Source organism: Sceloporus undulatus, chromosome 4 (genome assembly GCF_019175285.1).
Source record: "Sceloporus undulatus isolate JIND9_A2432 ecotype Alabama chromosome 4, SceUnd_v1.1, whole genome shotgun sequence".
Taxonomy (NCBI): Eukaryota; Metazoa; Chordata; class Lepidosauria; order Squamata; family Phrynosomatidae; genus Sceloporus; species Sceloporus undulatus.
Window position 1 is genome coordinate 106,247,718 of NC_056525.1, and position 144,179 is coordinate 106,391,896.

General features: G+C 40.7%; 3 protein-coding genes across 8 annotated transcripts in view; 1 reads left to right on the forward strand and 2 right to left on the reverse strand.

Annotated features, from left to right (window-relative positions):
• Window positions 1-11,239: 11,239 nt before the first annotated feature.
• Window positions 11,240-73,309, reverse strand: AGL (amylo-alpha-1, 6-glucosidase, 4-alpha-glucanotransferase). Of its 4 annotated transcripts, XM_042462022.1 has the most exons (36): window positions 73,243-73,258; window positions 72,448-72,507; window positions 71,946-72,095; window positions 66,898-67,108; window positions 65,003-65,169; window positions 64,361-64,564; window positions 62,329-62,510; window positions 58,653-58,764; window positions 55,922-56,042; window positions 54,763-54,865; window positions 54,541-54,638; window positions 52,783-52,922; window positions 51,068-51,255; window positions 48,631-48,754; window positions 46,427-46,590; window positions 45,279-45,380; window positions 43,107-43,262; window positions 42,489-42,639; window positions 41,258-41,382; window positions 41,030-41,142; window positions 40,630-40,764; window positions 38,215-38,345; window positions 34,122-34,258; window positions 33,867-34,000; window positions 32,351-32,526; window positions 29,560-29,662; window positions 28,353-28,578; window positions 26,534-26,645; window positions 26,104-26,239; window positions 23,298-23,410; window positions 20,341-20,552; window positions 19,146-19,243; window positions 17,537-17,624; window positions 17,305-17,438; window positions 12,439-15,674; window positions 11,240-12,213 (listed from the first exon to the last, which is right to left on the reverse strand). In XM_042462022.1, exons 3-35 carry the CDS (start codon window positions 72,025-72,027, stop codon window positions 15,557-15,559), a joined length of 4,596 nt encoding a protein of 1,531 aa, XP_042317956.1. In that variant the 5' UTR covers window positions 72,028-72,095; window positions 72,448-72,507; window positions 73,243-73,258; the 3' UTR covers window positions 11,240-12,213; window positions 12,439-15,556. The 4 variants fall into 4 exon arrangements, with proteins under 4 accessions (XP_042317956.1, XP_042317955.1, XP_042317953.1 ...); XM_042462021.1 differs by lacking the exon at window positions 72,448-72,507 and having other exon boundaries at window positions 73,243-73,309; XM_042462019.1 differs by lacking the exons at window positions 72,448-72,507; window positions 73,243-73,258 and adding an exon at window positions 73,015-73,148.
• Window positions 73,310-97,876: 24,567 nt separating this feature from the next.
• LOC121929800 (ferric-chelate reductase 1-like) lies at window positions 97,877-131,713 on the forward strand. Of its 2 annotated transcripts, none has more exons than XM_042465713.1 (16): window positions 97,877-97,966; window positions 107,730-107,925; window positions 110,976-111,112; window positions 112,505-112,599; window positions 113,427-113,562; window positions 115,974-116,153; window positions 116,847-116,948; window positions 118,415-118,562; window positions 120,257-120,373; window positions 121,152-121,267; window positions 121,728-121,814; window positions 122,972-123,069; window positions 123,647-123,705; window positions 125,391-125,534; window positions 128,895-128,956; window positions 129,484-131,713. In XM_042465713.1, the coding sequence occupies exons 1-16, from the start codon at window positions 97,934-97,936 to the stop codon at window positions 129,574-129,576; spliced, it is 1,803 nt and encodes a 600-aa protein (XP_042321647.1). In that variant the 5' UTR covers window positions 97,877-97,933; the 3' UTR covers window positions 129,577-131,713. The 2 variants fall into 2 exon arrangements, with proteins under 2 accessions (XP_042321647.1, XP_042321648.1); XM_042465714.1 differs by lacking the exon at window positions 97,877-97,966 and adding an exon at window positions 105,121-105,254.
• Window positions 131,714-133,616: 1,903 nt separating this feature from the next.
• Window positions 133,617-144,179, reverse strand: part of PALMD (palmdelphin) — a 75,552-nt gene continuing 64,989 nt past the window's right edge. For both annotated transcript variants that reach the window (XM_042464862.1, XM_042464861.1), the window contains exons 5-9: window positions 143,335-143,449; window positions 140,894-140,927; window positions 140,692-140,805; window positions 138,447-139,550; window positions 133,617-135,145 (exon numbers count right to left, since the gene is read on the reverse strand). In XM_042464862.1, the coding sequence (XP_042320796.1) occupies window positions 135,102-135,145; window positions 138,447-139,550; window positions 140,692-140,805; window positions 140,894-140,927; window positions 143,335-143,449 (1,411 nt within the window). In that variant the 3' untranslated portion in view covers window positions 133,617-135,101. The remainder of the gene's footprint in view (window positions 135,146-138,446; window positions 139,551-140,691; window positions 140,806-140,893; window positions 140,928-143,334; window positions 143,450-144,179) is intronic.

Here is a 144,179-nt window from a genome sequence, read left to right on the forward strand (position 1 = left end):
TGTGAGTTCAGCAAAGCTCAGTGGCAAGAGAAAGGAGATGCCTCAGGTTTTAATAATTTTTTTAAATGTAAAATTTATTTTAAAAAATATTTCAAAACATCACATTTTAGTCAGTTTTCACTGTAACCAAATGAAACTATGTACATGTAAATACATTTGGACTATGCATATGATATTGTAATTTAAACTTATAATTTCAATGTCGCTAGTTGTTTATGTCACAACTATTGCATTAGATTCAGTGATCAAAGAATCATAGAATCATAGAGTTGGAAGAGACCACAAGGGTCATCCAGTCCAACACTCTGCAATGCAGGAACTCTCAATCAAAGAATCCCTGACAGATGGCCATCCAGCCTCTGCTTAAAGACCTCTAAGGAAGGAGACTCCACTACACTCCGAGGGAGTTTGTTCCACTGTCGAACAGCCCTTACTAGCAGGAAGTTCCTCTTAATGTTGAGGTGGAATCTCTTTTCCTGGAGCTTGCATCCATTGCTCTGGGTCCTGTTCTCTGGAGCAGCAGAAAACAGGATTGTTCCCTCCTCAATATGATATCCCTTCAAATATTTAAACAGGGCTATCATATCACCTCTTAACCTTCTTTTCTCCAGGCTAAACATCCCCAGCTCCCTAGGTCATTCCTCATAGGACATGGTTTCCAAACCCTTCACTATTTTAGTCACCATCCTTGGGACACGCTCCAGTTTCTCAATGTCCTTTTTGAATTTTGGTGCCCAGAACTGGACACAATATTCCAGGTGTGGCCTGACCAAAGCAGAATATAGTGACACTATTACTTCTTTGATATACAGCCCTCCCTTCCCTTACGTGGGGGATCCGCTCTGGATCCCTCCGCGTAAGGGGAAAACTGTGTATCCTCGTGCCCCATTGTAAATAATGGGGCGTGTGCATGCGGCACTGCAGGGAGCATGCGCTGTGAGCACGTGCGTCATTCATTGTATTGTATCGTGGCTTCAGTGTATCCTGAAAGTTGTGGAAAGGAAGCCCGTGTATGGCGCAGGCTCATTGTACGTGAATAAAAACATTACTAAGGTATGATATGGTATGGGAAGAGGTCAACAGAGGGGTGGTACTATGAGTTACCGCACAGGATGATGCCACCCCTAGTGATGCCACTGCTTCAGGATATAATAATAATAATAATAATAATAATAATAATAATAATTTAATTTATATCTCTCCCCTTTGAGGTCAATCGGGGCGGCTAACAATAATAAAATACAATACAATATATACAAAAACTTCCCTCTCCCCCCCTTAAAAAGTTATTAAATCACTTATAATTAAAACTGACAAATTAAACAACATAACACATACACACCATTACAAAACAGACAAAAACAAAACAGCAAACTGTGGCAGCAATCCACTCAAATTTCCAGAGAGGACCTTAGAGACTCTCATGAGAATAGGGTTCTTGAGGGTGGGATTATCTATCCAGGAAAGGCCTGCCGGAAGAGATCCGTCTTGACAGCCTTTTTAAAGCTGTCTAAAGATGTCAGTTGATGGATCTCGTCCGGCAGGTCGTTCCACAATCTGAGGGCGACAACAGAAAACGCCCTCTGGGAGGTAGCCGAAAGCCTAGATCTTTGAGGCTGCAGCAAATTCCTCCCAGAGGACCGGAGTGTGCGGGGAGGATTATATGGGAGGAGGCGGTCCCTGAGATAGTTTGGACCCAAGCCATTTAGGTCTTTAAAGGTGATAACCAACACCTTGTACTGTTGGTATTTGGACATTTCTGTTGTCTGGGCTAGGAAGTAGTGTGGGGAAGGTCAAGGGACTCCCTTGACTTGCATATCAGTTATTACCCCTCAAGCCCAAGCCCAAGGAAGAGTGAATGTCCAGAGTCTATAGGAAAGTAGAATCCACAGAGAAAATTCAAGATCTTCAATCACAATGCACAAGTGATGATGAGATTAGTGGCATAAGCTGCTGGCATCACTTTTACATTATTCAGTTTCCTTCCAGTTTTTATCTACATACGCACACACAGACACAGAGTGGAACCCACCAGAATGAAAGATTCATTTTTCTGGCAATCTGACAGGAAGTGATGAATACCACATATGAAACAATTTTTTAAATGCTATCTGTGCTCTATTTTAACAGCTGGTAAATGTTTTCCTGCCACTAAAACATAACAGATGATACACTGAATAAAATCTATATGCAATCAGAAGTGGTGATAGTGGCAGTGGGAAATGGGAAAATAAACAGAATATGGATTTCTAATGTGCACAAATTTAAATTGCTCCAGAAGGAATTGCATATGCCATTGTGCTATTGGACAAATATTTCAAAGATCTGGTGTGGTGTATTATTTCTTTGCTTCCCTAAAGACTAGGTGTTACAGTTGGTGCAGCCACATCTAGGAGATGAGGTATTTCTCATAAAACAATACACAGTTCTTCTACATGTTCTGATACACCACAAACTTCACGCATTGTTTCCATGCCAGCAGAAAAGCAGATATCAATGGGAGCCTTAGGAGCTTAACATATCAAAGGTAATTATTATTTATTCGTTGCATTCCACTTGCACTTAGAGGCTCAGGTCAGATGCTATATATTAAACAAACATAATGAAATGGCACGACAAAAACATCCATTAATAGGAAGTTAAAGATTGCTTTTTTTAAAACCACAATTTGAACCTCAGAATTACAGCTAATGGTGTCATGAGAGCAGGACTTTGGGGGTAGATGTTTTGGGAATGAACTAATCTGTGGAGCAGCACATTTGGAAGGTATGTGTTAACATCAAAACAGTCCTGCTGCTCGATTAAAGTGATCATTTACCTGTCAGATATATAAGATGGAAATGCAGCCAACTGCATCTAACAACAATGGTTGCTGAAAATGATAATGAATGGTATTGTATTTCATTATAAACAGATTAGTCCTTCCCAGGGGAAGGGAATATAATCTACCTCTATAGTCACCTAAGAGAGCCAGTGTGGTGTAATAGTATGAGTACTGGACTAGGACTCTGGGAGACTAGGGTTTGAATCCCTGCTTGACCACAGAAACCCATTGTCTGCCCTTGAGCAAGTCACACTCTCTAAACCCAAGAGGAAGGCAAAGGCTAACCCCCTCTGAACAAATCTTGCCAAGAAAACTCTATGGTAGGTTCACCTTATGGGCACCATAAGTCAGAAACTTGACTTGAAGACAACAACAACAACAACAACAACATTCACTTAAGCATGGAATCCTGAATATTTGAAGTTGCAACAGAACACTAGCATCTGGCAACCCTAAATCAACTCTCAATAATGGCCTAAACTGTGCATTTTATCCACCTCTGGTCTAGATAGTACAGCAGGCCCTTGAAGGCTGCTGGAGTTTTAAGATCCCCATCGATACCAAAATCTGTAGATGCTCAAGTCCCATTAAATACAATGGTGTACTAAAAGGGTATTCCTGATATAAAATGGCAAAATGAATTTTTGCTTTCTGGATTTGATTTTTTAAAAATATTTTCAAGCTGGGGATGGTAGAATCCATAGATGCAGAATTTGTGGGTGCATAAGGCTGAATTTATTTATTGATGGGTAAAACAAGATGCATGCACTGCCTCCTTACAGCCCTTACAGATTTTTATATTCTCTTTTCTCTTCTTTATATAGATAGGGATTTCCTGCATACAACCCCCCCTCTCTCTCCTATCATTCTAATTGTATGACTTAGGTCACTCCCCCTTTTGGCACTCACACTTTCAAAGATTTTCTCCTGCCCTGTTGGGTCCTTCATCTTCCTTCACCATCAACTTTCTTTGGAAAGATGGTGAGATAAATATTTCTTCTTAACCTGAACTATTCACTAGCTAGATCAAGATATAGACTCTATGTATTCAGGACAGGAGCCAACTGCTGATAGCAAATTCCAAACAACAAGAGAACACCACACAGAGTTTGTGGAGTAAGTAGGGTTGCCATATCCCGCCGGGGGCGGGACTTTCCCGGTTTGGGGCGGGTCAGCACAGTCCCGCCCCGGTTTGGCCCCGCCCCCGGGACGGCCCCCCGCCCCCGCGATGGATGCCAGGCAGGGAAAGGAGCCTCGCCTCAGCGAGGCTCGTTCCCTGCTTGGCCTCCTCCGCTGGGGAGGGAGGCGGCCTGACAGGGGAAAAGGGCTTCACCTCGGCGAGGCCCTTTTCCCCTGCCTTGCCGCCTCCTCCGTCGGCCAGGGAGACGGCCTGACAGGGGAAAAGGGCTTCGCCTCTTCTTCCTCTTCTTCCTTTTCTTCTTACTCTCCTCCTCTTCTTTTTCCTCCTCTCTTCTCCTCCTCCCCTTCTTCATCTTCTTCTCCTCTTCTTCTTCCTCTCCTCCTCCCCCTCCTCCCCCTTCTTCTTCATCTTCTTCTTTTTTCCTCCTCCTCCTCCTCTTCTTCCTCCTCCTCTTCTTCTCCTCTCCTCCTCCCCTTCTTCTTCATCTTCTCCCTCCTCCTCTTCTTCTCCACCTCCTCCACCTCATCCTTCCCCTGTTCCTCCCCTTTTTCTTCCTCTCTACTTCCTCTTCTTCCTCCTCCTTTTCCCCTCTTCCTCTTCCTCTTCTTCCTCCTCTTCCTCCTCCTCTGCTTCTTCCACTCTTCCTCCCCTTCTGGTTTTTGGCCAGAAAGGGAAGCACATTTCTGCCATCTGTCTAGAAATAATGCCAAATGTCCTCCATTTTGATCATGCCTAAGAAACATGCATTTATATGAAAAAAATTTCAAAAATAATCAATTTTTTGCGTGCCCTCCATTTTTAAAAAAACATGTCCTACATTTGATCATTTTGTCCTACATTTGTCCTACATTTGTCCCTGTTTGGAGGTCCAGACTTATGGCAACCCTAGGAGTAAGGCAAGTCTTAAAAGGCAGACTTACAGACAAAAGGCAGAGTCCAGAAATGAGGTCAGTAGTCAGTCCGGGTATAAGCCAAAGGGTCAAACCAAGAGTGTAGTCCAGCAGTCCAAGTCAGTTTGAAGATCCAAGCCAAGAAATCAAAACTGAGAGTCAAGAAACAAGGTGCTTTCAGCAGAAAAATCTGATAGTTTCTGATAAAGGCTCTGGTGTCCTACCCAGGCTTTTATCATGAGCTCTCACGAGTGCAGCCGGTCTTTGATTAGTTGGCATTTTGCATAAAGCCTCCATGACTGCCAGAGGCATCCCCTTTCATATCTTCTCTGGCTGAAAGTAGGTATGTAGTTCTCTTAGTCCTCCTCCCCCATGCCCACAGTACTAGAAGGCCCTGTTGCCTGGAGGTTTCGCTCCTGGTTGTCTCCCTGGAGTCACAGCCTTTGCTGGAGCTCTCAGGGCAGAACTAGGGCCAGGCTCAGGGTCAGAGTCCTCCCCTGAGTCCTCAGCCAGGCTGGACCTGAGGCTATAGGTAGGTAGGCAAACCCAGGGCAAATTAAAAACCGGGATGGGTCCTCCCCAACCAGTTAAAAACCGTGAATGTCCCGCCCCTAGGCAGGATATGGCAAACCCTAGGTGGAGATCATCGCACTACGCTCTTTTAGTGCTGCTATTCCACTTTTGCTGCTCTGGCTGCCTCCTGTTGCATTCTGGAGTTTGTAGTTCAGTGAGCTCTAAGATCTCTCTGGCCGAATATTCTAAATGCCTCTTTCTAAACTGCAAATCCAATAATGCAAAAAGAGGCAACCGGACCAGTTAAAATGGAATAGCAATGCTTTAAGAGTGTAATTAGGGTTGCCATAACCCCCCTGGGGGCGTGACAAACCCGATTTTTGGCCCCTTGGCACGGTCACGGCACGGTTTGGCTCTTATCTCCGGGTTGAGCTGGTTGCCGCCACCACCGCCGCAACAACCATGGCTGTTCTGCAGCCGCCACCGCCATTGCTGCTGCGGCTGCTCCTGCAGCCTTTTCGCTGCCTGCCTGGCTTTGCCCTGGCTCTGCGTGGGCTGAGCAGGAGCTCCTGCCCTTCAGGGTGGCTGGCCAATGGCTGGACAGCCCTCCCCTGCCGCAGGAGCCTGTGACTGCTAGCAGGAGGCAGGGCTGTTTCAGCTCCACTCTCTCCATTGGCCAGCCAGCCTCATGAGGAGGAGTGTCTCCTCTTTGGTCCCTGGCGCGGCCGAGGGCAGAAAAGAGCCTTGCCGGCAAGCCATTTTTCTTCCTTTCCTTTTTCTTCCCCCATTTTTTCTTCTCTTCTTCTTCCTTTTCTTCCTCCTCCTCCTCCTCTTTGTTTTCTTCCCCTCCTTCCCTTCTTTCTCTTCCCCCTCCTCTTCTTCTTTTTCTTCCCCTTTTTTCTTTTCTTCCCCTCTTCCCTTTCCTTTTTCTCCTCGGCTGCTGCTGCTGCTGCTGTTGTGGTTGCTGTCGTGTGCCCAACTCCTTTCTGACTAATGGCAACCCTGCCTAGCCTCCCTTCGCTAGCCCCTCTTTCTCTAACGCCCTTATTTAATCCCTTCTATCTAAACCTCTATCTATTTACCCCCCCTAAGCCCCCTTCCTCTTCTTCTCAAGGATCCAGGGCTTCTCAGGGCTTTGCCCCCATGCAAAAAGAAAAAGACTGACTCACAAATCCCCCTTATAGTAAGTGGAGATACACTGTACCTGGGGGAAAAGAGGGGGTTGCAGGGAGCAAGGAGAAGGAGGAAGGGGGCAATTGCTAAGAAGGCTTGGAACATATAGTTTGCCGGCTCAAGGGGCTGCCTGTCTACCTTGACTCAAATGCTGAGGATGCCTGGACTTGTGCTGCTGTGTGTGTTTTGGAATTGGGGGGGGGGTGGCCAGAAAGGGAAGTACATTTCTGCCATCTGTCAAGGAATAATGCCAAATGTCCTCCATTTTGAGCATGCCTAAGAAACATGAGTTTATATCAATACTTTTTTAAAATCATTATTTTTTTTGTGTGTCCTCCATTTTAAAAATATGTCCTACATTTGGGGTTAAATTTTGTCCTACATTGTCCTACATCCCCCCCCCATTTTTCCCGGTTTGGAGGTTGACAGTTATGGCAACCCTAAGTGTAATGCAATAAAAGGACGTGTTTTCTGCCACTCTGCTGATTTAAAGTTAGACCCTAACAGGCTTGGCTTTGATATTTTTGATATTTAAATATTTTTGTTTCTTTAACAACGGCTGAAGCCTTAGGATACTTGAATTGCCCTACATCTTCAATATAAGACTGTCCTATATGATGTAAGACAGAGGGCCTCCCGAACATTTCTCTTCCATTAAAAAAAATGCCCCAGAGTTTAAAGGTACTGAATCATGCTACACAATTATACTAATTCCACCTTTTTTTTGGTCATGGCAACATTCTATGGAATCTTGATATTTGCAGTTTAGAGAAGGGCATTTATAATTCTCAAAGAGAGCTCTAGTCCATCTCCTAACTATAAACCCAAGGAATCCACAGGATGCAGCCATGGCAGTTAAAGTGGGCTCATAGTGCTATAATCATGTTGTGTGTGTGAAAGTTCCCAATGCCACTATGTAGAAATGAAAATACACAGTTATCTTGAAACTGCTAGGTCTTTGAGAATTTTCATTTTTAAAGAGAAATTTCTCTACTTCGTAACAAATCCACCCAGCTATGTACAGTGGGAGAAGCCATTATTCATGATATTTGTTTATAATCCCTCTGCTGGCCAATATGTAATGTCACATATGTTGCAAAAGCATTTTCTCTCTCTCTAGCTGGCAATATTTTCTCATTGACAGCCACCACCACCTTTTTCTGAGTTTTTAAAAAAGCTTAAGCAACTACTCACTTGCAACAGGATCACACATCAACACTGACTGCTATAAATATCTGAAAGACCTGTATCACTTTACCCAGCCCTTTGAAAACTTAGAGTAAGGGTCATGAATTGCATTTTTCCGGATCCTATTACATTCTGCCTCATTTGCAGAACCGTTGAAATATGCTTTATACCAGAGGCCTTAATGCCATCTGAAGAAGTGAGTTTATATCCATGACAACTCTTGCAAAATAAAAAAAAAAAAACCCCAATCCTGTTATTCTTAAAGGTGCTGCCATATTTCTTCCCTCCTCCCCACCTTCTTTCCTTTATTCTGAAAGGACATCTATAAATTGACAGGTGACTCGAAGGCACAAAAACACAGAAACTGGAATTAAATGCTTCAAAACCCAATGCACATTTTGAACCAACTAATTTTGAAAGAACGTTCTAGTCTGTGTGATGCCAGTACTCCTTTCATTATAAATTAAGACCCCATAAAAGCTATTAGAGAAAAATATTAAAAATATGTAGGGTATTGCCATGAGAAGCTTTATATTCAAATACCGAGTGTGCATTGGCATATGCATTAGGAATTATCGTAATGCATGTGATGAATGCTTTTTCACCCTTTAAAATTATCATTGTCAATGGGTTTTTAAATGCAATATGTGAAAATTGTTTAACAAGGTAATATTAAACAGATTTGGATCCTAATGATTTCCGTACTAATTTGCTTAAAATGGCAGGCTTTATAATCTGCACATTTTGTTCCAAATGAAACGCTTAATAATTTTTTTTTAAATTTCAAATTGGGTTGTAATGAGAATGTAAAACCTTCAAGGCCCCAGAGTCACGCTGGATTTAGAAATGACTCCTGCATTCTTTTCAGCATGAAACATTTGCTAGGGCCGCAAATAGCAAAACACTTTTTCACAGTATATCATCCCTTATGTAAACTGTTTGAAGCATGCTTGCTAAGGAGCAGTCCCATTATACTCATTAGTGTTTCAATTTACTTTCCAGAAGTTCATTCTTCCTGACAAATATTACTCTGTAATATGTTCAGCTTTATATACAAACTTTTAAAAGTTATTTTGGATTAAGTTTATTAGGAGGACCATATGGTGCTCATTCTAACTCCTGCACAGGACCTCCCTTGCAGAAAGGTAACATTATGCCAACTCCAACCCAATACCAGTTGTCTCTTGGGTCTGTATGCCTGTCTAGAAAAACTAGCTCCTTATAAATTCCAGTTGGCCTTCCATCAGGCAAAGATGCCAAGAAAGAGAGGAACTGTCAAATTTCTTCTACCTCATCTTTCCTCCAATGAGCTCACAGCAATGGACATGGCTCTTTCCTTCCTCGCTTCAAGCTTGAAGTACAGGCTGCTGCCACATTGCAGAGTTAAAGCAGTTGGACATCCTTTCCATCCTGTCGGATCATGGGATTTGTAGTTTGGTGAAGTATTCAGCCTGGTCTATCACAGCACTCTGGTGCTCACCAAGCTATTGATCCCAGATCTTCTGTAGACTAGAGTCGTGACTCGTGGCAGTTAAAGCGGTGTCAAGCTTCTTTATTTCTGCAGTGTGGCTACACCCTGGGAGTGTGTGACTGGCTCAGTCACAAATGTGTTTCATGGCTAAGTGAGACGTCAGCCTAGATCTCCCAAACCTAGGAATCTGTGCTGGACTCGTGTTGTTTTCAATTTGTTTTAACTGTTACAAGTCACCTTGGGACCTAAACTGGAAGGACGGTGGAATATAAATACTACTACCGCTACTACTACTAAGTAGTCCGCTGCCCTGAGTCCCTATATTGGGAGAAAGGCAGGATATAAGATAGAAGAAAAGAATAAATACAATAAATAAAAAATAAATAGTCTTAGTCCAACACTCTTATGACCAGGGTGCCCAGAAATCCTCCTTTTTCTCTGTCATGTCCTACATTTTAATTTCCTGTCCGGGAGGAATTCCATTTTGAGCATGTTTGATACCTAGTGTGCATCATTTTTTAACATCTCCTCCCCAACAAGAGAAAACCAGGGATGGGTGATTTTAACAAAGATAAGTTCATCAGAAAAATGTATATCAAAATATAATATATGTAATATAGTTGTAAATGAACTATATGAAATGAAATTATATTTCTATTAGTGTTTTTAGCTTTTATTTTGAATGCCCTATGTTTTTCTTGACTGCCCTACATGTTGTGGTGCCTTGTCTTCCTTAGCAGTTAGGAGGCCTGGTCACCCTGCAGATGATAACACCATGGCTCTTAAAGTTTGTATCTTCTAACAGCTGGGTTCAACTTGCAATGAACCACCAGGATACTTAAGCAACCAGAAGCTCTGGTTGAAAAGGGATTGCCTAGCACTTGGGATAGGCAAATACAGCCCCTGGGTTACGTGCTGCTCTCCCAGCCATGCTTATGGCTGCCAGAGGTAAAAAAAGAAATTTTTTTGCAAACCCCCCACCCCATTTTTTTTTGCTCCAAAGTACCCCAAAAAGATCTCCAGAGGGTGTAGAGGTTATTTCCACATGTTTGGAGCCCCCTGGGACAATGTCCCAAATGCCTCAAATGTCGCAAAATGTCCTCTGTGTTCCATAGAGTGGGTTTAGGGGCAATACAGTAGAGGATTTGTTTTTGCAGGAGCAGATGCAATCCTCCAAGTTCTCCTGGAGGACTAATGCAGTCCCCAAGGCCTTGTCTGCATGAGCCAAAATGCCTATTCCCCCCCCCCCCAGTTCTGGTGTCTTCCTATGCAGACAATGCATGTCCCACACCCTGGTTCTGCTGTGAGCAATCTGGATGCTGTCAGGCATGTATATGTACCAGAACTGAGGTATGTATTACAGCCTTAAAATGCATAACTGTTGCTCTGGATCTTCTAAAAAGATCCAGAGCCCTTCATCCCTACACCTTGGCAACTGTCTGCATTGACATCCCACTGACCTGCCTGGTGCATTTGTTGTCACTGTGGTCACTCATTCGGAGGTCAGAACAAGGCGGCTGGTTGGCTTTATGCTCATCATTGGGACACCTTGCTCTGACTTAGAAGTGAGCAACCTGAGCAGACAGCAGAAGTGCCAGGAGGACCAGCAGGATGCTTGTGTAGACAGCTGCCCAGACATGGGAATGGAGGAGCTGGTAATGGGGCAGGCCAAGGCAGCTGTAGTGCCAGGATACTTCAGGCTGCCCCCAGAGTATCCTGGCAGTGCAGACAAAGCCTTAGTCTTCCACTTATATTGCCAGGGAACTGACTGACCCCTGGCCTACAAGAACTGTATTCCTACTGTGAATGTGCTTTAGAGGATCACAACAGCAGCAGAATATAGTGGGCCCTATAGCATATCCCCTTCCACTGCCCAGAGGTCTGTGCAGTTTTCATGGGCTCTGGAAAGTGTGGCAAGGTGGATGATGGGACTGGAAGAGTTTCACCCAGGTTGGTTCCTGTACAACATAAGCTAGTCCTTGGGGATCCCAACCACAGTTCTCCACTAGACTGCTGAGGAGATGGATAAATGAAGATAATTGCATCTTTTGTTAGACTTTATTGAATGTCACTCACAGATAACTACATTAAAATATCATCAATATAACAAAAATAATTGTACCAGACAAAAACACAGGACTTGTGTGTACAATAGTTGCATTCCTCATTGTGCAACGTGCAGCATTCCCATAATCTGCCCTTGGATTTTTGTTTTCTAGTTTGATACTAATGAAATGAAAGTTACAAAGCTCTTTCAACAGATAAACAACAGGCAAATGTGTATATATGTGACAGCTAAAATGGCTTTGCTCCCCTACCAAAAGAATGAAACACTGACTGGTAGCAGTTATGCCATAAGAGGGCCAATTCAGTTTGTTCAATCTGCCTACAGAAAGTTTTGTCAGGTGTATGGTTAACTTTATTGTTTCTATCAGAACAAGTTGTAAAGAGTAATATATAATCATATTTCCCAACTATCAAGTCTGTTATTTTAATTTTTTAAAAAATCCTCATAGTTTCTAGCTATCATTTCTACAGTAAACTATTAATGTCTGAGATCATTGCCAAAATGGACATTTTTATTTTAAAGTGCCGTGTTCACTATACTCATAAAGGACAATGAAATAGAAGGACACAATTGTTAAGAGCATCGTGCTTAGCTTTTCAAATAAGGCATATTAATTAATATTTTAAACATCTGCATATTTTTGTTATGTCATTAAAAATCTTTTCATAGTTATTTGCATACAGATACAGAAGTTACATACACTTAAAATTGTTTTAGCACTATTGTATAAAAGCTGCTAGCATGAGAAATATATACTGCTTGCAGAAAGGACAGTGCAACTTAGAAAACTTCAAAACAATGAAAGAACCAATTATTACATACATATACACTTCCCCATTCAATTCCACCTGCCTTGCTAAAATGCCAAAATATGTGGAAATCTATTTGGTACACCTGTACAATGACTGAAGTTTTTAAAAGTATCTAAACTTTGTTTTCAAAGGCCTGTTACAGACTGCCAAAATAAAGCTGCTTCAGGTCTCTTTGGAGGTATGCTGTTTAAATGATGCATGCAGCCGAAGAATCCGGAAGCTGCACCAAAGCTGCACTCCAGTGCTTAGGAATGGAGTGTGGCTTTGGCGTGACCTCTGGACTCTTAGGATCCATGTATCATTTAAATAGCATAGCTCCAAAGAGACCCGAAGCAGCTTTATTTGGGCAGTCTGTAACGTGCTGATATAAACCCGACTTGCTTCAGACCTAGAGTAAAAGGCCAGAAATGCCCCAACCAACAAAGAAAGATGTGGTGAGTAATCAAAGTTTAACAACAGTCACACATGCACTACTGAATGGGCCCTCCTGCTCATCTTTTTAACAACTACATTTTTCAAATACTGTTACTCCACCTGAGGTGATTTTTGGCATTGAGGTTTGGCTGAAAAGCAATTGCTTAGAAATGAAGAGAGATGGAGAGAAAGAAAGAATAAACCTGTGGGCCACTCTGTTTGTGGGCTTTCATGTTTTGTTTGGCTCATGATTAATGAAAGTGTGGCATAGTGGCTGAGTGTTGAACTATTCTGGAGACCAGGGTTCAATTCCCAGCTCGGCCATGAAGCCCACTGGGTGACCTTGAGGAAGTCACATGCTCTCAGCCTCAGGAAAAGGCAATTACAACCACCTCCTATGAACAAATCTTGCCAAGAAAACCCCATGAAAGGGTTGTCATAAGTCAGAAATGTCTTGAAGGCACACAACAACTACAAAACCAGCCTTTAAGGCTGAGGCGGAATTCGTTTTAAAAGAGTTTCTTGTGGGGTTGCATTGTGAGATCAAAAATATCTGCACCTGCAGGAGTGGCCAACTGTGTGTGGGTTGGGACCAATTTTCACCCACGTGATTTCCCCCTGCAAACAACACTGTTGCATTCCAGCTGCACCAGAAGTGATGTATCACTTCTGGCCACATTTTGGGTGATTCTTTGGCTAGGTATTTTTTTAACCTTTGGGTGGGGGGGGGGGGGGGGGGCGCTCTAGGGTGGGAGATATAACTGCCACATTTATGGCGAGTGTTGGCTCATTTTGGCTGTTTTTTAGGCAAAACAACAACAACAACAAAAACAAACCTCCCCAAATTATGTGGAAAATGATTATTTTCTGTGTTGGTTGGGAGGCTTCAGGAGTCACCAGGAAGACTCTGGGGTTGCAAAATTGGAACTTGAGGCCACAAACTGCACTTTCCCGATACCTGTTTTAGTTTTTACTGCCAGCAACTAAGCTGAGTAAAGGGTTTCAATCGTTTTAGAATGGGGGAAACTTATTATGAAAGCTAATTAAGATTCAATTGTTCATTTTCTAAATATATAACGGAGCAAACCTACAAACATCTACCCAAAAGAATAACCTACTGAGTTTGATGGGACACATTAAGCGAAGTAGCACTGCAAGTTCCATTTTTACAAAAAATAAAATAAAATAATGCATTATAATGAGGACATATTCACTGACTAAGAAAATTTAGTGGGGAATTTTAACAACTTTTGTGTGTGTAAGGAGGCATTAAAAAGCAACAAATGGTTAGTTATCTATTTGTAAATGAGGTTATAAAAAAGCCTACAAGAAAACTGGATACTTAGGACCATAATTAGCCCCTTCGTTACTATGACTGGAAATGGTTAGGAATGTCAAAACCAAGTTTTTACAGAAAATTTTTATTCTTTATTAATGAAAAAGCATTCAAATGATTTAGGTGGAACTTGCTCACACAATTAGGCTTATTAAAAGAAATAGTAGTGCAAGTGTCAACCACTAAGATCTTTAAAATTATTCATTATATCAAAGCACCAGTGTGAACAAATTGAACACCAGCTTTTAAAAGGCTGGTATTTTAGTATACCACAATGTAGCTGCAGTACAATATTATCTTTAAACTGTTTGACTGCATGCCTCTATAAACCACCAACTATTTATTTCTTTTTCAGAGATAAATGTTCAACAACAGTGATTTAATTATGAAAGGACATTATAAAATCATTACTATTACATACACAAATTAAAAATAGGCAGCAAAGTCTGCATTGTCACCACACTGCAATTTAAGCCATGTCTTACTCTTTCCACCTGAAAAAGACAACATTATTGTCTAATCTGGCTGTTGTCAATTAATTGCACTGAAATAATGGCACAGGCTACTGAGTTCCAGATACAATCATTAGACCAAGGTTATGAGGCCCTTTCCATGTGGTTGAACTGTATCTCCCAGCATTCCTCACCACTGTTATGCTGGCAAGGCTGTTGGGAATTGCAGTTCAATAACAACTGGAAAGCCATACAATTCCCTGCAATAATCCACAGAACACAATGGCAATCTAGAGAACTTCCTGCTAAAAAGCATTTTCTTTCTTCTCATCCTTATAGCAACCCCTAAAGGGTTTGCAATAGAGATTTCTTTTGATGCAGCAGTTCAGTTTGACAATCTGATAAAACAAGGCGGCTTGGGCAGCCTTGGCAGTCCATTTTAAAGAGTAAACAGGGCACGTGAACTATGTATACAATGTCCTACTTCCCCTCTTTTTAGTCAAAGTCTTGCTTCCTCAATTTTGTTCTCCAAATTGGTTGTCTTCTGATGACACTGCTCTTTTAGCTAGGCTCAGATACTGGAATTTGCAGGCAGGAGGGCCTGTAGACAATGGCAGTTTTGTGTGAGGCTTTCACACTCCTCATCTGTATGCTCCTTCTGCTAAACACGATCCCCTTGCCCTTCAATTTCTACATTACTGTGGCAGGTCTAGAGTTAAACATGGCTAGTTTGGCCTTCTCTTCCTTCTACTTGTTCTCATAATCAAGGTTCTGTGGCAAAATCTTGGGAAAAGAAAATTAACCTAGGAGTTCCATAAAATCTTGCTGCATGCAAGATATTTTACATTTAAAATTTGTCACTATATAAGATTTCATATAACCGTTGCTCTAAAAATATTTAAGTACAGTATATTCTCAATGATGGCACTTTAACTGCCAGGCCATAATGTCACTGTTAGCTCCAAACAGAGCGACCAGAAACAATTGTTGAAGTTTGCGGTCAACACTTACATAAAAATCTCATTGATTCTATGGGCCCACTCTAGTAAGATCTGGCCTCACTTTATGAAATTTAAAAACATGCATGGTGTAGTTGTTGAAGAATGGACTCCTTCTGCTTCCCCCTGCCAATGATCCTACAAGTGTTTGGGAAGTGCAGGCAAAAACTATTTTGAAAAGCAGGACATCAACTACAGGAGAAGCGCAGTTATTTGCATTCAGGACAAGAGCTAACAGTGTGTGTATATATGTGTTCTGAAGACAGATAATTGTTTTTACAGGTCATAGAGAACCTCAAGGATCACAGCAATTGACCAGGCCTGTGTTTCACAGCTGAAAGGGCAATATTGACCATTTTCATTAGTCAGTTCTGGAAGGCCCTTCCAAGGGGATCTGTAAGGAAAACACAGTCAATATATTACTATATTCTCAGGGTTGCAGGGAATATCAATCCATAATGTCTGGGTTCTGTTCTGTAACTATTTTCATTTATCAACTTAAAAGAACACATCTCACATAAGTACGGGATATATGTTTAACAGCATGCTATGACTGAGAAATTAACTGGGCAACCTGCATTATTTTTATTTAAAGCAGAACAAAACAAAACAATTATCAAGAAAGGAAAAAGTGATAAGTCACCAGTAACAACAGAAAAAAAGGAAGTAAAGCTCCAGATGGTAAAGAAAAATTTCATCAAATTAAAAGCTGCTCTAAAACAACTTATTTCAGTCCTAGATTCTTCACACTATGCAAAAGTATTACTTTTGCAACATTGTGAAAAAGCTAGAACTTATATGCAGGCTTTATTAAACCTATGTTAATAAACTGAAAGCAAAATCAAAGCTTCTACTGATGATGATGATGATGAGGGGAAAGATGTTTTTGTATATATCATTTTGTTATTCAATATTCTTTTTCCTGGGCTTCCTTTATATTTCCTGTGCTGTATGTTAGTAAAATCTGCTTCTCCATTTAGTACCACCATGGCCAAGCAAAGTGGGCTCTCAGGATCTGGATAGGAGTAGGGGTATAGCACCAGCTGACTCAAAGTATAAAGGTCCTGGCCTGAGAATCGTATATGCATGTCCTGCACTGACATTCTATTATACCAAAGAGTGTGGATGGAAAACTGTAACCACTCACAGTGTCCATCTATTACTATGAGGTTGGACACACTTCTTTCTTAGTTTCCAACAAGAAGACTTGAGATTTCAATTTATTCATGCATATGATCAAACACCTTGCAAAAGACAGAATAGAAGCACAAAGACCCCACCTCCCTGGCTTCATCAAGGAACTGACTTTTTAATGCTCCTCTGGCCTCATCAAAGAATTGACTTTTTTTCTGGGAAACTCTTATGTGGACAATCTAACTACAGGGGTGGGAAACAGAAAACACAGACTTTGCTCCTTGTAGACAAAAGTGATTGGTATCCATACTTCTTGATTAATGTATTTTCCATTCTCATTCCTGACCTCAGGAGGTCTTTATGTAACTGCTGTACATAGACCACAGACATATAGCCTGCTACTGGTAGATTGGACTGATAGCTAGCTCAAATGGCAGAATAATTCAGGGTTGGGGTACCTTATCTTGAGAATGTAACATTTTTGGACTATAGCCCCCAGATCCCCCCCCCCCCCCATTTCAGCATCATCGTTGCCCATAATGATTGCAAAATGTCTGGCTCTCTCTTCAGTCTTTCCAAGCTCTGTAAAAATCACCACATTTGCTATTGCTCACAATGCTTCCACAGTCTCACAGGCTTGTCTATAATTTGAACCTGATAATACTGGTTCCATTTTGTAGGTTCTGCAATGAACAGATTATGAAAATCCAGTCTACCTGGTTACACTATTACCATAATGTGAACATCTGCAGGCAACTTCCTTATCTACTTCTTCCAATTTCTGCTGTGCATATAAATATCCAAATTTGAAATCTATTTAATTTTGGACTGAATATCAGAATGGACACTCTCCAACAATAATATTTAAATTTGTATAACAGAATGAATACCTTTCAAGATGTACGTAATGGCGAGAAAGAACATTTTTAACCAAAAATACGGTCTTTGCATAGACCTCTGGACCAACTAATTTGGAGAAGTATAACTTGGCACGAAGGAAATATCCAATAGGCCAAAGCCATTCCTGTAAAAATAAAGCAACAAAAACAGAATTGTGAATGAATATTTTTGGTAAGGAAGAACAAAATCTATTGATAAAAAATGCTGAAGCCCAAATCTTACAGGTCCTTGATGGTAATTAAATCCTCTAGCCACATTGTAGTTATCATTGTCCAAGGCATTGTCATATACACCACAGTAAACCATATCACTGTAGCAAAAAAGAGAAACAAAAGACAATAAATCTTTGTAGAAAACAGTACAGTATTATAATATTTGGAAATATGTCAGGTGAAGAACTGATTGTAGTTCAACAGAAATTTATTTACCATTTTCCCTAAATAAATGACTAAGTTTTTTATTTCTAACTACTGAAAGTCAAATACAGTAGTCTCCTCTTCTCTGCAGGGATACGTTCTAAGACCCCCAGCAGATGCCTGAAACTGTGGATAGTACAGTGTGCCCTTGGTATCCATTGGGGTTTGGCTCCAAGAACCCCCCCCCCCCCCCCCGTGGATACCAAAATCTATGGATGCTTAAGTCCTATTACATATAATGGCATAATAAAATGGCGTCCCATGTAGACAATAGTGATATCAAGGTTTGCTTTTGGGAAGTCATATATAGTGCACCCACATATGACACGGGCATCTCATATGCGGCTTTCAGCATATGCTGAAAGCCATGTCAGAAGAAACCTCGGTGCCACCTGGAAGGGGCAATGGCATGCATGCCGTGGGCAAAAACCACATTACTTTCAATGGAGCTCGAGCATAAGCGGAATTCCCCTTACACGGGATGTGTGTGTGTCCGGAACAGATCCCCCACGTAAGGGAAGGGACCACTGTAATTTTTGAATATTTTCAAGTCATAGATGGTTGAATCCATGGATAAGATATCTGTGAATAAAGAGGGCTGAATGTACAGAACCCTATACCTGTAAAGTTGATTTTAAGTGCAGATCTTGGGGGAGGGGCAGAGTTGCTGCTGGATGTTGCAGATTTTTGGTCAGTTGGTTGTTGCAGCTTAATTCATTTTATTGTTAGCATGTTTATTTTTATTATACTGCCAGCACCCACTTCATACACCACACATTGCCAAAGACATAAATCGTGATTACACAGCTCTATGAGCAAGTGAACCATCTTTTCACTAACTTTAGGAAGTTTAAAAATTATTGCTCATCCATGAACCTCACTCCCAATAAAGCATAAAATGCTTGCTTCATTTGGCAGGCTCCTCAAGAATGGGAATGTAAGAACAGGAAAGACAGCAGTATTGTGGAAAGTTGCTCTAAGGTTCAGCTTTGACCCAGTTTCTCTCTCTGCAAAATTAACTCTGTAGCACTGAAAATGCAGCATCCAATAGCTGGATCTCTGAAGAAGATTACAGCCAAATCTATTTTCATACCACACAAAATCCTTTAACGGATGAAACATGGCATCATTTCAGTTGGATGCTGTGATTCCCTCTCAAATATACTAAAATGGCAGTTCTATAAAAGCACATGAGCTGGATTAAGACAAAACTTTGAGGAAGGAGATGCTATACACACTTGGGCCTTGGAAGTTTTGAACACATTTTTCTATTAGAGAGTCGTTTATCTGATGGAATTGTACTCTAGGCTTCTCTTGAAAAGGATGACCTGGAGAAGTCCAGGGTCAGTGGGAATAAACTTCATCACTGTTATTGGATAGTATTTGTTATTTAACCAGCTCTCCATCATACTTACTCTGGGTCTAAAGTTTTCATGCCAAGTGGACCAAGTAGCTTGTGTTCCAACATTTCAAGTGCTTTCCAAGCACGCTCAATAGAAAACATTTCAGGTGCCTTAACAAAACAAAATCAAAAGAGTAAAAGGGAAAATAATTAACTTCAGAACAATACCAGAATTCTGGAGGAGTAAATTAACATTTTGTGTATATTTTAATACTCCCAGTGTGCCCATAAGCTGACACTACTTTAAAATTTATGTTTAAATTATTTATTTATTAAACAAGGCAATCCACATAAGCCTTCTGCTTAACTGGTTTAGGCCTTCCTTCTTTCCCCCTAACAGGGCAAGTCTGGACCTTTCCCCTATCAGGGCAAGTAATTAAACCCAAGGAAATGCCAGGTGTATCTGAAGTCCTAGGTGTCTAGGTGCTCCACAACAACTACCAGCTCCACAACCACCACCTGCCCTTCTGTGATTTGGTTGGGAAACATTGCTTAATGAAAGAATGAGAGATAAGTGACTTTGCAACCTAAGGCAGAGCACTATGGTCCTTCAGATGCAGAGGTACTACAACTTCCATTATCCCATATAAATGTTTATATGATGTAGCACAATGCCCTACTATACTGTATAGTCCAACAGAACTATGTGTCATACTCTAAGAAAGTATAAGAATAGCCTGGTAATCATGACAGGAAAAAAAACTTATTCATATTTGTACTTCAGGAATAATAAATGTTCATGCAAATGATTAAGGTACTTAATAGATCTAAACCACATCTAAGACTGTGATATTGGGGGATTATTTCAGAAGTAAGGTTTAATGCCTCCACCATCACCACACATAATCTTTCACTCATTTTTAATGGTATCATTGAGACAGTTTGAAGTAGATTCACAAGGAAAAGTAGAGGCATATAATGTAGAGTTATTTTCATAATAAGCAAGTGAGGTTTTGCAAGAAAGATAATAGGAGTGGGTAGCTGATTGAAAGAGGGTAAAAGGTAGGAGAGTATAAAGTGTTGATTCATGAACTTCTCAGAATGAAAGACTCCAAACAAATATTAATATACTATCTAACTTCTCAATGTGTTTGTATGATAATGTTTATGATTTGTGTATGTATGTTTTCTTTTAAAACCTAATAAAATTTATATTAAAAAAATAATAAGTGAGAGAGATTGAGAAAGTAAAGTTAGTTTACACATACCACAACCATTGCTATAGGGAAATTTGGCCTTAGCTGATAGTCACACCAAGGACTTGATGCTCCATAGCTGTCTTTATATATGCCCCGCTTATGAACCAGAGTGGGATGTTTCTCATTGGGATCTGATGGGTTCTCAGAGACAAAGAACAGTTTTTCAAAGTGGGCCTGGATTTTTCTGTTCCATTCATCATAAGTAACAGTCTCTTCTTTCCCTGGAAAATAGTGTAATACAATTTTTTTCCACAATCCACTAGCATCCACAGAACAGATAAAAAGTACACGTGTTAGTACAGCACAGTGACACTGCAGTGTTTTGCAAATGTCTCCCTTTCTTTGGCCCTGTACAGACAGACCAAAATAAAGCTGCTTCGGGCCACTTTAGAGGTATGCTTTTTAAATGATGCATGCGTCCTAAGAGTCTGGAAGCTACGCCGAAGCCACAATCTAGTCCTAAGGACTGGAGCGCAGCTTTGGTGCAGCTTCCAAACTCTTAGGATGCATGTATCATTTAAACAGCATACTTCCAAAGTGGCCCGAAGCAGCTTTATTTTGGCCTGTCTGTATGGAGCTTTCTTAACCTCTTGTATTTCATGTTAACATACTAACTAATTATTTTACATTCAATATTCTTGAGCTCCATAATTGCTCTTTCAGGGAAGAACAATCCCATTCAGAAACCACCAAGCCATAATGTTTCTGTCTTCTCAGGATCCAGCTTCAATTTAGTGGCTCTTGTCCTCCCCTTTACTGTGACCAGACAGTGGTTTAGTCAGCCTCATCTGATTCCAATGACATGAACAAACAGAACTGAGTGTTATCAGTAGACTGATGACACTTTACTTCTCCAACTGACTTCACCCAGTGGTTGCAACTAAACTAAAGATGGGCAAATGTCAAAGGTTCCAGGGCTGCACTAATCGCCCCATGGGACTTTGAAGAGCCACAACCCCGGCTGAATCCCCATCCATGAAAAAAAAAATTGTCCCCAAATACACCCTTAGGGGCAATATTGCCATGTTTTCAGACACCAGAGCTGTTTAAACCCAGAAGAAGGTTGTTTGTTTGTTTGACAGAAATGACCAAGAAGCCTTTTGCTTTGCAGAAATTGAAGAGTTATGAAGGCACCAAAAATGGCATTGGATGCCACATTTGGTTCATGGATCACCATTTACCCCACCCTAATAGCAATGGTAAGGAGATTGGGAGATAAAGACATGTTGTGGGAGTTCACAGCTGAAATGCCATACTAATTTCAGTGTGCAAACATTACCATGCAAAACTGTTTATTTCTATCCTTTATTAAAAATTCCACCTTCTGTGGAGTTCTCACAATACTACCATTTTTTCCAATGCAGATTTTTAGAAAACAATACTGACTGGGCTCTAGGGTATAGTCTTACTAATCTGAAGACAGCAATGAAGGCTTAATACACCTGGGTGCTGTTTAAAAAAAACAGGACCCTACAATACACTAGAGAAGCCTCTTCTGCTGACAGGTTCGCTGACAGTTGTTCAGAGCTCTTTTCAGACAGGTCCATGCAACGAAACCTCCTTAATTTTAAAAACCACTATCATAAAATATTAATCTATAGAGGCCACAATCTTGTTGCTGGAGAAAATATGCCACTATTGGCATAGACAGCAATGCAGCACTAGAGGAAATGTGGATATGGGTGCTGTAAAGATAGGAGGGATAGCAGCAAAAGCCATTTCCACTGGAAAACAGATGGTGGAAATGTTCCTGTTGATTGCTCTATCTGCTCCTAAAGTTCTTTTTTTTTTTTTAAAAAAAGAGCTATATGGCATTCCCCTTTTCATAAAACATTCAGAGGCAATTTCCAGTTCACACACAAACATTTCATTCCTATCTAGAAGCTGAGATTTTTACAATTCCAATACACATTGTAGCCAAGGGAAGGTTCAAAAAAAATCTTTGTAAAGGACATATGGTTGTTCAGTTTCAATAAAGGCCATTCTTTTTTTCTTCCTCATGGAACAGGAAGGAGAGTACAGGGCCTTTAGGCTAGAGCGGTAAGATTTTTGGAATAGTGTACCTTAAAAACAAGAAAAGAGAAGTAGGCGTGCCCATTCAGGTCTCTAGAACCAACAGTGAGCATAGACACAGGATAAATCTATGATTGCCTAATTGTCTGCAGCATTATGAAATCGGAATGTTTACTGGGCAAGTTGCTTAACTAACTTCCTTCATCACCACACACGTCCCTGCTTGCTGCTGAGGTCTGTGGTTGCATCCACACTGCTGAAATAATCCAATTCGACACCACTTTAACTGCCATGGTTCAATGCTATGGAATTCTGAGAAATGTAATTTTATGTGATATTTAGCTTTATCCATCAGAGAGCTCTGGTGCCACAACAAACTACAGTTCCCAGAATCCCATGCACTGATCATGGCAATTAAAGTGGTGTCAAACTGGATTATTCCTGCAGTGTGGATGCAACCTCTGTGGATTGGAAATGATTTCCAGGAAGCCCCAAATGATAATAAATGTGGTTTTCCATTGTGGCAGATCTTGCATTTTTGCAATAGTTTGGACAGATTTTCCATCAGGAGAGGAAGCTGCCTAGCTGGTTCCCATGCAGCTCAGGAACTAGCAGAGCAATTTCTTCTTCTCAAGCAGAAAGTTTTCACTGCCACCCCCAACACCACTACATGCTGCTTGAGAAAAAGCTTTTGCTGGCATTAACCCAGGATCCTGGCCAATATGTTCAGAAAATTATCATTATGTGCAGTACAGTAGCAATAATAGTAATGTCTTCCCTATAGCATTGTTGTAAGAATGACTATTAAATAATGCACATGAATAGCATTTAACACTTGAAAACACTATAGAAGTGTCACTACTATTACTACTACTACCACCAGTAGATGAATAAACAAGCTGTACCAGTACATGGTTCTGTTCCAATTATACAGTATCCAACTGACTACTTACCATGTCTTTTCACAGTAACTCCAGAATAAGGGAATATTTTCTTCTTGGACAACTCCAACAACCAGCGAACTGTTGATTTGCATAAACCAACAATTTCTACTGCAGAACCATCTCTAAAGGAAGATAGGTATAGAATTACAGCCAAATTCCAAATAAAAATAAAACTATATTCACACCAACTAAGGATGCTTTCTTTCTTTTAAAAATATTTTTATTAATAAAACATGTACGATTATGGACATAATCATGAAAGGATGCTTTATGTCAATAGATCCAGAAGGCAGCTCAGATCACTCCAAAAACCATTATTAAATGGATTCTTTGGAGCAAAAAGATGGGCAGGAAAAACAGCTCGAAGCTGTCTTTTCTGAAGCCACATTAAAATCCTACCTAAAACACTCCCCGCTCCCATGGTAAGTTGGAGTATGCATGTCATATCCATGCTGCTGGAGATTTGTTCAGAGGGGGTTGCCTTTACCCTACACTCTGTGGCAGAGAAAGGGTGACCTGCCTAAGATCATCAAAGGGTTTCCATGGCTGAGCAGGAATCCAGGTCTCTAAAGTATTCATCCGATGATCAAACCACTACACCATGTTGGCTGCACTGCTGCATTAACTGAGAAAGAACATTTTTATTATCATTCAAACCCAGAGTTCTTGACAGCTCCTGAAAGCATAAGACCCTGGAGAACCTCTGTCAGAGTATAAAAAAGCCTTCTTGGTTCTTTTAATGTGTAGGCTTAATCTAACAGTCATGAATTAATAACATTTAATGACACAAACATTTTTAGTGTCAGGTGAAGAAAGAGCTGGTGCACATATAAGTTCCATTCACATAAACTATGGGTAGGGAGCCAGTGTGGTGTAGTGGGTTGAGGATTGGATTATGACTCTGAAGACCAGGGCTCAATTCCCCACTTCCCCATGGAAACCCACTAGGTTACTGAGTCACTCACTCTCAGACCCAGAAAACCCCATGATAGATTCACCTTAAGGTCACCATAAGTTGGAAACAACTTGAAGGCACACAACAAAAAACAGCAAGGGAACCTTGAGTTCTGAGGATGAACTTGGTCCTCCCTGGTTCCCTCAATGGACACATCCCCTTTGCTATCATACCATCATTTGGTGGTTTCTCATGCTCCATGCAAATTTTCCTTTCCCCATTCTAGAAGGTTCAAATGCATCTCCCAGTGCTTAGTTACTAGCAATAATGAGATTTAAGCTTTAAGAGTTGGCATTTTTGACACTGTCCACCAGTGAAATTCGGCCACAAAGAATGTCTCTAAAATTGAATTTGGCCCTCACATTGAAAGAGGTTCATCCACCCATTCCTTAAGCCATGAATTAGAATAATGTGTGAATAGGTTTGAAGGAGCCCAAGCAAGTCTCAGGTTCAGAAACTCTCCCCATCTCCCAAGACCTCAATTTTAACATGACTAAGAAGCGTACATTTATAAGAGTGTTTTTTAGCATTTATTTGTTCACATCCTACATTTTCCTCAAGTGTCCTCCATAGAACACCCTGTGCATATTGATATTCCAGACTAACAGGGCTGGTTCTTTGAATTCATACCCAAGTTGGAAGCCTCCCTTCTGGCAGTGCCTTCTACAGCCCTTTTCACCCACTGGATTTTAAAAACTTAATTCCGTGCCCTTTTCCTGTCAATAGTAAATCTTGCTAAGAAAACCCCATGATAGTTTTTCCTTAGGGTCACCAATACTCTCCCAGCCTCAGGTCACAAAACCCACTAGGGCAAGTCACATACTCTCAGCGTTAGGGGAAGGCAATAGCAAACCAAGGAACTCTCTCAACTCGGCCATGAAATGCACTTGTGCAAGTGACACTCTCTCAGCCTCAAATGAAAGCAAATGAGAAGTGAGAAAAGGCTGGAAGGCACACAACACACACACATATACATTATAGAAATGTAGTCCCCGTTGCCTATGAAATCCACTGTGGGAGACCCTTGGGCAGGACACACTTTCTCAGCCTCAGAGGAAGGCAAATGGTAAACTGGAAGGCAAACACACATCTACAATATAGAAATGTAATTCCCACTGGATATGAAACCCAGTGGGGGAATTTTGGGCAGGACACATCTCTCAGCCTCAGAGGATGGCAATAGAAAACTCCCTCTGATGAAGCTTACCAAGAAAACTCTGTGACAGGGTGGCCTTAGGGTCGCCAGAATGGACTTGAAGGCACACAACAACACCTCCCAAGTCTGAGAGGAAAAGGAGGAGAAAGCATGTGCTTCATGGTGGGGCAAGGTTTTTGGCTGGAAGGGGGGTGTGGCTTCCATTCAGAAGGGCTGCGCACCACCTGTCCTGGCTTGGTTTTGTGCAGGAGAACCAGCCCAGGAAGGACCTGGGCTGGATGTGTGCACATGTGTACACACATGCCTGCCTGCCCCTCTGTCCTATGGTTGCCTATGCCACAGATGGCATACGTGGCACATGTTTGCCAACACAGACTTAAGGCATCCCTCTCTTTCCAAATAGGTACATTACGGGTTTTCAATTATATTAATTCCTGTTACTAACTTCCACCTCAATGTAAGGTGTACAGAGGAAAGGAATGTGCAGTGGTCCACATGTTGAATTACAAGTCCAATCATTCCCTCATCCCAGTGAGAGTAGTGGGAGTTGTGATCCAAATATATATATATATGTGAAAACCACACTTCCTAACCCTGAAAATGTTATTTTTCATTTAAAAGTGAAAATCTGTTTTTTCATAATAAAATTAAGCATTAGCTTATAAGCATTAGTCCACAAACGCTATAAAACCTTCATATTATACCTTGGAGTTGCTGGAATACCTCTGTTGCGAGCTCTGTCACTCTCTCCCATCTTATCCATCCATGTACCGCAATTAAAACGATTCCCTCCATAGACAAAGCCAGTTTCCATATCCACACCTGCAGTCACATTAAAACCTACCAAGCAGAAAATCAGATTAATTTCCAATCTGTCACAGGGGGAAAATATCTTGGCATGCCCAATATAATACCGGATGAGAACAAATTATGCCTCATGGCATAAGTGAGAACTTTAAGTAAATAGTGGTACATAAAGTTTTAAGTGCAATGTGCTGGCATAAAAACAGACTTCAAAGTAATCTTTACAGTGGTATAACAGAAGGATTATTTTATATAATTACTAGGAAAATAAACATAAGAGAAGCCCTAACGTATTACAGCCTTAACAAAAATTCTTCAAGGATCACATACCTTCATCTCTCATATTGCGATCTATCTGTGGACCAGCATTCCTTTCTCGGAAATCTATGCCTTGCATATGTCTCTGCATAGCTTCCTGTATCAATTCATATAGTGGTTGGTCCTGAGTTTTGGTTGGTTCAAAGACAGGAGAGGAAAAAGCAAAGAGGAGAAAATGAAGCCATTAGGCATTAACACAGAAAGATAGAAATGTATGTTACCTTAGAAGAGAGGTATTTGTTGTGGTAATGTCATTCTGAGATGAACCTATCATGGTTTAGCTCCCCCCCCCCTCATAAAATTTGTTCAGATTTGTTTGCCTTTCTCTTTTTCTGAGGCTGACATGTTAGTTGCCCAAGATCACCAAATGGGTTTCTATGGCTGAACAGGAATTCAAACCCTAATCTCCATAGTTGCAGTACAATGCTCAAACCTCTACACCACATTGGCTAAAAGAGAGGTATACACCTCCTCTTATGTCCCTAGAAAGGACTACAGTGAAGCATTCTTCTCCAATGTCTGCCTGGGAGAAGGCCTGCCCTTCCTGGGTGCTACTTACCCTCCTATCCAGAGCTTGCAAAAGTCTGGGAGGAAGATGGTGGCTCCCTGCTGCTATACTTGCAGACCACAAATAAACTGCCTGTATGAGCCCATACTGTCTATATTTTCTATGAATTTAGTACTGTCAAACAAATATTAACATCCATCAAGAAAAGTAATTCTGTCTGCCAGACAAGGGACAAAATAATAAACAGAAAATCAAGAAGTGGTTATTGTTTAGTACTGTGAGTCCTGCATGTTAATATTTGCAAGGAATAATGGTTGATGTTGCCATTTCAGGCAGGAACTCATGATGCAGTATGAAAAAATTCCAGGGAGTCTCCTTTCCAACCACTGTCTAGGCCAAAACCTTTTGGGATTATCAAATGTTGCATTAAATATCTTCTTAACCTTTGGGCCCAAAACAGCACCAAACTCTAGCTTAACACAATTCTTAGTTCCAGCTAGACCAGATAATCCAATGAATAGTTAGGATTATCTAATCCCAGCTAGACTAGATAATCCAATCAATTTGGTAAATCAACACTTACTGGCTCAGTTCACGATCCCTTCAGAGTAGACCTACAATATGTGGAGCCATATACCATCCTTCTCAACTCACAGTAAAATCCTGAAGCTGCTTCACCCAGCCATTCCATGCTTCAAGGTAAACAGGCAGGATATGAGGACATCTGGCTACCCTCCTTTTAAGAGCCCAGTGCACAATGATGATATCAACACTGAGATCCATGGGGTTCTCTGGGATGTGCGTCTCAGCAGTTCTGTTTTTATTATCTCTGTGTGTCTGTGTGTTTGTCTGTCTGTCTCTCTTTCTCTGTGCATGTGTATGTGTGAAATTACCAGATATTTCTCTGATCCTGGCTGCTCACCTTAAAGCACAAAATGGCCATGTGAGGTGACTTCAATATTTTACAGTACCTTGAGAGGAGGGTTTGGGGCACTGTAAGGAGAGGAAAGGAATACCAACTCCTGCAGGACCCAAAAAAGCACACCTGGATGTGAAAGAGACGCATATGCATGCAGATATCCCTACCTGAATTTTGGCCACTGTCAGATCCATTGATTTGATGGCCCTATACATTTTTTTAAAATAATAAAGCTACAGAGAAAGGAAGCATAGTTTAAGTTTCTCTGAAGAAAAAAAAACATCAACTACCTATCATCTCTCAAGAGATCAGTTATTCTAGACAATAGCATGTCATGAGCCAAAATAGGTATATGGCAGGACAGTTTCTCTCCAGAGCTGCAAGAGAAAGCAAGTTATAATTACCTTTTGGCCTGGTGGCAGAGGAGGGGAGTCATCTGTAGGGTACATTCTGGATACAGGACACTTGAGTATGTCAGTGCCATTTGAAATGAAGTTGCAGTAGTCTTGTATGCACTGTAGCCACCACCACACAGCATCGCGGCAATTGAATCTGGCATGAGTCCCCTGGCCAAGCAAGTTGGGAATGAGGCCATGCCTTAAGGTACTTCCAAATGCTAAAATGATGTCTCTATAAAGGGGGGAATGGGGTGGGTTGGGAAGGAAGGGAATAAAACATGTCATGTTTCCAGGTTAACTTGTTTTCACAGCTTTCCTCCACTGTTGGGTATTACTTTTATTTAGACCAGTAAAAGTGTCACAAAAGTGTTCAGGTTTATTAATCCATGAGCTACTTTTGTTGGTCCTAACAAAAGTATCACAGGTTGAGTCTCTCCTATCTGGAATTTCAAAAATCTGAAATACTTCAAAATCCAAAATTGGGTGGCTGATATAGTGACACCTTGTTTTCTGATGGTTCAATGTACACAAACTTTGTTTCATGCACAAAATTATCAAAATGTTGTGTATTAAATTACCATTAGGCTATGTTTAGACTTGGATTTCATCCCCAAGATATTATGTATATGCAAATATTCCAAAATCTCAAAACATCCAAAATCCAAAAACATTTCTGGTCCCAAGCATTTTGGATAAGGGAGCCAATATGTACATATTCTTTTTCTCAAAGGTCAGCATAGATACCATTATTTTGTAAACAAATTTTAGGTTCCAAATTGCAAAAATGTGTAATGAATGACTGGAAAACCAAATGCAAAATAATCTTCCTTTACTCTGAGAATGTATTACTCTTTCAAAGAGAATGGATTCTATTAATTAATAGGTCTTCAACCATATATCTATATATGATGCTAGTCTTCCATTTTTACATGTATACATCACAAAATGAACAAAGATCAGCCTTATATAAATTCATCAGTCTTGAAATTGTGTGTGTGTGTGTGTATGTATACACCTTCTACTTTACCTACTGCTTGGGAAAAATATATAAGGAAAATATAAATCCATAAACAGTCGCAAGGGGCCAGAACTATACCAAAGGAACATCAATTGTTCCTCAGCTATTCAAAATGTCTATTTTTATTCATCCCACAGTAACCTTATACAAACAGTCATGTTAGTGAGCTCCTACTAATATATGTCCTTATTTCACCTTGCTTCCAAGTAACGTCCTGTAACTAGCATCAGGCCCCTCAGCGCAATGAAGGTGTCTCTTCCCCAGGAGCGGAAAATTCCAGAAGAAAAATGAGGTAAACCTGAACAGGTGAGATAAAGCAAACATAACTTCAAAACCTAATGGATCCTGGCCTACAAAAAGTCCCATACATTCTCAGAGTTGGCCTTATTTCCCCTATTGTCATTTTAGGATCAGCTTTATTTTTTCATGATCAGTGAAAAAAATAAAGTCTGTGAACTTCTTTGCAGCCATATATTCATAACCCTAATGTCAAAACAGACCTTTGTGACTTGTTAAAACTGCTTGTTACAAGTTACTCTGAACCAACAGTGTGAGATAACTAGATTACTGTTACGTGCCTGTGTTTGCAAAGGGGCTTCTTGTATATTGCAGGGGAAAGTCTTCAAAAAGATGGTGCTTGACACTAGATTTGATATATTAATGTATCACAGATGGTTTTATGCTTGACACTGGACTAACCTCAACTCTAAAAATTTCTCCTCTAACTCATATCTGGCCTGTAACACTACCAGCTTCAATAATTTTGCACCGGCTTATTCTTATTGTTGCTGTTATACAATGCAATCAATGTACATGGTGCTTTACAAGTAAAACTACAATATAAAACAATGATACTACCCAAAGAATTAAGCATTAAGTAGATAACTGAATGGTGATTTCCTGGGGTCCTGTTTGCTGCTAGAGTACTAAATGCAAATAATACCTTGAACTCTAATTCTTTATAAATTATAGGCTGAGTATTCCTTATCCTAAAACTAAAACACTCCAAAATTTGAAACTTTTTGATTTCCTGACTTCATGTGATGGGTCACAGGCAAAATGCAGGTGCACAACAGATAGAAAGATATAAAATGGCACAGGGAAGCAGCAGAAAGCCCCGGCCTCCAGGCACACATTGTTCAGTTTCTGAGGAGCTGACCAGCTGCCTCTTCCACCTTTGAGGCTGCACTTGAAGCACTTCTGCTCACTCATTTGCAATGCAGAAGTGGGCAAGTGGTGGGGGAGCCCAAAGAATACATGCCTGGCAGCTGGGGCTTGCTGTTATCTCCTCTGCTGTCCCAGGACTGATATGCAGCCTGATTGTACCAGATTTCCACTAGATGATTCAAATTCTGAAAAAATCCAAAATCAGAAACATTTCTGGTCCCAAGAATTTTGGATAAAGGATACTCAACCTGCAGTATCTGGGGACAAACCAAACAGGTGGAGGAAGCACAGTGGATGTAATTACCAATGCACACTGGTGGAGAAGGTTGGGTAAGTGGAAATGAACTGGCATTTGTGAACCATTTAAGTTTATAAACACCCTGGGAAAAGACCACATATCACTTCTGTGATATATAGACTGAGTTAAAAAAAACAAAACCCTGCATTACCACAACTATGAAAATCACTTTTATAAGAACAAAATACTGTCAGATATAAAGAAAGGTTGCCTAGAGACTAAATATTATGATAATAGAATTCTGGTAAAGTGGGAAGCAGCCAGCCTATGAGACGAGTCAATGAAAGAAATAATAGCACTAAAACAAAAAGTACAGGAAACAACAAGCAGTTCAAGGAAAACTACATATAAATGAAATAAGAACCAAGATATTACTCTATGATTGCAGAACTCAGGTAGTAATTAAAAGAAAGAGAAATTTGTCCCCCAAAGTAACTCAACATAGCACAAGTATAACCACATAAATACATATGTTTAAGAGAACATGTTTCCTAAAATTACTACATGTAAGGAAAATGCTGTGAAAGGTTTGTCTCGGGGTTGCCGTAAGTAAAAAATGACTTGAAGGAACACAACAACAGCAACTACAACAACAAGGTTGAATACTGATGTATTGCTTTGCTTGTCATTCTGGCCCAAAAGAAAACTCTGCAGTTCAAAAATGTCTGTGTTTTTGTAGGCTAAGAATATCTGTCCTCCCATAAAATCATTCACCATAATTACTCAGATAATTCTTCCTTGTGGTCAACATAAAAAATAGCTTTCTATTCTAGAAATAAACCACTACAGTTTGTTTCTTTCAGTATTCCCCAATGTGGTACCTTACAAATGTGTTGTATTGTAACTGCCAGCTACCCAATCAACACAGACAGTTTGGCTGAAAATGATGCGAGCTGTAGTTCATCACAGAAAGACAGTTGGGGAATGTTGGTTTCTTTTTCAGAGATTCAGGATCCCCAGTTGTTACTTCTTGCTGCTGCATAAGGTAAGTACAAGGGAAGCATTCATGAATGAACCCAGAATACGTTTCTAGGTTGGCATGAATCTTTCCATGCTGAGAGACATGTGGGGCAAATACGGATGAGTTTATAGTGCTAACATTTGCCCCACATACCTCCCAGGCTCCATATGTTTCTATAGAGCAGGCACAGGAATCCTGCAGACTGAAGACCATAACTGGCTCCTAAAGTCTGTTTTCTCCAGCTAGAAAAGAACAACAAAAATTGGCTTCCTCCAGGCTCCTCTCCTTTAAAACATGATGTAGTCTCTCTGGCCCTTCTTTTTAGCAATCCCACTGTGGGATTTACAAAACCAGAATTTTTTGGGAGCTGGAAAGGCTATGGTGGTGTTAACTGGTTGGATGTGTAGAACTGATTCCTGTACCCCAAGTCTTGCCCACTCTCACTACAAAGCTTCTACTTCTGTTATGCAAAGAAGCTTCAGTATAATCAAATTCAAAATATTTACATTTATTTTTAAGGCAGTCAATTTCAGGGACCCCTGATAGAATTTCCAGCTTACCAGCTGCTAAGGAAACACAGCACTGTTCTCTTTCTTTTGTAATTTCATTCAGACGATAAGGAACATCCTTTAAAGCTGGAGACAGAGGGGGCAGAGAAGGATATTTTCCTATTCCGCACATCTGGACTGACCCCAAGGAAAGATGCTTAACAAACGTTGAGCCATTCTGAACAAAGCTGTAATTAAATTGAACAAAGCTGTAATTAATTCACTGGCTGGCAGAATGTGGGGATATCCTAGCCTTCCATGAAAAGAACTTCCACACCCTGATAATAGCCACCAAAAAGATCCTCTCTTGTCTCTTCACCAGATATACCTAGATGTACCTATGACAACATCTGAGAGAAAGGTCTTTCCTGAAGAACCTAAGACCCAGGCAGGCTTCTGCAAGGAAACAGAAAGTCTGGGCCTAAGTTATATAGGGCTTTGTACGTCATAACCAATGCTTTGAACTTTGCCAAGATACACATGGGGTTTCAGAGATTATAATCCACTTCATCAGATACATAGAGCACTATCCAGAGTCTAAAGTACTGTATATAGGTGGTTGGACAAGGAATTATACACCATTAATCAATCACAGATAAATACAAAAAAATTGAATGGTTCTGTCTGCACTGGTGTGAGAAGCCTGGAGAATCCTGGCCCATTATAAATACTCCATTCCAACACCAGGCAGCCAATCGCATGCACATCCCACTGAGGTGCATGGTGAGTCTGCCATCATAGCAGGTCACTTCACAATGAGGTCAGAATGAGGTGCCCAGCCTTGATCACTCATGGTGGCAATGGCTGGCTGGGTGGCTCAGTGGGATGCATTTTAAACAGCCATCTCACATTGGAATGGAGGACCCCAGGTCCTTCTGGAAGACTCAGAACAACTGGTGAGTTATTTAAATCCATGTTAAGGGTGTTATACCCTGGTTTTGGTGCTGTACAGGCCAGCCATCATCTGGTCAGTTCACAGAAGAACTTGGGTTTGGGCCATGCATCGTCTGATCTCTCCACTGGGTGAATGGGGGAGGACACTTTATTTGGCTCATACAGACAGGGCCAGTGACTCTTATTTTATTAACACTAGTTATGAACAAAGTCTTGCTGATAAAAAAACAATCATATATGGACCTAAATTCTATAGTTAGTCCTGACTAGTGCAGGCCAACTGAATCAATGGGATATACTTACATATTAACTCTCCAATCAATAATCCATTCAATGGGTTTATTTCAGATGGGATTAACCAACAGAATTCTAGCATTAATATGAAAAGAATCTACTACTTGTTATCTTTAGTGGTAGACTGTTGTCCTAAATGAATTGCAACTAAGGCTATTAAAATAATAACACAAAAGATTGACAAAGGGAACTTTTAAGTTCAGCTAGAATTCTTACAATTTAGTTATGTGGTATCTCCTGAGTGTCTTTAGAAAAACAGATCAAACATCCCAAAGAATATAGAGCTATTTGTACATGACATGCATTGCCTATTTTTTCTGTAAGTTTACTAAAAACATACTTAGACATTTGTTTCCAAGCCAAGTCAAGAAGTGTTGTATAAGCACCAACTAATATGGCATCAAAGTAACATGGAATGAGGTAACGAGGAATTCGTTTCAAGTAGATAAACATTGCTTTCAGCCACTTTCCAACCTATGAAACAAAGAAAAGATTGCAGAACTGAGTTTAAATTTATACTTAAAATTAATGGTTGAAAATTAGTATGTAGCATCTGATCTTAAAGGGACATTTTTCTTGGGTTGTTTTAACTTACTCCAGAGCAGACTCCAGGACGGGATATTAAGCGATCACTCACATAATCAATCATCCAATCTCCAGCTCGCAAGTTACCACAGAAAGGATGCCCCAAATCATTGTTTGGTCGAATGTCTGCCATCACTGACATTATACCTGAAAGTCCATAGAAACATGGCTCTGTATTACATGTCATGAAACTATCAGAAGCAATAGATTAAAGTTTTCAAGAGTAAAAAGCAGAATAACAGCTATAGTGGTGCCTGAAAAGATGGGTTTAGGTTCAATTTCTTCAGACTAACTCCTTTTGACAGTATTATTTATTTCCAGGATTTATATCTTGCCTTTCTCCCACAATGAGATTCCAGGTAGGTTACAATATTTTAAAAAGACAGAGCTAAAACACTGATTACAAAATGTAAAAAAAATAATTAAATACTACCAGCATTAAAACACAGATTAAAAACAGTATAGTTAAAAACAGTACAAATCATTCAACATTAACACAGCACACCAAATTACTCAAATAAAATCTACCCACCAAATGCCTGTTTAAATAAAAATGTCTTCAACTGCCACAGAAAGTGAGCAGGAAGGGGGCTGACCTGACTTCCTGTGCCAGGGAGTTCCACAGTCTGGAAGCAGCTATGCAAAGGCTCTCTCCCAAGTCTTTACCAACCACAGCTGTAAAGGTGGTGAAACTGAGAGAAAGGCTCCTTTGCCGATCTTAGCACTGGCTGGTATAGGGAGATACAGTCTTTCAGACAGTCTGGACCCAAGCCATTTAGGGTTTTAAAGGTCAAAACCAGCACCTTGAATTCTGCCCAGAAACAGACCAGTAACCAGTGCAGCTGTTTCAGCAGGGGAGTGACATAATCCCCGTAGCCAGCCCCAGAAAACAGTCTGGCTGCAGCATTTTGCATCTGCTGCAGTTTTCGAACAATTTCCAAGGGCAGCCTCACATAGAGCATGTTACAATAGTCCAAATGGGATGTAATAAAGGCATGTATCACCATAGCCAGATCCAACTTCTCAACAAATCAGTGCAGCTGGTGCACTAGTTTAACTGTGCAAATGCACTCCTGGCCACAGCTGAAACCTAGGAATCCAGGCTCAGATCCAAATCCAGCACACCCAAGCTGCGAACATGCGATTTCAAGGGGAGTGTAACCCCATACATCACAGGCTAAATCCCTATTTCCTGATCTGCCTTATGACTGACCAGGAGTATATCTGTCTTGCTTGGATTGAGTTTCAATTTGTTCACCCTCCTCCAATCCATTACTGACAGCAGACACTGGTTCAGTACAGAGGCAGCTTTCTTGGACTGATGGAAATAAGGGACAGAGTTGAATGTCATCCGCATATTGGAGACACCACACCCCAAAACTCTGGATGACCTCTCCCAGCAGTTTCATGTAGATGTTAAATGACATTGGGGACAGAATAGAACCCTGAGGGACCCCACATCACATTCTGAGTTTGCCCCTCCAAGAAGGATTGAGGCCACTGTAAGAGTGCCCTCAAGTCCTATCTCAGAGAGGTGACCTTGAAGGAAACAATGGTTGATGGTATTAAAAGACACTGAGAGGTTCAGCAGAACCAACAGGGACACACTGCCCCGTTCAGTTCCCTGCGTAGGCCATCCACCAAGACACTCAAAGCTGTCTCCATAGCCAGGTCTGAAGCCAGATTGAAATGGATCTAGATAATCCCTTTCATCCAAGAACCCTTGGAGCTGGGAGGCCACCACACGTTCCAACACCTTGCCCAAAAAGGGGATATTTGAAACTGGCCCATAGTTCTCCAATATAGGGAAGATTTTTTTCAGTAGTGGCCTCACTACAGCTTCTTTTAGACAAGCTGAGAACCTACCTTGCTGTAGTGAGGCATTCACTACTTCCCTTAACCAGTCAGCCAGTCCCCCTCTGGCTGCTCTCAAAAGCTAAGATGGGCATGGATCTCACTTCTCCAAAGATTCTGTCTACATCCTCAGGTTGCACAAACTGAAACGTATCAAATAATACCGGGCAAGCAGATATCAAGGTTACATCCACCAGATCTGTATCAACTACAGCATCCAAGTCGGAGCAGATCCAAGTGATTTTATCCACAAAGTGCTGTGCAAACTCTTCACAGCAGGCTACCAAGTGGTTTATACACTGCTCTTGTGGGGTGGAATGCAGAAGGCCCCTGACCACTAGAAACATCTCAGCTGGATGACACTGTGAGGATGCAATGGTGGCAATGAAGAAGGATTTCTTCGCTGTCACTACTGCCATGGGCATAGACTTTCCAATGAGCTCTAGCCTGTGTTCGGTCAGACTCGCTCTGAGTCTTCTGCCATCATCGCTCAAGTCTCCATCCCACTCATTTCATCACCATCAGTTCCCTGGTAAACCAGGGTGCTTGCTTGGTTCCACTCCACAAACCTGGACTAACATTTTGTCAACTGCTGTTGAGACTCATATTTGAAATTACTCTGTGCAATTAGACTGCATTTAGAGATAGTGGGCCAGTCTGAACATAACAGTAAAGTCAGAATCCCCTTGAATTCGGTTGCACAAGTTAACACAGTGGTGAATGCTGCTATATTGTTCCTGCTTGGTTTCTCCTGCCAAGGTAGTGGCTAAACAAACTAGGAAGTCTCCATATATGGTTTGTCTACCATTACATCTGAATTGTGATACTCAGCCTCCTAGCAAGCCTAAATTATAACCCAAGAACAAGCCTTGGCTTCTGGCCTCACATGTTGCATAGTGCTACATCTGAATCTGGTTCAGATGTAGCACTAGACAAACCGTGGATGGAGGATTCTTTGTCTGTTTGTTGCAGGAAGCAAGGGTTAATTTTGTCATGCTCATCAGACAAGACTACTACACTTAGCATGGGAAGCTTATCTATTGCCTTTCAGTATCTTTTTAAATCCTGTAGTTAAATAATAAAGCTCAAAATACAACAGAGAAAACTCTTTGGGAGATTCTGGAGGTTTTCTGGTCACTAACATCTCCTTCTTAGGTGAGAACCATTAGAGGATGGTAATGGTTTAAACCCAGATGCTGTAAGAGGAAGCAGATTAATTTGGTACTAAAAAGGCTTGGCTTGCCCTAGCAGAAGTCCTTTTTTGGAAAACCACTGTATTAATACTCCTTGCCCTCTCAGTAACTTTTCATACCACAAACCATGTATTCTCTTAGATTGGCTCTAAGGGATGCATATTGGAAGCTTAGTGATATAGGGGCTTGAGAGATCAGCGTTATACGCTGGTATAGGGGCAGCATGACATAAGTGTGGGGGTGTGGTGAAAAGCTAGCGCGGTAGTGGCTAGGATGCCCTTTACACAGCGCAAAAAGAAGCTGCTTTTTGCAGTTCCTTTTTGCGCCATGAAAAGGCCAGATTGGGTCCACAGCATGTAATTGCTGCGGCCTGATCCAGTGAGGAAAGGGGCAGCTGCAGGCCACTCCAAAGGGACGCTGCATTGAGTCCCACAGTGAATTTGTTTCTACCTGCAGGGTTGGGTTTAAATTTGTTTCTACCTGCAGGGTTGGGCACTAGAAGGCTTTTACTCAACCCTCAACATATCAGCTGTTGAATAACACAAGAATTTATCTCCTACATTTTTTAATAGCTATATGAAACCGCTAGGTAAGGTTATTTGCACCTTGCTACCATTAATGTACTGATGACCTCTAAGTTCTACTTTTCCTTGTTATCTGAGTTAAGTGAGGTTGTATAGGTACTGAACCAGTCAGGTCTGAAGCTTGATTGAAATGGCTCTTGATAATCATATAAATAAATACTAATCTATGGCATTTCAAGTGTGGCCCATTAAGAAAAACAAGTGAACAAGTTTATAAGGTGGCCCTCAAGGGGCCTAGTGAATGCCTTGCTTTTTTAGTGTGCTTGGGACTGTAAGAACCATCCTGACAAAAAGGACAGGATAGAATAGGTTATCATGGACTAAGCAACCCAGACTATGTGGCAGATATATTGTCTTTGGCTTACAGAGTGAAATCATACAGACAGTTACAATTAGGAGAACTTAAAACTGGAATAATAATTAATTAAATTATCTGTTAACTCAAGACAAAGAAGCAGCTTTTAATATCCACCTTGAAGGCCGGCATATTTCAGCGGTGTCCAGTTTGGTATGTTGTAACATCCTCCACCGTCTTCTTGCTCCTCAGAATCACAGCGATATAATACTTGATTCAGGTCTGCTAAGGTTAATTTTGATGCAATGCTGAGGAAGAACCAAAAATTGACTACTGTATTTACTCATGTAGAAGTCTAGAAAGTTTAGTCAAAAAAGTGATCCCAAAAACCTGAGTCAACTTATCAATGGGTCAATGTACATATTGTACTTAGATAGATAGATAGGAACTACGCCCTGGTGAAAAGCAAAAGAGTAATCTGTCCTGGAAGCTCTGACTTCCCTGTATTCTCTCATTGATCCAGCTTTTAATATGAGCACAAAGAGTTATGCCTCCTGGAATTTTTAAGTTCTTCAGCATTGTTTACCTTTGCTTCATCCTTTACATCCTTTGTTACAGGGCCCTAAATTTTGCCCTTGCATTATCTATATCAAAATACATAATTTTGATTCCAAAACCTGCCCTTGACTTATACATGAGGGCGATTTAGAGTCGAGCATATAGGGTTTATCAAAAATATGTATGTGCTTATGTTCCTTCAAGTCACTAGTCAACATATGGCGACCCTATGAATTTCATTGTGTTTTCTTAGGCAAAGAATATTCAGAGGGGTTTTTGCCAGTTCCTTCCTCTGAAATATAGTTTGCAGTAGCTGCCTGGTGGTATCTAGCTAAGTACTAACCAAAGTTGACCTTGCTTAGCTTCCAGGATCAGCTGGGATCTGATCCTTAAGGATATTTAGAACCTCAACATTAGAAATATACTCTTGTTGTTCATGAAGGCACTACATGAAGTCTATGATGCTTTATTAAATCCAGACCATGTTTAACAGTAGTTACAAGTGGAATGGAGCAACAAGACAAATTCAACATGCAGAGATGCTACACAGTGCTTCAGCAACTCAACCTCTGCTTTGTATTTACTTCATATCAAACAGTGTTCGACCTATCCTGGCATTCTGGCCTGCTTATTCAATTGTTGTGTGCTTTCAAATCATTTCTGACTTACTGTAATCCTAAAGTGAACCCAGCACAAGCCTTTCCTTGGGCTGAGAATGTGTGACCCACCCTAGATCATCTAGTGGGTTTCCACAGCTGAACAGGGAACTGAACTCTAATCTCCAAAATTGTAGTCTAATGCTGAAATCATTACACTATGCTGGTCATAATCTGAATCTTATGTTTACTACTCTAAATCACTCACATTTTGACATTTTTATCCACAAGATTCCTCAGGATATTTGTATATTATTATCTAAGTCTACAGGTAAGGCAATAATGTGGCATGCTTATAACTTTTTAAAAAATTTGGTGCGAAATTACTTATTAAATTGGAAACATAACTGGAAACATGTCAACATGTCTATGTGGTTTTATACAAGAGCCATGTAAATGGGAACTGCGGCATGGCTTGAGGAAAGATTGTATCTCCTCCAGCTGTACTGCAACCCTGTCAGGTATCATGCCGCAGATTCCACTTGCTCTGGAAAACAAAAGGTTATTACAATCAAGGGCAGCTGCCCTCCAAGCAGAAATTTTAATTGGCTCTTCAGTATGTTTGGGCTGGTGATGGCAGCGAAGTGTTAAGCTTTCCCTCCACCCATGCTTATGAGTCCAGTCTGCTACTTAATACACACACACACGAACAACCACAGATGCATCTAATATATCATGTAATTTGACCCTAAGATGTGTGGACAGCAACACACTATGAGAAAAAAGATGAGTTCACAACAGAGATATGTCTGCTTACAAGTCCCACTGAGCTCAATGAGATTTACTTCCAGGAACATGTGCTTAACAGCACATGCCTATATTAGATTCTTTAAAGTCAACTTCTAATGACAAAAAGTTATACCTTACACATGGCCAAAGAGGATATTATTGCTACAAGCGAACAGTGGATGAGCATATTTCTGCAGCAGACCTTTGCCCTCTCCCTTCCCTGCTACATCTCCTTGCATCCTATGAGGATCTGCTCTGGAGGATCCCACTGCTTGCTGAAATAGCCTTTATAGGTGTATTAGGGGAGGGGAGTGTTCCTCAGCCCCAATTCCACTGAAAGAAACAATTCCACCAGCAAGCATTTTATTATATGTCATTAAATCTTTACATGCAGGGGTAGAAGGGACAGCAGAGTTCTTAAGCTATCTCATGTGTGGGATCAGCAGGGTTCCCCCATCCCACCTCATGTTACAGGGACCAGAACTACAGTTGTGCCTACTGACTACAATAGTTATTTCCTGGAAACTTTCCAATAACCTGTGGACCAATACTGATCCATAGACTACTACTTTTGAACAGAACACTACATGACCTTTCTTCGTCGACATTCTGTTTTCAAAGACATCTCACAATAATAAGGGGTACTCACTTTAAGAAGGGTGTTTTGAGTATAGACTCGGAACCATCATCAGGAAGACTTCCAGATTTAAAGTGAGGGCTGAACTGGATCAGGTGATTACGGAGTACTCCTACAGCATCTTGTGCCTTCGGGTCAAGGCTAACTCTACAAACATTAGCACCAATAAACAAGTTAATATGGGCATTCTGACAAAATCTATGGAGCAGGAATGGGGAACATGGGACCCTCCAAATGTTAATGGATGGCCACCCCCACCCTCCTTCAGCCCTGACTACTGATTCTGACAACTAGGTCTGATGGGAACTGCAATGAAGCAACATCTGAATTGCTGTAGTTCTCCATTCCTACCTTAAAGTCATTTAAATTATTGCCCTAGGTAAAGCAGTCACCAGAAGCAATCCTATTTTACCTGAATATAATTACGCTCCCTGGAGTTAGACTTTCAAATTCTATTTCTTGAACAAATTCATTAGGGCCTTTTGTAGCAACTGAAGCTTGCCGTATGATCTTACTTTCTGTGAGCTATTACAAAAAAAAAAAAAAGAAAAAAAAGAAAAAAAAAAGGTGAATACAGTAAACCATTTTAATCTGATGGCTGCATGTCCAAGAAAATGAAATTATAGGAATATATAACTACCTGGATGTGTTCTCGGAGCTCAACTGTATAGTCAGGCAATCCATTGATTGCATGTTCATCTTTTTTATAAGGGCCAGCATTTCTCTCAACAGTTCTAGCCTCAAGAACAACTTCTTCAATCTTCCCTGTGAAAGAGGTGTGATGGAAAAGACATCTTTCAGATGACAACCATCAAATCATTCATTATTATGATTAGCAGAAGCAAGTTCATGAGTGAGAGTGAATGAGTCAGCCACACAATATGCTAGCCATAAGCCATTAGGTCAGCCATTAGCCACTGCATTGCTTCACAATACTTGAAGGACTTCATTTCACACATATAAGGAGATCATGTACAGACTGTACATGTTAGATATTCGGGTGGGAACTAGATTGCCACGGGAACGGCGCCAGGGGGAAAGGGGCCGAGTGGCCCCTTTCTCCGCTGGCTGCAGCTCCCAGGGTGTCCTGGGGCATAAAGCCCCAAGGATACCCCTTTTCAGGACCAAGGAGGAGCGGCATTTTGCTGCTCCTCCCTGGTCCCGAAAAGCGCCGTATTGGAGTGTTCGGGCTGCCACTGTGGCTGCCCTGGCCCTAATACGTTGCGCAAAGGGGTGGCTGCAGCCCGCCCCAAATTGGCGGTCTGTATCCCATCTATATTACAGCAGGTGGTATTCCCTGGTGGTCTCCCATCCAAGTACTGACCATGCCTGCCCTGCTTAACTTCCAAAATCAGATAGGATCTGGTGCCTTCAAGGTACAGTATTTGTTTATCCAGGCATTAAAATCAATATAAACAAGCAGAGAGATAGAAGTGTGAAAGATCAGCATATTCCCTCCCTTATATTCCATGCCCCATGCAAAATGGAAACAATAATGGAACCTTTACTTCTGAGGATGAATATTTTTGCTGCTAGAGTATCAAGAGTATCTTTAATGTGTGGTAACAAAGCATATTTTTAAATTGTGATAATTATATTGGATTATTTTGGCTTAAACATTGCACTTACTCTGTACTGTCTTTTTTTTAATTAAAACTTTATTCAAAATATATCATACAGAATCTTGTAATCATAAGACAATGGTATAAAAAAGTTATTAAAATCTCAGAGTAGAACTTATGAAATGCAGGAATCCCCTGGACCAATAAATGTTACTGAAAATCTTATGCAACTTGCTGTTTCACAGAGTTACAGGATAAAACAGGAAGGAATTTAACTTTCAATGCCTGTTCAGGATTGATTATTATTACCTGGAATACACATCTGTGGAACTTCTTGGCTATAGAAGGATGTCTTGGGATTTCTGAAAGCTGTTCGGGAAACAGCTACAACAGACTGATGAGTGTTAGGACAATGCCTTGTCACAGCCACAATATCCTCATCAACTTGATCTACAAATACCTAAGAATGGAATTTTTTTTTTGCAAAAAAGAGAACTTTTTATTATGCAGACTATATCTGATAGGGTCTTGTCCTGAAGCCTCCCTGAACAAGAGTGTTGAGTGTTGCTCAGGGCGGCTTCAGGACAAGACACTATCAGTGCATTCCAGCAAAAGATAAATAAGATAGGATGTCCAAACTGAGGGAATACTCCCAAGTTATTGACTCAGATAGACTCATTCCAGCAGCCTAAGCCACAGGATAAATACAAAACTGGACTGTAATTTGCAAATAAATTTGATAAATTTCTTTTGGGCAAGGGCCAAACAGGCTGGTGTCATCTTAAGAGGATGACACCAGCAACCCCCTCCATCCCCAAATAGAGTGCCTTTGTTTGAACTTTTTTACATGACTTCATCAAATCTCCGTATTCCTGCTTCCCACCCCATTCTCCCCTGGTTGCTCTCTGGAGTTCACCCACTCCTTGCCTGGTTAAAACTTTTTGTTCCCAATTCTTGATGTAATCTGTTGATAGCCAGCCTTCCTGCTATAATTCCGGTTTTGAAATTGACTTCACCAGGTGTTGAAGGTGTTGCTGCTGGATTCCACTTTGGATAAAAGCGCTCTTCATCAACCACAGAAATCTGCCCAGAAATTGAAAAGTAGAAAATCTGTATTTTCTGCCCTATTTTCAAAGACATCTTACAAGCTACTTCTTAAGCTTATATATGCAGTGGCCTGCTGCTATCCACTGGGGTTTGGTTCCAATCGTATAACAAAACAGATTGAAAAGCTTCAAAAATAAAATTCCAGAAAGCAAACTGCCATTTTATATAAGGGTCACCATTTTATCACACCATTGTATATAATGGGACGTGAGCATCCACGGATTTTGGTATCTATGCAGGGTCCTGGAACCAAGGGCCTACTGTCCATGATGTCAGGAGTAACTTGCTGGGGAGAAGAGACCGTAACTTCAATGCTGCGGTTGAAAAAAAACAACCCCCCTTCTCTCTTGTTATAGAGACATAACAATCCACATTTCTGAAGGAGGATGTGGGAAATGGGCATTCATTCCCCAAACCTATTGTACTGAGAAGCTGGTAGCTGAGGAAGTTCTCTTAGAAGTACTTAACCACTTTGAGTTCCATATGGGAGAAAAATAGGATATAATACACAGTGTGCCCTTTGAATCCACTGGGGATTGGTTCAAAATACTGAAATATTTTAAAGAATGCATGAATCCATGCATAAAGAATCTGTGCATTAGGAGGGCTGACTGTACATGCATAAAAAGTGACTTACTGTATATACTCGACTATAAGTTGACCTCATGTATAAGTTGAGGGCAAGTTTTGGGGACAAAATTATGGATTTTGCTATGACCCATGGATAAGTCGAGGGTAAAATTTAGGGGCATATAGCAAAGGATCTAAAACAGTGGTCTCCAAACTGTGCCCTTTAAGAGATTTTGGACTATTGGCCAATATGGCTGAGGCTTCTGGGAGCTGATGTCCAAAATCTCTTAAAGGCCACAGTTTGGGCACTGTTTACCTAAATGATGAAGGAAAGCAAAACAATGTCAAAGAACTTAACAAAATTCCAACAGACATAACTCTTTGTGCTTACTCTTAAGACTGGATGGATGAGAGAGTAGAGAGAGGGCTTGGTGCTTCACATATTATACTGTTGCTTCCCACCAGGAGATGGTTCCTTCTTTTAAATAAGAGTTAAGATACAGTACTTACATTGATAAGTCGACTCAGGTTTTTTGGGGTCAGTTTTTTGACCTACATTTCTAGACTTATACATGAGTATATACAGTAGGTCTTTAAAGATAAACTCTGGCGGGTTACAGACCACCCATTTGGGGCGGGCTGTACCCGCCCCTTTCCCTGGAGTATCGGGGCCTCAGTGGCCAGAACAGCAGCCGCTGAGGCCCCGATCCGCCGCTTTCTGGGCTGCGGGGAAACAGCAAAAGGCCGCTTCCCCGCAGCCTGGAAAGGGGTGTCCCTGGGGCTTCAAGCCCCAAGGACACCCTGCGGCGGCGAGGAGGAGGAGAAAGGGGCCGCTTGGCCCCTTTCTCCTTTGGTCTGCTGAGCGCAGCTGTCTGAAGGCTGCGCCCAACGGCCCAAACCAGGAAGGAGCTCCGAAACGGAGCTCCTTCCTGCTCCGCAGAAAGGACGCATTATGCGCCCTGGTGCGGAGCAAGGATGTCACATCCACAATGCCTCGTATAGAGGCGGCGCGGTCGTGATGTCCTCATGGCGGCGGCCGTGTGGAACGGCCGCCGCCATTTTGTGCATGCAGAGCGCGTACTAGGGTTAGGGGGGTGCGGAAGCACCGCCCCGTTCTAACCCTAGTGCGCGCTCCGCACGCACAAAACAGCCCATTTGTAACGGGCCACTATCACTTTGAATTGAGTCCAGAACTAAAAAGGCAGCCAGTGAAGTTCTTTTAGATCAGGTATGAATTTACTATGTCAGCACTGCCAGTTAAAAATCTGACCATTTTATTCTGCCCTAAGAGAAGCTTATCAGGCATTTTCAAAAGCAGCTCTTCATCTAAGACAGATGGCATGTCAACAGAGAAGTGATATCCATGGCTAGACCATTTACAATATTATGTATAAGGACAGAGCATATTGCTAAAACACATACCTGATGTGGAACCAGTTCATCATATCCTCTAGTGCTCCCTGTAGCACAGCAGGCCATGGAGACAATGGTTGAGGTGGGAAGGGCATCATAAGCAGATCGATGCTAGGATTAAGAAATTGAAGGAAAATCCAGTCAAAACCAGTGGACTGGCTCTTTCTCTCTCTCATATGACTATATGCACCCATACTGGATTGCATCCAGAGATTAACTAAAGAGACTTCCCTACTGAATCTTTCCTGAGCATCCTCTCACTCTCTGGAGAAACATTTTGGCACTTGTTGTGAAGGGAAGGGGGAGTCATGTAACACTGAAGGCTGATCTCTATAGCATATGTAGAAAATAGTGAGTTACAAAACATAAGCAGTATATTTCTGTGGTCGCATCAACATGCTGCCTATCACAGTACAGCATTTACTGAGAAATAGCTGACACAAAAATCCTGCTTGTATATTACGTACATAGTGAGTCTAGTACTGTGACTATGACTGGGATCTTGATTATTCTCCCCACTACCCACAGAATATACAATAAGATGCCTATGTGCACACATCTGTACATAGGTGTGCCCTGATCACATTGGAAAAAATGGGATGGGTTATAAAAGTCATGGTAGGGAACAGAAAGCTTTGTTTTCAGAAAAGAGAAGGCATGGTAATGTTGGGATGATAAAATTCAAGGGAGCTATTGCAGGCAATCTAATCCCACTCCTTGTTCAGTGCATGAAACACAAAGCCAGAGCAATCCCAAAAGTCAACTATCCAGCTTCTCCTTAAAAATTTTCTGCAAGGGAGGTATTATTAACATCTGCAGGTGATAACCCATTTTTTGTCTCTTATTACAAAACAATTCCAAAACAGAGAAAACTAGGAATTAGCTCTATACATTAGACCTTATTTCTGAATAGACATGTACATGTCAGTACCACGAAGTTAGCTAATTTAATGATTAATTTTATGCTATTTAACATTGTCATTGCAGGTGATAACATTTTTTTAATGTTTTTAGTTTCAGTTGCATGTAACACAAAACCTGACTGCAGATAGCCATTAACAGATGTAATAAAAGTCAATTTGTTATTACACAGAGAGTTCCTACTCAACGTAGTAGTTAAAACATTACTTGTATAATTAAAGAGTGTTGCTACTTACCTGAATTGGACATTCATTATCATGTGTAATGTCCATGAACAGTGCATGAGCAATAGCAGGTGTTAAGGGCCTCAAACGTGGCTGAACAAAAGACCCAACTGGCTCTCCTCCAAAGCGATACACTAACCTTCCCTCTTCATGACTGTTGTATGCACTCATTGCCTCTACAGAAACAAGGGGAAAATCAGATGTGCTATTGTATTGCTGATTGGAATCATGTGCCTTTCAGATGTAGTTTGACTGCAACCCTTAGCATCCGCAGCCAGTACACGTAACCCTCCACATTTGTGGCTTTGACTTTTGTGGATATGATTATTCATGGATTTGATTAACAAGTTCTCTCTAGTAATCTCTAGTCCTCCAGAGTGACTCTGTGGTCAGTGTCTGACAGAATTTATGCTGGAGGACCTAGAGATTCCTAGAGAGAACACTTTTGTAGGTTCTCCAGAGTAATTCTATGGTCAACTTCTAGGCAATGTTGACCACACACTTGCACTGGATGACCTAGAGATTTCTAGAGAAATGTTCTCTCAGGTTAAAAAAAATGTTTTTTTTTAATTGTGATTTTCCTATTTTCATGGCAGTCCTGTACCTCTAACCCCAGTGACCTCCATGGCCCACTGTACAGGCAGAAGTCTAGCAACATCTGGAGGGCTGCATGACTCCCATATATGAAGCACTGTCAATCATTGTATTTGTGTTATATTAAAATCTAGGGCACCTTTCTATATTCACTCCGGACATCGATCTTGGCTGAGATCTATTACCATAGGGACTATGATTGTAAGTACAACACTTGCAAAAAGGACCTACTTTACACCATCTGATATGAAGGGAAAATATTGGTCCTCCCTTATAGAAAATCCAACACACATCTCAATATTTCATTATCTATTCCATGATCCTATAATTTTGTCCCAGCACTGAAAGAGAAACCGGATTATGAGTGTTTGGAAATATGTTCTCTCTCTATCTGTGATCTCTTAGTTTGGGGTTTACTTCTTTTGTTTGGAAAGTGGTAGAAGAGGATTGAAGGGCCTGTGAGATTGCTTGTCTGTATACCATGTTGAGAAATACAGAATTTAAAGAGGTCCAGAATTTCATACTAGGCCGCTTTGATTGTCTTGTCACAGAAAAGTGGGATATAAATATAAGTTTTATTATTTATTATTTAATTTAAGCACCATTTAAAAGATTTTTTTACGCCAAGTTCTTAATATCTTTATACTCAGAACAACCTATCCTTTAACCATGGTTAAGAGACTGATGATGTGTTACATAATAAACACATGCTCTCTTTCCTTCCATCCCTTACTCTAGGGACCATGAATTTCTATACTCATAACAGGGGTAAAAGGTTTTTTAAACAACAATTTTCATCTTCATAAACTACATATATAGATTCTCTTTGCAAGCTGTTTCCAAGCTCCAATTAGCCAAGGCTGCTTTAGTATTTTGCATTTACATTTCTATACCGCTAATCAGTGAACTCAGTACTCTCTAAATGGTTTACAATCTGTAAGCCAATCGCCCCCAACAAGCTGGGTATTCATTTTACCGACCTACGAAAAGATGAAAGGCTGAGTCCACCTTGAAGCCCTGGGACTGAACTCACAACCTTGTGGTTGCAGTACCTGCATTTAACCACTACACTACCAGGGTTCAACTTCTGACTTAAGAGCAAACATGGTCAGCACTATCCATAGTTATTGTCAGCACCAATGCAATCTGTAACCACAATGAAGGTTACATATACTAAAGAGGTATAAGATGGTGATCATAGCTACCACTACCTTATGTAAGATACCTTCTCCTAATAGTCATTTCAATGCTGTTACTGTTGTGAAGGTAGTAGCATTTGTTGTTGTATATACATTGAAGTCACTTCTGATTTTTAGTGAACCTAAGGCAAGCCTGTTATGGGCAATGTTTTTTTGGGGGGTGGGGCTGGTACCATTGCTTTCCTCTGAGACTGGGAGAGTGTTGCTTACTCACTGTCACCCACTGGGTTGCCATGGACTACTGGGGATTTCAACCCTTGTCTCTAAAGTCCTAGTCCAACACCATGCTGGCTCTATGTAAAGTCATATGTTTATGAAAAAAGGAATGCAAACAATATTGAGCATATTAATGTCCATTACACACAGCATATCATGCATAAACCCAAGGGTAAATATAGGAAAATTAATTCAAAGCAAGCCTACCTCTTATTAAAGAGCTAATGCCCAGTTTATTCACAAAGACATTGTCCAGCTCCTCACTCCCAGTGAACAGTTCAGCCACTACATACAAGTTGGGCCGCAATTTTCTAGCTGCATCCATCATGAACTGCAAAAAGCACAGCCAAGGAAGCAACAGACAGGAAAAGGCAAAAGAGAAGAAAAGAAAGGATGCAAGGCTAGGCACGGATTTGAACAACAGGGAAAATGCCACACAAGAAAACAAAAAAACAGAAAGCCAAATATTTAAGAATGAAGACAGTGATATGAATATGAATGAAAATTAGGAGAAAGCCAAGATATTACAATGCAAGAAATTAAAAAAAAAAACCACACCAATAGAATAGCAAAAATAAGAAGGGAAGAGGGAAAGACATTTGAATTGGCAAAGGACAGAAAAGTGAATACAAATAAAAACACAAAGTTAGTTCCACAAAAAAGGCACTTTGTTTCATGTAACACAGCAATCCTGCAACAAACCTTTCAAGCATGGGGGTCTGGGGATTTTCTGGTACCTCTAATCAGACTGGTAATTCCAAGGCGGTTGACAAAGACATTGTCAATGAACTCACTGCCCGTGAAGAGTTCAGCTATCACATAAAGATTAGGCCTGACTGCCCTGGCAGCTGCCAGCATCTCCTACAGATCATAACACATTTCATTTCATTTCAACAATCAACTTGCTGATAACATGCATATGGCATAGATACTTTCCAAATACAACACATATTAGATGCAAGGTTGAATATTCTCTGAGTTTTCAGGCAATTAAAACAGATAATGAATTCCTACTTTGCCGTGGGTGTAATATAGCCCGCAGGCTGCATGCAGTCCTTGGGACCCCCAAGTACAGCCCCTGAAGCCTGTTGGAAGGTCCCAAAGTCCCTATACTAATTTTAGTTTAAAAAAAGGGGGGGTGATTTTCAGGTGATTTTTCTGCCACCAAAGAGCCCAAATTGTGCCATAGCAGTTTTCTTCCCCTGAACTTGCAGAGCCCTCCAAACTACCCCCAAACATAATATAAATCTTAAAAATTGCCCAAATGTTGTCTAAAAGGGTGGTTGAAGATGACAATGTGTCACTTAGTTGCACTGAAATTCATTGGTGCAGCCCACCAGATGAGCAGAAGAAAGAAAAAAGGCTATCTCCTTATACAACTGCTCACCTCACCTTAATGTCTGATTCTATAGATCTGTTTATCAGGGATTTTTCAGAATCTATACATATAAGTAACATTTATTTCCCATGTTTTTGACATTTTTTTCCAGGCCACAGTATACATAAATAGGAACACAAGCACTACTTTATCACTCGGAAGCGGGAAGGAGGATGAAATTATAGACATACCTGAAAGACTGATGGCCTAATGCAATCAAGGCAAACAAAATCACAAACTAAATTTCCACATTCAATTAAATTTTCACTCGTTTCAAAACCACAAGATAATTTGAACAGTTTCAAGAAGTTTTTTCTGGCACGGCTTCCAGTGTATGCTGGAAGCAGTGTAAGGCGCGACCGCATATGACATAGGCGCACTGTACCTCTAGGAGTTGAGTTTGGAAAAGTTGCTTTATTAGATTGTAATTCTCAGACTCCATCAGATGAATATGAATCAGTGAATTGTATTATTATTATTATTATTATTATTATTATTATTATTATTATTATCATTATTATTATTATTATTATTAACCTTTATTTATAAAGCGCTGTAAATTTAGCTTAAGCACTCAAACAAGACATTGTCTCTCAACTTTAACCCTAGTCTACAATATGGGCATAATGATAATGGCTTATTTACAAAGTTGTTGAATGACTGAGAGCACCATTGTACACAAATACTATGGGTTACTTCTGTTGGAAACAATATGTAGAAAACAAGGATGCGTTCTTACAACCCCCAAAGAGATTCCTCCTATTTAAGCTGTGCCTGCTCATTAGATCCTGTCATTCATATCAGGACAATAAAAACAGGGGATATCCCACTTCCCTCCTGTCACAACAACCCTTTGAGGTGGCCTATATGGAGATAAAGCAACTGTCTGAAATAAAGCCAGCTACATGGCTGAGCAGGGATCCAAAATCAGGGTGCTCTTGTTGAGGTTTAATACTCTAACCACTACACAACAAAAACAAGATCCAGACTGTGATTCTATACCCAACTACTTTGAAGTAAGCTTCAATGAATTCAGTGAGACATATTTTCAAGTATAAATGCAATGGATTGTATTGCTAGTCTTCAGTCCTTTATACACTTAGTTGGGAGAAAACCCCAAGTGAGCATAGAGGGACTCACATCCAATTAATATGTACAGGACTGAATATGCACATTGACTGAAAAACTGTTTTCCCACTGTTAAAAACACCCAGCACTTTGGTACCTAAATAGTTAAAAAGTGGTATGGAGACAATTTTCTTTTACCTCAGCTACATGAAGAGGTGTTGAGTGGCAATTATCCAGACGTACTCCATGGAAATACTTGGCAGTAATTTCAGTATATTTTTTCATGTGTGCCCAAAGATATGGACAATCCTCTGGTTTGTTCCCATAACGTAATTTGACACTGTCACCCCAGCAGATAAGCTCTCTCCTCAGGTAAACATTTGATCCTATTTAAAAGTAAATAACACTACATTTAGGTGCTATTATGGTTGTGATCTGAAACACTTGTCCCATGTTACAAACAAAAGCCACCAGTTCACATGAAACTTACAAGAGATGTGGAAATAAAGTGTGCAACATCAAAGAATGTATAAAATTATAATGATGGTACAGGGTTTCAAAACCCTCCACATATGATATCAAAAATTAAACTGCACCATAAAGCTTAAAGCATAACAAATAAAAAGGTTAGGTTAGCATGATAGGTAAGCATGATAAAGTATTAAAAGATTTCTTACCTTTAAATTTATTTTGCATAGCAGTTTGATATAGGCTGCTGCCACACTGAAGAATTAATGCAGGTTGATACTGCTTTAACATGCATAGGTTCAACCTATGCAATCTTGGGATTTATATTTTGCTGTGGCACCAGAGCTCTCCAACAGAGAAGGCTAAATATATCACAAAACTACAAATCCCAGAATTCCATAGCACTGAGCTATAATAGTAAAGCAATGTCAAACTGCATTAATTCTGCACTGTAAATCCAGCCTTAAACATCTCCACCAAATGTACAGAGGTAAGTGACTGTTAGCTAGATTGAACAATATAGATGGAATTGTTCTTTTACTCATGTTTGAGAGAGGAAGCATTTTCCTCATCATCTGTCAAACCTACCACACCTCATCTATGTAACATTTATACAGAACTTATGAATGTGAAATCTTATTCACTCAGATCACACAGTCAATTTTGTTTTTATGTCTATGGAAATTATCCTTAAGAAATGGGCATACACACACAATAATGTGATATATAGGCAGGCCCTATTTGAACATTACACCTTCACACAGTTGGCCAGTGGCAAAGGCAAGATTCGTGCTCTTTACCCCATGGAGAAGAATAAGAGTGGGGTCTAGAAAACTGTTGTGTTGGAAAACTGATTGTTGCACAAGACAGCCGTCTGTGAAATGCAATCACTTCTTCCAAAAAGAAGAACCCATAATCTGTGAATTTCATGATTCCATGGTGTCCCATCCAAAATGAAGATATATATATATATAGATAGAGAGAGAGAGAGAGAGAGAGAGAGAGAAGGGCTTCAGCATTTTATAACTGCCTTATATAAGTGAACAGAATATCCAATATTCATAAGGGTATTTTATTTATGACAATCTAGTCAGAAATATATGTAGGTTTATAGTTTCTCATAAACCTACTGGAACCATGGTCTCAATTATATATTGATGCAACATTGTCTCCAAGGCCTTCCAATGCCAGCATAACATGCGACTGCCAATGCTAAAAGCAAGGATTAATTTATCTCTGATAAAGAAAGTCTTTGGTTCAGAACATAAGTGAAGACAGCTCACAGGAAATCTGCATTTTTCTAAAAAAAAAAAGTCTCTAAGAAACTACTCAAGCATTGCAATAAAGAGCTATTATGAAATTATAACTGGCAACTGCGAGAATATTTTTTGTTAAAGTACTTTAGTGAATGGCATTTATGAAAGAGACCATTCAGAATCACAAACCTGGTTCAGCAAAATTTCTCAGAGGATCGTCTCCCATTACCCAACCATTGTGGGCCATAAAGTAACTTGCTTTGTCAGGCTGATGCATCATAACTTCCTCCTCCTCCAGAGTTAGCTCTTTAAATGGATATGTAAAATATCTGCAATATGGAGAAATCACTTTTTTGAGCGTCAGACAAGCTTGTTTTTCAAATAAGTAAAACATAGGCACATTCCTTCCTCCACAAATAAAATCTTATTTTAAATAGTGGCATTTTCTATATATTTCTTTCTTCACATGTTCATTCTTTATAAGAATACAAGTATTATAAAAGAATACTTATACAAGGATCCAGAAAGCCCCCCCCCCCCCAAAAAAAACCCCCGCACAATTTAATAGTGGATGCCTTAGTGCTGAGCATTCTTTTTTCAAGCCACTATTATTTCATTAGGCTAAATACTGGAGACAGAGACCCAGATTTTACAGATAATAGCAAATTAGCTGAACCTTACATTACCTTCAGTTACTCTAATTTTCAAAACTATTAACTAATTTTTTAAAATTATCCTTTCAAACAAATGCAAAAGTTTTAAAATTACTGTTTTACCCCATTTTGAGTTTCGTTTAGAGGTCTTAATCCACTGTCCTTTGTGCAGCTCAGTAGGCTATTGGTATGATTATACCCAAATGCCCCATAAGATGCAAACAACTAATCCAGCCATCCATATGTAAGAATATCATTCTATAGAGGTGATGTCTACATTTAGGATGTACAGAATTACACAGAAAACACACATTCTATAGTGAATGTTTATGTTTAGTTGTGAATGCTCAAAAACAGATGCACCAATGAACTCTTAGCAAACTGAGGTCCAAAACACACTGCAGAAATAATCCAGTCTGAGACCACTTTAACTGCCCTATTTCAGTGCTAAGGAACTTGTTCTGGCACCAGAGTTCTCTGACAGAGAAGGCTAAATGTCTCACAAAACTACAGTTCCCAGAATTCCCTAGCATTGAGCCAGGGCATTTAAAGCAGTCTCATGTTTCCATTTGGGTATTGTGAATATCCAAGAAATTTGATTCAAATGTTCAACATCCACTGCTGAACATTGACACTGGCTATATACAGATGACCATATCTCATGATAATAAACCCAAATATGTATGAGCCTCTTACTTGTACAAGCAATTCATTCTCTTTACCCTTCATAGCATGCAGCTATTAAACCCTGAGGTCCTTCTAATAACCAGTTTCCTGTCCTATCTGAACTGGGGCAATTATAGTTACCAGGTCCAAGACAGGTTCTTAAATCATATCCTGAGGTTGCTTTAAGATTCTGGCTTGTTCTAAACCATAGCTTCCTAAAGCAGATGATGTGGGAAACTATGGAGATTTTGAGGTTTTGTTGCTGCATGGTGTGAAGGTGGAATAAGAGAAAATGCCATATGTATGGGGCAAAAGACACGCTCTTGCCTTGGTTTATTATACTGAGCTATGGTAATCTGAAGCAAGCCACTGTAACAGATTACATATACCTTACATAAAGATAATCTTTCTCAATAGCCTGTGCCATTAGACCTTAATATATGACCATAATCAGAGTTCTGACAAGTTACTTTTTTGGACTACAGCTCTGAGATTCTGTGAGCTGCATTCTAAAACAGCAACTTTTCCAAGCTCTGTGAAAATTTCTTTATGAAGAGAACCCAACAATTCTTATCTATAATCATAATCATCCTATCTATAAATTATATTTAAAATGGAGATAGAATACCTTGTAACTAAAGGATACTTTCTAGTTACTGCACCTAGCTTAGGTCCATGAGCAGCCAGTCGTTCATAGCTCACTGTCCCCACAAAGCAGTTAACCGCCTAGAAGCCATTAAAATAGTTGTTTTAATTTTTAAAAAAATCATAGTTCAGTGAATATCTTAAATAATAAAATAATAAAGGAACAGAAAAACAAGAGCTTCAAATGCTTTGTCAGTGTTACAACCTGCTCGTGATGGTAATTTGTTTGTCGGTACATTTCACCATTTAGCTCTTCCACTCTCTTGCGGAACCAGTTACAGCACTCCTCTATTGCCGTGGGCCCATTGCTAAAAGCATAATCCATGACACATCAAATCAGTACAACAGATGCAAAAATGGCATCCAGTCTAAATGTTGCAAGTTTACTGCAGTAGACCATTGGTATCCATGGGAGGTTTGTTCCAGGTTCCACCCTCCCCAGCAGGGATACTAAAATCTGTGGATGCTCAAGTCCCATTACAGATAATGGTGTAGTAAAATGATCCCTTATCAAATGGCAGAATCAAAGTTTGCTTTTTAGATATTTTAAAAAATATATTTTCAATCCAAGGATGGTGGAATCCATGGGCTGTATATGGATATGGAAGGCCAATGATATACATATAAGGATAAGCAAAATAATCTCACCTGATCCTGAACAATAAATTAATACAAATTCTTATTATCCAAGACATGTCTATTTTGATATTTACAAGTATGTGTATGTATGTGTGACAAATAGTGACCCCATGAATCTCATAGGATTATCTTAAGCAAGGAATACTGAGAGGTGGTTTTGCCAGTTCCTTCTTCTGAAATATAGCTCACAGCACCTGGTATTCATTGGCAGCCTCCCATCCAAGTAGTAACCAAGGTTGACCATGCTTAGCTTCCAAGATCACACAGCACCCAGTGCTTTTAAGGTAATTAGACCATTTACAAGTATTCACTTAGAGAAAAAGCTGCTTACCTATAAATGTGTTAGAATTTCAGCTTTCTAGAAAAATTTATTTTGTACAATTTTTTCTAACTTGTTTTGGCATTATATGTACATATAAGAACACTGGACCAGAAAAACTATATTTATTACATATATTGAGAGACTCTTAAAGCCTTTGAGGTAAAAGCTAAAAATCCAGATAATAAGAGAGGTACTTCACAATGCATTTGATAGTGTGTATGTGTATGCGTTACACCACAGATGGCTATAGTTGGTACATTTGTGCCAATTTTGTTGGTACATTTAACAAATCTGCCTTACACGTGAATATAATTTTTTTGATCTCTCAATGACAGTTCAAATCTTCCTCCTTGGGAAATCTTATGCTCTCATACATTTTAACATTTAGCAAGCAACAACATACCTATGAGGTATAAAAGTGTTCAGTGCAACATTCATATCCACAGTACAGCCAAGTCTCTTAAATTCAGGATCCTGGATGACTGCAAGATGTTGGCTGGCATCTGTTTTGACTTTTGAGCCACCTATTATAGATTTTAGACATGGAAAACATTATAATACATATAATTCAGTTTCCTATTTCCTACTTCTTGTCAAAGCCAAGAGGCAGACAAGACAAAGTTATCAATGAATAGTCTAATTATGGCTGCATAGGGAGGAACTCCTTACATTACAAAAAGGAGCCCTGGTGGCACAGTAATCGAATGCCTGTACTGCAGCCACAAGGTTGTGAGTTTGATCTCAGAGGCTCCAAGGTCCACTGAGCCTTGCATCCTTCTGAAGGTAGCTAAAATGAGTACTCAGCTAATTGGGGGCAATTAGCTAACACATTGTAAACCGCTTAGGGAGTGCTTAGTTCACTGACAAAGAGTACAGAAATGTACTTGCTATTGCTATAACATTCTGTAAGAATCATGGTGATCAAAAGGCAACGTATTAAGTGCAATTAAACTGCATATATTTCCTGACACATGTACACAGATGGACATTAATGTTTTCTGCTTCTTATTTAAATTGGGTTGGCCCATATGCCTTAAGATTAGCAATTACAAGGACCTAAAAAATGTCATCAAGTTTTCCAAGTCCACAGAAGTATCTGTTGGCTGACAGTATCCTTTTGCAATGTATTCTGTTAAGTTCCTTTATTAGGATGGGATAAGCCAACACTTGAATCTATAGTGAGGACAAATATGTCATCATGTTGTGGTTGCTGTGTGCCTTCAAGTTGTTTCTGACTTTGTCAAGCAGGATTTGAACCCTGGTTTCTAGAGTCATTGTCCAATGCTCAAACCACTACACAATGAAGGCCCTCTAATATGTCTAGTATCTGTATCACTGCTCTGGGCAACAATTGCTAGTAAGCATATACAGTACTTTACAGATAAAGCTGTCCCCATCACCCCAAGTACAACATCTGAGCGTGCCTTCTAACATAATGCAGTTTGCCAACACTAAGTGGAAGGCTTCAGGGAAATCCACAGCACTGATTCCACAGAACTTTCCCAACATTCTTCACCATGTAGAGGCAAGAACGCAAACTATCTTTGTTCCAAATTGTTAGACATGACTTGGGGGCTGCACATGTATGCAAACAAAGAAACAAATCCCACCTCCACTTTTTACTAAGACAGTGATTCCTGGGCAACAATGCAAGAAATAGATCATGTCCTCTGTTGCCCAGATTACTCTTTCACAATATACTGTATATATTAGACTATAAGTTGAGGGTAGCTTTTGGGGCCAAAATTATGGATTTTGATATGACCCGTGGATAAATTGAGGATAAAACTTAGGGGGATATAATGAAGGATGTAAAGAATGAAGCAATGGAAAACAATGCTAAAGAATTTACAAAATTCTAGCAGGCATAATTATTTGTACTCATACTAAAGGCTAGATGGAAGAAATAGTAGAAGGGGGGTCAAGTACTTCCAGGGCAGATTAAACTTTTGCCTTTTACCAGGTGATGCCTCTGTGTGTATGTGTGTGTGTATGAGTTAATAAACACAGTACTTACATTGACCCATGAATAAGTCAACTCAGGAGTCTGGGGTCAATTATTTAACTAAAGGTTCTAGACTTACACATGAGTATATACAGTAGTACTCTTTCTTTATTCCTAGCAGAGGCAGGAAAAGAGCAATCTGAAAGATCCAAGGAGAACTGAAGAATGGTCTCTGTTCTCTTTTCCTGTCAGCTTTCTTTACAGCGTGAACTCATTACAGATCACCTTTTATTTGCCATCAGAAGACAGAGGATGCACTTACATTGTAGAAATAATGCAGTCTGACATCACCTTAATTGCTATGGCTCTGTCATACAGAATCCTGGGATCTGTAGTTTTACAAAGCACCAGCACTCTGGTAGAGAAGGCTAAAGACCTTGTAAAACTAGGATGGAGCTGCAACACTTAAAGTGGTGTCAAACTGCATTATTTCTACAGTGTAAATGCACCCTGTAAATCCAGATTTGATACCAACTGGAGTCAGGTCACCCATGGAGAGCCACATTGAAGATCTTGGGAGGGACACAGGTAGCTCCCAGGATGCAGGACTGTGCAATCTTGACATAAGGAACACAGTGCAATTTCATATTTCAGAACCCATTTTATATTTAAAGATGGGAGAATGGAAAAACAAATGTTGATACAAACTTTACCATAAAGGACAAAAGAATGAAAATGGAGGCATTACAGTTCTATTCATATTACATTTCTTTAGAGCTTAATTGCATTTTAAACAGCTGTCTTGGGGCCCATGTCAGGAGAAAAGTGGGATATAAATTAAAAATAAATAAATGAATAAATAAAAGCATGAAAAATGTTAAGAGTAAATATTCCTACAAATATCAACTGGACATATATAGTTCACCTTAATTATAAAAACTAGCCAGGATCCCAAGAATTGTGACACTAGTTTCATGAGCTCAAGGGGGCCAAAAAGTCTAAAGTTTAGACTGTTTTTCATAACACCCCCTCCATTCCAAGATGCCACATGAGAAATTACTTTTTAAATTGACAAGATTTCAAAGGTAACTTTTCCCCTCATGCACATAGGAAAGCAGTTTTTTCACTTGAATGTCTGTGAAAGCCATGATTTCTTCAATGAATATGCTATACGTAACTCAGTTTTTACCTTGTGTTAAGAGGGTTTTAAATTGCTGCACTGCCTTGTTAACATCTACTTGAAAGAACTCCCACAATCTTATCTTGGGAAAAATTTCCTCCCAAATGATTTTACGAATAGACTGTAAAAATAAGAAGCAGATGAGGCAAGGAAACAAAATTCAGTGTTATATACATTGTTCAATGTAAATGCCTTTGTTTCCAAAATGCTCTGAAAGATCATTCTTATATTGCACATTTTGTGAACTGTTTAGAATTGAAGAAGGCAAACAAAGAATGAACTCGTAAATGCATCCTTACTTTGCTTTTCATTTTTAAAGAAAATATACAGTTTGAGCAGCACCATGTTACTATGTAAAATATATACACCATAGTTTTTACTTACCCATATATACTTGACTATAAGTCAACCTCATGAATAAGTCGAGGACAGGTTTTGGGGCCAAAATTATGGCTTTTGATATGACCCATGGATAAGTCGAGGGTAAAACTTAGGGGCATGTAACAGAGGACGGAAAGGATGAGACAAAAAAAAATGATGCTAAGAACTTAGAAAATTCCAGCAGGCATAATTGTGTGTGCTCACCCTAAACACTGGATGGATGAGCATATAGAGGAGGGGCCAGTGTTTCCAGGGCAAATTACACTCTTGCCTTTCATCGGGGGATGGTTTCCTTTTTTAAAAAGTAAGATGTAAATTACAGTATTTACAGTGACCTGTGGATAAGTCGACTCAGGTGTTTCTAATCAATGTTTTGACTAAAATTTCTAGACTTATACATGTGTATATACAGTAGTTACATATGACCTCTGCAGAATTGCCTTTCCAGAAAAATACCGTATATTCCGGCATATACGACGACTGGGGCGATAAGACGACCACCAACTACAATTAAAATAGAGTGTTTGGATATACCACCGTATAAGACCACCCCCTCTTTCCAGATAGTCAGAAAGGAGCTGAAGTGCACACAATAACTAGTAGCAGCAGCGGCAGAGGAGGAAAGAGGGGGAGGAGAAAAAAGGAGAAGGACCCGAACTAGAAAAGGCGGGGAAGAGGAGGGAGACTCCACTACCCTCTGATGAACGGCAGTTCTGTTCCACGTTGAAAATAACAGTATACACACATTATTTCACCGCCTCGACAATATCCCGCCCTCCTTCTTGGTGCATCTACACTTAGAAGTAATGCAGTTGACACCATTTACGAGCTGCTGCTCATTCCATATTGGAATCCTAGAATCTGTAGTTTTACTAAGGCTTTTGCCCTTCTCTGCCCCAAGAATGATGGAGGGGCACTGCCCACACAAATCCCAGGGATTCGCTTATGGATGGAGCCGTGCGTTCAAGTGGCTCTATTGGAATCAAAGCCAGGAAGCTTTGTGCAAAATAGAAAACGTGTTAGGCTGCAACTGCACTGCGGGAAATACAGGTTGACACCCCTTTAACTGCCCTGGCTCATGCTAGGATTCTGGGAATTTGTTTTGTGAGACTTTACTTTCTTCTATAGAAACTCTGGGTGACAACATAATTATTTCCCTGATTTCATAGCACTGGGCCCTGGCAGTAACACAGTACACAACGGAATGTCTCTGAGTTGAAGATTGCGCCTGAGTTGGTCCAGCCACACTCAGACATAATCCAGTTGAGGACTGCTTTAACTGCCCCTGGCTCAGTGCTCTGGAATCCTGGGATTTAGTTTCTGAGATATTTAGCCTTCTCAGCAAACTTTGGTGTGACAACAAATAAAACTTCCCAGGATTTCATCAGCCGGGCCCTGGCGTTAATTAAAACGGTATGAAATGGCTTGTCTCTGGAGTGAAGATGCGCCTTAGTGGCGCTCCAAGACACACTTCAGGAATACAACTGCCTGGTCCGTGCTGGGACACCGTTAAGTGTAGGTTTGTGAGACATGTAGCCTTCTCGTAAGAACTCTGGTGCCCAGAATCATTAGTTTCCTTAGCACTGGAAATAGGGCGGTTAAGTGTCTCAGACTTGAATGTAATTTCTTTGCAGTGTGTTTTGCCCTGGTATTAAAATGCTCAAGGTTCCAATTCCATACCGCAGAAATAATTCCAGGTTTGAGACTGCTTTACACTGCCCTGGCTCAGTGCTGGGACACTTGGGCCATTGTGTTTTGTGAGAGCCATCTGGTGGCCACAATGGAACTACATTCCATGCACTGAGGAAGTACGCTTAAGACACTAGTGAAAAGCTCTGCTGTCCAATTTAGTTCAGTAGACTCAAAGGTGCTTACAAGCTCTATCTCTATCATGTCATCATCACCATTATTTTTTCTCATTATTAATCCACTGCACCTGCGCAGTGGCTTAAATTGGCAACAAGATTATGCTGTAGATCATTCTCTGGGGCGGGCATCTGGAAGTGTGGCGGCCATTCCCTTGAAAAACCAGGATCCTGGGCAATTGAGTTTGTGAGGGCGGGGGGGGGCAACCACTGCCTCTCTCCACGATGGCGTTAGGTGGAATATATCCAAACAACCAGGGGGGGATGGTGCTCTGTAGTCCCCTGGCTCCTCAGAGGTGACTCCGGCTAAGACGAGAGAGAGGAGAGAGGACTACTTTTCTGAGGGTGGCGGTGGCGCCCCACTCTCCAGCCCTCTCTCTATTGGCTGAAACTGTGAGTGTGTGACTCCAAAGGATTGGTTGCGCTGTAGCCAGCCTAGCTCTAGGGCTGGAGGGAAGGTAGAGGAAAGATCCTTCTGCCTCTTCCGAGACAGGAAGGAAGGCAGGCTCGATTGTAGAGAAGGAGGAAGGCAGAGAACCCAGAAAAGGCAAGGAAAAGGGAAGGAAGGAAGGAGGAAGGGAGGGAGGGAAGGAGGAGGGGAAAGAAAGGGCAGGAGGGAGAGCAAGTGGGCCGGAAGGAACGGAGGAGGATGCTCCTTTGCCTTTGAGAGAAGCCTTCCCTGCCGAGGGCTCTCTTTAGGACCCAGGGGCTTTCCGGAGTACAAGACTACCCCCGACTTTGGGGAACATTTTTCTGGGCTAAAAAGTCGTCTTATAGGCCGGAAAATACGGTAATTCAAGACAAGGCAAACTGCAACAGAAAAAAACAAAAATGTAGAAAAAGATATTGTTGGAATACAGCATTAATTACAACAATGATTGACCTTAAAATGTACAATAACAGGAACCAGCATATAGCAAACAATATATTTAAAAGAGATTGCTATGATTCTGAAGAAAATACTTTCCAAGACTAAAAACATAAATTGTAATATATCTATGGGGCATAACAAGGCAAGAATATATGTCCTGTCTTGCTTTGCATCTCGAGGATGCAAATATACATCTCGAGGATCAAATTTTCAGAATATATGAATAATACTTTTCAGATCTATTGTTAGGCAGGATGAGATTACCATCTCAGACAGCAGATTTTGGATGTCATGAAAGAGCAGCAAATTGTTTTTCACTTACTTTCTTATTATTGTACATTTACTGTCATGGATGGGGAGAGGTGGTTGTGAAATGTTCTGGTTCATGTCTCATTCATATCTCATAATAATCTTGCTTTGACATTTGCTTTGATTTGGCTGCATCATGAACAGTAAATGGGACATATGAACCACTGGCTCAGGCAGCAAAACATCTTCAGCTAGTACAGACACTTTTCGTCATTCAGAAACACAATTTATTAGCAAAATAAATATTTCATTTTCTTACATTCAAGTGATGGTCATTTTCAATCAATGTGGGCACCCCTTTATCACTATATTTGCCACCTGCCACTCTACAGGTTAAATGCCAAAGGGCTCGGTCCAAAAGCCAGGCTGGCTTCAAGTGAGGAGAATTAACAAGATTATAAGCACATTCTGGATGTTGAGTTATCCATTCACTGTTTGCAGCTAAGAGAAAACAAGAAATACAGAATTAGCAGTACAACTAGCTAGGGGAAAAAAAGTATTGCATAGCACAACATCTCAGGATTGCTCATCAGCTGTTCCACCAATAACATGGCAATTGAAATTTTCCAAGAGAGATGTAAGAATGTTAGCTTTTCCGTGGGAACCAACATGATTGGGGTACATTATATTTTCTATGTGAAATTCATTTTCTCCTCTGCTAATTGTTATAATTGTAGTGACCAGTTCTTATGGACACAAACCTAAATAATTCAAGAAGTTCAGAATTGTTATTCTGAATGAGGCTGTTGGCAATGCAGAAATTCAGGTAAAATTAATCAGTATATCAAGTGATGTTTATGAGTGTCAAACACACACCCATCATATATCGAATGCTTCCATCAAGGAAATCAATTCACTATTCACCTGCATATTAGGGATACATATGTGTCAGTCAGTCTATTCTTTTAGGAAATGTCACATAAGATGATAAAGAAAAAAAGTTTAACACTTCCATAGATATAAGGGAACATGAAAAGCCTCCAAGGAAGAAAAGGAACACCTACTTAGCAGAACAAGCCATTCTACCTTAACTTAAAATGTCTGCTAACACTGAAACTCAAGATCCTTTAGGACTTGGCATTCTAAGCCATGAAGATCTTACTTTTCACTGAAGGTTTGACCTTTATAAACATGGAACTCATCCTCAGCTGTAAAAGCAGCCAGCTGACTGAAGTGACACAATAAAACTATGCTCAGCTCAGAACATTTTTCAGGCTATATACATATAAATCTATGCTGAGATACTGTAAAAACAGTGAAGATTACTTTGTTTTTATTCTCACTGAGAATCAAGATCAAAAAAGTTCCCACCAAAAACAAAGTTGGGAAGAATTACTTTTTTGGACTACAAGTTCCAGCCCCCCCCCCCCCCAAAAATCATTCCAAGCTCATGATAAAAAAAAATTGCATGTAAAAATGCCCAACTCCAGCTGGACATGTGAGGAAACAAAGCATGGAAAAACCAAATCAGTTCCAATGCTAGTCAGATATGCTAACTATATTTGTACACCATTATTGCAATAATAATTGTTGTAGATGGTAGCAGATAAAGGCAGGAAAATTTAGCCACAAGGACCACTGACATGCAGAAGACAGGTTTATTTTACGGCCAGGCCCCTCAGCATCTAAAGAAATTCATACAAAGACAGGTAATCCAAAACCCTATTTTCCTCCTCCTCTTAGTTACTTTCAAAACATCTGTATTAGCAAATTCATTTTATGGCATCAAACTTCTTGTTTACATTTTAAAAAGTACTGTACAGTGCAATCTGTTTAGAAATTGTTAAAGTTTTCCTTTCCCCTTGTTTTGGAACAAGCAACCCTGACCACTCTGCCCCATATGTAGTTACTGAAAGACAATACTGCATGTTCCAAAAAAAGGTCTTGCAAAAGCAAAAGAGCTGAACTTAGTCTTTTAAGAACCCCAGGTAATCATCTAGCCTGACCCCAAATTTATAGTCATAGACAGTCATAGACAAGCAGTTTTTAAATATATTTCTCAGCTATCAGCGATTTACCTCTTCATAATAATAACTGTTTTGGTTGAGAAACTTTAGAAATACATGCAAAGTAGGCTATGCCTTTAGAAATACATGGGTACAAAACAGCTTCTTTGTTTAGATGCCCATATGTAAAAACAGTTCGACCATGATGATGTCAAGTCTCATCTGGGAAATGAATCTAATAAAAGAATTACAGAGTTGCAGCAGATCTTGGAAACATAATCTCATGGTGGCAGCCACTTTGAAAATTGGCAACAGAAATAGCAAAGATAATAAAAAGAAACATACCCGTGTGATTGTAGACTACATCTGTAATGCAAAGCATATTCCATTCATTTTTCATTTTTTCCACTAATTTTCCAATTTCATTCCAAGAACATTTTTTATTAGGAGTTGAAAAATCAGGATTTACTTCCAGCTGGTCAGCCAAAGAGTAACATGACCTAGACTGACCAAGTTTTTGCACTGGTGTTAAGTGAACCATGTTGTACCCTACAAAGCAATAATAAAATGTGTTAACATGTTTCTTTCCCATCAAGGGATACGTGCAACTGTACATTGTAAACTGCCATGACCTGAAGGCATATAAAACAACTCTTGGACTCATTAGGGTCTATATGATAGGCTGCTTAGGAAGCCTACATATTATTACCGCAAGTATTTCATATCAATACAATCAGTCAGTCAATCAATCAATGCTGTGTACCAGAGAAGTTACAAATTTATCAATTAGTCTTACCAAGCACTGGGCAAAAACCATTCATGTAGTTCTACTGGAAGAATCCAGGAGACTTAGGGGCATCTGAGCAATCCCTATTTCAGAGATACTTTTGGGAAGTCCAAAAGGTTCTGCTAGCAGAACACTAGATGTAGCCCAGTGGATGCATCTAGAAATAAAAAACTTGAGTCTGAATCAATGTAGTCCTTTACCAGATTCCTTTGAGACTTTAAGACGATCTTCCCATCCATCAAACGGTCCCAGACACTTAGCTAAGAAAGTCTGTAGTGTAATACAGTCCAAGGGCAATACATGATTGTCAGCACCAACACGCAAAAGAGGATCCACAACTATGTAGCCTCCCCCACTTTTCTGATTTCTGGAAGAAAACACACATACATTCTATCAATGTAACAGGAAATTACATACTAGGGTTAACTACCTATTAGCAAGACCTATCAAGGACTGTTGTTGCCTTGATATTTTAAATTTATTTTGATATTTTAAATAGTATTTTGAATCATATAAATACTTTCAAGCTCAGAGTCAAAAGATTACACTTTTTTAAAAACAACAACAACATTGCAACTCTATATCAACTTATCCACTGCATTCACTGGACTTACTTCTGAGGACTGTGCTGTCAAATTACAACCCAGATAGAAGTGGGATGTGGATGAAACACAGATGCCAAAAAAGAAAACCCAGGTTTTACCTATTCTAAAGAATTACTAAGGCTTCAACTCTAAACCCACCAACCTGGATGTAAATTCAACTTAACTAAATGTTTCTTACTTCTAGACACACATGTAGGATTGCACTGTACATAAAAAGACAAACCAGTATAATTTCTATACTGCAGATAGGGGGTAGGGGTAGGATGAGGCTGAGAGATGGTGGTTGCTTAAAGCTACTTGGCAAATTCATGGTGGTGAAAGATTAAACTAGGGGTTTCCAAGCCCATAAACAGACATTATACTTATCTTATTTTATCTGAAATAATAAATAACAGAAGGTTTAAATGAGATTCACTGTTATTTAAATTTTCCCCCAGAACAATTATATTCGAATCACATTCCTGTTGGAAGAGCTGCAGATGTGGCCTGTAAACTGCACATCAGGTTTCAGAACTTCCTGTAGAGAGGTTATGCATTTTCTGAGTCTTGTATTACATTTTCATATACTGTATTGCATCTTTCTAACCATTAGACTTTCAACAGCATTTCTGTACCTTTAGGAAGTAATATGGGAATAGCCCAGAGCAGTGGTACTCACACTTTTTACTCTTGGACGCCCTTTATATCTACATGTGGGTGTTATGTGACCGGGGGGAGGGGGGGGCTTGACACAGTATATGAATAAAAATATTTTGTTTATTTAGTATGCATATTTTCATTCACACATTCATGTATATTGACATTTTAACATTTTATAAGGAAATAACATCCATCATTCAATTTAGACTATGTAAATAAATTCAATATTAAACTCAACATATGTATAAATTTTACATATAAAAAGTTTGGGAAGAGGAGTAGTAGAAGGAGGAATCAGTACCTCCAAATCTTGCACCTCTACTTGAGCAAATATTGCACACCCCAGGGGTCCCACCCCACTGTCTGAAAAGCACTGACCTGGAGAATGGTCAAAAAGGCATATTCCAAGTGAGCTAGACTAAATGCTGAATACACTATGGAATAAGGAGCACATGTGCAGAATTTTTATACACCATAGGCTGCATCTGCGCTGCAGAAATAACTGAGTTTGACACCACTTTAACTGTCATGTCTCAATGCTATGAAATTCTGGGAATTGTAGCTTCGTGAGACATTTAACCTTATCTGTCAGAGAGTCTGGTGCCACAACAAACTATATGTTTGCATTTTGCATCCAAAATAAAACTAGTTTGCACAGAATTAAACACGACATTTCCCCCCCTTCTGGAGATGCCTTTTAGATACATACTCTGTATGGAATACCTGTTTTCCTATTTCCTGGCCCCCCTTCCTGCTACCCGCTCCCCAACAAGGACTGCCAGCTGGTTAAGGACATCAAACAAAACATGCTCCTTCTAGCAGCCTTTCCTCCACAGCCAACATTCACTTACTCGTGGCTAAAATAATACTGGTAAGATCCAGATATCTGGAGATCTAGTTTACAGTATTTGTCAGAATCATCTTCTTTTCCTGTTGGGTTGTGCCAAGATAGGCATCTGAACTTGTGTCTATCAAACGCTTCTCCAGCAGCTGGATAGTTACAATACACGTCAACATGCTTGCCTTGTAAGGTAGGGCCAAGCCGGAACTGTAGTTCAAAACCTGAACAATGGAAAAGCATGGATGTTTTAGAATACAAACATGTTTATTTTTAAGGCATTAATTCAGTATGAAATTCAAAGCAGAATGCAATACAGCCATCTGGTTTGCTCTTCTTTCTTCTGCCTTTCTTTAGGTGGGCAGTTAAAAATGTACTATTCCATCTGGCTTTAGACAAATTTGAAAACAACTTTTTTTTTTAAAAAAAAAGATAAGATTCCTTTTGCATTTATTTGGTTGTTAGATATACTTTGTCATGCTGTGGGTTTTAAATTGTACATCAGGCAGAAAGGCAATCTATATATGATTTTAACAAATAAATAATATATGTATAAGCAAGTAAGTTTGATATTCCTACCTAGGTACCAATCCTAAACAGGTCTGAACAGAACTAAAGGCATTTTTACACTTAACATAATCACACTCTTTAGTCTATACTGGGTCACTGTTGGGTACTGTTGTCACGTAACACAGAAAGTAACAGTCATTTTTTTAAAAAAATAATAATATATAATTTATTTATGTATTTAGTTGGTAGGGTAGAAGATGTATAACCTTCCTTTTAGAGTAAATGCAAAACAGCATAAATAATTAAAACCATAAAATGTAGCAATACAAAGACAAGAGCTTGGAAAATTTGCTTGTTTGCACTGCAAGTCTCAGAATCTCTTGGACAGTTACTGCAAGTTGTAGTCTAAAAGATAGAATCATAGAATCATAGATCACTTACACAAGCCTGCATGAAGAACACAGCTAAAACTAATAAATAAAACCAGATGGCACCATATACACAACAGCCATAGTAGAGTCCTAGCACAGTTATATGCAAACAAGTGAGTGTTAAGGGATCATTTGAAGTCATGTAATGATAATGGAACTAGAAGACATCAATAAGAACAGAGTTCTATAAGCAGGGGGACACTATACCACTACAATACTGATACAATTATTTCCTTTGCTTTAGTTCATACAATTTTCATATGTGATAAGGGCTTTACCAAGTAGATATGGATAAGGGTTTTAGAAATCTCTCTGTGTGTGCACCTTCAAGCTGTCTGTTAATCTATGGCAACCACATGGATTTTATAATTTTCTTAGGCAAAGAATATTCTGAAGTGATTTGCCTTTCTCTCAAACATAGCCCACAACACCTGATATTCCTTGGCTGTCCCCCACTGAACTAACCAGGCCTGACCTTATTTAGCTTCCACAATCAGATGATATCCAGTGCTTTCAGTGTATTTAGTCCACCCCTTAGAAACCCACTGGTAATTTTAGCCTAGGTTCCCCAAAAGGTTTAACATTTTGAAACAACTATAACAATGTACCAATAATGGTTTTCTCCTATGGGCATTGCATAGTTCATGTGACCAGGCCCTAAATACAGTTAAACAGGTTGTCCCTGCCAGGTTTTCATGCACTGGATGTTAACAAAATACTACAGATGGGAACACATGCCTGAAATGTAGTGATAGCTAATCAACTACCACTTTTTTTTAAATGGCTTGTGTCCCAGTCCCTCCCCTACACACACACTACAGAGGACCTATTGAATCAGAGTTGTTCTACATGTTGACTTACTATTCAACAACCAAGTCAATGGGTCTACTTGATTTGGGACTAACATTCATTAGCATTCAGGCTAATGAGATTTCATTAGATTTCAACTGCGATTTCAGTTAACTGTGACTTAGGCTGCTTCCATACTGCAGAATTAATGCAGTTTGACGCCATGTTAAATGTCATGGCTCCATCCTATGGAATCCTGGGATTTGTAGTTTGTTGTGACACCAGAGCTCTCTAACAGAGAAGGCTAAAAACATCAGAAAACTACAGGTCCCAAAATTCCATAGCAAGTCATGGCAGTTAAAGCAGTGTGAAACTGCATTAATTCTTCAGTGTAGATGCAGTCCAAGTATTAAATCCAATAGCTATGACCTACTAGAGATCAATGGAAATTTATCAATGGAATTTATCTAAGGCTACATTTATTACTAACATTGTTTCAATAGGTCCACTCCAATGTGGACTAGCAACTGGATTCAGATCAAGGATGAGATTTATATAACCCTCCAGATGTTGCTGGACTACAACTCCCAGAATCTCTAGCCATATAGACAATGGTGAGGAATTATCTCTATTCATATACACAATTCACACAACCTTAGGACTTTTTTTGCAAATAATGTGCAGATGATGAAACAATCAGAATTACATGTACATGAACAATCTGGTGCCTAGCATATTTGCTACAAATCATACATGCTCAGTTTATGCTCCCCAAAAACATCAATATTTTTATTGGTATATTCTAAGTCTACTAAGCTACTAATGTGAACAAAATGGTGATGTCTTTCAAAATGACCAAGGACTAGATTTTGCAAAACTCGCGCTCTAAAATCTATAGCATGACAAACATGCACAGTTTCACTTAAAGAACCACAACTATCTTTTGCTTCAAAACAGGTTGACCTCACGGATTTCTATATAAAGGAAGGTATTATGAATTGTCTTGTGAGAGTAGATATCCTGCAAAGCAGGTTAAAAAAAGTTCTTGTTGTGTTTCTTCAAGTCATTTCTGACCTATAGCAACCCTAAGGTGACCCTATCATGGGACGTTCTTGGAAAGATGTTTTCAGAGGGGGGTTTGCCTTTGCCTTCTTCCAAGGCTGAGAGAGTGTGATTTGCTCAAGGTCACCCAGTGCATTTCCAAGACCAAGTAGGGATTGGGATCTTGATCTCTAGAACTGTTGCCCAACACTCAAGCCACTACACTATGCTGTCTCTATGTATAATCAAAAAATTATAAGACAGGACTGATACAAGAAGGGATTTCAATAATCATTTTAGAATAAAGGATCCATATTCATCAACAAATGGAACTAAGGGTGCATCTACACTGTAGAAATAATGCAGTTTGATACCACTTTAAGTGCTGTAGCTCCATCCTATGGAATCCTGAAATTTGTAGTTTTACAAGGTATTTAGCCTACTTTGTCAAAGAATGCTGGTGCAGCACAAAACTATAAATCCCAGAATTTTATAGGATGAGCCATGGAATTTAAAGTGGTATCAAACTGCATTATTCCTACAATGTAGATGCTCCTTGGGCCAACACAAATATAAGAATGAAACTGGGTCAAGTGGAACTGAGTAATCTGTGCCTTTTATTTTATCTGTATCAGTTACCTCCATTTACTGATAAAGAAATAAACTGGAAAACAGAACAAAATTTTCTGTTACTGTTATTACAGTCTTTGATTTCTTGTATTTAAGACAATGCATACAGGAGTAAATCTTAGAGCGTTCACGCTTTACTACTCCCTTGACAAAGCTGTTTATTAAATTAACTAAACAAAGACTAAGCACATGAAAATGTTTGCCTGTTTTATACTGTTAAGATCTACACAGGTTTAGAAATGCATTGTTTAAATTATACATCTTTCTATCTGTATGTTCTTTCTGCTAGAAGATAGCAATGGAAGTAAATGTGTACAATTCTAAAAGCATCTCCATGGCTGGATGACTTTGGGCAAGTCACACACTCTCAGCCTCAGAGAATAGCAATAGCAAACACCCTCTGAAGAAACTTGCCAAGAAAACACTGTGATAGGTTTGCCTTAAGATCAACATAAGTTGGAAATGACTTGAAGGCACACAACAACAACAACAACAACAACAACAAATCCAAAGTCAACTCAACAGTAGCTAACAACAAAGTTAGTTTGGCTCTTAAGTTTAAAAGTTGCGTCTCCCTTATCTGAAACATCTGGGACCAGGGGTGTTTTGGACTTAATTTTTCAAATTTTGTAGTAACTGCATATATATATATATATATATATAATGAGCCAGCTTGGAGATGGGACCCAAGTCTAAACAGAAATTCATTTATGTTTCTTATACACCTTATAGGCATATCCTGAAGATAATTTTAAACAAAATATTTTAAATAATTTCATGCATGAAACATACTTTGTGGACATTGAACCAGTATCTCAGCCACCCATATGGACGATTTTGGATTTAGGAATTCTGGCTAAGGGAGACTCAACCTATAACCATGGAATGCTCTCTCTATATATAACCACACTGTGGAATGCTGACTTAATGTATTATTTGAACTGCTTCCTGAAAAATTAATGGTAATATTGACTTTTTACGTCAGGCATTGTGCATCTCCTTTCGTAAACAGCTCCACCCGTTCTCTCTTGTGTCTGAAAAAGTAATTGGTGCACCTCTTTCTCTACCTTTGCCCAGAACTTGACTTTTCAGACTTAAATCCTTACAGCACTTTACTGAGAAGTACGAGTTTGCATGGCATATTGGTCTGAGTGTTGGACTACAACTCTGGAGACCAGAGTTTGATTCCCAGCTTGGCCATGAAACCGGCTGGGCAACCTTAGGCAAGTCACACTCTCTCAGCCTCAGGGGAAGGCAAAAGTCAAGCCTCCTTTGAACTAAACTTGCCAAGAAAACCCCTTAGGGTCGCCATGACTCAGAAATGTCATGAAGGCACACAACAATAACAAGAAGTGTTTGCTATCTCCTCTCCCTTTCCTTCCCCCAAAATGTAGGCCACAAGCTTCCATTGAACTTGGCACAAAAGCACCTCAGGATGGAGGGAGACAGATGACAACTGTTTGAATTTCCTCTTGCACAAGCACAGTCTAGGATCAAAGTTGCCACACAACATGATGCGTCTAAGGAAGTAGACTGAAGTCTATGAAAGCCAACTTCTTTATTTCGGTTAGTCTTAAAGGTGCTACAAGATCTCTCTACATACAGTACTGAACAACACCGAAGCCACACATGAGGTAAGGTGGCCACCGTTAATACTGACCTTGTTCCAGCCGGAAGAGGGTCTTGTCCAGTTTTTCCATGTCGTTGAGGAGAAGGACTCGGGTTTGCTTACCGTGAGGCATCTTGACTACCTGGATTTGTACACACTTGAAGTAGACAGAGAGGGACTTCTAGAAGACAGGAGCAGCTCCTAAACAAGCAGAAAAGAAACAACCATTAGATTTTGTTGTTATTATGTGCCTTTCCGACTTATGGCGACCCTAAGGCAAACCTATCGTGGGGTTTTCTCGACAAGTTTCCTCTTTCTCTTCTTCTTCCAGTTTAGCACCATAGATTTATATGGTATTTTACAGATACAATCAATTCAAAACATTAAACCCCGCCCAAGGCGTACAATCTAAAAACAATAAAATATAAGACTGATACAGTAATTATACACAAATTGTGCAGACAAAGCACAATACCATAAAAGTATTTCTATCCTTTTAATAAGTAATCTGTTTTAATATTCTAACAATATAATTCTTGTTTTAATGTATCACCTTTCTATGTTTTCGATTGTATTGTTTTTAAATGTTGTGAAGCTGCTCTGAGTCCTGGTTCTGGGAAAAGACACAAATAAAATATGTGGTTATTGATTTGTTATATTTATTCATATCCCGCCCTTCTCCCGGACTGGGATTCGGGGTGGCTTACAACATTAAAAACATCTAGGGATGGCCATGTTGGCCATATAGCAAATCCAATAACATCCAAACAATGATACCATTTTATTTGAGCAACCAAAGTGCAGAATGGAGTTTTGCAAGCTTTCGAAAGCTTGCAACGTGTACATTGTGCATTTCGGTCGGTCCAATAAAACGGTATCACATTGTTTGGATGTTATCGGAAACATTAAAAACAATACGGTTTGTAAAAAAGATACAAAAATAATACATTAAAAATAAATATTAAAGCTACCGCAATAAAATTAAAATGCAAATAATACAATAATAAATAATATCTTTAAAAAATAATACAAAATACAAATTCACCTTTAAGTCACCTTGAAAGTCCTTCAAAGAGAGAGAGAATGAGAGAGAGAGAGAGAGAGAGAGAGAGAGACTTACATTTTTGCCCCCTTGAGAAGAAGGAAATAAGTTTGGAGGGCAGAGTGTGGGGCAAAGGGTTGCCCCCAGAGGCTCCCTGCAGCCCAGCCCAGCCCTGCCAGTGTCCCCTGCTGTCACTCTCCCAGGCCACCACCTGTCCCCCGCACTCTCGCCCCCATGATCCCCCCCTGGCTGCTGCCCCTGGTCTATAAATACGGAGCCTCAGAGCCCAGGCTGCCCTTCACTCACCGGCGCCAAGGAGGCTCTGCCGAAGGAGGGAGGGAAGGAAGAGAGCAAGGAGGGTGACAGGAGGAGAGGGGCGGCAGGGATGCAGCCTAAAAGGGGAAGAGGAGGAGGCCCAGGCTCCAAGGGGAAGGAGGGATTGGGAAAAGAGGAGGAGAGAGAAGGAGGCGTTGCCAGCTACTCCAGGGCAGGCCTACTAGGCCGCGTTGCCACAGCAACGCCTCCATTTTGAGGAGGGGGAAAGCGAAGAGGAATCATAGAGTTGGAAGGGATACTAAGAAGGGCCATCCAGTCCAACCCCATTCGGCCATGCAGGAACTCTCCATCAAAGCATCCCCATGGACAGATGGCCATCCAGCCTCTGCTTGAAGACCTCTAAGGAGACTCCACTACACTCCGAGGAAGGAGTGTGTTCCACTGTCAAACAGCCCTTACTGTCAGGAAGTTCCTCCTAATGTTGAGCTGGAATCTCTTTTCCTGCAGCTTGCATCCATTGCTCCCGGTCCTAGTCTCTGGAGCAGCAGAAAACAAGCTTGCTCCCTCCTCAATATGACATCCCTTAAAATATTTAAACAGGGCTATCCTGTCACCTCTTAACCTTCTCTTTTCCAGGCTAAACATCCCCAGCTCCCTAAGTCATTCCTCATAGGGCATGGTTTCCAGACCCTTCACCATTTTGGTTGCCCTCCTTTGGACACGCTCCAGTTTTTCAGCGTCCTTTTTAAACTGTGCCCAGGACTGGACACAATATTACAGGTGGGGCCTGACCAGAGCAGAATAGAGTGGCACTATTACGTCCCTTGATCTCTGGACGCTATATTTCTATTGATGCAGCCTAAAATCGCATTGGCCCTGTTAGCTGCAGCATCACATTGTTGACTCATGTTCAAGCCCTGAGGATGCTAAGAGGGACAGGGTTGTCTCAGGCAGAGAATAACATCCAAACAATGATACTTTCCATCATGCCACCAACCTCTGAAGATGTCAGACACAGTTGATGAAGAAAAGGAATAAGAGTTCTTGTAGCACCATTGAGACTAAGGGCCAAAACACACTGCAGAAATAATCCACTTTGAGACCTGCCCTGGCTCAGTGCTAGGGAATTCTGGGAACTGTAGTGTTCTGAGGCATTTAGCCTTCTCTGTCAGAGCTTTGGTGCCACGATATACTACAATTCCCAGTATGTCCTTGCACTGAGCCAGGGCAGTTAAAGCAGCCTCAAACTGGATTAGTTTTATTATTATTTTATCATGTTGATGTTGTATTTATTTTATTATTGTTTTTATTATTGTAATTTTTTACTGTTGTAACCTGCCTCTATCCATTGGATCCATTGGATAAAAATAAATTATTATTATTATTATTATTATTATTATTATTATTATTATTATTTCTGCAGTGTGTTTTGGACCTAACTGAAAGAAAGAAATTGGCAGCATGAGCTTTCATAGACTTCAGTCTACTTCCTCAGATGCATTTGGTGGAGTGGAAGCCAGGCACAGACATATATATGCCATTGGTCTGTGAGGATGTCAGTTCAAATTACAAATCCTTAGTGTATGGAGATGAAGTTGCAATTTGAATTGACACCCTCACATACAATGGCATATATATGCTTGTCCTTGGCTTTCCACTCCACCAAATGCATCTGAGGAAGTAGACTGAAGTCTCTGAAAGCCCATGTTGCCAATTTCTTTCTTTCAGATAGTCTCAAACATGCTACAAGATCTCTCTATGTACTAATTTTAGAGACTGACACGGCTATGTTCTTCCAGAACATGGCCACATCGCGTGAACATATACATGTTGCAAGCTTTCCAAGCTCCACTGGCTTCTTCATCAGGCAAGGAGTTACAAACCATATAGGAGAAAGAAAGAATAATTGAAGATTATGTTAGTCCTAGGTCTCCATTTTGCTGTCTTTGTTCTTAGATGGTATGGAGGGGTATTTCTTACAGGCTGGAACCTCCTCTTTCTGGCCATGTGGTCACTGGGAGATTTTCAAAACCAAGGAAATTTAATGTCCATTTACAACAGAAAAAAGATGCTTCCTTTGGATCCAATATGTCTCCATCCTTTGTGAGCCATATTGTAGGCAAAGGATACCAAATTTCTCAAGAAGCCTTCTTGCTTTGCATCAGGAAAACTGTAAGTGGTGTTGAGGTAAAACATGCCAATCCAATCCCAATATTGGGCGGGGGGGGGGGGGGGAAGGTATTTTACCTTTGTTGGAGGTAGAAACCCAAAGGATGGAGACATAATGGATTCCAAAGGAAGTATCTTTTTTTTTGTGTTGCAAATGGATGTTAAATTTCCTGGACTTTGGGAATCTCCCAGAAGCCACAGGGCAAGAAAGAGTAGGAGGTGCTTCCAGCCTGCAAGAAATAGTCAGTTCAGATGGTATGGAGGGGTACTGTATGATTCTCAGAAGTCCAGGAAATTTAACATCCACTTGTTAACAACTTCATTTTTCCCCTCCTGTATGGTTGCCTGATGAAGAAGCTAGTGGAGCTTTGAAAGCTTGCAACATGTAATTGTGCATTTTGGTTGGCCCAATACATTGTTTGAATGTTACTGGATTGACATTATTGCTTTGGGATGCTGGGAAATTATCTTTATACCTGTGCTGTGTTTAAATCTACAATGCATACCCAAATCAGAGGAGAGAATTAAACTCATGCCACACCATCTATAATCCTCTTTTAATTGTTAATTTACTGTGTTATTTCTTTTACCTTAAAGCAATAAAACCTAAGGTTGATTAAATCTTGCCAGTCATGGGGCTTTGTTTAAAATAAAAATTGTAACCCTCCTAAATACATGAATGTTTGAATACTCCACAATAAATATTATTTATTGTGCAGTATTGGGAATTGTGCAGTTCTCCTGAAGTTGTTGAACTGCAGCTCCTGGCATTCCACATTATTGCTGATGCTGGCAGGATGTTGCAGTTTAGTAATATGTGGAGGGTCACACAGTTCCAACCCGCAAGACAGTGTGTGTCAACTTTTCAGGAATGTCACGTATGTTATCTCTGTAATCTTTACAGCAGCCCTGTTAAGCTTGCCATTGTAAAGTTTTCACTGAATGTATGGATAGGTATATGGCTAGTCTTGGGAAGGTCTTGCGAGTAGCAACCACAGATGGAGGGATAACGTGCCAAAATGCAACATGCTGGCAGCAATATAGCCTGTAGTTATACCATAGCAGGATACAGCTGCTTTCCAAATTCATCCCTCCCACAGAATGGATCATGGTACATGTGGCTGTGTGCATATAATTTATGTATATAGATGCATTTATTTTATTTAATACCCTACCTTTCTCCTAGTATGGGACAGCATGTGCATGTATGTATTTATACATTCTTCTGTGTGAGCTGATATGATATAGTAATGTTTTCAGTGCTGGTCTAGGACTCTGGGAAACCAGGGTTCAAATCCCCTCTCAGTGGAGGTCCTTGGCCATGTGACATTCTTTCAGCCTTAGAGGAAGGTAAACCACCTCTAAATCAATCTTGCCAAGAAAACCATTAGATAGGGAAAAATATGAGTTGACCTGAAAGCACATATCAGTAACTCCTGCCCCCTCCCATATTGGTCTAATCATGCATTTGTGCATGATTGTACATAATATTTTCTTCTTCCTCATATTGGGTATCATTATTGACATTGCCTGTATTTACATAAGTACCAGAGGTATTTGTACCTTTAAAAACACTGTGATAATTTGCAAACTATCAGCCTCAGCCCAATTGTACTGTAATGTACTAACCCTTGCCCAGATTTCTTCCACTTTGAATAGCAGGGTGTAAATGTAGTCAAGCAGACACTCCTGGAGATACAGGTTGAGTATCCCTTATTCAAAATGCTTGGGACCAGAAGTGTTTTAGACTTTGGACTTTTAAAGGATTTTGGGATAGTTGTATTTGCATATACAAATACATAATGAGATATCTTGTAGTTTAAACCAAAGTCTTAACACAAAATTCATTTATGTTTTATATACACCTTATACACACTGCTTGAAGGTAATTTTATACAACATTTCTAATAGTTTTGTGCATGAAGCAAAGTTTGTGTACACCGAACCATCAGAAAGCAAAGGTTTCACTATCTCAGCCACCCATGAATCTGGATTCCAGATTCCAGATAAGGAGACTTGACTTGTAGCAGATTTGTTATCCCTACTTCAAATTTCAAAACAATTAATCCTTGTACGCCAAGGTGCTTCAATCAATAAAGCTGTCACTCAAAGTCTTTCTCTGTTTTTGAATGTCATGGACTGGTGCTCCTCATACTGTACACAATGTGCTCAGCATTCATCTCATATCTATAGAAAGGGATGGTCCATTCCAAGAAAGATACATAACTGTTAAAATATCCCCTTACTTACCTGTCTTCAGAGGTGAGTAGCTGGTGCATATGCAGGCCAAAACGTCAAGATTTGCAGAAGCATGTGTGTGTATGAAACTAGAAACCATAATTGGAGTGAGGGCTCAAAATAGTATAGTAAGGATGGAGGATGGGCAGTGGGCATTGATAGCTGACTATTGGCAGTGAAATTGAAACATGGGAATGAAGTGGAATTAGGAGCATTGAAATGGTGCATTCCAAAGTGCAACATTTTGTTGGAGATTTCATGTCAAACCTTGGGCCCCAGCCAGGCAACAGTTGAAGATAAGACAGGGATATCCCCATTCAGACTAGTCAGTAATCTTACATCATCTTGTAGTGCATTGACTCATTGATATTAATGGACCTAAAGCATTCGCTCCAGCAAATGTAAAGTGTTTAAGAAGTTGCATTACTTGTGTAAGACATATTGTGCAATACATGTCTCCTAGTTCAGTTCCTTGCTGTGGAATATTCATTTTTTGGGGCAGTTGTGGCTAGTGCAATATTGCTCCTTCTCTCAAGGTTTTGCATCCCAAGCTTTTTGACACCACTAGACTGCAGGCCTCTTTAACACATGCAGAGCAGTTGCTTGCAAGTATCTCACCAATGAAATATTTTTAACTACGCTCTGCAGAAAAGGTTAGTGCTCCAGTAGTCAAAGGTCAGTCTATTTCCAGTAACTGCGGTTGTATGTAAAAAAATAAAAATAAAATCCTATTCTCAGATTACAGTTGCTGTGGTGACATGTTTTTGTGCTTGCAAGGAAATCATGTTGTGGCATATTGGGGATAATGAAATAGGAAAAAATCATAGAGTAATGAACTGGGTAAAATCAAGTCCAGTTTTTCTGTTGACAAAACTGCCTTTTTTCAGTAGAATTGGAAAGAGGACCCCCCCCTCCCTTTACATTTTTCTGTAGACCATCAGGCTCAGTTTTAAAGAGGGAAATGTTTCAGGTGGGTGGGAGCTTCAAGGGGAGGGATATGTGGAGAGAAAAGGGAGTGAAACCTCTATTACTCATGTGGATATACAATGTTGTACTTCCCTATTTTTGTGCAATGTATCCTGATTGAAGGTGAAAAAATGTATCAAATACAAAGAAGAACATAATATTTTATTTCTTTAGTAAGATGTTCTAGGCTCCTTCCAAGACTCTGCTGCTACAAACATGATTAAGCAGAAATGCTTTCAGAAGCTGGATCAGGATAACAGATTCCAGCCTAGGCATATTTTACAAATTTGTAATTTCAACAGATAAGTGCAAACTTTGAAGGAGAGGTAAGAATGAACTTAGTGGGACAGTTCATACACTGTGTGTAAATCAGAGGTTGGAAAAGTTGCCAGCCTGTATGACCACTGGCCACGTTGGCTGTTAAAAATCTGGCCAGATTATCCAAAAAGTAACTTCTGCAAGTTTTGACTTAAATATTTGCAGGTATATGCATAAACTGGCATAGCCAGTGAGTGTTTTCAACCAGGAGGTAAAACTGACAGCTGGCCAGGGAACTCTGTCATGAAGCTGTATACTGTACAGCCAGAAGGTTAACTCATTCCACTTCCACACACAGGTTATAAGAAAGGCAATAGGAAGTACGGATCTTTGCACCCATATATCATATCTAATAATTAATGCAGGGGGTCTTTGGGCTTTGAGAGTGTCTTGGGCAAGATGTCTTAAATGGGCACCTTTCTTACTCTCTGCACTTGCCTACTTATTCTGCTCCTGTGTTCATTGCTTGTCGTTGCTCAGAGAAAAAGGTCAGGCAAGTGAGGAGGCAGTTTGCTGGTGACAGAGTGAGCAGGACCTGTCATATCCTTAAGGCTGAGTGAGAGCTTGCTAAGCCAAAAATACTTCTGTACATTTGTAGAAGCACTGCACTATCCTCCTAGAGTTACACATTGTGGAAAGCTCTTCTCCAGCAGCTCTTCGCTTACTCCAGAATAGCCTGCTAAGTAGTGTACGTGAGCAGAGAATTTGCTGTCAAAACAAGAAAATGAACAGAAGAATGTTTACAATGTAAAGACATGTGTTTGTATTTACAATGAAATAGTAGATACTTCTGTTCTCTGCCTAAACAAACCTGTGTGATTCAGTCAGCTGAGGACAGATCTGGGGATTTCCTGAAATTTATGGTTCCTACATAAATTTTGTCCTATAACCTGGGACTTAAACAGAACTTGATGTGGTTGACATGGTCCGACATGGAAAGGACATCCTGAACTGCACAACACATATTATAGGAATATGGAATGAGATAAGCATGAATCTGGGTAAGCTAGATATAGTATCAGGAAATGAAATGTACAAACATTGCAGTATTTGGGGTGAGTGAGTTAGTGGATAGGAATGGGATATTTTGAGTAAGATAATTACACAGTGTTTTACTCAGGCAAAAGCAATCAAAGGACATAATGGCAAAAAAGCAGTCAAGGGACATAATGGAAAGGCTGACCAAATAATATCAACAAGCCTTCATAGATAATCCATCAGTTTAACCATAATCCAATTTTATGATCCAACTATAGAGTCAGAAGAGAAAATTGAATGTTTCTATGCTGAAGTCCAGGGCAAAATTGATCTCAGAACCAAAACAGGGCTTTTTGTTAATTACAGGCAATTAGAAGTCAGAAGCAAGAAGGAGAGCAGAATCAAAGATTGTAGGAAAATTTGGCTTAGGACCAAAAAATGAAGGAGGAGATCAACTGATTCAATTTTGCAAGGCCAACAGTTTGGCCACTGCAAACACATTCTTCAAGCAACCAAAGAAGCAACTGTACACATGGACATCAACTGACGGCCAATATAGAAATCAAATAGACTACACAATTGGAAGCAGAAGTTCCATTGTCTCTGCAAAAACAAGACCAGGCGCAGATTGTAGCAAAGATCACAAGCTGCAAATACAAATAGGAAAAAAAAAGAAAGAAAGAAAGGAAAGAAAGAAAGAAAGAAAGAAAGAAAGAGAAAGAGTAAAGCTAAATAACACTAAATTAACCATGATACAAAAAATACAACCTGAAGAGCATCCCTGTAGAGTTTAAAGAAAACATAAAACATAGATTTGTAGCATTAAGTCTAATTGAGAGCCAGAATAATTGAAGGCAAAAGAAATGCAAAAAGACACAATCTGAAGCCAAAAAGAAAGACATTTCAATGGATAACAGATTAAACTCTTCAAGTAGTTAAGGAAAGATGAGAAGCAAAAGAAAATGTGACAGAGATTAGAGTCAGAGCCCAGAAAGCAACTGTTTAGCAACCTGTGCATAGGTATAAGAACTACTAAAATAATCAATGCAGAGAAATAGAAGACGACAACAAAAAAGTATGAACAAGACCTCTTCAACAAGATCTGAGAAATAATTTAAATCAAGAATAGGGATGATCTATGATCAGCCGGGGAACACATTTTATGACCAAATAACAAGATGGCACACCAATAGTTTCAAGCTGAAGAGACAGAATCTACTCTAGTTCTGACTTAAACCTGTCAACAAATATGGAAAACAAAAGAATGACCCACAGATTAGAAATGCTCAGTATACACTCAGTTTCCTAAGAAAGGGGACACTAGGAAATGCAGTAACCACAGGACCACTGGCTTCATTTCGCATGCAAGCAAAGTGATTCTACAACAAAGACTTCTACCACACATGGAACAAGAAATGTCAGATGTAAAGCTGGTTCAGGAAAGGAAGGGGCACTATGGACCATATTGCAAACATATGGATCATGGAGTGCACCAAAGAATTTCAGAAGAAAATCAGCCTGTGCTTTATAGATTATAACAAATCCTATGACTGGGTAGATCATGAAAAATTTTGGCTTGCTCTTCAAGAAGCAGATGTGTCACAATATTGGATTTGCCAGTAAAGGGGCAGCTGCATGCTGCCCATCTGTACAGCCCCTAAGATGAGACTGTTATACTTTGGTCATAGCATGAGAAGATATGACTCACTAGAAAAGACAATAATGCTTGATAAGGTAGAAGGCAGTAGGAAAAGTGGAAGACTGCATTACAGATGGATAGACTTCAATCAAGGAAGCCATAGCTCTAAATCTTCAGGACCTGAGCAGGACTGTTGATTATATAGTGGCTTGGGGGTTTCTTATTCATAGAGTCGTCCTCAGTGTAAGTTGACTAGATGGTAGTTAACAACAAAGAGTCTGAGTGTAGACTGTAGATATAACCACATAAGCATCCAGATGTTGTCTGACTAGAATTTCCAGCCAATGTGGAAGAATGGTGGGAGTTATAATCCAACAACATATGGAAGACCATTCCTGGGCTAAATGCACACACAATACTGCTGGAACATCCTTAATCTCCCTAAAACATGGGAAATGAATTACCACAGAGAACATTGAGAGGTCCCTATTAAATAGGCACATATGGATGGCATATTCTAAGTCAACAACCACAAAGTAGGCAGGTAACTCAGTAAACTGCACTATGGGGAGGGTTTAGTACTTAAGGAATGAGAATGAGTAGGAAGGTTCTTAGCAAAAAGAAAAACAAGCTTTACTTGCAAGTGTTCATAGCTTTGTAGTCACACTATGAAAATAACACCCAATAAAATAATTCAATTTTCCATAAGGATTTCTTGACATACATAAAGGCAGAGAAATATGTCTTTCTTGTAGGCATCATTTTGAAATCCTGTTAAACCGCTAGTATAATCTTCACCAAAATACTGATCTACCTGCATGTATATTAAGTAATCGAAGAGTTACATGATCAGTCAGGGCCCCTTTGGCATTCAGTGGAGTCTCTTGTATTGATCAAAGATAGATAAGGAGGGACAATTCATAAGGGGTATTTCACCATGTTTTTATGTTGTTTTACCAATGTGACCTTGATCAGAAGAGATAGAGCAATTAACCAATGAGCAATGAGTCACATATAAGTTGTACACAGGTAGTAGAACAAGGAGAAAAATGCCCAAAGCTAGTCAGTGAATTTTGCCTGACATACCGAATGTACTCTGACGCAACTGCCTCGCTCTGTCTGATGCCAGGACCTGTAATTAGCAAAGATTTGTCTATCCCTTTCTTTTCAGCCTACCTTATATAATGTACAAAGATGCTGGATTGGACATAATCAATAAGAGACATAACCAAGAAGGGTTAAACCCAATGGAAGTTGCTATAACATGTATTATAAGGAAGAGTTTAAACTGTCAGGCTTGTCAAGGCTTTTTGACACCCAGGTTATCTTTCGCTTGGCCCTGATATTATTTTTAGTAGTGCAAGAGTAGCTGTGTTGCAGTTCCTGCCTCACTTGGTAACACCCCCCCCCCAGGTGAAAAAGGAAGCATTCATGTTGTTGCTTCTTCATGTATCTGTATCATGCTTGCTGGCAGCTGGAGCTGATGTAGGAAAGAAGCAGAGTGTAGATTCTTTTCACAAGATCTCTGCAGTCCATTTGTTTGATGGTGAAAATATTATATCTATCAAACAGCCACAGTTTCTGTGGTTCTATATTCACCACAGCTCCCATGTAAAATAATCTGAACTAGGCAGGGAGCTGTTGCAGCTGAGTTCCCTCCTGCGCCACCCAAGAACAGCAGACAGGAAGAGGTGCTTTTTAAGGTAGATTTTCTTCCTTTGGTGCCAAAGTAACGCAACTGGCAAGGAAGGTGCTGGTATTTGTTGCTTTCTCTCAGGCACAAAAAATGTTTTGGCGTAGTCATCATATCCTGAGTTTCTTGGCAGAAGAGGAGGATAAGTAAGAAGGAGAGTTCTTTGCCATTCCTCTTGTACAGGTAATTGAAAAAAGATTATTTTATCGTATGGTGCCATCTTGTGGCCTTGAAATGGAAGAAAATCTTCTGGATAGTAATTGGCAAATTCTTAAGGAATAAGTTGAATGTCATAGTAAATATCTTGAAGACACCAGATCCCATCTGGTATTGAAACCTAAGCAGAGTCATGCCTGGTTAATACTTGGCTGGAGGATCACCAAAGGAGGCCAGGTGCTGTAGACATTATTTCTGAGGAAGGCAATGGCCATCCACCTCTGTGTGTTCCTTGCCCTTGAAAACAGACGACTTGAAGATACATACATACATACATACATACATAAAAACATACAGAATGTCATACAAATATGGAATTGTTAAGTAAGTAAACAGATGAATACAACAAGATTTGCATAGTCAGAAATATTTTGAAACTGTATTTTTTTTTGGGGGGGGGGGGGATACCTAAGCCTTTTTGAATGAAAGATGCACATGCAACACACAAATCCCCTCTTTTGAACCTTGAGGGGAATGTCAGAAGTTGTGGTTGATATGGATGGAGGAGATGCTCAACAAATCCTAAAATAGCATTGTAGCTGGATAGGCATAGTCCACAGAATGTTAAATGTGTGGTAACACATGAATTCATGTATTAGCAAAGTCTTAGCAATGAAACAGTATCAAAGCTTAAGAGATGCAGGGAAAAACACACAGCTTATAAAATCACAAACAGCTCAACTGCATCAGCCTCCCCATCCATTAAAACACTTCCAATGCCCACAACACCCAGGTTACTCAAAAATAGTGGTGTGATGTTTGCCTTCCCAAGATAGGCCCTTAGTTTCTAGCTCTGAATGCCTGCCACAATGACTCTCAGCCTAGCCCAAGGTCCCTTTCAGAATCCCTCCTTGGATTTGGAGTGACTGGCTTCCTTATCACACTAGTGGGCAAACGGGATTTAAATGAGAGTTAAACTAGAGAAAACCAGGAAATGTGTGATAAACTTGAGGCATTTTCTGGTTTTCTCTAGTTTAATTCTTGTTTAAATCCATTTGCCCTCTAGTGTGATAAAGAACTATGTCTCCAGTTGATCTCACTGAGGACAAGTTTGTGTGTTAGCTTTGTGCTCCTTATGGTAAGCATTCCCACTCCTTGATTTAGGGCTAAAGAAGGCAGTCTGAGTCAGAGTTAATAAAGTGACAAAGACAATTCATGTGATTTATTATAGAAAAACAAATGCTTCAACAAGTTCCAATCGTAGTTCCAAACACATAACCATATTCAACCTGAGTTATGTCAGACCCTTTTCTTTAAGTCATTTTGGACACTCTGCACACATGCACTCCCCAATGACTCCTCCAATTGATTCTTCCAAATGCCAACTGTCCACTGTCAACCCTTTTCTCTCCTCCCTCAGACACACACTCCTGCGTTCTATACTTTCCTATCACACCTGCAGCCCCCCTTCACAGTTTCTCTGAACTGTGATGGGCTGCCTTGAAGTTAAGTCTGCCCAGCAACTCCTTCACAGGAGGGGCCCAACATAAGGCATTTCTGTGCTTCACAAGGGCATCACAGCACCTTTCGTGCATGAAGTTCCAGGACCTGGACAGAAACAAACCTTTTACTCCGAGTCTCCATGTCACCTTTTCAGAGTGTGGCAGGGTATCCTTATACTATCCTTATACACTCAGTGAGCCTGGTGAACTCCATAGCACTGGGGTAAAAAAATTGTGTGGGTTTTAGTATAAATGTTAAAGAAACTATCCAATGTGCTGAACTCATTTTGAAGATAGCATCTGACACCTTGGATAGCTCCATTAACTAAAACTAGTTTATGGCCAGATCCAGACGGGCCTTTGCGGCGCTCCCATCATGTGCTGGGGTTGGCTGAGGGTGCACCGCCCTTAGCACGTGACAAAGGCATCAAAATGGTGGCACCCTGTACACACGGGCACCGCTTAGCGTCCACACATCGCGGCACACTTGTGACATCACGAGTACGCCATTGCCGCATTCAGGCATCAGAAGTGCACCAAGAAAAGAACCCACTTTTTGCGGGTTCTTTTTTTTTGCTGGTGGGAAACTGCACAGTTTATCTGCTGCGGCTTCCTGCCGGCAGAGAAGGAGGTGCTGGCAGAGCATTCTTTTAGGACGCTCTGTATCGGGCCATTGTTACTATGTGCCTTCAAGTTGTTTCCAACTTATGGTGACCCTAAGGTGAGGCTATCATGGGTTTTCTGGGCAAGATTTGTTCAGAGGAGACTTGCCATTGTCTTCCCCTGAGGCTGAGAGTGTGTGACTTAGCAAGATCAGCAGTGGGTTTCATGGCCAGCGGGGAATTGAATTCTGTCTCCAGAGTTGTAGTTCAATGTTGAAACCACTGGCTCTCATACATGGTTAAAATACTTCTCATTCCAGTTGATTAGAATATGACCTGGCCACTACACTATGCTGGCTAAAACCCAGAGCAGGTTAACTGTGGCACTGATACTAAGCCACCTGCTGCCATGGTTCATGAGCACTGTTTCAAAGCACAGCACACAAAAGGAAGTAAGTAGAGGCTACAGAATAAAGAACCATACTCACATAGGCTGCAGTCCAGTATCCTCTCAGTAACATAAATATCTGCATGCAGAGATCAGTTACAACAGCACTATGAAGACCCTATGTAGAAAAGCAAGACGGCACAACATAGGTCAATGATTGGTTACTGTTATGCAAACACATCTACAGTATGCAACACACAACTACAATGTGTACATCTGCAATATGCAGTGCAGTGTGCAACTGCAAAGCACAATGTTGCCACATGTGAAACTCCGATACTGCTGCTGCCAGCAGAGTATGTCTGTTGCACAATGTAAATAATTCGCCCTGCATGTGTAGTGTTACTTACATATGTGTATGTCACTAACTGAATGCCAGCCATAGTTTCTGTATGGCAGAAGGCCTACAGACATTATACCCAGCTGGATGACACACTTTGGGGGTTCATGGCTCATAATCTCTTCTGCCAAGCAGCCAAAGGGGTAAGCACAGGATAGCCAAGGAACACCAACATTGACAGTAACATCATCCACTGTCTTGCTACATATGCCATGTGGCTAGAAAGCAGAAGCTGTGAATTTTGAGCCCTACTGCAATGGGGGGGGGGGGGGGGCAGAATGACTTTATTTACTTTGTTAGGTATCTGTCAAGATTTTCTCATTTATTTCTTTTATTTACTCTTTTATGTCTCATCTGGATGATTAAATAAAGTGATGATTAATAGTCTAGATGATAGAGATGATCAATATGTATGGGACTTTCTGTAGGGAACATATCTTTTGTGGAAGTGCTGATTCTGATTATCAATAAGTATAGGTTATAGACATGAAGTTGATGATTTATTGTATGAGAGAGAGGCACACATAATTTATGTATTTTAATAGCCACTGAGAAGATTAGAAGTCACTTTTATCAATGCTTTTCTTCTTATTTATTTCTTGACTCAATTTATAGTTCTTTTTTTCTTTTTCTTTTTTATGTATTTTCTGTAGTATTAACTTCTTTAGATAGTTGGAACATTTTAAACAAATTATTATTTTTTTAAAAAAAAATGTGTCATATTTCTCCTAGAATAGGAGGACGCAAAGTGGAATTAAAAGGCAGGATATCACCTCTATTATGGATTTAAGGAGCATTTCCTACACTCAAATTTGGTTCATCTAGGAAAAATAAGAGACGTGGGGTGGGAATGGGATCCATAGATTTAGCAGGCAGGTCAATTCCTATTACCTCTAAGAAAAATTGTTCTCAAAAGAGTTTATTACACTCAGAAAAAAACATACAATGATCCTTTGTGTTTTAATGAGCAGGGACACACACACACATACACACACTCTCTCTAACATCCATGCACCCATCCACCTGCCCATCCACCCATGCTCCATTAACAGAACCAGTGTGCGCAAATGGAGTCGCACAAGAGCATTCTTTACCACTAAATTGTAGGGGCTGAAATTGTTTTGCAGCATAAGCACTTTAGCTGACCTTTACTCAAGAGACTTCTCTATGTAAACTTTAGATTTCAAAAGATTGCAGATTGTCAACCTTTGACATCAGGATAAAAATTCAAAAGATAGCCCGTCCAAAGATGGCGGGGTGGTGGGAAATCAGCTGGAAATCATGTCACAGGTATTGTATTTATATTAATTTGTACTTTGTAGCATGAAAAATGTGTTCATAGCTTCTGAAGCTCATTTATGAGGGGGAGCGGCTAAGCTGACCATCTCTCCAAATGGCCCATTTATTCAGTCAGGCTTTGGCAACTGCCCAGTTGCTGAGAAAGGGACTTTTTAATGACTGGGAACTGTGAATTCTGTCTTTTCTGTCCCCCCCCCCCCCACACACACACTTTTACTGATAGGTTTTGAACTGTGTTTTAAATTTGTTTTTAAATATATGAACTTGTTTTGCATTTGAACTGCAATTTCATTCAGCCTTAGCATTACATGCCTTGATTTGCTTGTTTGGAAGAAGTTAGACTATCCTACACAGTAAATAAATTCAATAACATAATGCAGAATGTTGCTGCTTGTTGTGTCTATTTTTAATGTGGACATAAATTTATATCAGCTCTTTTCTCTTTTTCAGCTATGGGAGACTCCAGCTGTGAAAGATGACATACGTACAAAGAAAATGTTATGATCACTAAAAAGGAGAGACTTGTTTTAACTGATTGCTTTTTAAAAATAGTTCCATGTTGTCACTTCAGTGTAACTTCAAAGAGTGAATGTGTGTGTCGCTGCCATTAGAAGGGATGTGGTATTAATAGTTTTGGCAATAATATAAAATGGATGTTTTAGTAAAAACTACTGAAAACTAAATGCATTGCCTTGAAGCAATATAATCTCTCTGAACAAATCTGAATGTTTAAGGAAGAAGGAATTTATTTATCGCTATTGCACAAGATTAAAATGAAGACAAAAGGAGGCAATTTTCTGAGTCATCCCCACAAAGGATTGCTTTTTCATAGAAGACATTTTAAAGATAGTCCCTCTGAATACAAACAGATAACAGCATTTTATAGCAGGCAAAATCATACAAGATATAATGGATGAGATACATTCTATACACAGCTATCAGCCATAGTTTTATAGTCTACATTGATTTATGTTAATTACTAGTAATTATTAGTTTATGTTAATAACTACTAATATTATCACCAAGTTAAAGAAAAACCCGAAATTAAGTGTACACATTTTAATCAGTCAACTATAAATAAATGTGAAATCTGAAAATGACAAAAGAAAAATCCCACCACCATGTATTCAGAGCCAGATTAGTAGAAAGTCTCAACATTTTTTAAACAACTTATTTCTGAGAAAAGATGTAACTCTTCTATTGCAAGAGCTTCACCTGATAGGTACTGTACTAGTCTGTTTCTGGGCACAATTCAGAGTGCAAATCATGACTTTATCTATACACAATCTAAAAGGCTGTCTGTTCCTGTATGAGCCTGCCTGGGTTTTGAGAACTTATTTGCTATGTTTAAATCCTTTGATTTTTTTTTTCAAATTAAGCACATCTTTTAATATGGTACACGATTTTAAATTGTTCTTTAATATGATTGAATTTTTAGTTTTATTCTGTTTTAGTATTCTGTTGCAGAGTGGTGCGGTGGTTTGAGTACTGGACTAGAACCCTGAAAGACCAGGATCTGAATCCTTACTTGGCCATGGAAACCACATTGGGTAGCCTTGGGCAAGTCACACTCTCTCAGCCTCAGAGGAAGGCAATGGCAACGCCCTACTGAAAAAATCTTTCCAATAATACCTCAAGTCTTAGAGTTGTTATAAGTCAGAATTTATCAGAAGGCACACAACAAAAACAACAACACTTCGGTCCTAAACTGGAAGGAAAGCAGGATATAAATAAATACTGTAATAAACAAATAAAATGGCATAAAATTACACTGCCAACGAAAACAGCCCCACTAAAAAATAATAATGAAGTGCTACCATTTAAATTGCTGCAATGAATTAAAACAAAGATATATCCAGCCTCTGCTTAATTCCTTTCCTCTTTTCTTGGCTCCCCCTATGCTAATCTGGTACAAACCGTTGTAAAAGCCTTGCTGTCATTCTTCCTGGGATAAGTCCTCTCAGATCGCAATGTGTTTGAAAATCTTTGCCGTGATTGCGCGACTTCACCAGGAGTATACCTTTTACTCCTGGCTCCCCCCCCCCCCCGAATCTTAGTGTCCTAAGGTTCTATGAACTTGATAGCAATTAACAACAATAACCCATCTGGGCAGCTCAAACACACGGCCTCAACCTGATGGCTGCTCTAGAGAAAGCGTAATCAACGTAGCAGGCTCCTATATTCTTCCAGCCGCAAAATGGCAGCTCTGTGTGGGAAATATGTTTCCTAACGATATCACAAAATTGTGATGATGATATGCAAATAGGGTTGCCATACGTCAGGACCTCCAAACCGGGACAAATGTAGGACAAAATTTTTGTGTCCTACATTTGAATAGGAGCCTCGCTGAGGGGGGGGGGGGGGAGCTTTCCCTTCCGGCCTGGGCCCCCGGCTTGCTGCGGCGACGGTGGCAGAGCCCAAGCGGGAGGGAATCCTCCCTTCAGGTGGCTTTCCCTCATGGCCTGGGCCCGGCCTTGTTGCGTCGGCGGCGTCGGCGGAGCCCAAGCAGGGAGGGAATCCTCACTTCAGGGAGGCTTTCCTTCGTGGCCTGGGCCCCGGCCTCGCTGTGGCGGCGGTGGCAGCAGACCCAAGCGGGGAGGGAATCCTCCCTTCAGGGAGGCTTTCCCTCACGGCCTGGGCCCTGGCCTCGCTGCGTCGGCGGCGTCGGCGGAGCCCAAGCAGGGAGGGAATCCTCACTTCAGGGAGGCTTTCCCTCGCAGCCTGGGCCCCGGCCTCGCTGCGGCGGTGGCAGAGCCCAAGCGGGGAGGTAATCCTCCCCTCAGCCTGGGGGCAGGGGAAATCCCGGGGGGGGGGCAAACTGGGGGACGTGTGGACCCGCCCAAAACGGAAAGTCCCACTCACAGATGGGTATGGCAACCCTACATGCAAAACAGGAGCAACGATCACATACACACATGGCCACCTACTTAGTGTATCAAACAGTATGGGGTGGGGTGGTCGAGCAGTATGGTGCCTATACTGTAGTACCATACTGGAACTTGCAAAATCCAGTTCAGCTTCAGATCACGACTGAGAATAAAGTGTAAAGAATGAGAACTGTGTAGATGCTTCCGTGAGTATATTGGAACAAGAGAGGATATAAATAGAAATTATGAACACAATGGTGGTTTAGACTGGCAGGGATGGACTGACAAGTATCATATCCAGAATGTGCACTGTATACCACAGCCAACAGTGGGGACCAACCCTAGCACGATATCTCTGGTTTTCCAATATCATGGTTAGATTCCAGTTAGAGACATGTTTAAAGAAAATCATCTAAAAAGGTCTCTGTATCTTTCAATCTTGTCACTGTATATTGTCTCTTTATGGTTTTGAATGTTTAATCTGTATCATGCACTTTACTTGTATTCCGTGAAATAATGGCCCACATAAAGATGCAAAATCAAGATTGAAAACAAAGTTTAAATTACCTGTTAGCTATTCTGTCATCTATAAATGACTACATGAGGGGCTAATGTGAAGTATCCAGGTTCTGGATATCCTTTCTAAAAGTCACAGTACAGCCTGGTTTTACTTGGAAACAGATTCCATGAAGTTCAATGACAAGTGTACAGCTTAGAAAGTTACTTTAAGAGAATTAATATAATTGCATCTGTAGCCATTAAGCACTATCCATGGTGAATCTTTTCAGGTCATGTGCCGGGGGGGGGGGAGCTTCTGTCCCCAGGACAGGGCTGTGTGGCTGGGAGTGGGGCTTCCACCCTCCAGGGGGTGGGCTTCCCTCTGCCTTTTCCTCAGTCGAGGAAGGTTTGGGGGGGCCGCAATGGGCAGCACAGATTGCTCCTCCCTCCTCCTGGACCTTTGCTGAATTTCAGCTGTCCTTGGAGGGGCAGCTCAGATTCAGCAAAGGCCCATGGGAGCAGGGACGTAGCCAGGATTTTGGAAGGGGGGGTCCGACTAAGTGCCACCATTATAAGGGGCTTGGTGCGGCGGTGCAGCAGCAACACACCATTCATTTTATCTAAGAAAGGGGGTCTGGACCCCAAGAACCCCACCCCCTTGGCTACGTCCCTGATGGGAGGAAGAGGAGACAGCAAGCATTGTGTCCTCCTTCTCTCAGACCTTTGCTGAATTTCAGCTGTTATTGGAGGGAATGCAGCTGTTTCCCCGCAGAGCTCTCTCCGGGAGGGACCTCGTGGAAGGGAAGAGGGCCCATGGGATGTCCAGGAACCTGGACATATCATTTCTGAGCCCCCCCCCATGAGCCGTTTCCCTCCCAGAGGGACCGCTAGGGAAGAAGGGCCAGTGGGGAGGCCCAGAAGCCAGACCACTGCCTCTTGCTCCTTCCCATGGGTTGATGCTCCTCCACTCCCTGCCCTTTTCCTGGCCTACAGTTGTCTCTGATAGCAGCTGAAGGCCAGGAGAGGCTGGAAGGAGAAGCTAGGAGAAGGGTCTTGTGGGGCCATTTTTAGCCCAAAACTGGCAGGAGAAGGAACGGGCATCGGTTACCTCTTCCCCCTTCCCCTCGCTCATGCCGGCCAAAATGGCTCCGCGTGCCACGTCCGGCACGCATTGCCATAGATTTGCCATCACAGCACTAGTCAGATGGTGTCTGGGCCCATGAGTGTCAGTTAGGGATGGCTTCAGCATAGGGTTTGCCAAGTCAGGACCTCCAAACCGAGCAAAGTTAGGACAAATGTAGGACACACATTCAAATGTAGGCACACTTTTAAAAATGGAGGACCTGTGGAAAAATTGATGATTTTTAAAAATATGTTATATAAATGCATGTTTCTTAGTCATGATAAATGGAGAAACTTTGGCATTATTCCTAGAAAGATGGCAGAATGGCTTCCTTTCTGCCCAACCACCCCCTCCATTCCAAACCACACACCACCATTTGGGCATTGACACTGGCTTTATTTTACATTGCCTTTGCATATTCAGAGCTAGAAACAAACAGTGAGTGATGCCTCAGAAGCTGGCTAATATCAATATCAATATCACCATCTTCATCACATCACTACCACTGTTAAAAGTGATGAAGGCCTTGAGTTCTGGTCCCCACAGCACGTCCAGCTCCCAGATTCCACAGCCTTGAGTCAGAAAAGAGTTAACGCATTGCCAGCCAAATTGGGTTATTTCTCCAGAGTGGATGCGGCGTGATGTGTGCCACTCCCGTCCCTTCCTCCCCCTGGGCTCCCTTTTGCCTGGTGCCCCTCTCAGCTCCCCTCCCCCACGGCCCCCACGAGTCCTGGCTTCCTCTTGTTGGGAAATGCAGGCCTGGCCAAGGAGGGAGTTGGGCACACACAAAAAAGACGCAGGCAGCAGCAGCGAGAGCGAAGGGGGATAGGAGAAAAAGAAGGAAAGAGAGAAAGAAGGAAAGGAGGAGAAAGAAGAAGAATAGGAAAAGATAAAAAGAGGAGGAGGGGGCGGAGGAGGAGAGAGAAGAAAAAGAATAGAGGAGGAGGGGAGAAAGAACAAGAGAAAGGGGAGAAAATGAAGAGGAGGAGGAGGAAAGAAAGAACAAGAGAAGGAGCGGAAAAAGAAAAGGAGTACAAGTTGCCGATAAAGCCCTCTCCATGCTTAGGGTTGCCATAATTCTGGACCTCGAAACTGTAGGACAAATGTAGGACGACAGAATTTTCAATGTAGGACATATTTTGTAAAAATGGAGGACACAGCAAAAAAATGCTTTTTAAATGTTAATTAAATGCATGTTTCTTAGGCATCAAATGGGCAGAATGAGGACAGATGGCAGAAATGGACTCTCCTTCTGGCCACCTCCTCCCCCATTCCAAACAGCACATTTGGGCATTGAAGAGGAGGAAGAGTGGAAAGGCAGAGGAGGAGGAAGAGGAGAAGAAGGAGGAGGAAGAGAGGAGGAAGAAGAGGGAGGAGAAGAAGGGGAGGAGAGAGGGAAGAAGAGGAGGAGGAGAAAGAAGGGAGGAGGAGAGAGAAGAAGGGGAGGAAAAGGGAGAAAGAAGGGGAGGAAGAAGGAGGAAAAGATGAAGAAAAGGGGAGGAAGAGGAGAGGAAGAGGAGAAGAGAAGAGAGGAGGAGGAAGAAGAAGAGGAAGTAGAGAGGAAGAAGAAGGAAGGAGAGGGGAGAGAGGAGGAGGAGGAGAAGAGATGGACGAAGAGAGGAGGAAGAAGAAGAGAAGAAGGGGAGAAAAGGAGGAAGAAGGACGAGGAGAGGGAGGAACGAAAGGAGCGAGGAGAGGAGCGAAGAAGAGGAGGAAAAAGATTGAAGAAGAAGGAGAGGAGGAGGAAGAGAAGAGGGAAGAAGGGAGGAAGAGAGGAAGAGAGGAGCGGAGTGAGTAGGGAAGAGGAAAGGCTCTTCCCCTCCGGCTTTCTGCCCCGGCTGTCTCTGACTGCCTGGCTTTCTCCGCCGGCGACGAGAAGCCAGGGAAGGGAATGGGGCCCGCTGAAGCGAAGCCCAAACCTCTGCCTGGTTTCTCCGTCGCGGGAGGAAGCCGGGAGGGAATGGGCCTCACTTCCCTGCCTCTTCCCTTGCGCGGCGCCGCCCCTGCCACTGACCCTACTGAGGCCTGGGCTGGGCAGTGTTCAAGCCCTCGCCTTGGAGGCGAGGAGGCGAGCTGGAGGAGGAGGTGGGTTGGCGCCGCAGCAGCCGCATTAGCCGGCAGCGGCAAGGCCGGAGCGGGCCCCCAAACAGGGACCAGGCACGGGGGGCCCCAAACCGGACGTGACCGGAGGGGCCCCCAAAACCGTGCTGGTCACGGGGGGGGGGCGTGCTATGGCAACCCTATCCTGCTGTCAGCCTTGAGCCTGGCCGGGGGGAGGAAGAGAAGCTCCTCCTCTGGAGGCTGGTGGCCAATGGGAGAGTGGAGCTGGAACAGCCCCGCCCCCTGCTAGCTTTCACAGGCTCCTGCAGTAGGGGCGGGCTGTCCAGCTATTGGCCAGCCAGCCTGAAGAGCAGGAGCCCCTGCTCAGCCCTGCGCACGCCCACACAAGAGCGCGCAGGGCAGCCCAGGGTGCAAAATGGAAGCACTGGAGGGCTGCAAAGGCCCCAGCAGGAGCGGCTGCAAGAGTGGCCATGTTGGTGGCAGACTGGCAGTCGGCAACAATAGCTGCAGAGCGGCTGCAGCAGCAGCTGCTGTGGCGGTAGCCACAACGGCAGCGGTAGGGACCAACTCAACCCGGGGCAAACCCGAGGGAGGGGCAAAAACGGGACGGGACTGTTCCAGGGGGCAAAAAAAGGGAAAGTCCCGTCCCCAGGCGGGATATGGCATCCCTACTTCAGCATGAGTTTAATAAAGCTACTTTCTAAACAATAACTCAGCCAATATTGCCAGTACCCATGTTGTGTGGGGTGTGGGAGGACTGTGGGAGTTATAGTCTTCTAAAGTTAAGTATTCCAAGCTGATGCTCTGAAAAATGGACATAGGAGTGCAGCAATTCTATACATGCTGCTGCTGCTCTTCCTCCTCTTTTTTCTTCTTGCTGTGTGCCTTCAAGTCATTTCTGACCTATGGTGACACTAGGAGACCCATGTTTTTTTGAGGGGCAAGATTTGATAAGGGTGTGTGTATATTTGCCTTCCTCTGAGGATAAATGAGATTTGTCCAAGGTCACTCAGTGGGTTGGCTGAACTGCAAATTGAACCCAGATTCTTCAAGAGTCCAAGCCCATACTAACTCATACATGCTTACTCAGAAGCAAGGTGTTGTAACAGAGCAAGGGCTCACAATGTCAAATCTCCTCAATTTTTGGATTAGTAGGCATTATGATATTACCTGCCATCCTTGCTAACTCCCCCTGTTTCTCTGGTGTTTAGCTAAGAACCCTACACCAAATGGCAATGATGTTATCAGCTATCCTTGTTGTCCAAAGTATTGGGGGATAGCTTTACAAAAAGCCTAACCCTGGTAGAAGTAAAAAGTGCAAGAAATGGTTTTAGACCCTGCACTTTTGGATTATCTGTGAAGGTGTTGCTATAGAAAGAATCCTGCTGTGGGCCTGCACTTAACATTTTACCACTGCACAGAAGGAAGTCCAAAATCTCCACTGGTGCTTAGTTCCACAAAGAGGTATATGGGACTACAGTTCTACAGCTTAATCCTATGTCTGCCTGGTTGCTCCAAAGTCAATCCCACTGAGTTTATGGTCTGAGTCAGATCACATATTTGGGTGGGTGAAGATAAGCATAATGAGTTTGGTCCAATTGTTCGTCTCAGCCCAAACTATTCAATCAATAGAACTGGTTTACCAAACTCCCATTCCTCCAACTGGTCTATTGTGGTTGAGCCTAATGATTTGATTTAGGTTAATATCTCCCTTGGGACATACTCTCCAACATATCACAGATGAAAGCTGGGACACATGTGGCCAAGGAAGATCAGTGTGGTCAAGATGGCAAAAGGTATTAATGATGAAGAACGCACAAACTAAGAGAGACTGCAGCAGCTTGCTTTTGTCTGAGCTTACTGGGAAGGGCAAGATTTCTGTTCTCCTCTCTCCCCTGTTAAGTGAGAGGAAATTGCTTTACCATTTTGAGTGTTGTTTGCTGCAATTGAAGAAAGGCACCCGATCCCATTTAATCTGGAAAATTAAGCAGGGCCAGCTTTGGTCGGTACTTGGACAGACAGCAGATGACTATCAGATGCTGTAGGGTGTATTTCAGGAGATGGAACTGACAAAACCACCTCTCACTTTTCCTTGCTTAAGAAACCCCAATGAAATTCATGTGGTCACCATAAGTAAACAGGCAACATGAAGGAATCCGTACACACAAACACACACACAAGGACAAAAGGGGAAAGTGGGAGGAGGAAAAAGTAACTGGGTCATTTTGTAAACTGCTGAAAAAGTGGGATGACAGAAGATTAGCCCGAAGAGCATTAGACAAATTGGGATATGTTGGCAGGGTGACGAGATGGCATAACCACAACAAAGGATGAGGCACTGCAACATGTAGGACATTCCTATCTAGTCCTATACGGCTTGGATCCAGGCTATTTGAAGGACCGTATCTCCCTGTACAAGTCCCCCAGAATATTGAGGTCCTTGGGAGAGGCCCTTCTCTCTGTCCCACTCCCATCTCAGGCTTGTTGGGTGGGAACAAAAGAAAGGGCCTTCTCAGTGGCAGCTCCAAAGCTTTGGAATTCCTTCCCTAGAGAGGCCAGGGTGGTTCCATCCCTGCGGTCTTTCCGGTGGCAGGTAAAGACGTTTTTATGCCACCAGGATTTTGCATGACATGGATGCTGTTTTGCTTTTGTTTTTAAAAAGTTTTGAACTTTAAATTTTAATAATACAATGTTTTTAATTGTTTGAATTGTTTGATTGTTTTTAAACTTGCATTTTGCATGTTTTGAAGTGTTTTAACTTTTGGACTCCTTTTTTGATTTGTTAGCCCCCTTAAGTCCCTGTACTGGGAGGAAGACGGGATATAAACATAATAATAATAATATTAATAATACAGTAATAATTCCAAAATAAAAGCTCAAAACACTAATATAAATATAAATCCATGCTTCTTCCTCATGCTCAAAACATTTTGAACTTCCTCCTGGACAGAAGGCTGAAATGTAGGGTATGTTCTGGGAAAGGAGGATACGTGCTTTCCCAGAACATGCCCTACATTTGTAGCCTTCAGAGATTGTGTGTTTTGTACAATTTGGTGATGGGAATCATAGAATTGTAGAGTTGGAAGAGACCACAAGGTGTCTGCACTGCAGAAATAATCCAGTTTGGCACCACTAACTGTCATGGCTCAAGGCTCTGGAATTCTGGGCTTGGAGCCAGTGCATTTCAGTACTTATCCTGAAGCTCCTTCCCCTGTTTTATTAGTGAACATGCTGTAGGCATAGAGCAAGCAGTTGGACTGTAAGTTGTGGCTTCCAAGCAAATGGAAGACAAGGGCTGCATCCACACTGCTGAACTGATCCAGTTTGACCCCACTTTGAACTGCCAGGGCTCAATGCTATGGGATCCTGGGATTTGCAGTTTGTTGGGGCCCAAGAGCTTTTTGACAGAGAATGATTCTGTGATTCTAAATCCCAGCATCCCATAGCACTGAGCCTTGGTAGTTAAAGTGGTCTCAAACTACATCAATTGTGCAGTGTAGATGCAGCCAGGGTTTTGAAGGTAGTGCTGTCTGCTTACTATATCCCCAAACCCTCTCCTTAATTCAAAATCCACCCAGGATCCCTTTCCTAGAGCCAACCTGATCTCAGGGCGTGCTTGGCTAGGGTCGGGCTCCACCCAGATCAATCGGAGGAGAGGGTTTGGAAGGAAACCAGGAAGAGGCTCTCATACTTAAGGCAACAGGAGAGGAGGAGAGCCTCCAGCCTGTGCTTTGGAAAGCGCTTATGTGCTGGGATCCCTGCTACAGCCGCCTTTCTGCAGAGCCTCCTTTAGTGATTCGTGCAGAAAGAGAACTTTAGCAGCTATGTTTGCACATCTTGGGCAACTCTTTGGAAAGGTAAGTGTTTTAATGCATTCGTAGCCTTCAGAGATTTTGTCCTTTGTACAGTTTGGAGATGGAAATGCCTTAGGCTGCAGAAATAAACCAGTTTGGTACCACTTAGCTCAAGGCTCTGGAATTCTGGGATTGGTAGTTGGTTGTGGCCCAAAGGTGGGAATTGGAATGTAAAAGGGAGGATTTCCTAGACTGCATCTCCCAGAATCCCCCATCTACCATAGCTCCCTAGGGATTCTGGGAGAGGTAGTCCAGAAAAGTCATCCTCCAGGGGGGATTTCCTTTACTGCATCTCCCAGAATCCCCCACCCAGCATGACTCACTGGGGATTCTGGGAGAGGTACAGAAAATTCTCCCTGGAGGGTGACTTTTCTTCACTGCATCTCCCAGAATCCCCAACCAGCATGACTGACTCACTGGGGATTCTGGGGGAGGTAGTCCCGAAAAGTCACCCTTCAGGGAGAATTTCCTGGACTGCATATCCCAGAATCTCCCAACCAGCATGACTCACTGGGGATTCTGGGAGAGATGGTCCAGAAAACTCCTCCTCCAGGGGGAATACCTGAACTGCATCTCCCCGAATCCCCAGTGAGTCAGTCATGCTGGTTGGGGATTCTGGGAGAGGTAGTCCAGAAAACTCCCCCTCCAGAGGGAATACCTGGACTGCATCTCCCAGAATCCTCAACCAGCATGACTGACTCACTGGGGATTCGGGGAGAGGTAGTCCCGAAAAGTCACCCTCCAGGGAGAATTTCCGGGACTGCATCTTCCAGAATCCCCCAACCAGCATGGCTCACTGGGGATTCTGGGAGAGGTAGTCCAGAAAAAGTCAGCCACCAGGGCCTATGTGGGAGTTCAGGCTTTAAACATGAGAAGGGACTGGAGACTGAGAAAGAGACTTTCACAGACTAGTTTGCAGGCATTTGAAGCTTCCTTGACATCTGAATGCAGACACTGGTGTGCTTTTCCAGAGAATTGAGCCCTGTGTCAAAAACTGCTTGCTTAGTTTATGCAACAGGTGCCTTCCTGTTGTTTCTGGCTTATTGCAGCCCTAAGGAGAACTTATGTGGTTTTCTTAGTAAAAAATTGTTTAGAAGAGGTTTGTCGTTGCTGTCCTCTGAGGCTGAGAGTGTGTGACTTGCTCAAGGCCACCCAGTGGGTTTTATGCCTGAGCTGGGAATCAAGCCCAGGTCTCCAGAGTTCTGGTCCAACACTCAAACCACTACACCTCGCTTCTACCTTTGAAACACAGCTTTTCCATTTGTAGTGACATGATCGGTAATGGTGAATAAACTTCATGGGACCGTCTCTGCCTTCCCAGCTCATCTCTTTGAGTCATCTCAAGATTTCCTGGAATGTAGGCTGAAAATGAGCCCATGAAAGCTCAACTTCTTACTTGCTAATGCATTATTTAATACTGAAAGGGAATCTGAAAGAGAATGCTAATACAGTTGATACAAAACACCTTCGTTGAACTGTATATAAGGGGATATATTGTTGGAGATCTGAGAGATGTCTGAAAAGAGGAGTTTTTAAAAAGAAAACTTTAAGGAATCATTGGAGATAGTGTTGGAGGAAAATCGCTTTTCTGAAACAAATGGAAAGAAAATCTATATATTTCTGGACTGGCAGCTTTGTTTGGAAATACTAGTGATGCTGCATCTGTCACTGGCAAGAATGCAGGAAAAAGCTTGAACAAGGCAAATTTCTGAAGGTAAAGCAAACGTATGTGGTCAACGTTGTAGATTAATTTAAAACCAGAATTTTAACCAGACTTAGCAGAGAGATCCGGAGCCGATTGGAAATGAAAACAGTTTATTTTGCTGCAGTGTTCCCAGTAAGAAATTCATCCAAATTAGTGGGACCTCGATTCCAAAGTGAACCAAGCTTTTATAGTACTTTGAACAAAGAAAACTACAAATCACATTCATATGAATTAAACATTTACACCCCTGCATATTCGTTGGATGTCCTAGCATATGTCTCTATCCCTCGTGGGTATCAATCAATTTTTTATCTATATGTTTTGTTTCACTGTCCCCAAACTATGTAGTACTTCCTTTTATTTGGGTTAGAATCTTAAGTTAGGAGCCATTTCCAAACTGTTTACCTTCCAAAACAGAGAATTTGACATGACCTGAATTCCATCATCCTGGCAAACTTTGCTCTTAATACTATAATTTTTCAACTCCTGAACAAATGAAATTCCAGTTCAAAACTACCTACCAGTCAACTCCCCCATTCTTCATGAACATAACTGGCTAAGTAAGCCATGTTGCATGATACAAACTGTTAAGTAGTATCTTTAAATACAGTTCCATACAATATAATCAGATCTGGAAGCTGTGCATGTTTTTAAACAAAATGACAATCTCTAAATGAGATTCTGATTAGAAATTGTTCCTTGGCTTCAAAATTTCAAATGGAATTAACACAAAATATAAATCCAACCAACCAGCATTTGGATGGGCATCTCTCAACAGTGCTTTAGTTGTGTACTCCTGCATGGCAGGGAGTTGGATTAAATGGCCCTAGCGGTCTCTTCCAACTCTTAAGATTCCATGAAATCCCAATGAGGATCAATTTGTTAAATACATTCTGTTTCAAAGTGAAACTAGTTAGAACTGAGGCGCAGAAAGTGTGAGGCAAAAACTGATTAAATTTCTTGTTCAGTGTTGGGTCTATTGGTAAGACAGTGCATCATTATTTCATCATATTTTAGGAATGGATTTCTTATGACATATTTATTGTCACAAAATTACTTCATGTTATACAGAGGCAGGGAATCTTTGGATCGCCAGATGTTTCAGACTACATCTTCCATAATCCCTTACCGTTGGTGATTCCAACTTGGTTTCTTGGAATTGAAGTCCAAAACAATGCGATAGTAACTCATGCAGAAAGTGGGCAAAATCAGCCGCTTTTTACTTTCAGGATATTCCTGGGATTTAAATCCACATTATCCTCGGGATTTGGGCACTTTGCCTCCCATGTGATAAGGTCCATACACGTCTCAATAATGACATGTAAAAATTCAAAGTCATTTCCAAAATACAGTACTTGTTTCTAGACCAGGGCTCCATGAAACTCTGTAGATACTGTACATTTCCTAGTTATTGTGTTCTCAAATTGAATTATATTTTGGTCTGAATAAACCATGATTGGGATGGTTCAATCTGAATACAAACAGATGTGTCAGTTTGCTGGGCACAGATTTGTTTTGAACAAATGTGTACAGTACTTATTCAGCCTTGTCTAGAAGTCTCCGTCTCCTTCAACTGTGTTTTGTCAGTTTCTACCCAGCCTTATCAGGTGTAAAACTCTTCTATCTGACTCAGCCTCTTTTTATGGAGCTCAGCTTATAAAGTCCACATTGGCTAGTCCACACTGAAACAGCAATTACGTACTAGTTTGGGTTTCTCCATAGCAAACAAATGGCAGCATTATCTGTCTTAATATGTTACTTCTTAAAAAGAGAATGCCTGTGCGTGGTGCTCAGTCGTGTCATTCTTAATTTCAGCGCTAGCATAAGGAGGGCTCCCTCCATCTCAGTTTGTTTCCTTTTACAATTATGATTAATGAAGGATTTGGGGGGATTAATTGCACTTTAATCTTTATTATTTACCCCAGCCCTGCGAACAGTTACCTGTCGTAATATGTGGAAGTCCTTGACTTTCATCTTGAAATATGATGTTGTATAGCTGAATTGTTTGTATGTTTTTGAAGTAAGCCCTATTAAGTTTACTCCCCAGCAATTTTGCTAGAGAATAAAGAGCCCTAAATTCCCCAGCTAAATACATAGGTTTCTTTCATACGTCATATCTTTGTTGATTTTTCTAAACAATTTCTGACATTTCCTCAAATTAAACAAAGATGCATTATTTATCCAGGCTGCATTCACATACCTATATATATTCTGCAATTTAACTGCATACCAATTCCAGGGTAGGTCCATTAGTTACCTTAACACCATTTCTTCTTTTAGATCTGAGTCAGGCAATGGTTAGGCATCCATATGTTGATGAACTCCATCTTGCTGCTTTCTCCACAATTGTCAATGCTGACTACAGCTGCTGAGATTTGCAGTCAAACAACAATTTGAGGGCTGCGTAAGCCTTATAAATGTGTTGATTGGGTGACATAACAAGTGAATCAAGCAAACTATATACTTGATTTAGTCCTGCAGAGAGATTTGGTATATGACTGTGAGCATGCGTTAGACCACCTCACCGTAAGCCTTAAAGTGACAGTTTACCATCTCCTGTTGCAGTTTGCATTAAATATTTTATGTTAGGGTAAATGGCAATAACTGAGAAAGAAGTGGTCTAAGCTGTTGACCACTTCAGAGAATAACTACTAGGAGTGGTAACACAATCATTGGTGTACCTAGTGTGGAGAGGCTCTGGGGGATTGTGGCAGTGGCCTGCCCTGCCTCCCCACTGCCTCACTCGCCTCAGGGACGTAGCCAGGATTTTAGGAAGGGGGGTCCAGACTAAGTGCCACCATTATAATGGGGATTGGGTGCGGCGGCGCAGCAGCATGCACCATTTGTTTTTCTAATGGAAGGGGGGGGTCTGGACCCCATGATCCCCCCCCTTGGCTATGTCTCTGCTCGCCTGCCCCCATTTCTTGTTCAGCCATCACCCAGCCAGACCTTGTAAAGGCTGCTGACAGTGGTGATGGAGGATTGCTCTCTTCTCCTCTCCTCCTGCTGCCTCACTCACTTTCTTGCTTGCTTGGCCACCCACCCAGGGCAGCTGAAGAATGGCTAGGCAAGTGAGGCAGTGGGAGGAGATGGAAGGGGCACAGCCATTCTTCCTCTTCCTCTGCTGTTTGGCTTCCTCCTTGGGAGAAAGCTGGGCAATGCAGGAGCCTTGGGAGAAAGCGCCAGAGACGGGTGCTGTAGCACTGGCACACACATCCCTCTGGAATGGAGGAAGTCCTGACCAGAGGTCACCCTCCTCTGATGTGCCACCTGGTTTGGTCTACCTCTCTGCACCCTGCCAGTGATACCATTGACTGCTAGAGCTGTTTTTAATGGAAGTTTATTGGAGTTCGATTTATCACAACTTACATGGATAACTGCTCTGAGACTATGTTTGGTGAAGGAGCAGCACTGAAACTAAATAAATGATAATGGACTAAAATTGAAGTTAGCCTTGGTTAGAGACCAACAAAATTGATGAGACTTGCTAGTCATGACAAGCCATTGTCCCATTTATTTCCTCCAGCCAAGTCTAACATTGGATTTACTGTATATTGTACTAACATTGCATTTCATCTTCTACCTCTACTCTTAAATAGTAATATAAAACCTCTTCTACCTAAACTGCTACTACCTGTAGCTTGAGATTATCTACATTTGATAAAGTGTTACTTTAATATCAGCTGTAACTGCATTGCTAACTAATTTACTGATTCATGGGGAGTTTCCAGCACTGTCTTCCATATAATTCAGTTCTTCCATAATGGTGATTTGTCATAAAGAAACCATGTACTTCTCTCTTACTCCAATGATGACTATCTTAAGAAGGAAAATTTAAAGTCATCTGCCACTTTAACATTGTTTATATTTATGAAAGGCTTAAATGTGAAACTTTGCCCAATGCTTTGTATCGGTACTCAAAGAATGGATGACTGTATGTTTATGGTAAATATTCATTACATGGCTTACAAATGGGTGATATACAAAATGGATTTAAGCAAAACTCACCAAATGCATTATAACATACTAAAAATAAAATACAAATCGCAGGGACTTAAAAACACCCAGGCAGCACAGAATATAAAATCACTGCTACTGGGTCTAAGTCGGGGTGGGAAAAGCATGGCCTTCCAGATGCTGTCAGACTGCAACGCCCATCAGCTTTAGTCAGCAGAGCCTATGGGGAGGAATGATGAGAGTTGTGAACCAACAATATTGGTAAGGCTGCACATTCCACACCAATGGTCTGAGTGAACAATATGGTCTTAAAAGGTCTAACAGAAACATACTGGATACCAAGCATACTTTCCTACAGAGACTATTCCTCGGGGATGATGAGGTGGGGACAGGCGGAGCAAAATACCTGGAACACAGATCTTTGGCTCACTTTGGTTTCTGGTGTCCTAGAGATCTCTAGTGTATCTCAACAGTCTAGAAAGTGGCTCTAGTGTCTGTCAACATTACTGTGTTCTTACAAATATTTCCCATATCTTTTCATTCTTTCTCAGCTTAAGTTAAAGTTAAGTCACTTCAAAATCTTAAAAAGAAAAAAAAGTAACATTTAGGAAGATTTGGGGAGAGGGGCTAGCTATGCATTTTCTTTCAGGCTCTGTGGCAGCCCTCAGTGACCTTGTTGCTTTGTAAGCATTGGGTACCTCTGGAAAGCTTTCCCTGTTATGCCCACCATCTGGACTTAATATTCAGAGAGACTTAAAAGTTGTGGAGACAATTCTGTAGATGCCTTTAGTGCAGGAGTGGCTAGGAAACAGTGGTGTTGGGGTTAAGGTCCAATGCCTAAACAACTTTTTAGTTCAAACCAGCATTTTCTGTATTGACTCTGAAGGAATGGTCTTAGTGGCCACATTTTATCAAGGCCCTATGCTGTCTCTGTGCTCATAAACAGGGATGCTTTACCTCTGGACTAGACCTACAAGGTCTCTTCCAATTTTCTCATTCTGTGTGGATAGTACCACTTGCCAGCTGGGTAGCTGTAGTGTAGAACCATAGTTTCAGTTGTATAGATGCCACATAAAAAGCTAAATCTGGGATGTGGTTCTGTCACTGTGTCATCACTCTCTAGCTCCAAGGTAGAGATAATGTGGGAACTGATTACAGGATGGGTTCTGATACCATATCAGTGTCACTGAAATAATGTCTCTGCCAAGGATCTGGTCCACCACAGCTGCAGTTTCCCAGCTTTGTGAGCTTGAATGAGCATGGACTGTTACACCAAAGGTTTATTCACTCTCCCCTGTTGATTTAATAAATGTTTAACACCTAATAGAAAAACTCCCAAATGTATACTGAAACTTCAGGATACAAGAAAGAGAAAGTGGCTTACAACTAGCCTGCTCTCTCAATATGTTTTTGAAACAGATATTTGTCATTATCAAGGTCTCCACATGTCTGTTTGGGAGGAGCACTACTAGTGGAAGGGCACTTAATCTCCAAAGTTAAGAGAAGCAGGTTTCAGCAGCCAGAACTCCTTTCTGGACAATTTCTTTAATTTTTGAACCAGCATTCTACTGTTCCTTTGACACTCTTTAGACCAAGGGACCTGGCTTATTGGTGTTTCTGTTTCCTCAGGTTTGTCCTTCGAAATTGTTCTTGATGGGTAGGATAATGTGATCAGGCTTAGGAATGTGTACAGTATACTTTAGGTTTGCGGCAGCAGACCTGCTCTCAATAGATTGTGATTCCATGCAGACTGCAATATTGAATTTTCTACAATGAATATATATTTTGCATAGTTCTGGTTACTGGATGCATGCAGTCATGGAAGTGGGGTAGAGTGAAGTCTGCATGATACTCTGAAAAGTACCTCATGTTTTCCCAGCCTGTGGTTGTATCTCCTGGTCAGCTGTTGTTGCTTATTTTCTACTTAGCTTGGAGTTCTTTCTGATCTAAATCTCCCTCCTTGCCTCATACTGTTTGATTCTGCTAATGTTATGCACTTTTTGTTCCTGTTCTTTTTCTTTCCAAGAATGTGCCCATTTCATTTATATAGAAGCAAACCTAAAGGCACCAGATCCTGTCTGACTTTGGAAGCTAATCATGGTCAGCCTTGGTTAGAATTTCGAGTGAGACTGCTAACATACAAGTGCTATATATTTCAGAGGAAGGAACTGGCAAAACCATTGGTATTCCTTGCCTAATAAAATCCTGCAAAGTTCATGAAGTCACCATAAGTTGGCAGGCAACTTGAAGGTACATGTACATGCACAGGACTATATTACGTGTTGTCCTAGTGATATGCTTGTGTTGGATTTAAAGTGTGCTAACATTATGTATGTACCGTTGCAACAGCAGTGAGAGGAGCTAGGATAAAAGGGTTTGCAAGTGCCACTCCTAATTTGTTCCACTGGCAAGTGACTTGGCATAGATGACAGGTTATGGAAGCAGGTCAAGAAAACAGCATTCAAAATGTGGATGGCTGTAACCTGCATGGATCAGCATGTGGCAACAGCAAACTGTTCTAGTCTGAAGCAGCATTGCAACTAAAATGTCTTTATAATGAAGAAATTTGCTGCCATGCTAAGTAAAGATATAATAAAAACTTGCCTAAGTTTTGAAAAAGAAAATTCCAGTAGTTACTAAGTAAAGTAGTGTTAACTACAGGAAATTCTCATTACATTTAATAATAATAATAATAATAATAATAATAATATAATAATAATATATTTCCTGCCTCTCCCTGTGGATTGAGGCAGGATTACAACAATAAAAACAGCATTACAACATTAAGAATTACAATATCATATAAAATACACTCAATAAAACAGTAGCATTGATACTAACACAATACATTGACTAAATCATCATCTAAAATACATATAATTACAAATAGAGGTGGAGTATTTCTAACTCTCTAGGGTTCAACTGTTGTGCTGACATAGTTTCTTGGTGGCTGTGTTAATAATGGATTATCTATCAAGCAGGCATAGGACCAAAATTTCCTTTGGCTAGGGCAAGGGGTCATGCTTCCTCCAGATGCAGTTTAATGCTGCTAGCATTCTTCACCTTTGGCTGCACTGGCTAATGTGTTGGGACTTGTAGTCCAGCACCATTTGGAAGGCCGCATGATTAGCATCCCTGGGCTAGGGCATATAATAAAAAATATTGTAATCTAAAAATAATAATGGAAGGTAAAATGTATAGGAGAGTTCGATTGCTGCTCAATGACAACAGGAAAGAAAATGCAACCACTATGAAATAGACTTTCTTGTTAGCGTTAATTGCCACTAAGTCAGCTTTGGCTTATGGTGACCCTATGAATGATAGCTCTTTAAGAGCCCGTACAGACAGGCCAAAATAAAGTTGCTTCGGGTCACTTTGGAAGTTTACTGTTTAAATGATGCATGCGTCCTAAGAGGCTAGAAGCCGTGCCAAAGCCACACTCTAGTCCTAAGGACTGGAATGCAGCTTTGGCGTAGCTTTTGGCCTCTTAATAGGCATTTGTCATTGAAACAGCATACCTCCAAAGTGACCCAAAGCAGCTTTATTTTGGCCTGTCTGTACAGGCTCAAAGATACCCTGTTATTAACGGCCTTGAAAACTCAGGGATTTGCTTCCTTAAATGACTCTATTTACATGTAAGTCAGTGTTCCTCCCCTGTTGCTTTAACTTAACCTAGCATTATTGTCTTTTTCTATGTAATGAGTCATCTTGTATCATATGTCTCAATCAGGTATGACAGTCTCAGTTTGGTTCCGCTTAGAAACGCCAGGCTTGCATTTCTCTGAGACCCATTTGTTCGGGATCTCCTGATGATCATGCTATATATTGTCCACCTTGTCTCACCACTGGTCAAGCATCTAGGACTTATGGGAATTGGAGTTCAACAACATCTGGAAGGCCACAGAGACTTGAACTCTTCTTTAAAAGGGGATGGGTTCATAACTTTGTATCCCTCCACCACTGTAAAGATTTCAGTGAATCACTCTGTGGCTTGTGTAGAAAAATACTCTAGAAATTTAGAGCACTCACAAGTTTTGTTATTTCCAGAAACCTTTAAAATAAGGAAATTTATTAAGTCTGATTTTCAATATTCTTTTTTGGCAGATGGAATCTCCCAGCATGGCTTTCATTGCTTGGATGCTCTTTTGCTTTTCTGGCCCATCAACTGGTTACCCAAATGGAAAAGTCACAGAATCCTGCAATAGTATGATACCACTCCATGGGCACCCACCTCAAAAATTTCCTAAGCACACCATTGAAGTAAATATGACACAGTTTAAGCCAGGCGATCATGTGAAAGGTACCATCTTTGTTTCCCTTCTGCTGTTTGTGATGAGGACAGAAATGGCACTCCTATAGATAATTGAATAATATTAAAAAATTCTGGGCACTCCCTGGAGTGGATGGCATATTCATATTCCTCCAAATCTTGTTGGATCACCAACAGTGAGAAATGCTGGGTGTTACAGTACATCAACATAAGGAGAGCCTCATGATTCCCTCCCTTGTTTAGATCAATAGTGGTCAACTATGTCCCTTCAAATATTTTTGGATCACAATTTTATTTTTACTTTTTATTTTACATGCCAGTATTTGATTAAAAACAACAGCGACAACAACATGGTACAATTTTGAAACATCACATTAATAGACTAGTAAAAAATGTAAAATCATTGAAAATAGTAAGTGAAAAAATATAAAACAATTAAAAAGCTTTTCAAAGCAAACATCCCATTAAGAAGCCTCCCTGGACAGAATTCTGTACAGTGGTACCCCGGGATACGAATTGATCGCGTTACGAAATTTCCGGGATACGAAAAAGTTAGATTGGAAAAAACTGTTCCGGGATACGATGTTTTTTTCGAGTTACGAAATTCATTTTGGCGCAAAATTCAAACGCAAAGCGCGGCTAGCGGCTTTCCAGCGGCTTTTCGGGTTGCGAAATGTATCGGGTTACGAACGGAGCCGCGGAACGAATTAATTTCGTAACCCGAGGTAGCACTGTATTAAAATTTCCAGCAGCCCTAATTAGCTCAGCCAGACAGTATTTTGGAGGTGGGGAGAAGGTCATGAAAGTGAATGAGAAGTTTGCTTCAAGCATCAGAGCCAGTTAAGCCAAAGAATAAACTATTGTACTACTATAGGTCACAAAGTGTCTTATGACAATGTAAAAAAGAAGTAGTAGAAGAAAAGAAGACCACCAACAAATTGGCTGTGTCATAAGCTTTTATAGACACAGTCCAGTAGTAGAGTTTTAAAGATGCTCCAGGACTTTGTTTTTGCTGTAGTAGGTGAACCCTGCTGTTCTTCTGCAAACTCCCAAGAAATCTTGGGCGGGTTACAAACCGCCGAGAAGCGGCGCTGTCCCACCGCCACCGCTTGCAGCATCCAGGAGCCACAGCAGCCAAACCACGGGGCTCCCGGATGCTCTGAGGAAGGAGCGCGGAAATCGCGCTCCTTCCTGGGCCCCGGAAGTGGTGTCGCAAAGCACAAGGTGCGCTTTTGCGGCATCACTTCCACCGCGACATGTCTGGATGCTATGCGTCCAAGACGTCAAAATGGCAGCGGCCGTATGGAACGGCCGCCATCATTTTGTACGCGCATAGTGCTTACTAGGGTTAGGGGGTGCGGAAGTGCCACCCCTTCCTAACCCTAGTACGCACTCTGCGCGTACTTTCTGGCGGTGTGTAACCTGCCTTGGTCATGGATAGAGTTCCCAGATCTCAGGGTGAAAAAGGTAAAGGTAGTCCCTTGACATGAATGTTTAGTCATAACCGACTGTAAGGAGTCGTGCTCATGTCCGTTACTAAGTTGAAGAGCCAGCATTGTCCGAGGACTGCTCTGGTGGTCACGTGGCCAGCACAACTGCATTGAATGCTGTTACCTCCCCACCAAAGTGGTACCTATTTATCTACTTGTATTTGTATGCTTTTGAACTGCTAGGATGGCAGAAGCTGGAACTAGTGACAGGAGCTCACCCCATCATGCAGCATTTGGGCCTTGCACTGCCGACATTCCTATCTTCCAATTGTCAGAATTGGTGTCTTAACCACTAAGCCACCACATCCCTGGCCTGGTCTTGACTTTCAGTTTAACCTCTCTTTTCCAATCCTCAGGTTAAAAGCATTACCTTACAATGTGTGTGCACTCTTCCCTCTAGATTCACTGACTTCCCGTTTTAATTTCTTCTGACAAAATGGTGGGTGCGTGAGGCCACACAAGAGCATGCGGCCACTAAAAACAATGGGGCTCCAATATTTGTGGTTTTTCTGATTTGTGGAGGGGTCCAGAATGGATCCCCTGTGAATCGGAAGGGACGACTGTATATATTCTTCCTTATTTATTAGATTTTGTGTTTTTGATTGGAATGGCATACTCTTATGTCTCTGTAGTTAATACTTAAGGTATTATGCTTAATGATATCTCTGGGGTTTACCTCTGTGAAACCATAAAGTTTACCCCTAGTACTCATGTTTTGACTTTGAAATTACAGAGCATGGGATAATTCTGACTTCACAACCCTATTCATAGATAAGTTTTAGAATAGCCAGTTCTGGCTATTTAACGCGCATATATATATATCTATACATATATCTCCTGTAGTTCTCTCATATATGAGAGAACTACAGGAGATACAGTATATGTATAGATACACAGCATTATATTTATGTTTATCCTGCCTTTTTCTCAGTTTGGGACTCAAGGTACCTTATAACATTTAAAACAAACATAATAATAATTATAATGTAATTTATTTATATTTCACCTTTTCCCGAAGGAATAAAGGCAGATTACAACAGAAATGATAATAAAACAATTAACAATATTACAACATAGAATAAAAAAACAAAATAGAATAAAAATACAAAATACAAACAATAGTCACATTATACTATCCCCTTACAACCCCCCACCATTACATAATAATAAAACACAACAACAGTTAAAATAGTTACACCGTTAAAACATAATTAAACATAATTTAAACATAAAATATAATTAAAAATGCATAGCAAATATAAGATAAAAAGCAATTAAACAATTATAAAATTATAATTAGTTAAAAACATAAACCAACAGCAATAACAAATCATGGCCCAGCACATTATACAAGATCTGTTTCCCTAAAACAAACAAACAAACAAAACACACCCCAAAACAACAACAGTTCTCAAAGGCCTGCTGGAATAAAAAGGATCTCACCAGTTTCCAGAAAGGTGGTAAGGAGGGTGCCAGTCTTGCCTCTCTGGGAAGGGAGCTCCAGAGCATGTATTTGGTTAGAAATGTGTTAATGCTGCCACAATAATTTGGGCTTAATCTCTATCTTTTTTCACCCTCTCCTCATTATAGTTAGTTTGTTTGGGCCTCCATTTGAAGGTTTTTTTCTACAAGCCCGCAATGCTGACAATGTGGGAGGTCCTGCCATTGGCTCTTTTGCGCTGGCCGACAAGAAAAGATCTCAACTGCTCACCTGTGGGCGTGTAAAGGTAAGGGACCTTGATGGCAGTAAGGAATCTGGCTTGTTTCACTCTTTCTCAGCGCAAAGTAAAGCTGCAGGAAGACACATTGACACCACTGTCAGGGTGTGGGGGGAGAGGAGGGACCATATTGATGATTTTGTAAATATACTATTTTAAAACAATGCACACATTCACAATGCATTTATACAGTTGGCTGTATCCACAGATTTTGCATCCATGAATTCAAGCGTTGATGGCTTGAAAGTATTTTTTAAAAATCCCCAAAAGTGAATCTTGATTTTGCCATTTTATATAAGGAAACCCCATTAATGATGCCATGTTATGTAATGGGACTTGCGCATCCATTATTTTTGGTCTCTATGGGGGATTCTGGAACCAAACCTCAGCAGATACCAAGGGCTGACTGAACAAGTTATAAATGTATTTATGCAAGTACTGATACCAATTTGGCATTACAATTAATCAGCAGTGAAGTAAGTTTGTGTGTGTAGATATGCCTTCAAAGTGAGCCAGTGTGGTGTAGTGGTTTGAGTGTTGGATTATGCCTCTGGAGATCAGGATTTGATTTCCCTGTTCGACCATGGAAACCCACTGGGTGACCATGGGCAAATTACACACTGTAAACTCCAGAAAACCCTGTGATAGGATTGCCTTAGGTCACCATAAGTCAGAAATGATTTGAAGGCATACAACAACAAACATGCCTTCAAATCACCTGTTGATTTATGGTGACCCCATGGATTTCATAGGAATTCTCAGAGGTGGTTTTGCCTGTCCTTTCCTCTGAAATAGAACCTGCAGCACCTGATATTAATTGGCAGTCTCTAAGTATTAACCAGGGCTGCCCCTGATTAGCTTCCAAGATCAGATGGGATCCGGTGCCTTTAGGGTTTTAGAGTAGTCTCTTAATTCAAGCAACGTTTAAATAGAAGTACTCTATTTTGTCCTTCCTATAATGGAATAGGTATCTAGGTACCTTCCACCTTTTAATGGACTACAACTCTCACAAGCCCCCACCAGCAAAACCAGCCATTGGGAATTGTGGTCCATAACATCAGAAGAGTAACCAGTCAAGTGTACAGCTGAGTTACTTTTTTGGGTGCTGTCTGATTAGTAGGTATTTCCCTACTTGACAAGTTTACGTTGTCTAAGCTGGTGCCACTTTACAGTAAGGTTAGACAAGTTTGGATGCATTTGTCTATTTGTCTTTGTCGGCTTTTTATATGCTAATAGGTTTGTTCCATTCTGTATTTTCTCTGATCATATTCAGGTGTGATGTTCACAAGACTTTGATATAAGCCCAGTATTAATGTGGTTTGTATCAGGTGATGATGAAAGATGATGCATGGGAGTACCTTATTCAGTTTTGCCGTGTAATGGGATTTTTATATGTTGTAGAAGTCAGCTGTCAGTCACACAAGTAAATCGAAGAAAACCCATCTAGATGCCTACTGGATTTCTCCAAGAGATGCACCCAAAAGAATACAATTTTTGTAAGTATGCATAAGCATATATGTAAATATAATCCATTGTTTAATTCTCCTGGTTGGATTTTCTCATGATGATCTCTTTTAAAATGATATATACATTTTCAGTGCTCTTGTGAAGTAAACTTTGAGGTTGTCTGCATTTTGAATGCACTTTTTTCTTAAGCCTTGTGCAAGTATCTGCCCCCAAAAGGCGGCCTGCTGATGGCCTTTTTCCCTCCAGAGGGACGCCGCAGCTGCCAGACCATGCGGGGTCCATCCGGAGTAAAAAGAACCCAGAAAAAATGGGTTCTTTTTGTGCCGGCGGGTGGACGTAATGAGTGCACCAATGGCGCATCATTACATAAGCAATGTGCAGCGACCTGCGGATGCCGCGTGTCACTTATGTCAAAACAGTGGTGCCCGTATGGATGGGACACCACCATTACTATGCCGCCGTGCCGTGCTAGGGTTAGGGACCATGCGGTTGGTGCACGGTCCCTAACCCTAAAATCAGTGCCAGCACATGCATTCGGCTTGTCTGTTCTGGGCCTATATGTGCAAAAACTAAAGCAGTAGTGGGACTGATGCACAAGTGTTTCTAGGAAAGAAAGAAAATGATTGTAGCCAATGGGTACAGATAAGGTACCAGTCCCTGGCAATTGGGGGAAAAATTGGTGGTTCCCCCATATCAGAAAGCTTGGATGCACTTACATACAGGACGAGCATCGAGTCTAAGATTAGTACCTTGTACGTAAGTAATACATAAATTAGGCTTAAAGCATCTATGCTGGACTGTACAGAAGGCTTGGGAGTTCAAACATTTAAATGCATGACTTTAATCTTGTATTCAGAGCCACAGTTGTAGAAAAATACCACATCTTTTGGGTAAAAATTCCTGGCCCTGTGATTTCCCAGCCTGATACACCTATCTTGACAACAACTGTGACCATTCCAACATCACATCCTATTCGTCATCTAACCCAGTCAGTAAGTAGCATGGCGTCCATAACAACTGTATTTTACTGTATTTTAATCTAATGTGACCTCAAGGTTAGGATCCTGTACCAGAGACGGGAACTGCGTGGCTCTCCAAGTTTTGTTGGATTGCAATTCCCATAATTCCTTATCACTGGCTATCTTTGTTTGGGCTGCTGGGAGTTACAGCCCACCAACGTCTGGAGGGCAGCATGTTTCCCATGCATTGTCTGTACCTCTGGCAATGTAATTGCATTGATGATGAAGGGAAATTGGAGATAAAGGCAGTGGCAAGGAAAGGTGGGAAAAGGCAGTGGTGACAGCAGGTGAAGGCTGCTGATTCTGAGTGCCTGTTTCTTGTCTGCTTGGTTTCTGGGGTTGCTTTCCAGTTGACAGTCTTCTGCTACTGCCACGGCTACCATCATCTCCTCCATGCTCCAGTAGGGAGAAAGAAACACTATTGATATAACAGAACATTACACAAGAAGTGTGCTGCTGTAGGATCCTGACTCAAGGACATTCTAAGGAAGATTGCAGGCCCAAAAGATATGTGGCCTCCATCATACATCTATCTATCCCCTTGTCCACCCCCATGTCTAAATGTCATTGGAAACTTTGATCTCATTCTAAACTCCTGTCCTAACAATATACTTTGCCTTTAGTGGCTGTTGATTTATACGGGGGCACACCCATGCATTAGTTGTAAATTTGCTACCACAACCATGTGGCTTTTAAATATACCTCAGACATCTACCTGGATCTTGGTGCTTACTGGGATTAGTCCTGTAAATTTCTAGCAAGTATGACACTAGGCTAGAACTTAGAGCAGGCTCTGCATTTTCTCTTGGCAGCCATGTGCTGAGCCTGCAATGAGACCAAATCATGCCACATTTGGTCATATGCATTCCATATTAGTTCAGAGGAAAAGCTTGTATTGAGGTTTCTTTTTTCATGATTTCCAATTTTAAGTTGAGATATGGGTGATCTTAAACTCTGTTTTCAGTGGTCATCTTTTCTGTTAAATGGCCAAAATAAGAGCAGAAGTATAGAATTATAGAATCATAGAGTTGGACAAGACTGCAAGGGCCATCCAGTCCAACCCTCTGCCATGCAGGAAATTTCAATCAAAGCATCCCTGACAGATGTCCATCCAGCCTTTATTTAAAGACCTCCAAGGAAAGAGACTCCACTACACTCCGAGGGAACAGCCCTTACTGTCAGGAAGTTCCTCCAAGTCTTTTTCAAAAACAAGAAAAATAGTGTACAGTATTTAACTCTCTTCATGAAAACTGCTGAGAGTTAATCTTCTGATTTTATTCCTTTCTGTTGACTTTTTAGGCTAGGAGCTACAGATTAGATCTAGGAATACCTTTAAGTCTCTAAGCATTGCCTGTAATGCTTGCCATTTCTAAAACTAAGATGGGCATTGTTGCATGCTCAAAGTCAGGGAAATATTTCATAATGCTTATTACCATATAAGTCAACCTCGTGTATAAGTCGAGGATGGGTCTTGGTGCCAGAATTATGGATTTTGATATGACCTGTCGATAAGTCAAGGGTAAAACTTAGGGGCATGTAGGCAAGGATGTAAAGGATGAAGCAAAGGAAAATGCTGTACAACATTTAAGCAGACATAACGGGTTTGTGCTCACTCTAAAGGCTGGTTTGATGAGTAGGGAGCTATGTAAGTGGTGGCTGTGCTATGTGTGGACATTAGGCACAGGCAAAACATTCAGATGTCTGTTCTCTCAATGTTTGATGAGAAGCACCAATAGAGGGGCTTCTTTTAGGTTCTTTCAGGACTAAGCACTCTACTCAGAAAAGGAAATAGTTCCTTTAAAAAAAAAAGAATTAAGGTACAGTACTTACTTTGACTTGTGGATAAGTCAACCCAGGTTTTTGGGTTAATTTTTTGTTTAAAATTTCTAGACTTAGATGAGTATATATAGTACTATTAGCTTTTCTATATTTATAATTGTACAGGTAATAGAATTATGTTCATCTTAAAGAAAAAGGAGTCCTTGTGGGTCCCCCTCCCCCTTAAGCTTTAATGGAGTTTCTGTAATTATCTGGAACACTTTGCAGTGATTTAGAAAGCCTTTAATTATACTCCTGTATATGCAAAGTTTTGAACGATCAGCCATTAAGTGCCTGAGTAAGACAAGAGTGGGACTGTTGTGTGTATCCAAAATTATAGACTAGTAACGCTGTGCTGTCAAGTTCAAACAGGATTTCGGGTTTGAGGCTTGCATGTTAATAATGGCCAGAAAAAAATGAACTGTAATTGGTTGGTAGAAATTTGTGGTTGTGTGCATATACCTTCTATTAAATCCTGCAAATTGTGCTCACTGGCATTCTGAAAATAATCTCTTTCTCAGGCAGTGACCTGCAAAGTAATATAATGTGGCTTCTTGTCTCCTTAGTTCAATGCTTCAGACTGTGGAAACAACAAGTTCTGTGTGAGAAACCCTTCAAACTGTGATCCTCAAGCCAACAGTTGCTTCTTTCTCTCCTTCAAACGAGATGACGACTCAGTTTTGGTTGAAATGAGTGGCCCTAGTGAAGGCTACGTCGCATTTGCATTGTCTCATGATCAGTGGATGGTTAGTAACATTCTTATTTTGCAGTCAAATCCTCTTCCCAATCTGGATAAAACTGCATGGTTTTCTTGTCCAGCCATGCGAATTTTAGTATCCTCCAGATGTTCTGGGATTTCAATTCTCACCAGCCCTAGCCTGTATAGCCGACAGGTGAGGAATGCTGGGAGTTGCAGTGCAATGACATCTGGAGGGCTGCATAATTCCAATTCTTTTTTAAACCTTAAGAATAAATTATCAGTAAAATTTCAATATTACAAGTGTTGCAAGAAAACTGGGACTTTCTCCTCCATGTGCTAGTGGTGTGAAAGTGCGAGCATCCAACTGCATTAAGTGCAGTGTTGTCTTTACATGAGTGAATGGATATTTAGAATGAGAAATGGCATAATCAGTGTTTATTTTAATAGCTGGAATGGTGATGGTTCAGATATTCAGAGTTTATTTCTCTAGGTGATGTTTCCTACTGTGCCTGAGTTTATGGCCACACACTGCTTATGTATTAAAGCTGGGTGTAATGTCTGTGATAACACTGTGGTTATTAAATGGGAACTTCACTGAATGTATCCTTGGATGAGGTTATCCTATTCAGCTTTGACATGTGCTTTCTCAACTGTATTTGTTTCGGCTGTGTTATAATTGCCTGTGAAGGAGAGGACAACCTGGGAATGCAGTCCAATTATATTTTTACTTTATTTGTAGGGTGATGGTGATGATGCATATCTCTGCATTAGTGATGATCATCATGTTGACATCAAAACAGCCTCTCTGGTGGGACGGACCTATCCAGAGTTTGATTCAGAGGTATTATAGTTCCATGTGTCTTAAAAATTATGACTAAATTGATCATGCTCTTGCTATGAAGTCCGTTATCCAATGTATTTAAACCAGAGGAGAGACTGTGAAGTTTAGCAGACAAGGGGAATTGGAAGTATAATCCGATGGCAATCTGAACGCAATCATGGGGTTTCATGTTATTGCATGATAGATTGCCACACACAAATTTGGGCAATGACATGCTATTTTCAGGCAGTGGGGAGCCAGTTTGAATGCAATGCATATTCATGTAATTGTGCAAAACTAGCGACTTTAAGTGAATGCGTTCTGGCCCCACTTTCTTTTTATTCAAATTTAAGAGAAATTCCTCCCGTTTGATAAACACCTGTGTGATTCAAGCAGATATTAATGAACTGCAGCTCTCATAATAACTCTCCATTCACTGTGTCGGTTCAGGATAATAGCAGTAGTAGTCCACCAGCATCTAGAGAGCTACACATTCCTTGCATCTGCTCTAAAGAGAGCCAGTATATCAAAATAAGTGTTCTTTCTACAAATACCCTTGGGTGTTTTTGATTTTGGCTGCATCCACACTGCAGAAATAATCCAGTCTGACACCACTTGAACTGCCATAGCTCAATGTTATGGAATTCTGGGAATTGTAGTTTATTGTGGCACCAGAGCTGACAGAAAATATCTCACAAAATTACAGTTCTCAGAATTCCATAGCATTGACCCATAGCAGTTAAAGTGATATCAAATTCTATTATTTCTGCAGTGTGGATGCAGTTTTTTGTCTCAGAGTTTTATCACCCTAAACCTCTGTGTAAGAAAGATAACAAATATTCTTATATATTTCTTGACACTCAAGGGGATACAAATATAAACTAAGACCCTATGTACTAAGTGGCAGCAAACTCCAATTAATTTCTGGATTCTTTCTGTGTTTTCCAAAATGCACCCCATAAAACATAGTTCTGGACATAATAGGTACAGTGATCCTAAGAAACTATTCTATTCCTCTAAAAAAGGATAAGACACTACATACCAACTGTGTATTGCATAATATTCTTTTTAACTCTTTCTGCAGTGTAAGGATGCTATGTTATGGTTTTGGGAGAGACTCCACAGATTAGAAAGGTCTCATAGGGAAGACTAATTTGCCATTTACCTCTTCTGAGGCTGAGAGAATGTGACTTACCCAAGGTCACCCACTGGGTTTCCATTTCCAAGTGGAGATTTGAACCCTTGCCTCCCAGAATCCTAGTTCAAAACCCAAACTGCTACACACACACTCCTAATGTTGCAGACATAATTGTAGCTTTCTTTAGAAACTTGCCAAATGAACCCTTTATTTGGATGAAGCTTATTTCTCTGGATGATTACATTCTGATTTGATAAAAACATGACACCATTAATTATATGAAAGTCCTTATTTGTGATGGTTTCACTTTTGAAGCACCAGTCCTAAATTTGTACTGCATATTTCTCAGGATCCTCTCGAAGACAAATCATGGAGAGTGGCTGATGGCCTTATTCAGTGTTCTTTCCGAAGAAGAATTAATCTCCCTGCTTTTAAAAGGAGGCTTAATCTAGATGCATACTACTACATATTTCTGGTAGATGGTGAAGTCAGTGAAGGTAAAATCTGGGAATAAAAAAGGTTTAATATTCCTTCATTGCTTATGGATGCTTGTGTTAGATACATGTGTTCTCTGGTCAGTGTGCCAGGGCCCATAGGATCTTGTTAAAAGTCCTGTTTTTCAGTGAGGAAGAAAGTGGCAACAGAAAGTGTAGTGTCCATTGTTTCTCATCTGTTGTGGCTTTGGTAGAGTTAGGGGCTGAAAAAGCATATTCATCTATTTGGAAGTCTCCTTCCATGTCTGTGCAGCAGTCAGCTAGACGCCTCTGCCGGAACCAAGGCTTCCTTTAATCAGCAGGTGCTGCAGCATGTAGTGGAACAATAGAACCTCTGGGATGCCAACACTATTGACATCATTGACTGCAGGCTCTAGTAGTACTTATCCAAAGAACGTTCCTCCCTTTACTGTTGGGGAAAGCAGTGTTGGTTCTTACATGTGATAGGTTCATTTCCAGCAGTGAAGGGCTGACATGGAGATATAAATCATAAGTAAATAGTTATAGAAGTTGCTTTCTCCTTCCCTTTCTCGCTTGTACCTATGGTTCTTCTTCTTCTATGATTCTTCTTCTTCATCATTGAAAAAAGTTCTTCTGAGACTGTTTTTCTCCTGTAACATCGGATGACCTTACTGGGGGTAGTTTCATCTAGAGGGCATTCTAAAAAATGGGAGGAGCACCCCAGCCAAAGGATGTTGGTCCCTTCACCGCTGGAAATCAGTGTATCACAGGTGAGAACCAACATTGTTTTGTTTTGTTTTTGAGCTTCAGAAGTTGTAACGTGAGAACCTGGCTACCTGGTAGTTGGACAAATGAGAAATGCTGTTAGCCATTCAGTATGTGGCTTGTAAATTTCTGAAAGTGTTCTTGGAAATTATTCTGGTCTCTTAAACAATGGCATTGTTCAATAAATTAAACTGAAACAAATCCAAATCCACAAGTAATTTTCACTTCTCTGTTTCAAACATATGGGAGTATAATTCCATTGCCAACTAATGACTGGAACAGACAAGAGAATCTACTAGCAGATTTTGCATTATCAGGGTTTTGATCTTCTTGTTACTTGGACCAAGTCCGATGGTTCAGCTTTAAATGAATATTCATACTTCATTTTGCCCTTTTCAAGGATGATTGAAAGCAGTTTTAAGATGTGCTGAACATATGGTACCAGAGCATAGGTGAGATTCTGAACTGAAAAATTAGAACTGCAGAAAGAATCTGGTCAGCTTAGGGCAGGGGTAGGCAACCCTTTTGAGCTGGGGGCCGAAGCCCAAAAATAAATAATTAAATATTTTTTAAAATAATTAAATAAATAAATAAACCGGGACAAATGTAGGACAAAATTTTCAAATGGAGGGCACTTTTTAAATAAAAAATGGAGGACACACAAAATTTTTTTGCTGATTTTTAAAAAAATGTTAAGATAAATGCATGTTTCTGAGGTTTCTATAGACAATTGCCCCACCATGCCCCTCGCGTGAGACGCCAAAGGCCCCGGTGGCAATCAGCGGCAGGATCGGGCTGGGGCCGGTCCCAAGGCCTCACCGGGCCGCATCCGGCCCGCGGGCCGCAGGTTGCCTACCCCGGCTTAGGGGGACTGACAATCTCTGAATCAAAACTGTTAACTGAAAACAAGTAATATTCTTCATTCTTTCTCTGTTGAAAGTAATTTATAATCAACTGCTTCTCTTGTACAGGAGGTATAATCCATCAACACCACCGGCAGCCTCTTATCACAAATGGCAAGTATAATGTTTCAGGACTACCAAAGGATATTGGAGGATCCCGCTCCCCATTCCTTATCAAAATTCATGGCAAGTACAATGGCTTACAGTTCTCTCTCCCTCTCTCTCTCTGTGCATGCACGTGTGCAAGAACAGGATTAACTTATGTTGGTTGAGAAGTAGTCTTTTTGATTAGGTCCCTTTGGCATTTTAAATAATAAATGAGTTTTCATAGACTCATCTCAGAACCTGAAGGTTTTGTTAGGTATTTGGTTTCTTCAGAGGAAGGGGCTTGCTTCCTGCAGAGCTAGCCTCCCATTCAGCAGAAATAATAATCTTGGCAGATGCAATCTCTGAATCGTGTCATTGTGATGGAAGATACTGCTGTACAGTGTAGCCTTGACCTCCTAAATTGGCCTACAGGCTTCAGGTGTTGTGGATGACACTATTCCATCATCAGTGCTGAAGCAACATTCAGCTGTCCTTCCATCTGCTTCTGCACATAGAATGAGGAAGGGGGAATGATCTATCCTTTGGGGTTGCCCTGGGCTCCAAAGCATTCTAGGAAAACTTGGAGTGGTAGTGGTGGAGCATATGCTGGTGAAAATCCCTTTCAGAAAACACCCTCTATCGCTGCCCTAAATACTTGTGTTTCTTGTGTACCTGCTCCTTCTCAGATGAAGAAAGAGTGTAGATTAGAGAACACTTCCATAGGATGCTATGGAAAGTCTGTCTCTCAAACTTGCAGCTAGTGATGAAAGCCAAAAGTTTGAGCAACTTGATATTCTTTGAATGTCTGAGGCTTGTCATGGCTATTCAGCACTGCAGTCTAAACATCAGTTACACTTGTCTTTTACTTTCCACTCAGGTGCATTAATGTTTGTTGCATGGATGACTACAGCTAGCATTGGTGTGATCATTGCCCGATTCTTCAAGCCTGTCTGGCCAAGTTTGTTGCTGTTTGGAGAAGAGATCTGGTTTCAGGTGGGAGAAAAAAAAAACAAGCTAGGGCAGTGGGTGCATTTGGGTAAGATTTTTATCATGCCATTACTTCCTACAGGAGATGCTGTGGTTATTTTATCTTCCACTTGTAACCTATCTACCTTTTTTCTAACACTATTTTTTTTTTTTGTCTCTGATCTTACCACAGAAAATCTGCTAAGGAAAAAACAACTCAACAGTGGCATAAAACCTCTTCAGTTCTAATGCAACAAGTTTTTTGTCTAGACATGCTCATTGGGTTTTTTAAATGACTTATAGGTGCATATGCTTGAATTCCTGGAAGAGTTTTTGTGAATCCATAAGTGCTTACATCCCAGTTTAATGCTGAATAGATTGGTTTTTTGCTTGATGTGTCTTGATATTAGAACTTGTATGAAACCTTGTTTGCGGCTTCTGTTGAAATTAAGCTGTTTTTCTTTTAAAAATCCAATTTTAACAATAGGTCCATCGAGTGCTAATGATGACAACTGTGTTTCTTACGAGTGCATCTTTTGTTCTTCCTTTTTTGTATCGTGGAGGTTGGAGTGAAGTAAGTGGCATTGCTCAAGTTTTTGAATATTAATATTGCTTAAAATGAATATTGTTATAAATGTTTACATTATTCTGTTATAGTCCTGGGGGGGGGGGAAGCCTCAACAAAATAAATTTGTAAGCTTCTGTGCAGTGCTAAGTCTGCTTAGTTTTATCCCCACCACAACTGTGTTGTTGGATAGTACAGACAGAATTTTGTTTGGATATGAGAGAACAAAGATTGGAATCAGATTGATATTCCTTGCTGAAAGTGTTGGGAGCAAGCTGGGCTGCATACCAGTAGATATATATGGAAAAAGTAATTTTTCCTGCTTAAACTTCATTGCCAGTGAAGATCTTAATCTTCATCTGATAGTGAGAAAATGATCAGGAACATTATTTTCTATCCCAGCTCTGTGATAGGCCAGAAAATTGGACACAAGTGTTAATGCTAAGTTATATTAAATTCTCTCTAGAACACAGTGCCTTAATTTGGTGAAAGCTTGAGAAACTATACGTTAATTATTTTTCAATAGAAAATCTTCCAGCCACTCTTAATTGTGTATTTGGAAGCCAGATCTTAATACTTCACTGTGACACACAAGTTAGGCCTAAGACATTACCTGTTATACTCGGTTTCCTTAGAGCAGGAAAGATACACTCATCACAGATTAATATGTGTCAGTACATAGATAAAAGGCTCAAGACAACACAGATGATGTACAGATGACAACAGTTGGACTAAGCAATGGAAACAAAAGGAACCTGAGTTACATAGACCCTTGCCATGTTGACTGAAAGCAAAAATGTTCTGTAAAATAGGGAATTGTTCAGAAAAGCAATAGGTTTTATCAAGTACAAAATTTGAACCTTGTAAGAAAGGTCTGTACTCCATTGTCATTCTAAGCCAGTAAACACAAGATGGGTGGCGATGGAAGAAGATGGGCATTCCATTGTCTCTAAACTTCTGAAATTTGCTCCATGATATAGTAGTATAGCCACAATTATTTTTAGCATGTTGTATTAAACATTGTGTATGTTTTAGGGAGTTTGAGGGCTTCTCTTCCTAAGAGAAGAAGTAGCAACAACTATCTATCCACTATCATGTATAGAATTATAGAAAATAATCACATTGCTAAATGTCTGTCTTTATAACTGAAGTTACCTTTTGCATAGCAAGCAGGTTTTCATCCTTATCTTGGCTGCACAGTGATGGCACTGGCAATCGTTCAGCCCCTCATGGCAGGGTTCAGACCACCTTCACAAGCACCAAGGTACTTCACATTTGTACATTGACTTTCCCATGGTTTCCTAATGGGATTGTGAGGACATTATTCTGAATCCATTTAGAAGTGGGCTAATGATCATATTGCTATACGCATGTAATGCTGGATATGGGCAGATTTTAAAAACCAGACTGACCCTACCATTAAACAGGGTAAGGCAGTTGCCTCATGGATCAGTGAGTAATGGTATAGAACTAGAAAGCAGAGCTGCATGTATCACATGGTCTTTCTTGCACCCCAGCCTGCCCTTATCCCAGGCTAGACTTACTATTTTCAGAGGTGGAGGGCAATATTCTGTTGCCGGTGCTGAAGTAAGATTCATCTGCTGATCTGATTTGCATTTGCATGTTAATGTAGAGGGCACCATCTTGTTCTTCACTGCAGATGGAAAAATGTGTAAGGTTGGACCTGCCCAAAAGAAATTCTGAAGCCCCATATGTTCAAAAATTCTCCAGTTTACAGCAGTCCTAATAATGTTTTATTCAAATGCTGAACCCCTTCCCCTCTTTTTAATTATGGTGTTAAAAACTATTCATTGATTATTTTTCTATCTTTTGGGGATCAGAAGGGAAATCTTCAACTGGTTACACTGGAGCACTGGTACAACTGCTAGAATACTTGCTGGTAAGTAATTAACCCATTCTGGTGTTGCTTAAAATGTTGGATTTGCAAGAGGGCCAGGGAGAATAAATACAGTAATGGTTACACTTAGTGAGGCTTTAGAAAAACAGTTTGTGACTTCTATAACAAAGTCCTATGCTACCTGTTCTTAACATGAGGTTGAAACTTCATTCTTTATTCCTGCTAACTTAAAGTAAAATCAATATATGATTTTTTAAAAAATATCCACCTCTGGGAATGTGTCAATGCTGCTTATATGTGCAGTGGTGTGGGTGTTGGACTATCTTGTATAAAACTAGTGCCAAAAGCCTGTTCAGATGTGGGAGTATGGTTTATACTCAATTCCTATACAATGATATATGATTTAACTGAGATACATAGTCAGTCCACTAATATAGATTGAAAATACTGTATGAATAGTTACTTTGTCCTGTTTGTCATCTGATGGCCATCTTTCTGGTGATGAGCATCTTTGTATGTAATCTAGTTTGTTCTTACCTGTCAGAAACATTGTCTGCCTCCAATGCTCTACTTAAGTCAATGCCTTCTCAATAGAATATCTCCTTGGTGGAATCTTGTAGAGCAGGGGTAGGCAACCTGTGGCCCGTGGGCCAGATGCGGCCCGCCGAGGCCTTGGGACCGGCCCCAGCCCGGTCCTGCCTCCGATTGCCGCCGGGGCCTTTGGGGAGCAATTGTCTATAGAAGCCTCAGAAACATCCATTTATATTAACATTTTTTAAAAAATCAGCAAATTTTTTCGTGTGTCCTCCATTTTTTTTAAAAAAAAAGTGTCTTCCATTTGAAAATTTTGTTCTACATTTGTCCTGGTTTATATATATATATATCCTGGTATATATATATATATATATATATATATATATATATATAATTTATTTTTTGGCTTCGGCCCCCCCAGTTGTCTGAGGGACAGCAACCCGGCCCCCGGCTCAATAAGGTTGCCTACCCGTTGTAGAGTTTATGCATATATATACATTGTAAAGACAGACATTGAGAGTCCAGAGTCACTTTCATGCCACAAAGAGGAAGCTAACTAGGACTTTGTGGAGGTTACCCATCTATGTTGTTACGTGCCTTCAGGTTGACTCTGACTTATGAAAACACTTGAATGTGGTTTGCTTGGCAAGATTTATTCAGAGAAGATTTGTCATTGCCTTCCTCTAAGGATGAGAGAATATGACTTGCTCAAGGTCATCCAATGGGTTTCCATGGCTAATTGGGGATTTGAATCATGGTCTCCTAGAGTCCTAACCCTAACCCAGCACTGAAACCACTACACTACTCAAACCATTATATACTATGTATGTGCTTGTCAGCTTATGGTGATCCCATAGATTTTTCATAGTATTTTCTTAGGCAAGGAATAGGCAAGGTGGTTTTGCCAGTTCCTTCTTCTGAAATATAGCCCATAGCACCTGGTATTAGTTGGCAGTCTCACATCCAAGTACTAACCAGGGCTGACTCTTCTTAGCTTCCAAGATCAGATGGGATCTGATGCATTTAGGGTATTTGGACCTTGTTACGTTCTATAGGAGTGGTGACATATCTGACAGTAATGATCTACTGAGGAGAACTACCTATTGTCAGTGAAATTCCTTGAGTATTTTTCAGAAGTTCAGTTATTATCTGAAGAAAAATAAGTGTATAAACTGTGTATTGTTCTTACATAGTGGTGACAATGTTCCTGGGAATGGACTTGCCAGCTCTCAATCTTCCAGATCCATGGGATACGTATGCAATGACTGGATTTGTAGCTTGGCATGTTGGCACTGATATTCTTCTGGAAATACATGGCTACTATCTCGTTCGCAAAGGTACAAAGAATTACACTTCAGTTTTGCACTGAAAATAAAGCAGTTGTAACAAGCAAAACATAAAATAAACCTTTCAACTATTTGTGGTACTTAAAAGAGGTTGACTTTAAGACCACTTCAGGTTAGTCTTAATCTACTTATTTTCTGCCCTTGAGATTTGCTGTGAATTTTGCAGGTGCACAGTCTCTCTTTCTCTCTTTCTGAGAAAATAATGTCATATACTTGGTCAGCAATTTACATAGTAGTGCTAGATATTCATGTGGTAGAAGAGGTTGGTGAAGTGAATGTCTAAACTGATCTCTCCTTCAGTTTGTGGCAGCTAAAAGATAGATAGGTTTGGAGATCAAAGAGCTGCCAGTTGAGTTTCTTTGTGAGCCAAAGGTTGAGGTTGCAAAACGGACAGTAGAGATAAAAATGGATAGAGAGAGCCACTAGATGAGATCATAGCTAAGTGGGGATTTGGTCTTTTGTTTTCTTTTCATCAGCTCTTCCTACAATCATTGAAAGAACTACCAACTACTTCAGTCACTTTCTTGTTTCCATTCTAATCTGCACTGCAGAAATAATGCAGTTTGACACTGCTTTAACTGCCATGGCTCAGGGCTATGGAGTCCTAGGATTTGTAGTTTGTTAAAGCGGTGTCAAACTTCATTATTTTTGCAGTGCATATTAGACCAAAGTGAATGAATTTGTTTACTTCACAGTTAGCACCTTACAAATCTGCATGCACTTGCTGCATTTCACCCCATATGCAGCCACCACTAAATGAACATCTTGTTTGGTATTTTTCAACTTAAATTGCAAAATGATAGCTGGTGTCATTGAGCATCAATTGAAAAAAAAGTGAATGTTGAAATATTGTCCAAACATGGTGCATATAAGCAAAAAAATTAATCTTTGTGACTTACAATATCTTGCAACCATGCAAATTTCTAAGAACCATACTAGAACTGTGAAACTGGGTGTCACTCAGCATGCCTCATTTCCAAATGTGCTGCCATGCTAAGAACCTGTGCAAATGGCTGCAGTTGTGGCAGCCTAGGCTCATGAAAGCACAATCTGTAATGCACTTCCTAATTGGTAAATATATTTTCCTTTTCTGGCACACAGAAGTGCAGCATCCAGATCCAGTGTAAGTATGGCCTAGTACAGACCACCGCGAAACAGCGGTCTGCAGGCACCTGTTTTTACTCTGGAGGGAGGGGCAGCCCCCAAATCACGTGCCGTCACTCTGTAGTAAAAAGAACCCAGAAAAAACAGGTTCTTTTTCGTGCTCAATAGTTATGTTGCGAGTGTGCCAATGGCGCACTCGTGACGTAACTGGCATGGTGCAACATGCGGATGCTATGCATCCCTTATGTCATAATGGCAGCGCCCGTGTACATGGGACTCTGCCATTATTGTGCTGTCAGCACGTATTAGGGTTAGGGACTGCACAGTTGCTACGCGGCCCCTAACCCAAAAATCGGTGCCAGCATGGCGCTTTTACACGGTCTGTACCATGCCAATGTTGGGCTTTCTTTTTCCATTGCTGTTCTTTGCAACAAATGGAAGCAGGCACCTGACTTTTTCTATCTATACTTGGAGGGAATATAAAATGGAAGGTATAAATGTTATCAATGTACAAAACATTATGTTTTGTGTATTGTAGTGTTCTGAAGGACAGAGCACTAGCTAAATTGTCATATGAAGCCTTATGTTCTCCTTGCTTTTCTATAGTGTCACAGACTATAATGTTTGTGTGGTACTAGGTTGTTTTCAGTTTAGGGCCTTTTTTCCACAATTGTCCAGGAAGGGGAGGCCAGACAAACATCTTCATTCTTCCATTTAAAAGAGAATGTGCTGGTTTCACAAGATGCCTTAAATCAAACCTGGTTGTTAGTAGGGTGTGAATTGGTAGAAGAAGCTCAGTGGCACAATATAAACCAGTGCTTCTTAAGATCTTTGATATATAGGACTCACACCCCCTCCCCCCTCAGTATGGCAGGGGCCAGTACTGTATTTGTGTCCATTAGCTACAATTCTTTGATTATTTGCTGGAAATTTCCAGGGACTGGCAGCTGGTGGCTTGTGGACTGGCACTGGTCCATGGACCCCCACTTTGAGTAATCCTGATGTAAAGCAGATGTGTCTCAAATGGACTAGTTCTGTTGAAACGTGCCTGTTGTTTTACATACATCCTTTTAAAGATGGAGTGGGCAACTTCCAAAGTATGATGGTTAACTGTTCACATTATTAGTTTTTTGTGGGTTTTTCGGGCTATGTGGGCATGTTCTAGAAGAGTCTATTCCTGATGTTTCGCCAGCATCTGTGCCTGGCATCTTCAGAGAATGTTGGCATAGAATAGAGCTCTCTGTGTGTGCGTGCGCGTGTGCGTGCGCACACACACACACACACACACACACACACACACACACTGTGTGACCCTGGGTCTGGAGGAAATTCCATGTTAATCTGTGTATTGTTCTGTTGTTGATGGCAGGTCCTCAGGGTGGGAGGATATGCAAAGGAGGATTAGTGTCTGCTAACTGGTGATTATTATCTGCTGGGAAAGCCCCTGACCTTGGGTAGTTTCTCATTTGCATTTGCTGAGTCCTCATTTTGCTATTCTTCAGGACTGGTAGCCAAAGTGAACAACACTTTAAGGGTTTCTTCTTTCTGGTTGAAATTATTCAGATGTTTATGGATTTCAATGGCTTCCCTGTGCATTCTGACCTGATGGTTGTTGGCATGGTCCAGAATTTCATGCAGACACTAATCCTCTTTGAACATGACCACATAGCCTGAAAACCCTACAAAAAACTAAGGATGCCGGCCATGAAAGCCTTTGACTTCACAATGTTCCCATAATCCTTCACCATTGGCTGAGCTGGATAAAGCTAAGGAGACTTGCAGTTGAACATTATCTGTGGGTAACAGTTGTTTGTTCAAAAGCCAATGATGGACATCTTCAGAGAATTTGGAGACTTTCCAGACTTCAGATATCAATGGGCTGCACCCACCCCTTATTCAAACCTAAAGGTTTGAGAAAACCTTCTGTTTTCATTTTTAGCACTAAGAATGAAATAGGATTTAAATTCCTATTTAATTTCACTTCCAGCCCCAGATGTTTTACAGTGTCTTATCAGTCATTTCTACACCCTGTGTGGGTTGTGTGAATGTGTGTGTGGGGGGCTGCACTGGGTGCTTGAGTGGGCTGTATGTGACCTGAGGGCCTCCTCCTGCATTTTTGCTTTCCCTGTTTTAAGTGAGTCTTGTAAGCAACCTGGAAGGAAGGTAGATAGGGATGTGTGAAAGTGAATATGAGGCAGCAAATATGTCTCTCATCCCTATCACTCTAATAATACTTGTCTCTTGTAGTTGAAGTGGTGGAAGAGGACAGGATACAAATTTTGCAGTCTATTAACTCCACAGAAGCACAGGTAAGCATGTGTGTGCATGAAAGAGATGGGACACATGGAACTAAGAGAAGACAATGCAAATGAATTCTTTCAGAATGCAAAGCAGTCTTCAAAGAGACTGGTGGATGCTCTGATGATTTTAACCCTTAAGCTGGCTAGGGATGATGGGAACTGCATTCCAGCAAAAACCAGAGAAGAGAGCTCTAGATGTGCCAGCACTGAACTACATCATTGTCAGTGAGTAGGAGCAGCACAGGTTAATGACCCTTTGTGCTTACAAAAAAGTCACCATATTGGGATTATGTTCAGACTGATATTCTTCTCTGCTCATACCCTTGATACTATGGTAGTACTTCCTTCTACACTGGGTAGTGTTATGATTGCTTTTGAAGCCATTTGTTCTTGCATAAGAGAATGAAATAAGTGAAGATTTTGCATCTCTGTGGTGCACTTTGAAAGGATTGGTAGACAGGATTTTTCTGAATTGGTATGTGAGTTTTCATAAACAGGCATGAGCCCTCAACTTTTGTTTTTCTCCCTTTTTCCAGGGCCATACATTTAAAAAGACAGTGCTATTCATCTACATTTGTGGAAATATTGCATTCCTCAGCAACTTCCTGACAGCAATTGTACAAATATGACTGTGAAGAAGAATTTAGTGCTCTGAAAAACTTGTGCAAAAGGATTGCCTCTCTGGGACTAAAATATTTTACTGATGCTCACAGCAGAAAGACCAATCTCTGAATGAAACTCTTATTACAAATCCAAGATTTAAGAAATTGTGTGTGAACTGGATTTTCACTGCCATGCAGTCATTGGATAATGAAATTAAATATGTTGAGTCATGAGGTCCCAATCCTGATTTGGACCTGCCTCTCTCGTCCCAATGACTGACCATCTCATCTCAATGTCGATATTCATATTCTTGATATTCAGTTTCATCTGGCACCAGAAGGCTAGAAGAAAGGATATTGCTTTCAACAAGCTGGGCTTGAGGCTCCCTGTGTATCTGATCTGGGATACTTGTTGTTCAACTGTTTCTTCACCACCTTGATATGATTTCATGGTGGGCCAGCATGTCTTGTCACAGACGATCACCATTATGGTGTGAGAGAATGTGGAACCCCATATATTTAGAGTCTGTATGATCAAGGATGGTTTATACTCTGTCTCACTCCATCTGAGCACAGATAATTGTAGCCACAATGTTATGGAGCTATACTTGAAGAATAATGACGTTCACAAGAGGCTCCCAGTTTTTGTACTTTGACTCCAGTTGAGACGAAGGTGCTAGGATTTATGGAGCCTTTGTCCATGGGTATTCCAACTGTTAAATCTGGAAATATTTGTGAATCTTAGAGGCAAGAGGGCTCTATGTGAATGGAAGCCAAATAGGTATTAGATAGCTGTTGGTACCACCTCCACCCATGGTTGATCGGGGGGGGGGGGTCTTCTTAAAGGAACAACATGGAGAGAAGTGAATGAAATAGTTTAGGATTTTTAGTTTGATTGACAGGTTGTAGGTGTTAACAGTGAAAACCCCGAGCATTCAAAGAGTGATGAAAACTATTTGAACATCCTCTCTTCTTTTGTAACTTCACATTTGCACATCGTAGCAAACCATCCACCCCCTCTCTGTTCAGCCTGAGGGTTTTTTTAAAAAAAGATAACTAGTCACTATGTAAATTGTTATTTTTATGCACAAAAGACTGTAGAACGAGTGCCAACTGCTGTATTTCATATTAGTTTATATTTTGTTTTGTTTTTTGAAGGGGGAATCCAATTGTGTCTGCCTGCCATTAGAATGAAATTGAGCAACAGGGCTGTTCCTCCTCTTTCTGCAGCCTCTGGTCTTAGAAAGATTGGGGGATTTTTGGATCTGGGTTGGGGGATGTAAGGGTTTGTTAGGGACAGGGAATTTTTATTGTGGGAGCAGACCTTTGCTTGCCCAACACTGGAAGTATTCCCATAGGAAGAAAACAGTTTGTGTCAATTTGCTATGAATATAGTTGATGTAACTGCCATGCAGATCACAAGATTTCATGATCACCTGTCCCCGAAAGATCCAGTAGATACTGATAATTTCAGTCCTCTTGAAATCTAATTGCTTTCACAACTTGCCACAAAATCAAAGGTGAGACTACTTAAATTTTATAGTTGTGCATTGCATTCCAGTACTTTTATCTTGTTATAAAAATATAAATTGTTTAAATTAAAATGTTTGTAAATTACATTGACTTTTTTTAAAAAAGGAGTTATTATTCTGAAAGCATCATTGTACTTACCTCAAGCAAATGTATGGTTTGAGAATTTGAGAAATGGAGTAGCTGTTGAATGTATAACAGTTGCTGGCCTTTCGTGTACCTGCTACAAACATGTTTGCACCAAAAGAACCCAATCAATTATTGTGAGTACAAAGCTTGCAAAGTTGCTTTAAATTCCTGTGATTCAATATCTACATGAAGTTACTCTGATTTGCCCAGCAACAAGTCACAGAATCTTAGACTTGGAAGGGACCCAAATGGCCATTTAGCCCAACTTCTTGCCATGCAGGAATACAGCTAAGCATTCCTGAAAGATGCCCATGCAACCTCTCATTCCAAAGAAGGACAAGACACTCTATTTCACTGTTGGAATAGTCCTTGTAGCAAATAAGGTCTTGGTAATGTTTAAGTGGAATCTCTCTTGTGATTTGAACCCTTTAGTTTGTGTTCTTGATTCTGGAGCAGCAGAAAACAAGCTTGCTCCATCTTCCACATTTCATCCCTTCAGATATTTAAAGATGGCTATCATGTCATCACGTTTAGTACTCAGTTCCCTTAGTTGTTCCTTTAATCATCTTGGTCACCCTTCTCTGGACACATGCCAGCTTGTCAATATCTTTTTTGAGCTGTGGTGCCCAGAACTGGACACAGTATTCCAGGTGAGGCCTGACCAATGCAGAATAGAATGGCACTGCTACTTAATCTTGATCATGTTGAAGCAGCCAGAATTGCAGTGGCTCATTTGGTGGCTGCATTGCACAGCTGACTCCTATTGAGTTTCTGATTTACTGATGCATCTAGATCCTTTACACATGTCAACAGCATTCGGACTTGTTTCTAGAAGCAGAAATATCACCCATGATATACATGCATGGAAATCCAGGAGAATCTCTTAGTTCTTATGAGAAGGATCCTATCTGTCATCAGTTTAACAGGTGGCTCTGATGTCAGCACTGATTCTACATGAAGATAATATGGATATAACCAGGAAGTGCCAGGTGGAAATCATGCAGCTATCCTGATATTTACTGTTGAACTGCAACACCTGCACAGTCAATAGTGAAGAATGATGGCAGCTGCAGTTCAGCAACACTAAAGGCTGCACAATTCCCACTCCTGCCCTTGAAGCTTTTGACACTAGGTTGATGCTGCTTCCTGCTAGAAGGGCAAGTCAGGAGTGCTAAACCTGTAATCCTCCAGATCTTGTTGGAATGCAACTCCCATTTGACTTAGACAGCAGCTAATGATGAGGGATTGTGGGCGATGCAATACCAAAACTGCATGGCCACTTGTCCCCCACAAATGGAATCAATACTGGCAATTATAATTATAATGTAGTCTTTGTGAGCCTTCCCCCAGAAACTGTGCAGAAATGGGGGTGGGGGCGATACAGGTGTTTGGCTTTAGAAGAGGACTGGGCAACTGTGGAAGAGCAAGTGGCTGCATTAGCCTCCCAGGAGACCTTGGGGGCTATATCCTGCTGCACTCCCTACAAATACATTGCTGACAGAGGTCCAATGGGATGTATGTGGAGCATTTTTCACTATGTTTTTAATGCCTAGGAGAGACCTGTTTTAAAACTTTGGCCTGTTACAGACTGCCAAAATAAAGCTGCTTCGGGTCTCTTTTGAGGTATGCTATTTAAATGATGCATGTGTCCTAAGAGTCCGGAGGTCTTGCCAAAGCCACACTCCATTCCTAAGCACTGGAGTGCAGCTTTGGTGCAGCTTCCGGATTCTTAGGATGCATGCATCATTTAAACAGCATACCTCCAAAGAGACCCGAAGCAGCTTTATTTTGGCAGTCTGTAACAGACCTTTCTGTTTAATTTCTGTTCACTTCCTATTTCAGAAAAAAATGCCACTCCTGGTCTTAAATTGGGGGGAAGCTTGAGGCCACACATTTGATACTCCCGTAAAAACCACAAAGCCTTTTTCTCTAGAATTTAAGCAGTCTGCATTCCCATCACTATTGAAAAAGGCCCGAACTCCAGCAAATCACATGTGGCAGGATTGTATTTTAATCTACTGGAATGAGCAGTATTTTAATCATGTAGATAAGACCAGGTATCTTCAGTTGTGCTTGGGAGCTAATAGGGCTGACCTGCTCTATGTTGTTGTGTCCCTACTTTGGAGTAGACAAGAGGAAAATGGGAACTGGATTCTAAACATAATTTGGCTGTCAGGGCAGAGAAGGGATTGAGATCTCAAAGAAACAACAACTGGAAGTGCCTTTCATTGAATAATTCCAGAGATCTTGGGTCCCACCCAAAAAAGTCGGTCAGTGAAGACATTTGGAAAGGACATCCTCTTTCCCCCATCCCTTCTAGTGCTTTTTGCCATAGATATAATTCTGTATAAGATGGGAAATACTCAAAGCCTGCCCATGTCTTCATAACAATAAACCATACATGTTATGTATCCTCCTTCCTTTAATAAAATAAAGCCAAAGTCTTTCACAAGGTATACTGTTGATACATTTCTGAGGCTGGACCCCAGAACTAATCCATCTTTCCTTGTTGTCATTTCTGTCTTTTGTAGAGAAGGGGCAGTGTTGTCACGTTTAGTATTGGTTTCATATAAAACAGAATGTTAGGAATGCCACTTCCACTATGGAGACACTGTGTGGTGCTCTTGCTCAGGTTTAATAGCAGTTAGCTCTTTTTGGACACGGTGGCCAAGTTGAACACATAAAAAAGATCCACATGAGCCTAAATTTCCTGGGGCAAATAGAAATCTAAGATTTGAAAGCATAATCTGTTATTTCATTTAGCTCCCCCTTGCAAATATATGTACTTTGTTAATATGAAGCAGGCTGAAACTTGAAACATAGCCTCTAGTAAAACCAGTTAGCTCTACGGAAGACAAAAGTTCTTAAGCAGGTAGGTGCATCTAGTTAGGTAAGAATAATTTCAACCAAAGCTGGCTGCTGGAATAAAGTTCCTCCTGTCTTCAGGCTGGTAGTTGCCAGTTACCTCTTTAACATTCCCTTTCTCTTCTAGTCAGTAAGAATCAAACAACAAAAAACATATTTGCCTGACCTCTAAGGTGAAGGGATGGATGGACTGTGATAATTGCAAATGTCATGATGAACTCTAGTCTGTATCTGGCCAAGTAAGTGGTTTTAGAAAATACAAAAGTTATACTGTAACACAGAGTTGGCTACATGTGCTTCTGGGTCATTTTTGTGACCCTACAGGAAACCAGTTTTTGTGTGAGCAATTTTTGTTTGCTCCAAAATGCCCACCCAAATCTCTCTAGGGCGGGTAGAGGGCAGATCTACCATGTTTGGAAGCTCCTGGGCACCCCAGAGCAACATGACCAACTTTTTCCCAAAAATAATTTTCCAAAAATGGTTTTGCCCCCGCATTACTACCATGTTTCCACCATGTTTTGGGACCACCCTGGACCAATTTAGGACAAGGAAAAGCCTTTTTTTGATAGAGGAAGTAAATAAGAAGTGGTTTGCCTAAAGGCAAAACAAGTTTATTCTTTTCAGGAGCTGGTGTATTGAGAGGCTGCGACCCTTGAAGTTCCCCTGGGAGGCTAACGTGGTCCCCTGTGATTCCACAATTGTCCATCCCTGATGTAGTAACACATGTTGTTAAGGGTGTGTGTGTGTGTGTTCAAGATACTGGCTCTTAGGTTCCTAGAACAAATCTTAACACTGAAAATTTCCAATTATTCTTACCAGTCATCCTTAAAAGGGCCTCCAAATTTTAAATTATTATGGATCTGGAGTGGCAAATTTTATCGCTGTCCATTTTTCTTCCATATAAAGTGCCATTATTCCTATGTATGTATATCTGAATAAGCAAAAGCCACCCAGGACAAAAATGTAGAAAATTCTTCTTTTGGTTCATATCACACATCCAGATACTTAGCATTATTCCGCTACAGATGTTAAATCACCCTTTTCCCCAGTTTTGCCATTCTCATTCTCAGAGCTGTAAAATAAAAAAAAAAAAGGAAACATCACAATGAATATTAAAGTATTATTCCATGGATGATTCTATTTTTGAATGTATGTGTAAGACATAAACTTACCTCATATAGTTAGGCTAGCTCTCAGAGAAAGCATGGTTTTAATAGTGTTAAAATCAGAGGTTGTTAGTGCAGAGAGGGATAATAGCACAGGCAACAGTCAAAAGAAACACTTCTACTTAGGTGACATACGGTGAAGCTACATTGTAGAAATACTTCATGTTGACAACACTTTAAGTGCTGTAGCTCCATCCAGTACAACCTTGGGATCTGTAGTTTTATAAGGTCTTTAGCCTCCTTGCTAAAGAGGTTAGTGCCTCACCAAACACAAATACAAGGATTCTGTAGGATGGAGCCATGACAATTAAAATGGACCAAAAAATTTATTTCTACAGTGTAGATGCAACCATAGTGATAATTGAAGTTGCGTTTTCAGTTCTATGGCCTGTTACAGACAGGCCAAATAAAGCTGCTTCGAGTCACTTTGGAGGTATGGTATTTCAATGATGCATGCGTCCTAAGAGTCCAAAAGCCGCACCAAAGCTGCATTCCAGTCCTTAGAAAGTAGTGTGCTTTGGTCGGCTTTTGGACTCTTAGGACCATGCATCATTGAAATACCATACCTCCAAAGTGACTCGAAGCAGCTTTATTTGGCCTGTCTGTAACAGCTATGTTGGTGACTAGAAAAGATGTGTTTTCCATTTCTGTGTCCACCGTTCTGGCTACTGTACCAGGCACACAGTGGATTCTCAAATGTTGTGGTTCTTGTGTTCTACTAAAACCCAAGGGTAAATCAACCAAAAGAGATACTAATTTGAAGGGCAGGGTATGCCAGCTGGAGTAAAATAAGGACCATAACATGGTTATCCAAAGGATTTCATATTTCCCAAGACTTCCAAAGCAATTTCTAACTCAGACATATTGAAATACATCTGGAAAGATGACTTTTGGAGGAAAATTGCATATACAAATACAGTTTTTGAGTGTGAAACTTAAAGGGACTGTCCATGCAGATTAAAGCAGTACTGGCTAGCAGGTCCTATGACAGTGGAGTGGTGAATCATTGAGTCAGAACTTTAAAGGAGCTATCCAAGATGCTGAATGCTATCCCCCATGCTATGTTCAGCACTGTGGATAGCTCTTTTTTTAAAAAACCAGAGCCACTTGTCATTGCTGCATTAATGTGAAAATAGATCAGAATGGGTCTATCCATGGAGCAAATATAGATTGATATAACCAGTGGACATGGACCTAGTTACTTCTAGCACCCTGTGCTGAATAGTGCAATGACCTGCATACACAAGTAGCATTCTACACACCAAGGGTTCTAACAGCCTAAGTTAGAAAGAGTGTTTGTTGTTTCTAAAAATCTCCTGGGACTCATACAGGGATTTGTTTTTTTATGTTCCTGCACTATGTAGTATAAAGGTGCTTATGCAGAAAATATATGCATTGGACAAATTGTATAGATTGCATTATTGAACTTCATGGTGACATGCAGAACATGGCTAGGAAATCTGCTTGCCAGCTATTGCCAGGCACACATTCCCATCTGTCTCAGCCAGTCTGGTCAATGGTGAAGTATGATGGGAGCTGCAGTCCAATAACATATGGAGGGTGGTAGTTTTTTCATCTCTATGTAAGGCTGCCCTTTTTTCAAACTAGCCAACTGACACTTGTGCCTTTTTCACTATGAACAGAATCTCTTCCTATGCGTACACTGGGTGGCCACCCAACCTTTCTTTTCACTCCTTAGCCATTTTTGGCTCTCTGTATTCCTACAAAGGTATCTAGGAATGTTTCACTGGCTCTTGTACACTCCAAGTGTATTGGAGTGGCAATTATTTCTTTGGCATTCATAAGCTGAATCCCCCCCCCCCAAGAAAAAAATGCCAAGAAAACAAACAGCTCTTTGTACATTACTACCTTGGTTACAGCAGGTCTTCCTGGCTTTGTTTCCTTTTTAGAGCAAGCCGGGTAATTATGAGATTGTTTTAGAAAATTACTCATTTCCTAGCATTCACTGCTTATTCAGTGTGTGGCCAGGCCTTATAACAATGTGTGGGAAGAGGTATGGAGAAGGGAACCAAAACAAGGACAGCAATTCAGTGTCAACACAGTGGATACTAAGTTCTGTAGGAATTCTTCACTGCCAGGTAGTCTACGGTAATTTCTGTTCCAAAATTTTAGTTCAGAGGAATAAGTCTCTCTCACATTCAGAAAGTATTTGGATGTCCTGGTACTAAATTCACTGTTGTTGATGTAGGCCTTATTGATTTTTGTTAATAGAACTTCCTTCCGTGTAAGGCTTTGTAGGATGACAGCAATGCTGAACCAAGTCAATGGTTCTAATTCTTAGTACTGTGGCTTCACTGGCTTAAGGATTAGGCCAATAAGACGCAGAAAGGGCAGTGTTACACTCACCTAACAGAGCTTACATTCATCAAATTTTAGTGCTTAGATACAGTATTAACATGAATCAGAATGCAATTTGGATTCAAGGTTATTTTGTGCTTTCAGAATAAATTGGTAAGTAATAGGCTTACAGTGAGAAGAAGAGTTAAAGATTTCATGCAAACAAGTTAGAAAATGTAAGACATTTTTATTCAAGGTAGATGGACAGAATACCAGAGTTTACAGAGAGACAAACAAATTTGGTTGTAGCCGTACTAAGAAAAACATACACAAAGAGACACACAGACTGACTTAAAAAAAAGATATCTAAACGTGTGGTTAAAAGTAATGCAAATCTGTTAAACCAATATTTCTGAGTTAAGGTGCAAGGTATAGTGTACAGTACAAAGTTAAGAAGACAGAGGCACAATTGAGTTCCAAAATAGGAAATCCATAAAATAAGAAAAAAATGCTATTGTTTACCACCAAAATGCAATCTGAACCCATTTTTGTTACATGCCACAAGGACAAGGAGTGAATGTTTTTGTAATCAGTGTTTTTGGGATGCATTCAAAGTAGAAAGATCCATCTCTGATCCCCTGCCCCATTACCTACTTCATGAAGCTTTGAAGTAGTCTTAATTTTTTTTAGCAGTTAGATCCTTAAAAATCTTGTAACCATTGTTGGCTTGCACATGCTTAAAGATTAGATGGATGTATTGGAACATAGAAAATAAGGAGGGAATAGGGTAGAAATTGTATATTAGTCAGACATAAGGAGAAGAAACAATAGGAAGGAAGGAAGTGTAACTGGAGTAACCAGTTTATCACATGAGAGTGCAACAGCGCCGTGACTTGCTTGGTTTTTTACCTGTTAAGGAGGGATCTTCAGTTCCATCACCTGCTAACTGGCTATCGAGTTGACCATTGTAGGTAGAGTGGCTTAAACTTTCCTCTTGTTCCTTGAGTGAAATGGAATTTTTGTAAGGTGAGTCATTTGTATTGTCACCAGCAATTTTGTTGGTGTTTCCCTGTCGAGTTGCTCCTGTTTGGCTGGGTGGCTGGTAGACCTGGCTGTAAGGACCCACTGGATGATACAAGGGTGTCTCAGCTTTATTGTTCTCCTTGCTGTCCTCTTCCTCTCCATCATCATCATCGATGACAACAAGTTCTGCATGGATAATCCCATCATATCCACAGACAGTTTTATTGAGTTCTTCATCATCCACTTGCTGGTATCCCATAAAAATCATTGTAACAGGTTCTGTGTCATCCACGTAACATGGTACAGCTTGGACTACACTGTAACTAGAATCTTCATCACTTTTTAGTGTTATAGGAGAAGGCCTTTCATTAGTGTTTACAGTTTTTCTCAGATATGGATCTTGTTGGTTTTCTCTCATCTTGCCAACAGCTTCTTGTATAATTTCCCTTTGAACATTTGTTGCTACCTTGTTTGGAGGACTGATTGGTAGAGAACCTCCTGCTTGCTGAAGACCTGGGGAGTGAAGATTTTTCTGATCACTCTTTGAATGATCTAGACCATTTTCTTTGGTGTGAGGCAGTTTGTCTCTAGTACTGGTAGGTTCATTTAAAAAATAGTCAAGTCTGTTAATCTTACTTGGAGTAGCACCTTTGTCACCATTCAGTCCCTGGGCTAACTTATCCTTCTGAGGAGTTGTGGGTCTGCAAAACTGGTTTGCATATACTGGCTCATGATATTCAGTGGGTGATTTGGACTGTTTTTCAGTTGCTTGTCTTAAGAGGTCCTCCACTTCAACAGGGGCAAGGTCATCCACTTCATTGTTTTTGACGCTTCCGTTGGCACATACTGCATAAATAGACTTTCGGCCATCATCATACACTTTCACTCCTGCACTTTTAAATTCATCTGACGGAAGTGGTATTGTTGATAAAACTGTGCTTTCCCCAGTCTTCATGTCTTTTTCAACTTTGATTTCCATAGCAAACAGGGCTGTATCAGAAAAAACAGAAAACTTCTTTAGAGCTGTTTAATACAGTTGCTAATATTATATGTTGAACTTAATAAATTTATACACGACAACAGTAGACCTATGGGGTGGGCAACATGTGACTCCCAGACACTTAATACCGCCCCCCCCCCCCCGAATCTTCTTCCCCCATTGAATCTGCCAAACAGGCCCCTTAGCTGCTACCCAATTATTCTTTAAGTCAAGGTACATGGGGAACACAGAAAATAGGTGTGCTGTTGAAAAGCTGGATTGTACTCCTGGAAGCAGTCAGGACATGATGCGTGAGCATTTTGCTGTAAAACCGGGCGGATTTTTTTTTAGCAGGGGTGGGCAAATCTTCTTAGGTGAAGGACTATGTTAATGGATGAAAAAGCCTTCATGGAGTTGGTACTGATTAAATAAACACACACACACACACACACACACACACACAATGGGGAGGGAGAGGAAATGTTTCATTATACATCCCCCTCCACAGTAAAACTGATCAAGATTTCTGATCATGTTTTCCCACACTGATCTTACTTGCAGGTATTGCTGAAAGTGGATAGAGGCTTTCTTCTTGGCACTGCCACAGTGATTCTGATCAACTGTGGTTTCTCTTCTACAGTGTCTGGTGGAGAAACAGCATTCTTGAGGCTCATCTGTGTCTCATGCCTGACCAACTGGGAAACAGAGATCGGTGCAAGGAGCACTACATGGAGAGCATCCAAGGGCTGTGGTGCAGATGGTACTGAGGTATGTAGATGAAATGATCTATACTAACTCATTACAATGGGCCCTTGGTAAATGCTGGGCTTTGGTTCCAGGAAACCTCATGGATACCAAAATCCATGGATGCTCAAATCCCATTATACAATGGCTTAGTAAAAGGGAAAATTAAGCTTTGCAAAGTCTTTAGCCTTCTCTGTCAGAGTGTTGGAGCCTCACAAACTACGCATCCTAGGATTCTGTAGAATGGAGCCATGGCAGTTAAAGTGGTGTCGAACTGCATTATTTCTACAACATAGATGCACCCTTTATCTCTGTCTGTGTCTCTACCTCACTGTTCATATCACAGTCCAAGACCTTTAAGATTTAGTTCTTTGTAACACTTGCATGAACAGCATTGCTGAACAGTACCTTTCCGGTTTTCTTCATCATCTTCTGTTTCTATGTGCCCTGTTCTTTTAAGTGCAGATGGTCTGAAAGATTTGGGAAGATCTGGTATGTTGGCATATATGTAGTCAGCAGGTTCTATAAAAAGAGCAATTTATCAATATATGCATTTCCCTCCTTTGGGATGCATAAATAATTTTAAATTCTATGCTTTGAGTGCACATACCTTCTTTAGTCTCTACTCTTTCCACCTTCACAGACTAAGAAAAAAACAGCAACACATTATTTTGGTGATTTTCATGTAGTTTTGAGAAAGTATGACACAAATTGATTTATTCTTATTTTTGTAAAGTCTGATGTAAAAATGGGAACATTTGGATGAATTTGAGGAAGAAAAACATTCTGTAATTTGAGAGTAGTTGTGATGTGCTGCCTATAATATATGTTTAATGTCAATGATTTAATTCTAGTAATCATGGGTAATGTGCAACTAGTGGTGTATGAAGATGAGCAGAGCTGGCTGTACCATTAGGAAGAGTGAAGTGAGCAATACAGGTGGCTGAATAGCAGGAGCAGCAAACTGTGGCTATGTTGCAAGGAAAACCTTTACTTTGCCTCAACTCCCTCCATCTGTAGTATATCCCTTTGCTTTCTTGTCCCTCCCTCATGTGATTGCACAACTACTGTTCCTACTCCCTAACACTACTGTCTCGCCACCTTCTGGGTAAAAAAAAAGCAGCTAGTGCATCTTTATATACAGTTGGCAGGACTAGGCTTTTGGTATCAAAGCAACCATAGAGAAGTTTGTAGAGGCATGGTGGCAGTGGCTGCTGTTATAACACAAATGATAGCAAGAGTGGCCCATGTTAGTCCTCCTGACACAGGCGACAAGTTAACCTGGGCCCCCATGATAAATGGTGCTTCTCAACAATATCCTATCCAATATCCTAATTGACTTTTTAAAAAATTGCATTCACCTTCTTCAAAACATCTGGATGAGTATTGCACTGTGGATGGGATTATAGCCAGAAAGGTATTCTCAGCCACAGTGATTGCATGCCTAGACTCCGTTTTCCTTTTACAGGACTCAAAGGGGCATTCTTGGCTGATGTAAGTGCCATGGGAAACAATGAGATGAATGATAGCATAATGGGTTTGTAACAGGATTTTGGTGTGCGTGATTTAAATCAGGTTTCCCCAATCTTATGATCTCCATAGGCATTGGACTAGAACTCCCAGCAGTCATGCTCACAGGCTGCAGATAATGGGGGTTATTATCCTCCACCCCTAGAAAAAATCATGTTGGGGGAAGCTGGCCTAGATTATTTAATTTTATATCAGTAGTAGGAACCTAAGCACAAGACTGTTGAGTAACTATAACCTGTAGCACTTAAATGGCCATTGTTGTGATTTACCACATGGTAGCAGAATACGTAGGTTCAGAGGAAATGTAGTGGCAGAGTCTAGAAAGGCAAATGACCCCTTGACATTTTCCATTTTCTTTGTGGACAGGATAATTGGAAGCATAATATATGAATGCTACATATATCCCCAGAAACAGTAGAAATTTTTCAACTTTCTCATAATGGGGCTTACTCATTAGTAATAACAAAGTAGAAAGGAGGGCATGGTGTAATGTTGGGATGGGACTTGTCCCAAGGAATGGGTGGAGGGTATGGCAGCCATGGGATTGGGGATGTAGCGAACTTTTGGACAAACTATCTTCCTTTCTTTAGTGGAGGTTGAGGTGGTTAGAAAAAAGAAAAGTCACCTGCTCCCAAAGGCTTCTGAAGAATGTCTGCTCTGCTGTAATAATCAAGGCAGTCCATTCTTCTTGGGTACCTTTCAAACATTTCCTTTTTCCATTTAGGGTAGTGACTGAAATGCAATTATTAGCCCCTACTCAAGTAAACCCATTGAGTTAACTGGTGAATGGCACATCAACATATATGTAATTTCATTCATTCAATGGGTTTACTCTAGCAGCTTAGAACTGGGTATTGGATGTATGTCTCTTACGTGGCACATGGCATTGGTCAATTGATTTGCCCTGTCTAGGTTTGTGGAGAGACAGCTTTTTGTCTGTGGCTCTTCCTGCCCTGCCATGTCCTGGATTAAACTGCTTTGGAAGCAAGCAAGGGCAGTAGCTTTCCCCACTGTAGTAATTGCACAATATTCCTACAGGCCTGTTTGACTTACAGAATGTTTTGCCAGGTTTGTGTGTTTGTTCAGGCTTCTTCTGAAGGGTTAATAAGTGTAGAGAGCAGCTTTGTTTTCTGACGTGACAGAGCACAGGAAAACTTTCCCCAGATGTTCTTGACATTCTGTCAGCTAAGATAAGTTAATAATCAACTGGGTCATTTCATGTTCAAATAATGTTGCCATTCATAGCACAAAGTGCAAATATGTAATGAAACATTCTTGTGGCATGGAATGGATTTTGAAAAATGAAAATCCTGAATCACTCCAAATTGTGATAACTTTGATCTTGACATATTGTTCTTCATGATCCTATGTGTCACTTTTCATTTCTGATGAAATGTATCAGGCTGTAATCTTACCCCATTCCCTTGCTTCCATCCATTCCTGCATTCTCTTTTAACTGACCATTTTTTTTTTTTTACAAAGCAACAATCAGAAGTCAGGATTTTAAAATTAGACTCTGACCTTTATAATATCCTCTGTGGTCCTTTCAACTGATTTAAGCTTCTTTAATATGGCCTTTTCTTTAGCGGAGATTGTCAGTTCCTCTTTCTCGAGATTTTCAATTTCTTCCTCAAGTCTGCACACATACAATATGTGAAAGAATACTGTTTAATGGTGCCATCTGCAATGAAGATAATGCATAAAAGATGCAAACCAATTCCTTCATATCAGATCTAGCATAAGACATTTGATGACTGAGATGAAGGACAAGATATCCCTTACCTGTCACATAATGTGAACATAATGCCACGTTCAGAACAGCTGGCATTTACCAGATATTACATCCTGCAACATTACATATGAAATTTAACTGGCCAGGGATTCAGGAATAACGATGGGAAAACTCTACCATCATTCCACCCCAGCATCCACTGCTTAAGGTGCTATCTCTCTCTACCAAAGGGTTAGGCTGGCCCACTTTAGAAAGAAATGGTGTGTCTTATTTCAAGTGAATTTATAGGGTGTGAAATATGAACAGGGTGAGTAAAGGGACAGGCAGCCTTTGATGAAGAAATATTCAGATATAATAAAGAATGGAGTATCATTAAGCAATTGCCAGTGGCTGCTGGTAGCCCTAATGTCAGTGGGGAAATGAATCTGCTTTGCGTTTTAAAGGAACTATCCAAGATCATATTTTCAGGAATATAGTTCCTGAAATGTGAAGTAGATTCACCACTTCATTGACACAGGAGTCCCTCACAGCCACTGACAACTGCTGACATAAGTTTCGGTCCACTCACTCCCTGCAGTGGCCTGTTAAAACCTCAATGCAATGAGGAATTAGGGTGGAGGTGGAGTGGGTTGAA

Excerpts from the sequence above, each read along its gene's own strand:
- AGL (XM_042462021.1), bottom strand. The coding sequence starts at position 72,027 with ATGCCTCACGGTAAGCAAACCCGAGTCCTTCTCCTCAACGACATGGAA. Across the intron at positions 51,256-52,782 it reads GAGAAATTTTGCTGAACCAG|GATCAAATGTTTACCTGAGG; the intron begins GTTTGTGATTCT and ends ACTTTTAAATAG. Across the intron at positions 17,625-19,145 it reads ATGAAAACTTTAGACCCAGA|TGATATGGTTTACTGTGGTG; the intron begins GTAAGTATGATG and ends TTTTTGCTACAG.
- LOC121929800 (XM_042465713.1), top strand. The coding sequence starts at position 97,934 with ATGTTTGCACATCTTGGGCAACTCTTTGGAAAG. Across the intron at positions 121,815-122,971 it reads ATCGTGGAGGTTGGAGTGAA|CAAGCAGGTTTTCATCCTTA; the intron begins GTAAGTGGCATT and ends CCTTTTGCATAG. Across the intron at positions 123,070-123,646 it reads CCACCTTCACAAGCACCAAG|AAGGGAAATCTTCAACTGGT; the intron begins GTACTTCACATT and ends TTTGGGGATCAG.